This window comes from Capricornis sumatraensis, chromosome 6 (genome assembly GCF_032405125.1).
Source record: "Capricornis sumatraensis isolate serow.1 chromosome 6, serow.2, whole genome shotgun sequence".
Lineage (NCBI taxonomy): Eukaryota > Metazoa > Chordata > Mammalia > Artiodactyla > Bovidae > Capricornis > Capricornis sumatraensis.
In genome coordinates this window covers 48,102,010-48,246,188 of record NC_091074.1, presented here as the reverse complement: position 1 = coordinate 48,246,188, position 144,179 = coordinate 48,102,010, and the positions used below count along the sequence as shown (strand labels likewise).

Genomic DNA, 144,179 nt, shown 5'->3' with positions numbered 1-144,179 from the left:
ACAAAATTTAATGCAAACAAAATGATAAAACTAATACAGTTCATTCTAGTGGCATTAGTAAGCATGATGGACAAAGTTGTAATGACAAAATTGATCACTACATATAGGGTTCTTTTGAACCCTATGCCTGTTTTTATGGTGTATGGTGTGATAACTCAATTCTTTCATTCCTTCTCTTCATTTAACTTACTGTGAAACTTCCATCCATATAGTGTGTTGCAGTGACATTTAGGCTTTGTTGGGTGCAAACATATCCTTTAGATTTTAGGCCCCATCTCTTGTTTTTCTTATTGACTGTAAAGACAAACACAATCCCAAGGATGAAAATACCATGGCAGTACTGTGGACTAAAAAAGGTATACAACTTGAGAGTTGTGAGTTAAGTTTTATCTGGGGCAAAATGAGGACTTCAGCCCTGGAGGCTACATCTCAGATAGCTCTGAAGACTGCTCCAAAGAGGCAGTGGGGAAAGTCAATCTATGAGGTTTTGCTGAAGGGGGAGTTCAATACCATGAATCACTCAATTTACAAAAGGTTTTTTGTTAGTCATGAGGATCTAATGTCACCATGAAGGGATTTAGTGCTTTTCTAGATATGAGGAGATGCAAGTGAAAGTGAAGTCGCTCAGTCATGTCCGACTTATTGAGACCCCATGGACTGTAGCCCACCAGGCTCCTCTGTCCATGGGATTCTCCAGGCAACAGTACTGGAGTGGATTGCCATTTCCTTCTCCAGGGGATCTTCCCAATCCAGGAACTGAACCCGGGTAGATGCAAGGAGATCATAAAGTCTGTTCATAAAAAACATTCAACTATCTAAAGACCTGTCCCACCAGATTCCCTGGAGCACAGAGTGCCTCACTCCACCCTGAATTCCCTCAGGGAAGGAATTGCTGAAGGTCAATAGCTATAGCAGCACTGGGGTCAATCTCCCTGGAGGCAGATGGCAAATGCCTTTGTGTTCAATCCTTGGCAATGGTCTTGGTAAGTGCCAATTTGCAGTTGACAGTACTAAGTGCTCATACAGATCACCTAGAATGTTCTTATATTTTTTCTAAATTACCATAAAAATCAATAAGCAAAAATACTACATGCTCACAGAAAACTATCATTCCCTAAGAATGTATTGGGTATCTTCCAGTTGAGAATCACTAATTTAAGGATTAGCGATACATCAGTTTTCCCTTTGGTCTCATCTTTTCATTCTATTTTTATTTTCTACTTGACCTCAGTTTTAGAAAAGCCGTATTTTGTGTGTGTGTGTGTGTGCTATATGCTCTAAGGTAAATTACTAAAATCCTCTTCTGAAGCAGAATAATGCTCCCAATGAAATAACCTACAGGCAATTTGCTCCAAACACCATCAGCCATAGATTTGTGCTGAATTTCTTTTTTTTCTGCAGTCCTCCTCTCCTGTGAGCTTTTGATGTCTATTCTCAAAGTCCTAGAAAGCTAATGAAATAATTTTTTAAATTTTTTTCTGTTAAAAATACCATATAACATCTTTGCTCATTTATGTCCTAACTATTATAGATAAAATAAATTAGCCTAATACCAAATTAGCTTAAACTTAGAAAACACTTACATGAAAAGACAGTACAAAATCTTAATATGGGTATTAAGAGAGAAGGTTGTCAAGTCCTCTGACAAAATTGTCTAAGTCTTCAATAGCACACTTGTCCTCAGTGACTTTCTGAGACTATCTTGCTTATCCTATCTACTACACAGCCCAGTAGCTAGCCTCACGTTTAGGTGGTGCTCTTCTAAGAAGCATGCCTATTTAGGCCCAGCAAAGTGGAATGCATATTCAGCTTGATAATGTGAAAAAAGGTTATGGGCAGTAAACAGTGTGCCTCTGGGTTGCCTTAGGGAGCCTATAGATGGATGCCTTTATAATCAAAGTTCTTTTGTTTGTTTTTTAATAATTTTATTTGTCTAGTTAGTTATTTTTGGCTGTGCTGGGTCTTCTTGCTGCGCCAGTGGGGGATACTCTCTAGCTTTTCATTGCAGAGGCTTCTCTTGTTTTAGAGCACAGGCTCTAGGATGTGCAGGCTTGAGTAGCTGCAGCTCATGGGCTCTAGAGCGCAGGCTGAGTAGTTGTTGCACACGGGTTTAGTTGATCCGTGGCATATGGGATCTTCCCAAACCAGAGGTCAAATTAGTATCCCATGAATTGCAAGGCAGACTCTTAACCACTGGACTACCATAGAAGCCTTCAAAGTTTGTTTAAGGGGGAAAATCTACACTGGACTGGGACCTAAATTCAAACCCTGCTGTAAACAATTCTAAGGCCTGAAAAAGAGCCAAAGCAGCAATTCTGAACTAGGGAAGATCCTCACATACATAAATGCAACCTAAGAGCCAAATGCCCTGGATATCTGTGGAATGGATATAATCCATATCACTCTCTGTGTTTGTATTTTTGTTCCCCCACTAGACTTGAGGGCATGAATTCAGGTTTTATTCACTTATAACTCATCAGAATTTGGTATTTAGTAGATGACAATGTTTATTTATAATACTTACATTCTCATAGCTATAGAAAAACACAAGTGTGGTAGGAACTGGCTGGCTATTCACCAAACTCCTTTTCCTTTCCTCCTGGGCCCAAAACTAGTTTACATTTCCAACTGAACTTGACCAGTAAATTGGGCAAAAATGGATATGTCACTCGCTGACCCAGTCCATGAAAACTTGCCATGCGGTCCCCATCTTTCTTCTCCCACCTGCCTCTGGATGTTAGTACCCATAGCAACCTTGGGAGCTAGTGTCAAAGATGGCAGAGCCTATGTCAGCTTGGATCCCTGAATGAGCCTCTTTTGGAAGACCCTTGCTGCCAATTAGACTCAACATGAGTAAGAAATAAAGTTTTGTTTTGTTAAGCTACTGATATTTAGGGTCTGTTTGTTTCAGCAGCTAGTACTATCCTAACCCAATACAACACATTAAATAGATAATGCTTTACTGACATTATTGAAGGAAAAGTATCATAATGCTAAGTGTGCTAATATTTAGTCAGTCCTGGGCTTGAGTTCTGGATTTGACACTTTCCAACTCAGAGATATTGGGTATATGTTTAGCACTCTGATCTCAAATTAGCGTTGTTGAGAAGATTAAATGAAATCTCTCATGACTATACCCTAGCGTAGTGCCTAGCACTTTGAATCACACATGTAGTGTGACTACATGGCTGTGAGAAGTGCAGTCCCTCCATTTGATTGACTTCTTCCTGATCTCTTTCAGTCTCAGGATCTCATACTTAATCTCTTTTCTAATTAAAAAAAAGAACAAGCTGTCATCAGATCTGGGCTTGCTTTCTGATATGGCACATTTTGAACTCTGATAATTTTTTCAGCTATGTATTATCTCAAAGGCTATTCAAGTTTCAGAGTCCACCTCTTAGGAAACATACTTTTCCATATGTCCCTCTTGTGGACAGTTGTTAGATTGTCAAACTCTTCAATATGTTAACAAAGTTCTATAAAGAACCCTGATTTGACTCTAGGAAGGAATTCTAATGGCATTATGAATGCTGCCACTCAGACCTAGCATGACTATAAATGAGGGAAGGGACACCATGTCCTTGAGTCTTACACTAGGCAGGGAATATTTTCTACTACCCATTTTAACCATTACTTATAACCACTGCCCCCAAAGCAACATGATTTTGTTTTCCAAAGAGCTGACTGAGCCCAGGAAGATTTAATCCAAATGAAAACTTGGATTTTGCTAAATGATGTTTTGGCTATCCAAATACGGCTTAAATTTGCCAGATTATGGAATGCCACCCTGCCCAATTTGTTATCATTTTCATTTATATATCTCTAGTCAGATGTTTCTTGTTTATAAAGAAGGAAGCCTTTGCCAAGTCAGTGAAAGCCAGAGAACCACACTGTCCTTTAAGGGAAAATACTAAGGTTTCTGTACATTTCCTCTGAACTGATTGGAATGTGAAGTTGGCAAAAGCAAAGTAATCCCCAGCCACAGATGCCATATGACAGAAACAGAAAAGGGCAGAATCCAAGACCAAAAGGCTTGAGTGCCTATAATGGCAAGCACCAGGTCAGCACTTTTTTTTTTTTTTTTTTAAGATCAGTACAGCTCTGCACAGTATAGCAGTGCCAGGCGATTTTAGATTAGGTAATCTGGCAGTGAACACCCTCTTCCAACAACACAAGAGATGACTCTACACATGGACATCACCAGATGGTCAATACTGAAATCAGACTGATTATATTCTTTGCAGCCAAAGACAGAGAGGCTCTATAAAGTCAGCAAACATAAGACTGGGAGCTGACTGTGGCTCAGATCATGAACTCCTTATTGCCAAATTCAGACTGAAATTGAAGAACGCAGGGAAAGCCACTAGACTGTACAGGTATGATCTAAATCGAATCCCTTATGATTATACAGTGGAAGTGAGAAATAGATTCAAGGGATTAGATCTGATAGACAGAGTGCCTGAAGAACTATGGATAGAGGTTCGTGACATTGTACGGGAGGCAGTCCCATCTCAAAGAAAAACAAATGCAAAAACCCAAAATGGTTGTTGGAGAAGGCCTTACAAATAGCTGAGAAAAGACAAGAAGCTAAAGACAAAAGAGAAAAGGAAAAATATAATCATCTGAATGCAGAGTTCCAAAGAAGAGCAAGGAGAGATAAGAGAGCCTTCCTCAGTGATCAATGCAAAGAAATAGAGGAAAACAATACAATGGGAAAGACTAGAGATCTCTTCAAGAAAATTAGAGATTCCAAGGGAATAGTTCATGCAAAGATGGGCACAATAAAGGACAGAAACAGTATGGACCTAACAGAAGCAGAAGATATTAAGAAGAGGTGGCAAGAATACACAGAACTATACAAAAAAGATCTTCATGACCCAGATAACCACAATGGTGTGATCATTCACCTAGAGCCAGACATCCTGGACTGCAAAGTTGAGTGGGCCTTAGGAAGCATCACTATGAACAAAGTGGAGGTGATGGAATTCCAGTTGAGCTATTTCAAATCCTAAAAGATGATGCTGTGAAAGTGCTCCACTCAATATGCCAGCAAATTTGGAAAATTCAGCAGTGGCTACAGGCCTAGAAAAGGTCAGTTTTCATTTCAATGCCAAAGAATGTTCAAACTACCACACAATTGCACTTAATTCTCACGCTAGCAAAGTAATGCTCAAAATTCTCCAAGCCAGGCTTCCACAGTATGTGAACTGGGAACTTCCAGATGTTCAAGCTGGTTTTAGAAAAGGCAGAGGAACCAGAGATCAAATTGCCAACACCCACTGGATCATCGAAAAAGCAAGAGAGTTCCAGAAAAACATCTACTTCTGCTTTATTGACTATGTCAAAGCCTTTGACTGTGTGGATCACAATAAACTGTGGAAAATTCTTCAAGAGATGGGAATACCAGACCACCTTACTTGCCTCCTGAGAAATCTGAATGTAGGTCAAGAAGCAACAGTTAGAACTGGACACGGAACAACAGACTGATTCCAAATTGGGAAAGGAGTACATCAAGGTGTATATTGTCACCTTGCTCATTTAAGTTATGTGCAGAGTACATCATACTAAATGCCAGGCTGGATGAAGCATAAGCTGGAATCAAGACTGCCAGGAGAAATATCAGTAACCTCAGATATGCAGATGACACCACCGTTATGGCAGAAAATGAAGCGGAAGTAAAGAGCCTCTTGTGCTGAAAGTGAAAGAGAAGAGTGAAAAAGCTTACTTAAAACTCAACATTCAGAAAAGTAAGATTATGGCATCCGGTTCCATCACTTCATGGCAAATAGATGGGGAAACAATGGAAACAGTGACAGACTTTATTTTCTTGGGCTCCAAAATCACTGCAGATGGTGACTGCAGCCATGAAATTAAAAGAGGCTTGTTCCTTGGAAGAACAGTTATGACCAACCTAGAGAGCATATTAAAAAGCAGAGACATGACTTTGCCAACAAAGGTCCATATAGTCAAAGCTGTGATTTTTCCAGTAGTCCTGTACGGATTAGAGAGTTGGACTGTGAAGAAAGCTGAGTGCCAAAGAATTGATGCTTTTGAACTGTGGTGTTGGAGAAAACTCTTGAGTCCCTTGGACTGCAAGGAGATCAAACCAGTCGATCCTAAAGGAAATCAGTCCTGAATATTCATTGGAAAGACTGATGCTGAAGCTGAAACCCCAATCCTTTGGCCTCCTGATGTGACGAACTGACTCATTATAAAAGACCCTGATACTGGGAAGATTGAAGGCAGGAGAAGGAGACGACAGAGGATGAGATGGTTGGATGGCAGCACTGACTCAATGGACATGAGTTTGAGTAAACTCTGGGAGTTGGTGATGGACAGGGAGGCCTGGCGTGCTATAGTACATGGGGTCACAAAGAGTTGGACATGACTGAGGGACTGAACTGAACTGAAGGATTGTTAACTTACTGAGCTCACTGGGCAGGATGTGGGTCTCATGCCACCATTGTTTTATTGTTTGGGGTCACGTCTCATGCTTCTGTTGCATGGTTTTATTGTGAAGCAAGCCTGCTTGATTTTGTGATTAAGCAAACATTTTTTCTTGAGTGATTATTAACAAACAGGGGTTCTCCCAGATTTTTTTCTACTTATAATCCCCTAGTGTAATTAACTATTTAATCACCTACATCGTCCCTTTACTCTGTGTCTATCATTTACAACATCAATGACTGCTTATTTCTATTTGCTTTCTGTTTGTGCCTAATTGTCCTCTTTCTTTAAGATACTTATTAATTAATTAATTAATTAATATCAATTAAATTAGGAACCACTCTGTTACTTGAGGGACAAGAAAGCCACCCTCATCACCAAAGAATATTAAAAGAAAACAAAACAGCACAGATTAAATCTATAACGGAGAATAAAAGATTCAATTAGACCCTAAAATATAAACCATTAAGAATCTGGGCCTAACCAAAAACAAACAAATTAAAGCCTTAAGTAACTCTCTTCCAGATTTAAAAACTGTTTGGGGAAAAATGGTTTAGATCTTCAAAATCACGGCTATAATCTCTTTTAATGATTTTGCTAATGCTTTTTGGTATATTTCTTTTAATTTTCACCTTTTGTAGACTCATGCTCCAATGTTTAACATCTAAGAGAGCTAAAAGGATGATGCTAACCAGAGTGACATTGACTTAAAGTTCTCCCAACAGAGAAGGGAGTCAGCCAGGTGTTTTACTCATTCCCTAGGCAAGTCTGTGTCCCATCTCAGCCAGAAGTAGCTAATGATCAGCTGTTGCTCCTTTTACCCCCTTTTAAACATAAAAGGGTAAACACCTGGATGGAGGATGATAGGGACAGAGTGAATGGACAAAGTAGGTGTGATTAAATAGTTAATCCCACCAGGGGATTATAAGTAGAAAAAATCTGGGAGACCCCTGTGTAAATTAATGATTACTCAAGAAAGTACGTTTGCTTAACCACAAAACTAAGCAGGCTTGCTTCATAACAAAATCATTCAAAAGAAGCATGAAGCATGCCCCCAAACAATAAGACAATGATGGCATGAGATCCACATTCCACCCAGTGAGCTCAGTAAGTTAATGATCCCTAGGATATGCTCTCTGCACACATAAAGAACAATAATTTTTATTTTTATGGACCTAGTTTAACCATGTAGAGACAAGAAAACTCCCCTGCCTACGGAGGAAGAGCTGATGATGGAAGCATTATGTCTACTCAAGAAAGACAAAAAAGTTCTTCCTCTCCTCCCCACTGTTCCTTGATTATAAAACTGTAGCCCAGTTCTCGGGGCTCAGCATTTCTTCCCTGCCCTCTGACAAGCCTTGCAAGCATCCTGTTCTATTAAATCACTTATCTATTACTTTGCCTCTAGCTAAATTCTTTTCTGCAGTAAGACATAAAACCCTATGGTATTGGAGCTCTTTAGAGCCCCTGAAACATCACCCAGTGGTTTCACCTCCAGGCCTTGTGAAAACCACATATTTCCAAAGGCCTCTTAGGATTCAATCACCTAGCTGAGAACCACTGGGTGGATGTCTCAGTCTTCTTGCCAAGACTTAACAATGACTTATGAACCATCCTAAAAAAATGGATTGGATATAGCTAGGCGTCCTTCAAATAAGGCACCCTAAACCTTAAGCTATGCTAAATACTCAAGCAGTAAGTTCCACAAATATTTATTGTAAGAGAGAAACCTAACTTCAGCTACTGAAGTCACTGTACTCAGGTGGGAGAAACAGACATGCGGACTATAGTGAAAGTGAAGTCGCTCGGTCGTGTCCGACCCTCAGCGACCCCATGGACTGCAGCCCACCAGTCTCCTCCGTCCATGCGATTTTCCAGGCAAGAGTACTGGAGCGGGGTGCCATTGCCTTCTCCAATGCATGAAAGTGAAAAGTGAAAGTGAAGTCGCTCGGTCGTGTCCGACCCTCAGCGACCCCATGGACTGCAGCCTTCTAGGCTCCTCCGTCCATGGGATTTTCCAGGCAAGAGTACTGGAGTGGGGTGCCATTGCCTTCTCCAGAGGATCTTCCTGACCCAGGGATCGAACCCAGATCTCCCGCACTGTAGGCAGACACTTTACCGTCTGAGCCACCAGGGAAGTCACAACATTGCCCAAATGAGAAGGTTAAAATGAGGATGTTAATAGGATTTGCTCTATCTGTAAAACTTTCTGAAGTAATTATTAGAAAGTACTATATACGAATTCTGAAAAGGCTAAAATACAAATACAAAATGGTATAAAATCACATTGGCAAAAGATGCTGACTTAGGCCTTGAAGAAAGAATGGACTTCATGGATATGATAGGAGTGGGATTTCAAATGGTAGAGATGAGAAGAAGGCATTGCATGTAGAAGGAGAAGTATGAGCCAGGACAAGAGATAGAAACATTCTGGACTTCTTCAGGGGACAGGTTGCCACCCTGTGTGACAGAAAGGTAGAGAATGGAGCACAGTCAACTCCAGACAAAGCTAGAAAGGGATATGGAGACCCAATTGATGAAGTCCAGGAGTACTGCTTTCTGACTTCACATATGGGAGTCTTTTGGTCACTTTCTCTCCCAAAAGTTCAATTTTCCTGATTACATCAGAGAAAAAGATTCGATTTGATGCTCAGCTGGTTTGAACAGCTGCTAATGTCTTTTGAACAGGAAAGTGGGGTGAGAGCCATCTATATGACCAGAAGTCATGAAGAGTAGTTGGTGGAAATTTTAGAGCAGTGGTTCTGAACACTCAGTGCAGTCCCATGGGGAATTTTTTAAATGTCTGAAATGAGGCCCAGGAACCTGTGGTTATTTATTTTTTTTTAATCATTCCTAGGTGATTCTAATGAGCAATGGTTCTTCCAGTATGGAAAATATAACAGATTTGAGAAATCATCAAATAGAAGGCCCCTGATCCCACGTGGAGGGGAAAAAGTAATTTGGGAGTCACAGATTCACAAGTCCACTGCCACATCTGCAGAGAGACCAGGAATTTTATGGAGTTCAAGAAGTTCATTTTCTCCCATTGCTTAATCCACATTTCATTATCTTGACTATCTTATCTGAGAAAGTACATACCTCACACACTTAGAGGAAAGATAATTTGATGATTATATGCTGGACAAGCATCTCTAGCCCCAAACCATTACTCACAGGGCATTGTGATTCAAGGAGGGTATAATTTGTCACTGCCTGGTATCATGTTGAGCAAGTCAACTGATCTGAAGCTGAGGGTACAATGGGTGGGGAGCATGGAGAACATTTTCTATTTGATCTGTGTGATAACATAGAAAGATAGACTCCACTGTGCAGTTACAATAAAGTGGATCCATGCACAACATCTGAGCGACTGAACTGAACTGATGCACAACATCTAGTTTTTATAGCCGCCTTTCACTGCTGTTTATTTCCCAAGCTATTTCTTTTCCCCCTATTAAGAAATAGATCCTTCATTTTTATAACACTTTCATGAATATTCATTTGTCCTTAACTGTCTTAGAAAGCATTCCAAAATTTTTGAGAAGTGTCTGCTACCAAGAGATGCATGCTGGCATGCATGTGATGCTGATATATTAGGATTTGGTTTTGAAGCACTGAATAAAGAATTAGATTTCATCTCCACTAGCCCTGAGTTTTCATTAAGTTCTATCAGTGAGACCAGTAATTCAAAGCACTGATCTTTCCAGCTGATGTAATCTCTGTCAGACGATAGAGCCAGATTCCTAGTAAGCCTGCTGGCCTCACGGGCCTTCTCTTTGCATGAAGCAGGAAGAAGGGTCCTTCCAAGATGACTTGCCAAGGGCAGGTGGTGGTAATGGGGCTGGTGCCAACTCAGAGATGCTGTCATAATAATAAGGCTGTAGCCTCAAAAGCTCTGAACTTTTCTGAAAGGGACCCCAAGGCACCCCAAAGGGGGAGGTGATTGGTCCAACAGAAGTCTCAAAGCACTGATGCATCATACTTAATAATTCACAGTATAATGGTTATCTCAGTCTGAGGCATTTTCTCATTCAAGTGTGAATTTTGTGTCAGCTATGGGTGAGGCACTCAGTGGGTTTCAGTAATATACAATGGGCCTTACCCAGAATATGATTGTTACTGGAACAGTGAGGAAAGGGGTCCCCCCTCATTTATTAAGGACTAGCTTGTAAGGGTAGTGTCCTGCCTGCAGCAGCCACTTCATTTATTAATTCATCTAGCAAGCTCTCAGAACAGTGTCAAGACACAAAGAAGAATGCCCTTCCCTCCTTCTTTGTTTTTTTGCATCTTTCTTTCCTTCCTTCTTCTTTTCTTCCTTTCACAAATATGTAAGGAGTACCTATTACTGTGCCTTATGGACTAGAGTTAAAACGATGAACCAAATTTAATTGATGTTTTTTTAGTGCAGAAATTCTTAATCTAGGCTCCATGGATTCCCCTAGAATCTGTGGACAGACTTCAGCGAGTTGGTGAGCTTGAATGATAAAAATTACATCTTTATTTTCACTAATCTGTAACTGCAATTTATCATTTGATTCAATCATGTGCATGGGCAACAAAACACCTATGCCCAGATCACCAATAGAAATCACAGACATTTTTATCTCACATTACAGTTTTTTCAGATATCTCAAAAAAATTAGTGATTATGCTCATCACTACTTAAAAATTATGGTAGGTTTTGTTATTTAATGTGTTAATGAAGAAGCATATTTAACTATATCTCAAATTTATATTTTAATATTTTGATGATTTTATTTCAATATTTGGTTTCCTTTGTAATCCTATGTATTTTACTTCATGCATTTTAAAACAGGATTCTGAGTGGGGTCCATAGGCTTCACCAGGGAGCAAAATGAATCTTGGCTCACAATGGTTATCAGTCCTTGCCCTACTAAGAGAGATAGGCCTTAAAGAAATAAACACACCAATATGCAATTGAAAATAGTGCTAAGAGCTCGTTAAAAAGTTTAGGTGTAGGAGATGCCTTACAGTAGAAGGCATGGCCTCCCCAGTTTCTAATCTAGTGGGACCTACCTGGATTCTACTTCCATCTCTCCTACACCAGCTCCCATGTGGGTCCTTGAGACACAACATCTGTACCTGCCAGTCTAGTAGAAGTCAGAGCCAAGCACACATAAGGAAATACGGAACCAAGATGATTTCTGTTAGAGAGCAGAGGCCTGAAGAAAATGAAGCAGGGTGATGCGGTGAAGAACAAAAGAGGTGCTCTGAGACATCCAGGAAGAAAGGGCGGGTCTCTCTGAGAAGGTGGCGCGTGTGCTGAGACCTCGAGGAGGAGATCTAGGGGAGGAATTTTACAGACAGATGGGACAAAGGGCCTGAGACAGGAGCAGTAAGCTCTCAGTTCCCTGGAACCAATGGTGGTTGTTTCCCTGCCACACTCTGCTTTTGGAGGAAGAAACAAATCACAAGTTGCTGTATTCAGAGGTCCCACCTCATTCCTGAGAACTATGTTTCACAGAGCTCTGATACCACAGAGCCCATACCCCTGATTTGGAGAGGCCTACAACAGTGGGAAAAAAAAACCTCTCCACTATAGGGATTGGGGAACAGTGACTATTTGCCTCTAAAATGCATCCCAGTTCCACCTTTCAAGGCCTCTTGGGTTCACATCTTTTCCCAGCTGGGTCCAGGGAAAGCTACTCATTTGCCCCTGTGGCTTTGACCTTTAGAATAATCACCCTTTCCTAAAAAAGAAAGAAAAAAAGACATCAAAGCTCCTGTCTATCAGCAGCCTCTATGACATCATTTGTAGATTATTAAAATCTACAAAAATCCTACCCAGTGGCTATGAAACAAGCTCATATAAAGGACTTATTTTAAAAGAACACAATAATTTCAGAGGATATCACAAGGTCATTGCATGTTCAGCTCAATACCCTATAATAAATGTGAGCTGAATTATTGCACAAATGTCATCAAGGATACATGTAATCATTTTTATTGAAAAGTGGACGGATTGCTCCTGTCAGACTACCATTCCAGACAGTGCTAAACCTTCAACTGCTTTATTTGTTTTCATAGCATCCCCTCTACTCTCACATACTTATAATGTCACAAGAAAATCAGTGAAGATTTGACATCTCATAAAAGATTGCAAACTTCCTTCCTATACAGTCCTATTAAGTTTCTACACTTAAGTCTATGGTCTGATGTGAGACTGAGACCAATGGTCAGATGATAGACTTAACCCACTGCAAAATCATGCATAATTATACTCCAATTAAAAAAAATAAAATAAATTGAGGTAGGACTAGAGTCATGTGACTCCATTTGGAGACCAGGAGGGAAAATGAATGACTGTTAAACTACAGCAGTAAAGGACTGCAGAAAAGAGATGGGTACCACCAATAGGCATTCAATTTCAAAAAAAAAAAAAAAATTAAAATGCCAGAAAATCATGTCCATGGGGCTTATTTATCATGACAACTCCAAGACAAGTTTATTTCCTGGGTTTATAATCCCCTCTAACTAGGAGAAGTACCCACAGAAAATGAGCTTTGTACCAGCAATACACTCTCCCTAGAATAGAACTGGTATCTTGATTAATAACACTGATTAATCCTTGCGCAATGAAGGGTTGTCAGCAGCTTAGAAGTACACAGATTAGGAGTAAAAAAAAAACAAAAAACAGCTTAGGAGTTTAAAAGAAGGAAGATTTTTTAAAAATGCACCTGTAAAAAAAATGATGAAAAGAATATGTATATATATGTATAACTGAATCACTATGCTGTACACCAGAAACTAACACAACATTGTAAATCAACTATACCTTAACTAAAGTTTTTATTAAATACAAAAAAGTAAATCAACTATACTTAGTTAAATTTTTATTAAATGCAAAAAATCATGCATAATTTAAAAATAAATTGCATCTTAAATAAAGACAATAAATGTTAGAAATATTTCCCAAAATCAAGAGTTGAGGTAAAAGGACTTTTGGCAGAAAGTTCAATTAGAAGAATATCCCCAAATCCTTAAATTTCCAGTGAATCATCAGTGTAAAAGTTTTTCCTTCTAAAGCGATATTTTAAAAGAAACCTGGGGTAGCAGGAAGAGCCTTGAACTTGAAATCAGTTGATGTAAGTTCCAGAACTAGCTCTGCACCTGGTTCTCTGTGTGAACTTGAGTAGATTTTACTCTGTACTATGTCGTCTCTCTGGACCTCTGTTTCCTAATGTGTAAAATTATTGGTTAAGAAGAGATTATTTCTGAGACCTTTTGCAGTTCTAAAACTCAGCCTCTCTAATTAAAATAGGCACATGTATCACTAGGCAATAGATTTCTAACAGGAACATGATCCTAGCAAGTATCTTTAGACTTCCAGTATGGTCCACTAAGGGATGCATGAGCAGTGTGACAATCATATGGGCTATTTAGGCAGCTGGTGGATTTTTCTCTTTTTTTAACTGGAAATACACTGATAAATATATCTGGCATTATATTTGATCTTTTCCATGCCTCTCTAGGGTGATCTGTACCATTTCTGATGGGGCCTCTCCTGCGAATGGAGTTCTCCCCTTCCCAAGAGAAAAGGAACAGAAGAGAAGAGTGTCACTTCCCAGTATATTCCAGGCAGCCTCACCCTGTGAAGAGCTCCATTGTTCTCCACTACATTTTTTCAAAAGATTTCCAAATTAAAGGAATTTGAGGAGCACTCCACATGTTTATGAAGATTTATAATGAATACCAGCACATTAAAGAGTCAGAAATCCTGCCGTAAAAATTCCTACCTAGCTTTAACTTAGAGTTTCCCAAACTCATTTGTCTGCAGCCCTCTTTTTCACATTACCTGCTATCTCAAGGAACCAGTGTTATGTGGAAACACTTTGGGAAGGTTGGAATGCAGATCAGGGGCCCACTGAGAAAGAGCTCAATCAGGAGACATTCTCACTGGGATACCCACCTGCAATGAGTTCAGTGGTAGCCTCCAAAGGATGGGTCCAAATGCGAACTTCAAAATGTGACCTTCTTTGCAATAAGGGCTTTTGCAGGTAAATTAAGTTTAGGATCCTGAGATTAAATCACCCTGGCTTAGTGTGAGCCATAAATCCAATAATGAACATTCCTGTAAGAGACAGAAAGGACACACAAACAGACAGAGGCAAAAGCCATGTGAAGACAGAGGTAAAGATTGGAGCTGTGCTGCCACAGCCAAGGAAGCCTGGAGCCACCGTGAGCTGCAAGAGGCAAGCAGGGATCTGCTCCTAAAGTCCTGAGAGTGGGCATGGCCCTGTTGACACCTTAATTTCAGGATTCTGGCCCCCAGGATGGCTAGAGGATAAAGCTTTCTTGTTTTAACTCACTCAGGTGGTCGTAATTTGCTACCGCAGTCCTAAGAAAGTACTGCTGCTGCTGCTGCTAAGTCACTTCAGTGGTGTCTGACTCTGTGTGACCCCATAAATGGCAGCCCATCAGGCTCTGCTGTCCCTGGGATTCTCAGGCAAGAACACTGGAGGGGGTTGCCATTTCCTTCTCCAATGCATGAAAGTGAAAAGTGAAAGTGAAGTTGCTCAGTCATGTCCAACTCTTAGCGACCCCATGGACATCACCTTTAATTTCCTTAAAAAATTTTTTTTAAAATAGTTTTATTTATTTATTTATTTTTGGCTGTGCTGGATTCTCATTGTTTGTGGGCTTTTCTCTAGTTGAGGCGAGAGGGGGCTACTCTCTAGTTGTGGTACACAGGCTCCACATTGCTGTGGCTTCTCTTGTGGAGCACAATTTCTAGGGTTCACAGGCTTCAGTAGCTGTGCATGTGGGTTCAGCAGCTGTGGTTCCAGAGCTCTAGAGCACAGGCTCAACAGTTGTGATGCATGGGCTCAGTTGCCCCAAGGCACATGGGATCTTCCCAGACCAGGGATCAAACTCATGTCGCCTGCATTGGCAGGTGGATTCATCACCACTGAGCCACCAGGGAAGCGCTTCCTTCTTTTTAAATTTATTTTTTAATTGGAGGAAAATTGCTTTACAGTGTTGTGTTGGTTTCTGCCGTGCAACACAAATAAGCTATAATTATACATATATGTATATTTACATATATGCATATATGCAAGAGGCTCCTTCTTGAGCCTCCCTCCCTTCCCCCATCCCATGCCCCTAGGTCATCACAGAGTGCCCGGCTGCGCTCCCTGTATTATGCAGAAACTTCTCATCAGCTATCTATTTTACACCTGGTAGAGGGTATATCCCAGGGGCGGGGGAGCCTGGTGGGCTGCTGTCTATGGGGTCACACAGAATCAGACGCGACTGAAGTGACTTAGCAGCAGCAGCAGAGTATATATGTCAATGCTACTTTCTCCATTCACCCCACTCTCTCCTTCCTCTACAGGCCCCACAAGTCCATTCTCTGTATCTGAGTCTCCATTCCTTCCCTGCAAATAGGTTAATCAATACCATTTTTCTACATTATATATATATATTTCAAGTGAAGTGAAGTCACTCAGTCGTGTCCAACCCTTTGCGACCCCATGGACTGTAGCCTACCAGGCTCCTCCGTCCATGGGATTCTCCAGGCAAGAGTACTGGAGTGGGTTGCCATTGCCTTCTCCATATATGCATTAATATATGATACTTATTTTTGTCTTTCTGACTTACTTTACTTTGTATAACAGGCTCTACTTTCCTTTGACATCACCTGTTAGTTGAGTTATTTGACACAAGTTAACACCTCTGATTGTATGTAGTATATACTTTTATTAAGCCACATTTTTATAAATATGAGAGATTACTAGAGATTAATTGAAATCTCACAGCTACTAAGTACTGCCTGTGACATCTGGATCTAGTTTTATCTGATGTGAGAGTTGAGCCCTCAACCTAGTGTGGTATCAGAGAAGGTTACTTACTAAACACTCTCATACCAGAAGCTTAAGATGACAGAAGCTTATTTCTTGTTCATGTAACAGTCCAATGTGGATATAAGGTGAACAGTTTTCTTGGGAAAATTCTGGAGCCCAGGCTTCTTCCGCCTGTGGCTCTGCCATCTGCTGCGCCTCAGGGTTCCTTGTTTCCAGAGGCAGATAGGAAAATAGGAGATGGAGAAAGCATGCTTGCTTTTTAATCACCTCCTCCCAGAAGGACTTCCCTGTTGGCTCAGGTGGTAAAACATCTGCCTACAATGCAGGAGACCTGGGTTTGATCCCTGGGTTGGGAAGATCCCCTGGAGAAGGAAATGGCAACCCACTCCAGTACTCTTGCCTGGAAAATCACATGGATGGAGGAGCATGGCAGGCTACAGTCCATGGGGTTGCGAAGAGTTGGACACGACTGAGTGACTTCAGTTTCTTTCTTTTCTTCTTTCCCAGAAGGAATGTGTCTCCTCTGTTCACATTCTATTAGAAAAAGCGGCTCATATGGGCCCACCTCCAGGCTAGAGGCTTAGAACTCTAGCCCCAGGCTGAGCAACTTCTTCCCAGGAATAGCTCTATACTTCGGATAGGAAACATAAATGGGGTGAGGAGCTGGTCATCTCTGCCATGACAGTACTGATACACGAATGAATGAGTGAGTGAGTGAACGAGTGAGTGAACGAAGAGATCTTGCTTCTCACACTCCTGCTGACAAAAATAAAAGATGTTGGTCTATTTAAAGGTGCCATTCCTGGTAGGAGGAAAACTAACTAATTACCTAAATAGAGGAGTTTCCAGGCTCACTAAGGTCTCTAGAGTTATCAAAACAGCATCAAAACATTCCCTCTTTTCTGAGGACACTGTGCAGAGATATTTAATTGTCCGTATATGTATATATGGACGAGGCCACCCAATGTTTCATTGGTCAGTTGGATGCCCACATTGAAGACTACATTCCAACCATTTTCAACATTCGTTTTGGCCATTTTGTTCTGAACAATGGGATATAGATAGAAGTGGTAAAGAATCACCTGCCCATGCAGGAGACACGGGAGATGTGGGTTCGATCCCTGGGCGGGCAAGTTCCCCTGGAAGAGGAAATGGCACCCCACTCCAGTACTCTTGCCTGGAAAATCCCATGGACAGAGGAGCCTGGTGGAATACAGTCCATGGGTCACAAAGAGTTGGACTGAGCACACATGCCAAATATCAAGTATCCTTAAAAGAAGGGGGCTCCTTTCTTCCCCTCTTTCTCCTTCCTCCAGGCTGGAGGTTGAGGGGCCAGTAGCTTCCTAGGTTTAAGGAACAAGCTAGAGGGAGCCCAGTTCCCTGCCGATTGTGGGAGCTGCCAAACCAGTCCCAGATTGCCCAACTCTAGATTTGGTTTACATGAGAGATAGCAGTTTCTATCATGTTTAGGTCACTATTGTCTTCAGTTTTCTATCACCCGCAGACTGCCCTAATCATGACTAAGACACACAGGACTCTCGTTTCTCTTTATCAAGGAGTGTCATCATGCAAAACACACCACTAATGACCAAACCAGCCTCCACCACAGTTATTTCTGCAAACCGAAGGATTTACCTGGATACTTTGTTTTTATCACTGGCATTTCTGACTTCCCACCCTCAGTCACCTCAGCTGGCATCAGCTGATGTCAGGGCTTGCTGGGCAAGGTTACCAACAACTTGAGAAATAGGAGGAAATTAAGGGTTTTCTCTTAGACCTGGCCCACAAGTTGCCTCACTGTCAAGCCTGTCTTACTATTGAGTGACTCTGGTGGGCTGGATTAAACGTGTAATGGTAGAAATCCTTGCAGACAACTGTCATCTGCCTGGAAGTTACAGCTTCCTATTACCCTTGTAAATGTTCAGGGACAGAAGCTCAAAAATGACCCAGTTCCTACTGATACTTTTACAGAGAAGTTTGCCTTACCTAATACCTCCCTGGTTAGGACTGCTAGCCAAGGGAACCTGCGATCCTGATGCAGAGGCTGACACAAGGCAGGCCTCTGCTGCTGCATGGCAATGACATTTCTGTGGAAAGTTCTGCTCATCAGTGGGAAATTCAAACTCTCAATTTTGACTTACGCAGAATCTCAAAGTTTCAGGATACACCATAGGACACTGGTTCTAGTTCCTAACTCCAAGAAAGGCCCCACTGAGATCACTGTTGACTTTCTCTCCTTAGATCAGGGGTTTGCAATATTCATTTGACCATGACTTCTTAGAGGAAGTGATGCATCATATGGTCCACCTCCCTGGAAATACAGCATATATATATTCATGCAACATAAAACTTTGTCCCCAATTTCCTGAGGTGCCAGGCCCCCTGAAGCCTATTCATGAGTCCAGAGCCCCCAGGTTAAAAAAATCTTAAAAAAAATGTTTTTATTGGAATATAGTTGATTTACAATGTTGGCTTAGTTTCTGCTATACAACAAAAATGAGTCAGTTATACATACAGATATATCCACTCTTTTTTAGATTCTATTCCCACGTAAGTCATTACAGCTTATTTGAGTAGAGCTCCCTATGGTATACAGTCAATCCTTGTTAGTTATCTGGAGAAGGCAATGGCACCCCACTCCAGTACTCGTGCCTGGAAAATCCCATGGACGGAGGAGCCTGGTAGGCTGCAGTCCATGGGGTCGCGAAAAGTTGGACACGACTGAGTGACTTCCCTTTCACTTTTCACTTTCATGCATTGGAGAAGGAAATGGCAACCCACTCCAGTGTTCTTGCCTGGAGAATCCCAGGGACGGGGGAATCTGGTGGGCTTCCATCTATGGGGTCGCACAGAGTAGGACACGACTGAAGCGACTTAGCAGCAGTAGCAGCAGCAGCAGCAGCAGTATGTATATGTCATGCCTTTGAACCTCAGAGCAGATTTAAAAACCTCTGGAGTCATCCAATTTTTTCTTTTCTCCACTTCTGCTCTTGAATGAAAGTATATCAGTTTTAGAAGCTTCAGCTGCTCATGGACTTTACTGATATTCATGACCGACAATGAGAGGAATGCTGCACACCCTTCCCTACTTCCTGCTCTGAAGTCCTTTATCTGAAATTCAGGTCCCATCTAACTCTCCTTTCCTGCTGTATCTCCCACAAACAGCCCACACTTGGACATCTGAAATGTTTGTTTGCTGTTTCCCACACATGCCAAGGTGCTGCCTTCCATCCTCTGTCTTTGCTCAGACAGTTTCCTAACCCTATACACCTCTTGGTCCATCACTATTTGTCAAAATACCACTCATTCTTCTTTAATACCATGGAAAAACAAACTTCTTTATAAAGCTTTTCTTGAACTCTTTCCTTTGTATTCTTAGCCTAAGTTTCAACATCTGTTAAAGTGTGAACATCTATCAGAGATTAGTGGGGCTGCCATACAGCAGAATATTTGAACTCTTGAGGTTTGAAATCAGAACGACTGTGTTTCAATCCTGGCTCAGTCTCTCTCTTGCTATGTCACCTTATATACATTTCTTAACCCATCTGTGCTTCAGTTCCCTCATTGGCAAAATAAAGATAGTAACAGCCTGTTTCAAGGTGTTAAATGAGCTAATCCACGAAAAATTCTTACTGCAATGCTTGGCACACTGAAAGCATTTGGTAAGGTGTAGTTATTTTTATTTTAGTTAATAGTATGCCTTTGTCTCCACCCCCTATCATTAAGCTATAAAGTAGCTGATGAAAGAGCCTGGGCCTTAGTCATCACTTTATACCTCATAGAACCTAGAAAGAAAGACAAATAAGCAAACCTTTGCACATAGTAAATACCTAGTATATGATATCTGAATTTAATTGAATCATCCATAAAAATGTAATCTAAGAATTCAAGATAGCGCTGTTGTCATCTACATTTTTATGAATAGATGAGAGTACATGGAACCATAAGATAGATGCTATATTGAAACTAGACACCATTCTTGGCCTTGAAAAAAATCCTGATTATATATCTCTGTCCTAATTCCAGGATTTATATTCCACCACGAAGGCTATGCCAAGAATTCCCATCTTCTCAATTAAAATTGTTTCCCTTCTCATTCAATTATACATTTATTCAGTAATTCCTGATGGCATACACTATGTAAGGGATCAGATATAGCCTTCTTGAGCTCCTGCAAACTAGCTGCCTCTCAGCACTAGATTTCGAGCTCAGGAACCAGGTCATGCACTCATTTTCATATTCTATGAACTTGAAGCCCAATGCTAGACAGCAACCAGTCTGCAGGATTTTGTGACAAGAGATGTATACTTATGGCAAATGGTAGAATAGCATGTCATGCTTCAACATAAAATAATTCTAGTAAAATGTGTAGAAAATTACCTAGATCACGTCTGACCACTCCACCTACTGAACTGACCCAAATAGGCCCCAGCCACATAGAAATAACAAAAAAATTTTCCACATAACAAAGTTTGATAAGAAAAACAGGAATTTTCAGGTGCCAAAAATGGCATGAAATCAAGTCAGAGGAACAAATATGAGCTGATATCAGGAGGAGGCCACAAGAATTTCAGGTGGAGTTATGGACCCTAGGGGCAAGGGAGCTGGAATTCCAACACCTACAGGAAAAAAAAAAAAAATGAGTTCAGGCCCAAAGGAGGCTAAGAATGGAGCTGAACTCCCTGCAAAAATATATCATCTGTCTGGGGTTTTGAGAGGGACAAAAATAATTACCTGAGAAAATTAAAACTTTGAGCCTACATCACACAGATTTGGGGCCTTAAATTATAAAACATTCATGATGTGGAAGCTCTGGCTGGTAATTTAACATAGCCTAGGGTCATTCATCCCTCTAGGAATCCAGCTAAAGCCAAGGCAAGATATTTCTGTAGAGACACTTTCAAAGTCCAGCTCCTCATGGTTGTTGCAAAGGCACTTTGAACTCAGAGTGGAATCATCCCTGCTTACCAAACCTGGTCATTTGCCAGCACAGCCTACTCATGGATGGCACCACTTCCCATTAAGGCACATAGGTCTGAGAGTTGTCCTTGACACCCTACAGTGACCATCACTAAGCCTTACTGATTTTTCCTTCTATGTCTATCAGATCTGTCCATTTCTCTTCATTTCCAATAACCCATCTTATCCCAAACCACTATCATCTGTTGCTAGCCTCCTAACTGGTTTACTGTGCATCCACTTTATCAGCTGGAATAATATGAACTTGTCATCTTATAGGACCAATAGTATGGAAGTGGCAATTTCATAGATTCAACCTGATATTCTTCCCATTTAATTTCTACCCTACAAAAAGAGTTACCTTATCATGAATCAATCTGATCATGTTGCACCTGCCCCCTGCTTAAACTGTCCACAGCTTTCCCACTGCTCTTAAGGGTAAGCTCCTAGGACTTCTCTGGTGGTCTAGTGGTTAAGAATCTTTGCTGCCACTGGAGGAGACATGGATTCGATCCCTAGCCAGGGAACTAAGGTCTCACATAAATAAGTGTGGCCAAAAAAAAGGAAAACAAAAACATGGAATGGAGGAATGAAGAGCTTGGATGCAGGGTTACCAAGGTAAAGACTGATGCAATGGTTCTGCAGGAAAAGATGAGTGCCTGAAACTAAGACTGCTTTTTCATACATTACCTTAGCTAATCTTCAGAACGTTCCATCTTTTTCTTCGGGCATTTTTATAACCAAGGAGACTGGAGATATTAAGTAACTTGTTCAGAGTCACATAATGGTAGATCTAAAATGCTTAGCAAGGTTATCTGACTCCAAATCCAGCTGTATTTCTATTTAAAATACCTGAGATAAGCAGGGGAGACAGCAAGAAACCCTGGAGTGGGAGCCAGGAAGTCCAGTGGTGATAGGAACTGGCCAGATAATGTAAAGGCCGAGGCAGGTCATGACCAAGACAAGAGGCAGTGTTGGGGACCACATCCAGCTGAAAGGTGCATATAATTCTAGCTCTAAATTACTGTTGGTATATTGAAATGCAAACCCAGTATTTTAAGCTGTCCTAATTTTTAAGAGAAGTTCAAACCTTGACTTTTGTGTGCAATCATTCTGGTTATAAAACCTTATGCAGAGCAAAGAGAACATGTGTGCAGGATGAATGTGGGCTGTGGATACCAATTTGCAATCCCCAGTCTAGATGAATGGGAGAGTAGCAGGAAAGATGTACTATTTTCAGTATACACCTATGCTTGTATCTTATATGGAAAATATTTGGGGAGGGCCCTTATGAATAATCTTAGCAATAGTTATCCAACTTGAACTTTGATGGTTCCACAGAACTGAGAAGTTAGGATCAGTTAATCTGTAACTAGCTTTATTGTTCCAAGATCACTATGTTCTGTTAAAGCAAAGAAACAACAACCAGAGGAGGATAAACATCTTCATTCCTTGATCCTGAGGCAGGCAATGGGCAATAAACCCAAATGGCCACTGTTGGAGAATGTGTAGATTACTGACAAGGCTATCTTGTTACAAAGAAAATACAGACCAGCAATAAACTGATAGTGGCCCTTAATTCAAACTCCCAATAGGAATTGTAGTCACTTTTAATATGCCAGAGATCACGGGAAAGTTCATCTTTATCTCATTTTGGGTTCCTTTCCTTAGCATTTTTCATTGAAGGAATAAAAAGATGTCACAAACTGCTCTTCCAAGAGATACTATGATCAAATAAATATTTGCTTTTTAGTTTCAGTTCCTCTCACTCTGGCATGTGGAAGAGCTTTACAGGTTTTCTGTTTGACCTCACCCTACCCCAAACACCAGCTACGTACAAGCCTCAGAAATTGTTTGGATCTTTTTTCCTATGGTGTTTTTTTCAAATGTCAATCTGTATTTTATGATTTCTCAAACCCAATATAATGTGACATTTAATTTCCAATCTATTTGAGAACAAACTGTGCTTTTTCTTACAGGATTGATTTATAATAAACACTCATCTCCTATTAAGTAGAAATTGGTCTTAACAGGCTATGAATATACTTAAATTTTCCATTTAAGTGGATAATATTGTTAATATAGCAATGTAAAATAAATGATAAGATATCTTTATCTTATTCCAATTGAACTGGCCTGTGAACCATTTGAGTACAATAATGGGGGAAATTAGTCCTGAATATTCACTGGAAGGACTGATGCCAAAGCTGAAACTCCGATACTCTGGCCACCTAATGCGAAAAACTGACTCATTTGAAAAGACCCTGATACTGGGAAACATTGAAGGCAGGAGGAAAAAGGGACAACAGAGGATGAGATGGTTGGATGGCATCACCGACTCAATGGACATGAGTTTGAGCAAGCTCTGGGAGTTGGTGATGGACAGGGCAGCCTGGCGTGCTGCAGTCCATGGGGTTGCAAAGAGTCGGACACAACTGAGCGACTGAACTGAATGGGGGAAACACATATCACCCCACGTGTTACTGAACATTATAAGAATTAGATGAGCTCATGGTAGCAAGAAGGTTTTAAAAATTCCCTGCATTGTCTTTGCAATCAGGCTTCTTCCTGTGCAGCCGTTTTCCAGGTTTGTAGTTTGCCTCTGAAAGAAACACTCAGGATGGGTGTGGAGAGCTAGCTTGCCTCTCCGCATGGTCTGCAGGCAGCCTCACTGGAACCACTGGCCATATTCCCCTATAGTGCTTATTTACTCAGTTAAATCACTAGCAACTCAGTTGCCATGGCTTTCATGAAAGTTATTTTGTAAAGAATATTCCTAATTTGAGGTCCTAGAAATTTTCTTATATTCATTTGTAAGTTTTAAAAGGCATCAGAAGTCACTAGGAGAAATCAACCACAACCTTCACATATTCCTGGATCAAGGAAAGAAGAAACTGAGATAGATAGCTTTATTTCTATCACTCTTGTGTTAGTGAGGCTAGGCTAACTACTAGGTCACATAACCCAGAAGTTTTGACACACTAATAGAATAAAAATGTTTCTTACTTCCATCACAGTTCAATGCAGGTTGGTGAGGCAGGGGAATGAAGAGTTCTGTTCCACATGTTAACCAGGGGCTTAGGATCCTTCCATCATGTGCTTTTACCATCTCTTTTCCAGTAGTTGGCAAACTTTTTCTGTAAAGAGCCATATAGAAAACATTTTAGGCTTCGTGGGCCATATGGTCTCTCTCACTGCGGTGCAACAGCAGCCAGAGGCAATATGTACATAAATAAGCATGACTGTGTTCCAGTAGAATTTGATTTACAAAACCAGGCTGCTGCTGCTGCTGTTGCAAAGTCACTTCAGTCCTGTCCCACTGTGCGACCCCATAGACGGCAGCCCACCAGGCTCCCCCGTCCCTGGGATTCTCTAGGCAAGAACACTGGAGTGGGTTGCCATTTCCTTCTCCAATGCATGAAAGTGAAAAGGGAAAGTGAAGTCGCTCAGTTGTGTCCCGACTTCTCGCGACCCCAGGGACTGCAGCCTACCAGGCTCCTCTGCCCATGGGATTTTCCAGGCAAGAGTGCTGGAGTGGGTGCCATTGCCTTCTCCAGGGGCTGTAATCCGTTGACCCCTGCTCTAGGACCTTGGCCTTCTCTGCATTCAGACAGTAGACAGAGAGCACCACGGAAGAGGCACATGTAGAATTAATGCCCATCCCCATGTAACTGTTCTGAGGATTATATTAAACAGTTTGTTAAGTGCTTAGTGTAAAGGTCAGTATGTAGGATTTTCTCCATAAATGGTACTGTCATTTTTTTTTAAAGTATAGGAATAAAGTTCCTTTGGTATTTACAAGAGGAAATGGTCATACTTAATTGAGGGAGATCAGAAAAGGTTAGGGTTGATTCTCAAAGGTAGGGTAGGCTTTTAACATGCAAGAGTCAGGAACACCTTGAGCAAATGCATGGCAGTTGGAAGTATTGTTAAGTTAGTTAGCACACAGTTTGGTTTGGCTGTAACACAGGGTTATTTGGAGGAATCAAGGGACATAAGTCTGGAAAAGTAGGAAGGCTTTGAACACCAGGTTTAAGGTTTAGACATATAGTGACAACAGAGAGCCATTGTAAGTTGTTGAGAAGTAAACACAAATTTTGTGTGCCAAAAACACGTAACTTTGTTGTTTGAAACCCAGACTATTTTTTAACACAGTGCAAGAAATAGGAGTTAAGACTTCCAGGTTGGTCCACAAAAGCTTGTTTCTCAGGAGTTCATAACCTGTATTTGCAAGGAATAATTATTTTACTCAATCAACATACCCAGAAAATTATTCAGCTATAGAACTATATAAATGTTGCTTTAATTCTCATTGTCTTAATCTAAAATAAGCTTTCCCAGGAAGAGTTCCTCAGTTAACATGTACAGAGATTTATAGCCAACTACTAAAATTCCTGGAAGGGTATGCCATGATAAAATATAGATTCAATTTTTTTGCCAACTCATTTGGATGCTGAGAAGTAATTTGCATGGAGGTGGAAACATGAAGTCAGAAGCTTATTTAGCTAGGCCTTCATTTCCAGATCCCTAAAAAGAACTACTTACCCCTAATTGACACAAACCTGTTGGGCTTGTTTTTCAGAACCCATCTGTGTTGAAAGCACTGATTTCAGCTGCCTTCTGTGCAGGAATCCCTGCTTCCACCTGCTGCTGGAGAAATCTGTTCTGCATTCAGGTAAGTTCTACCTAAACAGCAACTGAAAGAAAGCCTCAACTTTGGGAGCACCCAACACCAGTGCCTCATTCTGCCACTTCATGTTCATAGTCATTTACTCACTCACACGCCACAAATATTTATGAGTATCTGCTGTGCGCCACATACTTCACTGATACCAGAGGTAGTAGAGATAGTCCATGAGAATCACACTACAAACAAGTGTTTACAGTATTACAATTTATCTTATGGGTGAACATAGGAAAAGAGGCATCTAAAATTGTCTATAGGATTGGAAAAAAGCTTTTCTGAAAAGATAGTATCTGAGCTGGGATGTAAAACAGAAGCTTTAGAGAGAATTGGAGGACAGCATCTCATGTAAAGAAATCAGCAAATAACAAAAGCATTTGATTACTGAGCATTGTGCATATTCAGTGAATATTTGCTAAGGGGGATGAATGGATGAATACATGGATGTGAAGAAACCTTCTTTGGAAACCCTGTATTATCTTCTCCCCAGCGATAAGTCAGTCTTTCTTCCATACAGACCTCCAGTGTGCCTTGAGGTTTAATCCCAACTCTACCTCCAGCTCTCAGAAGACAGTTTTTCTCATTCTGTTAAAAATTTTAAATCTTGACAATGAAACATCTTCATCCTAATGCACATTTTAAGCACTGAATACAACCCCATACTCGGTGCTGGGATTTCCCATTCTAGGAGTTCTGAAGCTGCCTCTTACCTAGTGCTCCAGACCCCAATCCAGAATACAAACTCTTAAGGACAGTTCAGAAATACCCTGGGGTGACAACTGGGTTACTACCAATAAAGTCACTGAGTCAGCAGGCCACTTGGTTCAGTTGCTGGTCAAACCATTGAGCCTGAAGTCTCCTTCCTTCCGAATCATGCATGTGATGGGATGTACAGGCTCCAAGAATTAGCTGGTAGCAGTTTTTTCTCCCTTAAGTTTCTTTCAGGAGACATGAGTCCTACTCCAGTACCTGGCTTCAGGTAACAATCCTATGTCCAGTCCTCCAACTCTCCTGACACATTTTCAAGGCTCTGTTACTCAAAAGAGCCATATTCCTAACTGCTACTGCCTGCTTCCAGACCCAAAGGCCAGCAGTCCTGTAACTCCAGCCCCACCCACCACTTATAGTTTGTTCATTTCTGATAAACTGAGACATTTAATCTTATGCGTTTAGTCCACTTACATTTTAAGGTAAACGATATGAAATTAAAATTCAACAGCTTTTACCCATGAGAACTGCAATCACAGAAGGTCAACTTAATTTTTTTTTTTCATAGTTTATCCATTGTGTCTGCATTTTGGAGCAGGGGGTATGTGTCCAAATACAATTTACTTTTCCAATTTGACCATAAGTCTCGTCTCTTAAAATGAAATTCTCATTCATGATGAGCTAAAAGTTGACTATCAGAAAAATAAAAATGAAGATGCAGCATTCTTAAGGTCAAAAAGAAAGATCAAAGGAATTAAGTGTAATCCAATTAAGTAGACTAAAATGGGAGGGAACAATGATGCTAAGAGGAGATACCAGGGTTGCAAAGGGGGACAAGATGGGATTAAAGAATCAAGAGGACTGCATTCTTGTTTTTGTAATATATTAATAGTGTTTGCTTCTGTAAGGATTTTAATATTTATACTAATATATGCTGCTGCTGCTGCTACTGCTGCTAAGTCGCTTCAGTCGTGTCCAACTCTGTGCGACCCCATAGACGGCCTCCTACCAGGCTCCCCCCCGTCCCCAGGATTCTCCAGGCAAGAACACTGGAGTGAGTTGCCACGTCCTTCTCCAATGCATGAAAGTGAAGTTGCTCAGTCGTGTCTGACTCTTAGCAACCCCATGGACTGCAGCCTACCAGGCTCCTCCGTCCATGGGATTTTCCAGGCAAGAGTACTGGAGTGGGGTGCCATTGCCTTCTCTGACTCATATATGCACATATTATTAAAAAAAAAAAAAAAAGAATCAAGAGGACGCTGTTAGAGAATACACTTGTGAGACATGTTTCTAGAGGCCAGTTCAAGAAAAGTGAGTGTGAGGCCCAGGAAAAGGAATAATAGGCTCAAACGTTAAGTGACTGCAAAGAAAGCAGATTTGACCTAAACTCTGGGGTGCCCTAGGAATTCAGTCAGAAAGATCCTTTTTTCCCTGCAAAAAGAAATAGTTTAGCTGGCCTAGATTCAAAGAGGTAGGTTCAAAGAAACTCAAATTATGTTGATCCATCTCAGGTTGACACGCTCAATTCTGCTTTGTATATCCCTATCTCTTGTTTGGCTGTACAGAGGTCCCATCCACAGTAAAATCAAAGTGACTTGACTCCCTATAGCTAGGTAACGTACTGGTGATTCACCACAGAGGATCAACCCTGGAAAGAATTCAGGGTTAAGACCATGGTGGAAGAGAAATCTCTTGATCTGGTGGTTAATCTCTGGAGAGAGAACCAGGAGAAAGTGACAGGAGCTGGCTGTTTGAAATGCAGTCTTTTAAAATTCACCTTGGGATGCCCTTCCACCAACCAGAATCTCAAACATGAAAAAAAAAAAAGCTCTTTTGCAAAAGAATGTATACCACTTAAATGTTAATTCACAAGAGGATCATAATAACTACTCTGCTTCACATACACAAAAATAAAGACACCTAAGCAATGTCTTTCTGTTTCCCCAACAGAAGTGACACATAACCACATGCTAAGTATCCCCTCACCTTTCTGTCTGAGTTAGCATCATTATCTTAATTATCGTCCAGTTCACATATTTTCTTTCTTTTTTAAAAATATTTATTTATTTATTTATTTATTTATGGCTGCGCTGGGTCTTTGTTACTGCGTGGGCTTTTCTCCAGTTGTGGCAAGCAGGGACTCCTCTCCAGTGGTGGTGTGCAGGCTTCCCATTGCAGTAACTTCCATTGCACAGCACCAGCTCTTGGGTGTGCGGGCTTCAGCATTTGTGGCACATGGCCTCCAGAGCACAAGCTCAGTAGTTCCGGTGCATAGGCTTAGATGCTCCACAGCATGCGGGATCTTCCTGCATTAGGGATCAAACCCACACTGCCTGCACTGGCCAGGCAGATTCTTTACCACTGAGCCACCGGGGAAGGCCCCACACATTTTCTTGAATGAACTGGAGTAATGAGCTTTTGTCTCTGGCCTCTCTTTCATATGTGAATCATAAAGCCTCCTGTAATTCAACTGTGTATCAGTCTCTTCTTTCCAGCAACTTCAAATTCACCTGTATGAAGCAAAACATCTGGTTGCTGGACATGACTTCATAAGTCTGGTATTCTGCTTACCTTGTCAGTTATCATGAAGAAAGCAAGCCACTCCATCATTAGCAGTCTGGCTTCCTCTTCTTTTATTTATGATTTTCCTTGTCTCTCCTACCTCTCTTTTTAGAAGAACACATAAGAAAAGCCAAAGCTTGGTGTATATGGAACCAGTGACATTTGCATTCCCTGTAGACACACCCTCTCAGCCTCACTAGCCCAGGCTTTTTTTTGCATCCGAGGATTGAAAACTTGTTTTCAGAGTTGATTACAAAATTGCTGTAAAGATGTTATGCTTGAATAAATTGTCTGAAAAGAACTGAGTGAAAACCTTCTTAATGGGCTCAGTTTTAGTTCCTTCTTTCCCAAGATGCCAAAACATCTTACAAGAAGCATGAGGGTTAAATATATAATTTTTCTTTGTCATATGAAATCTGTCCCAGATTTGCCTGGAGTTGCACCTCATACATTTGATCTCATACATGCTAATTGGTTGCATTTTGCTATTTTAATCATTATGCATCAGCCATAGGGAATATTAGAAAGAAGGAAATCCAAGCACAGCAGTACAGTATAGCATTGTGTGAGAGAAAAGGCACAGGATTTATTTCTTAGTCTCTCTGGACCTCAGTCCATTCAATCAGGAATATAGGACTTATCTCACAGGAGCTGTACTTATCTTTAAAAACTGCAAAATGCTAGAACATTTTCATCACTATTTTAATTATAATATTAACAAAAGCATACAATGATGAAACAGGAAGGGACCCTGGAAATAAACTAGTTAGGATTTAAGGGATGAGGAAACTGAGACAGTATACATATAGCATGTTGGGGGCAACTCAGACTTTGAGTATCTCAGGTACTCTCATTATAACAAGGACTGTGCAGATAAAAAGACAGAGATTGGCTGGGTGCCAGTTGAGGAATCGGTGGTTCTGGGGGTTGTTGGGAACTGGAAGTACATTTGCCCAATTCAGAGAAGACAGCTAATACTGGTTTCTGCATATTTTTTTTTACCATATCACCATGTAGGTCCAGGACTGCCAGATCTAATCTTTTCTAGAAAGATAAGAAATGTAATTTTTTTATATGTGAAGCCTCCTAATTTTTAAATGATATTTCAATTTTTAAAATAATGTTGTATAGGTTAAACAATATCTGAGGGTCAGAATTAGCCCATGGTTTACCAATATCATCTACAGGGAAATGTCCAAATTCTTTCTCATGGTCTAAGGCCTTTAATGATCTGGCCCTGCTTCCTTCTTCAGCTCACTTCCTATCCGTCCTTGCCTGTGCTAAGATGCCAGCTTAGCCCCGAACAGGTCATAATTCCACAAATACACCTACTGATTCTCATGAACATGCCCACTGACTGTCCTTCGATTACCCTTGCTCCTTGCTTGTGCTGTACTTTATGCCTGCAATGAATCTTTCTCCCATATTACTGTGCATCTTATCTTTCTAATGAGAACTAATCTCTGAACAGTCTCCTCATCACAATACCACACAATATGTCCATCCATTATATTGCTACAATGTCTCGGACATATCCTTGCATTTACCTCACAGTATGGAAAGCACTTGTTTTATGTCTGCTGTTCCAATCAAAATCTCAGCTAATGCTGAGAAATTAAACTCTTCATTCTTACTCCAGTGTGACCACTGATCATCCTTCCTGAACTTCACTCTGCTTCTTGACTGGTCTTTGTTTCAAAGTACTGCTGATCTGCTTGAACAGATGCTTATATCTTCTCTCCAATGGATGGCTTTGTGGAGGACACCCTCCTCAAGGACTCAAGTGACCTTGTCTCTCCTTTTGATGGGAGGTTGTATAAAGCAATCCACCCCTTGGCATAATCCTCTCTTCAGCACCTGAGACCAATGTATTCTATGTTCAAGTCCTGTTCTTTTATTTTGTTTTCACTTTTGTTCCTGTCCTATTTGTCCTCCGAAGTAGTGAAGCTTTCCCTAACTGATACTGGCCACTAAAGCTCTTTTGGAGCTCTCATCTAATTCAGCCCAGTTCAGGATCTTGCATAGAACTATGATCCCTCACTGCGACAATGGTGGGTCAATGGAGCAGGGAAGAAAGGGAGAGGTCAACTCTACCTGAATCATATGGCATGATGGGAGATGATTGACTGATCAAAGGAAAACTGCAGTGTTGTTAACTGAAGAAAGGTAAATGAGTACCAGACAAACACAGATAAGTACTGCACCAGATCCTCTTAATGCCCAGTCTAAGATTTCTCCCACAGCTCCCTATTATCCCAACCTGAGTGGCTACTTGCATGTCTGCCTTCAGATTCCTGGTGTTTAACCAGAATAAACTCAAGTTTGGCTTATTTATCAAAACAAAGCCTTTGAAGTACAGTTATAAAGATTTCACTTTAAATTGGCAGAACCATGGACAGCACCCAAGTTTTCACAGTAGTCTTTTCATTTGAAATAGGAGAAATCTTTGCAACATGTTAAAAACCTCTAATTTTATAGGTGGAAAAAACAAAGGTTATTATGACTAGCCCAAGATTGTGGAGAGCTGAAGGTCAAGTCTAAGTCTTAAAATCCAGGCCCCTTTGCCCTGTATCCTGCTTTCTCGACAGATTATGATAACACAGTAACATGAGGGAAAGAGCAAAGGGACAGATCTAGGAGACAGTAGTGGACACCTGTTATTTCTCCCTTTCTAGCATACATCTCCTCTTATTTTGGTAAATATATCTCCTTTTCTGTCTTGGAGAACTACCCTTCCCCTTTGGCAGGGCATATATCCTACTCTCCTCTGGTGAGTAATATGTGGTGGGTGTAATATGGCCCAGACCGGGCATATTAGGTTCTCTCTCCCATGCTTTCAATATAAGCAGGGTTATTCAAGAAAAAACATATAGGGACTTCCTTGGTAGTCCGGTGATTAAGAATCTGCCTGCCAATGCAGGAGACACCAGTTCAATCCTTGACCCAGGAAGATTCCACATGCTGCAGGACAACGAAACTCATGTGCCACAACTACTGAGCCCATGCTCTGGAGCCTGCGCTCTGCAACAAGAAAAACCACCACAATGAGAACCCTAAGCACCACAATGAAGAGTAGCCCCTGCTTGCTGCAACTAAAGCCCCCACACAGCAACGAAGACCCAACATAGTCAAATAAATACATAACATTTTTTTAAAGGACATATAGTAGGAGGTGACCCATTCCCATGCTGGCATCCTAAAGTGGATCTTCCAAACTCGAAGAAACTCTGAGTTCATATAACCTAAAACTGTGCATGTATCACAATAAATATTTTTATTTTTTAATATAATATAGCTCTTCCTTATTTTTATACCAGTCACCTCGCCAAAACTATCAAGAATTAAGCAGCATTTAGTGTTTTTCCACTTCATTTGGTAATTTATACCTTTTCCCAGAGTCCTGGGCAGATAGTGCAAAGTAGAATTTAGCTCTGAGATAATAATCGATTTCTCAATCTAAAATAGAAATATTAAAAAGTCTACTCCTTAAATCTGCCTTTGTGACATATTCTAAAGTTATTGTTCTTCCGCATGGGTGAGCCCATAAATTGCTGAGTTTTTATTGATTTATATTTCATTCACAGCTTGTGTGAGATTCCCTTCCATCTTACAGTCTTCAGTTACCCTGAGTTCATTTAAAATCTGTCACCACACTCTTTATAGATAACTAAATAGCATTAGCCACAATTTGTTGATGGAGAGATTATTAACAGAATTTACAAAGCTATATGTAACCTTAGCGAACAGAATGGGAGTGGAAGGACAAGGGAGAGAAGAATGAGGCATCTTATGTAGTAAGAAAGAGGCTGGTAGAGGGTCAGACTTGGGATAGTAGTGTTCCGGTTCTAGTTCTGTCACTGGGCAAGTTATCCTGGGTCGATCATATTTCTCTGAATGGGTGAAACTGCCTCTTACATTCCTTCCCACCTATCATTGGAGGATTTAGCCAGTCATTCATGCAATTAATGTTTAAGTCTATTCTTTAACATCATATATCAATCAATTATGGAGCGCTCAAAGATGATGTGTTTGCTTGTACCTTTTCAGATCCTGAAAATGTGCATATATAAGGAAAGCGATTACACTTTCTGTAAGAGAAAAGCAGATATTTAGCAAGTTTAGCAGAAAGTCATTCATATTTGACATCCTCTCTGTCCTTGTTTCAAGTGGATTTTGGCACTTACATCTTTGGCCCTGTAATCATGTCAGGGCTTTGAACTGCAGATATACCTGTATGATGCTGGACTAAAAATCCAAGATCTGGATTCTGGCCCTATAGCTCCTTCTGTGCATATAACTGTGACAGACTTGTTAGGACTCTGGTAGATACAGAAACTCAACTCAAGGCCACTTAAACACTAAAGACCATAAATTACATGGGAGAGCTGAACCACCAAGCTGCAGGAAATCAGAAATGCACCTGAGCGCCTGGAACACTCAGTGACTCAGGCCCAGCACCTTTCATCTGGTCTCACCTTTCATCTGGTCTCTGCTCCTCCCAGCAAGCTAGCTTCATTCTCTCTCTCTCTCTTTTTTTTTTTTTTAGATTGGTTTTTTTTCCTGCCTTTCTCTGATTTAGACTATTAAATTTATATATTCACTCAATAGCTGTTGCCTTTGAGCCTGACTGAGCAGGCATTGTTCTAGGCACTAGGGAAATAGTCGTGACAAGGAAAATGTCTGCCCTCAGGGACTCGTGTACTTGTGGAGTGGAGAAAGTTGCAGAACAGACATATGTACAAATAATATACAAGAGAGTATTAACTGTTATAGAGAACAACAATCAGCATAAGAGGTTAGGGACTACTGAGTGGCTGCAGTGGTAGTGGTGGTGTGTTATTTCATAAAAGTGGTCAGGGAAAGTCTTCTACTGTTTGGTTATATTTGGACAAACCTGAAGTTAGGGAGAAAGTAAAAAGAAAATCTGGTGTAACAGCGCATACAAAGACCCCTAAGTGGGAACATACACTTGACATGTTCAAGGACAAACAAGGGGCCAGTGTACTGGAGTAGAACTGGGAGAAAGAAGAGTGCCAAGAGACAAGCTCGGAAAAGTAACAATAGCCAGATCGTATATTAATAGATCCAAGATCACTATGTTTACTCTTGGGTGTTTACTATGAGATGGAAAGTCACTGGAAAATATTGAGGTGGGAAGTGAAAGGATCTGATTTATGTTTGAGTAGAACCACTCTGGCTGCTGCATGGAGATTAAATTGGAGGGGAGGAAAGCGAAGGCAGGGGCCCTATTTAGGAGGCTATTTCAATAATCTAGATAAGAAATAATGTGGCAGAGTTGGTGAGAAATGGTCATATGCTGAATATATTTTGAAGGCAGTTAGGCAACACTATATGCTAAAGTATTGGATGTGGTGGTAAAGGCGGAGAGAACCAAGAGTAGCCTAAGACAGAGAGTAGAAGAAGCCTGAAGACGAAGCCCAGACCTCCTCAACTGTTAGAGACTGAGAGCTTGGAACAAGCCTGCAAAGAAGGCTCAGAAGGAATAGCTAGCAAGATAAGAGGAGACGCAAGAGAGAATGGTATCCCATAAGCCATCTGGAGAAAACAGAGGAGGAAGAAGTGATTGACGACGCTAAAAGCTGCTGTATGGTGGAGAGAAATGAGGCTTGAGAACTGACCACCTAGCAGGACCACACGGAGAAAGCAATGGCACCGCATTCCAGCACTCTTGCCTGGAAAATCCCATGGATGGAGGAGCCTGGTAGGCTGCAGTCCGTGGAGTTGCGAAGAGTTGGACACAACTGAGCAACTTCACTTTCACTTTTCACTTTCATGTATTGGAGAAGGAAATGGCAACCCACTCCAGTGTTCTTGCCTAGAGAATCCCAGGGACGGGGGAGCCTGGTGGGCTGCCATCTATGGGGTCGCACAGAGTCGGAGACGACTGAAGTGACTTAGCAGCAGCAGCAGCAACAGGACCACAGGGCTCATAGGTGACTTTGATAAGAGCTATTTTCAGTGAAACGATGGAGACAAATCCTCTGAAAACTTGTGCCACTGAAGAGGTGCTGAATTTTCAGTTCTAGTTTTTAAAATCCTAAAGATGAACCCCGATTAATATGGTTCAGATCCAGCATTCACCTTTAGACCAATAAACTATGACCAAGAGAAAGGATAACATTATAGGTTAGTGGTAGGTTGATCAATGTTGGGGGTTCTCAGGCTGTCATGTAGGAACATGGACACCTAAGATTTATGTGTAGATTGAGAAAGGAATCAGGAAGGAGGAAGAAGAGGTCACTAAGGATCTCCCCAGTGCTGGGTTTGAAACTTAACCTTTAATTATAAAATGGCATTGACTTTCCCACTTTACAGAACTGGTGTCAAAATCAGATTAAAAAAAACGGACTGTGATGAATGAACTCTGCACATCCTGTAACTTCTGTACAGACATGATAGTTTACCACAACAAGCATAATGGGTCACCATCATGATGCCAAAACAGAAGGGCACACCCCAGTGACGCATCTTGAGGCATCAATCCCTGGCCACACTGTGTCCCGTGAAGAAGCTAGGCATATATCTTGTGGACTAATATAGCTGGATGTTCTGGCTAGAAGCACAACTCTTCTTCCCAAGTTTAAACATTGGGAGCTCTTAGAGAAAGGTACTCCTAATAGCTGTCAAAACAAAAAGTTGAAAAAGCCATCCCAAGGGTAGCATAAAGAAAGAAAGAAAGAAGGAAGGAAGACAGTAAAAAAGGAAAAGGCTAAAAAAAAAGGAAAAGAAAAAAGAGACATTATTGGGAAGGAGGGAAAGAAAAGAGGCAAATAAGGCAGTTTATTTCATTTGTGTACAATATATTATTTATGTATATGTTATTCTTACATATACATGTGTATATGTACATGTACATGTGTATATGAGCAGATATATGTACAATATATATTCATAAATGTATGCCTAGATAGGGAGGCAGATAGAGAGGTATGTAATATGTTCTACGTTGGACTATAAGGAAAAAGGTTAAATTTTATGCCCCAAATCATACAACTGAATAGTAAACTGCTTGTTAAACTACAAAATATTGCTGCTGCTGCTGCTAAGTCACTTCAGTCGTGTCCGACTCTGTGTGACCCCATAGATGGCAGCCCACTAGGCTCCTCGGTCCCCGAGATTCTCCAGGCAAGAACACTGGAGTGGGTTGCCATTTCCTTTTCCAATGCATGAAAGTGAAAAGTGAAAGTGAAGTCGCTCAGTTGTGCCCAACTCTTAGCGACCCCATGGACTGGAGCCTACCAGGCTCCTCCGTCCATGGGATTTTCCAGGCAAGAGTACTGGAGTGGGGTGCCATTGCCATTTACTAGTAATATAAATCAATAAGAATGAAAGACAATGAAAGCTAAAAAAAAAAAAAAGAAGAAGAATCCTCTACATGCACTGGGGATTTGTCCTTGTTCTTTCTTTCTACTTCTGACAAGGCATTTCCAAAATGAAGTCTTCCAAAAATAAAAAAAGGATCTTGAAGAGCACTAGCCCCATGTGAGACCAATTACTCCCTGGCTGTTTGTTACGTACTTAAGGGGACATATTAATTCTTTGATATGAAATGAGCCCTATTTTAAGAAAGGTTTAAGGGAACTTTGTTCCTGTCCTCAGAGAATTAACAATTTTTAAGAACTCCTAAGACCTGTCTGACTTCTTCTCGGGAATTGCAGATATCCTCTTATTTTACCAAATCAGGAATTCTCTGACAAGTTCCAGAACATGAATATGTTACTCTTTTTCTGTGATATTCCTGTCTTCTAAAATGAACCATACAAATCAAGATAAAAGACACTGACATTTTGAAACCTCAGATATAAATTGAGTTAGTATCCAGTTAGACTTTATTCTCTTTTGTGTTTCCTTTATAATCATGCTTATTAATATGCCATCCATGTCATATCCCAGAGAGATAAGTTCCCATGATGCTTTTCTTTTTAAAATAAGTCATCTATATTTCTTCCATAGGGGATGTATTTTCTACTTATGACACTTAAAGAAATAATCGCACAAGAGCCTTTAAGACAGAGTAAAATAAATTGTTAAAATGTCCATACTACCCAAAGCTATCCATAGAGTCAATCAGGGCCTGTCCAGATTTCAATGGCAATTTTTACAGAAATAGAAAAAAAATCTTACAATTTATATGAAACCACAAAAGACTCTGAATAGTCAAAACAATTCTAAGAAAAAAGAACGAAGCTAGAGGCATCACACATCCTGATTTCAAACTATATTATAAAAATATAGTACTCAAAACATTATAGTATTGGCATAAAACAGACACATAAAACTGAACTGAGAGCCCAAAACTGAACCCACACATGTACAGCCATCTAATATCTGACAGAGGACCAAGAATGCACAATGAAGAAAAGACAGTCTCTTCAATAGACAGTGTTGGGAAAACTGAATAGTCACATGTGAAGAATTAAAGTGCACTCCTATCTCATACCATTCACAAAAATTAACTTTAAATCGATAAAAGACTTGTAAGACCTGAAACCATAAAACTCCTAGAAGAAAGCGCAAAAAGCTCCTTGACATTGGTCTTGGCAATGATTTTATGGTGTTTTTGTGGATATGACACCAAAGCACAAGTCATGAAAACAAAGCAAAACCAGTGGAACTACATCAAACTACGGGATTCCTTAGCTTGGCTCAGATGGTAAAGAATCTGCTCGTAATGCAGGAGACCCAGGTTTGATTCTTGGATCAGGATGATCCTCTAGAGATGGAAATGGCTACCCACTCCAGTATTCTTGCCTGGAGAATCCCCTGGACAGAGAACCCTGGCAGGCTATAGTCAATGGGGTCACAAATAGTTGGACACAGCTGAGTGACTAACACTTTCACTGTCACACATCAAACTAAAAAGCTCCGGCACAGAAAAAAAGAAACAATCAACAAAATGAAAAAGCAGGGCTTCCCTAGTGGCTCAGTGGTAAAGAGTCCACCAGTCAACTCAGGAAACAAGGGTTCAATCCCTGATCTGGGAAGATCCCCCAATACTGTGAGGCAACTAAGCCTGTGCACAACTACTGAGCCCGTGCTTTGGAGCATGGGAGCTGCCACTATTGAACCCCACCTGCCCTACAGCCCATGCTCCACAACAAGAGAGGCCACCACAACTGAAGAGTAGCCCACTTTGGTCCAACTAGAGAGGAACCCATGCAGCAAAGAAGACCCAGTGCAGCCAAAAATAGATAAATAAAACAATGATTTTTTTAAAAAAATTAATGAAAAAGCAACCTATAGAATGGGAGAAAATATTCACAAACCACATATCTGATAAGGGATTAATATCCAAATATATAAGGAACTCATAGAATTCAATAAAAAGAACAAATAATCCAATTTTAAATGTGCAAATACTCTGAATAAACATTTTTCTAAAGAAGATATTCAGATGACCATTCAGCACCTACATGAAAAGGTGCTCAACATCACTAGTCATCAGGGAAACACAAGTCAAAACCACAAGGAAATATCACCACAGACCAGTTAGGATAGCTATTATCAAAAAGACAAGAGATAACAAATGCTGAGGAGGATATAGAGAAAAAGGCATCCTCAGACACAGTTGGTAGGAATGCAAACTGATGCAGCCACTATGGAAAACAGCCTAGAGGTTCCTCAAGAAGTTAAAAATATAACTACCATATGATCCAGCAACCCCACTTTTGGGATGTATCCAACAGAAATGAAATCACTCTCTAGAAAGGATATGTGTACCCCGGATTCACTGCAGCATTATTTACAATAGCCAAAGCATGAAAACAACCTAAATGTCCACCAATGGATGAATAAAGAAAATGTGGTGTATATATGTCTGTATACAATGGAATATTATTCAGCCACAAGAAAGAAAATCCCGCCACTTGTGAAAACATGGATGAATCTTGAGAATATTACGCTAAGTGAAATAAGTCAGACAGAGTAGTACAAAAAATGTGTGATCTCACTTATATATGGAATCTTTAAAAAAAATGAACTCATATAAACAACTGTGGTATGTGGGATCTAGTTCCCTGATGAGGGATCGAACCCAGGCTCCCTGTATTGGGAATGCCTTAGCCACTGGACCACCATGGAACTCCCCAGACTTTCAGTTTTAAGATGAGTAAGTTCAGGGGATGTAATGTACAGTATGGTTAACCAGAGCTGCTGCTGCTGCTGCTAAGTCACTTCAGTCGTGTCCGACTCTGTGTGACCCCATAGACAGCAGCCCACCAGGCTCCGCTGTCCCTGGGATTCTCCAGGCAAGAACACTGGAGTGGGTTGCCATTTCCTTCTCCAGTGCATGAAAGTCAAAAGTGAAAGTGAAGTTGCTAACAAAACTTTATTGTATATTTGAAAGCTGCTCAGAGAGTAAATCTTAAAAGTTCCCACCACATACAGAAAATATTATAACCATGTATTGCAATAGATATCTAAACCAAACTAGTGGTAATCATTTCACAATATATACATATATTAAATCATTACATTGTGTAACACACAACATTATGTGTCAGTTATATCTCAATAAAGCTAGGAAAAAAGAGCAAATTTTTCTCAAACTGTTAGTAAAATTAGTAAAAGTAATTTTATCTCCTTTAGTTATGGAGTAGATTCCCCATACTTTGAAATGCCTCTCTGTTCTTTCCCCAACTCTCATGCAGATTTTTACAGGGTGGATCATAAGTGTTACCAGTTTGAATTCTTTGCTGCCCCTCCTTCCAAGCCCTTCCCTCTGGAAGGCTGTACACGCCTCACCCATTGGCTTCAGGCCTGGTCATGTGACTTGCTTTGGCCACTGAAATATGAAAGACAGTAATGTGTACCATTTGGGTAAAGCTTTAAGAGCCATCACAATGCTGCCATCTTCTCTTCTCCCTGACCACAAGACCAGCACTAGACTGCTCTCTTACTGTGAGTCCTAGAATGAAGACAAATTGGAGCTGAGTTGAAAAGGACCCCTGATGGATATACAGCATGAACAGGAAATAAATGCTTGTTGTTATAAAGGTCTGAGATTTCAGGGATCATTTGTTACTGCAGCATTAACTTAACCTGACAGAAAGTGATTCATAAATTATTTTATGTATTATGGTTGTAAAATATAAATATTACAATAATTGGCAAAAAATTATAAGATCTCCAAACTCTCTAGGCTTCTAATTTTCTGGAAGAGTTTTTAAAAAATGAGAATAGCAAGAAGAACATGCCAAGTGAGTTGGAAAATTCATGTTACAAAGCAGTAATTCTTACTTTTGTCCATGGACCATACTGTTAATACTACATATATTTTAGGTCAATAGAAGGACTCCCCAGGGTGGAAGTGGTGGCGGTGATCTGTGCTCAGTCATGTCTGACTCTCTGAGACACCATGGACTTCTAGCCTGCCAGGCTCCTCTGACCATGGAATTTTCCAGGCAAGAATACTGGCCTGGGTTGCCATTTTCTACTCCAGGGGATCTTCCTGACCTGGGATCAAACCTGAGTCTCCCATGTCTCCTGAATTACCAGGCGGATTCTTTACCACTGAGCTATATGGGAAGCCCCCAGGACTGCAGAGGTCTCTTGTCATTTTATAAGAGGAACTTTGAGAAAATATATACTAGAGCAGACCACTCAAAGTGTGATCTGTGAACTTTCTTTCATTAGTCTTCAATGAGATAAGCCCAGAAATTAAGCGTGTGTTTAGAAGCTCTTAGAGCAATTTGACAGTATCAGAACATCCAAGCTCAAGGTTGGTCAAGCTGTGTTGAGTGAGGTAATGGAATAGTGTGTGCATTGTCAGACTAGTGTGCTGAGCCATACGTAGCACAAGCTACCTACTAAGATTCATCTTCCACAGATCAAACACACGCGCACACACACACACCTCATGCTTCACCACAGATAGTTTGAGAAGGTCTGACTGAGAACCTGCCTGGAAGTCATCAGAAGAATCATTATACTTACAGTGATAAGCAAACTAACAGAGGACCTAAATACACAGAGACACTATAAGTATAATTGAACTGTTCTCTAGGGAAAATCCATGTCATATTAACAATCTTCCTGACATTTTCTGTCCCACTTGAGATTTACAAAGGCAGACAGTAGAAATAACATTTCTTGACTACCCACTGTGTGTGGAACACTGTACAGTTATGTGTTATGAAATACTGTCACAAAATGCAGAATACATTTTCTCTTAGAAACAGTTTTACTAACAGTGGGGAGAATCCTAGCCTATGAAGTTGACTTCACCCAAGAAGCAGCTGAACTGTATAATTTTCCATACTAATATAATGTGTGAATCTCTAGAAGAGAAATTAAGATGATAGGATAAGAAGGAGGGGAATGAAATTTTTAAACTATGCTAAACTTTTCTTTGAGATTTTCTCACCTTCTTCTGTTTACCTGCTATCTCTCCAGGCCTTCCCTATTGGGATTCCCTGGTGGCCCAGATAGTAAAGAATCTGCCTGCAATGCAGGAGACCTGGGTTCGATCCCTGGGTTGGGAAGATCCCCTGGAGTAGGAAATGGCAACCCCCTCCAGTATTCTTGCCAGGAAAATCCCACGGATGGAGGAGCCCAGCAGGCTACAGTCCACGGGGTCGCAAAGAGTCAGACACAACTGAGCGACTTCACTTCTCCATGCCTTCTCAACCAACCCTCTCTCCTCTTACTCTCCCCTAGTTTTCCAAATACAGCACTCATCAAAATTATTTCATTCCTTTTCCTTCAATGTAGGTAATTTCAAGTATTAAGGAAATCAGTCAATTGGATTATTTTACAGTAAGGTATAAATGAGTAATGGTTTCTTAATCCTGCTAGAAGCATCTGTCTTTTTAGAATATGCTTATTTTAATTCTAACCTCAAAGTGAAAGTACAGGGAAATGAAAATAAAATGTTTGGGAAAATAGAGGAAACTATTCTAGGTCAAGGAAGCAGGATGACTTTTGTCTGATCACTTTCTTTAATCACTTCCTGCTTTTCACAACCCTTTTTCTATTCCTTACATAGAATTCCTGCATTTTTTTTTTTTTTCCATAGTGACTCTCAACACTAAAAATGGAGGCAGTCATTCGTAAAAAGGAATCATTTGTACATGAGGTAAGCAGAGACAGTTTGCATGCGTGAGAACTGCGGGAGGAAATCCACAAAGAGTAGGAAGAGAAGAATTTGGAACACCATAGATGTTGAAAGCTGAAATCAGAGATCTTAGAGACAATTTAAGCCAGTATATCCCTGAAAGACAGCAAGCCCAGAACTCAGAGTCTTCAATAGGCAATGATCTCTTTGTAGCACTTAATAAAATTGTTTTGTTTTCATTATTTTTTAATTTATACCATAATCTTGGAAAGTGGTATTGATTTTCTTTTGGGGGCAGTATTGATTTTCAATATGCAACAGTGATAATTTTCTTTTAAAATATATTCATTTAGGAAAAAGAAAATTAGTTCAAAGAAAATCTTAGGTAAATAATATAAGTGATAAAAAAGATGTGGATAAGAATTATGAGGTGGTATGGAGAAGGAAATGGCAACCCACTCTAGTACTCTTGCCTGGAGAATCCCATGGACGGAGGGGCCTGGTGGGCTGCGGTCTATGGGGTTGCAAAGAGTCGGACATGACTAAGCAACTAAGACACACACACACACACACATGCAGAATTTTGGAGCTGGGGAAACAGTGATCTAGCCTGAATGAACTTCACATTTGAATTTAAAACTGGTGAGATATGAATCCATGTTTGGGGGAAGAGGGGCATGGGGAACCTAGAAATGGTATTAAGATAACACACAAACCTGTCTTCTGTAGGTGGTATAGTTAAATTCCTCCAAACAACAGCCCCACATGCAGAAACTATAAAGGAATGTGATGGCAAGGTAAGAGCTTATAAGCTTTAGTGACACATCACTTAGGAACCTCCTTTATATTTGCACACTCAACCTACAGCATTACTAGAGACTGGGCATCTTTTTACCTCTTCCTCCTATTAGACAACCCTTAGGGATTTCCCACTACTTATTGATCTTTCAGCACATATTTCTGTTTGTGGCCAGAAAAAGGATAATCCTGTAAGAATAATACAAGAAATTTATACATGATACTGTACACATTTTTAGTCTAAATAACAATATTAAACAATAATTCAGCCAGATCCAGATTAATTCAGGTGTTGCCAATAACTATGGGTATACAGTATGAATTTACTGAGTCATGTGAGAATTGTAACTATTCATGTAAATACCTTTGGCTGAGCTCAACAAACATTCATTAAAAGCCAAAATATGTTCCAGGAACTGTGCCAGGTGTTGAAGAATCATGATCAAAAAGACTCAGTCTCCACCTCCAAGGCATCCATAGTTGTACAAATTAAATATGAGCCATGCTATATTCATGAAATTTTTCATAGTTCATAAAACAGTCTCACTTCATATTACTTTACTTAATACTTACAGAAGCACTGTGATGTAAGGTATTATTGTTATCCCCACGTTACAGACAAGGAAACTAAAACCGTCAATTTGATTTGCCCAAGGTTGTTAATAGCAGTATTAGTAAGCAATAAGAAGTCTTGAACCCGAGAATCCCGCTTCCATATCAGCACTTTTCCTATAATACCAGCCACCTGAAATTATTTCTCTCACAATTCTGCTTCTGGCTATAATGAAGTATTAACATGTACTCCTGGTGAGAACAACTTGAAAAGCCAGAAAAAATACAAAATAAAATCTATTTAAAGGCAGTAAGTCTACTGACATCATTAGAAAATTGCCTTAGCAGCCAGAACTTTAGAGTCCAAGATCAGAGATGAGGGAACCCCAAAAATGTGGCCTACCAACCAGAAAGAGTGTAGAAAATCAGGGAACCCAAAAGCTAGTTCTACTGGGGTGGTGCTGATAAAAATTTGTAAGTTCCTACCCAGATTAATGAAGAAAAATATGAAAACACCAATTACCAATGTGAGGAGTACAACAGAGGACATCAAACAGACCTAAAAGACATTAAGGATACGCTACAGACAACTAGTAGTGTGACGACACAGATGAAACGGACACATTCATTACAAGACATGTATCAAAAATGACCCGAAAAGAAATAGAAAATGTCAACAGCCCAACATCCACTAAAGAAACTGAATTGTAGTTAACAATTTATACAAAGAAATTCTAGGTCCAGATGATGTCACAGGTGAATTCCAACTTTTAAGGGAAAATAACAACATCAATAGAAACATATTTTTTGAGAACAAAGAAAAGGAGGAAACACTCAATCATTTTATAATATAAGGTCAGTATTATCCTGATTTTAAAAACAAAGACATTAAAATAGAATTACAAAACATTATTCCTCATAACACAGGTGTAAAACTTCTTAACAAATTATTAGCAAGTTTAATCTAACAATATGTATCTATTAAATTAGATAATATATATCCACATATATTGGGAGACCCAGGTTCCATTCCTGGGTCGGGAAGATCCCTTGGAGAAGGAAATGGCAACCCACTCCAATATCCTTGCCTGGAAAATTCCATGGACGAAGGAGCCTGGCAGACTACAGTCCACGGGGTCGCAAAAAGTCAGACACAACTGAGTGACTTCACTTTAATCCATGTATATTATCACTTCTTTATCCAGTCACCTGTCAATGGACATGTAGCTTGCTTCCATGTCTTGGTTATTGTAAACAGTGCTGCAATGAACACTAGGGTGCATGTGTCCTTTTGAATTATGGTTTTCTCCAGATATATGCCCAGGAGTGGGACTGCAGGATCATATAGTAGCTCTGTCTCTAGTTTTTTGAGGAACCTTCATATGGTTCACCATAGTAGTTGTAGGAAGTTTGTTAAATAAACTATACGTTTATTCATACAGTAGCATAGCAGTTCAAAGGAATGAGGAAGATTTCTTTATAATAAGAACTACACAAAGGAGTATTGAACAGAAAAAGGAACAAGGAAAATCTCTGTATGTAACACTGGGTGAGCACCAGGATAAATGAAAAAAAAGAGAAGCCCAGAACAGGGCTTGTAAAATGTCACCTTTGTGTAATAAAGAGAAGGAGAATGTGACTATAAACATTTCTTTCTATTTCCTACAAAGAAACAACTAAAGCATAAATTAAACTGCAGGAGCTATCTGCTAACTGTTATATATGTTGGGAGGCAGCGGAGGAAAGGAGAGGGGAGATGAACATGAGAATTCTCTGACTGTGCTGTTTTACAGTTTGACTGAACTGTGTAAAAGTTTTACATCCATTAAAAAATCACTGAATTTTTAAAATCCAATTTATAACATTTGAAAATGGACTTTCCTGGTGGTCTAGTGGTTGGAATTGCAGGTTTCACTCCTGGTTGGGGAGCTAAGATCCTGCATGCTATGCATTGCAGCCAAAAAAATTTTTAATTGAAAACAAATGGAAACCTATGGTTCTAACTGTATATCAAGTTGATGGCATAATTATTTCAAGTTATTTTTTTAATTCAATTTTTTTTATTCAGGCAAAATTCATATAATACACAATTAACCATTTTAAAGTATACAGTTCAGTGGCATTTAGTGTGTTCACAATGTTGTGCTGCTTTATTTTTTTTGACTCTGAGGCCATTTTCTTTGGAATTCTACCCATAGATTCTTTTTTTCATTCTAGCTTTATTGAGGTATAATTTGTACAAAGTGTAAGTTTCAGATGTATAGCATCCTGATTTGACTTATACACATCATGAAATGATGTCCATAATAACTTCAGTGAACATCCATCATCCATTCAGTGAACATCCATACAGATACAACATTAAAGGAATAGGAAAAAAAATTTCCCTATGATGAGAACTCTTAGGATTTACTCTCTTAACTACTTTCATATATAACATACAACAGTGTTAATTATACTGATCATGTTGTACTTACTTACTTTATAACTGGAAGTTTATACCTTTTGACTACCTTCATCCAATCCCTTTTCCTCTACCCCCAGTAATCACAAATATGATCTCTTTTTGCATGAGTTCGTTTGTTTTTGTCATATGACTGACCCATAACACTATGTTAATTCCTAGTACCCAACATAGTAATTTGATATTTCTATATATTTCAAAATGATCCCCATAAGAATAGCTGTCATCAGTCACCAAAGATATCACATAATTATTAACTGTATTCCACATACTGTACATTTCATACCTGTGACTCATTTATTTAGTAACTTAAAGTTTGTACCTCTTAATCTCTCTCATCTATTTCTCTCAACCCTCCACCCCTACAGAACCACCTGTTTATTCTTTACGTGTATGACTCTGTTTTCTGTTTAGTTATGTTTGTTGAGTGAATTTCAAACACGGAAATTTGACCATACATCCCTTGAAGTATACATAAAAATGTGAAAGTGAAAGTGTTAGTCACTCAGTCATGTCTGACTCCTTGCAACGCCATGAACTATAACCCACCAGGCTCCTCTGTCCATGGAATTCTCTAGGCAACAATACTGAAGTGGGTAACCATTCCCTTCTCTAAGGGATCCCAATCCAGGGATCTTCCCAACCCAGGGATCAAACCTGGGTCTCCTGCGCTGCAGGCAGATTCTTTACTATCTGAGCCACTAGGGAAGATTTTGGTGACAAAAGAACCACAAAGGAATCTTAAGCTGCATTCAGTGGTCTTATTATTAGAAGTAATACTGACACTTAAAAAAAAAAACTATTTTATATATAGTATGATTAGGAAATAAACACTTCAATTCATGTCTTTAGGAACTATGCTTTTCAAAGTAAAATCAAGGAAGTTTAATCCAAACTATGTAATCTTAAATTTAAATTGTTTCACATCCATTAGGATACCTACTATTAAGACAACAATCATTGATGAGAATATGGAGAAACTGGAACCCTTGTGCTTTGCTTGTTGGAATGTAAAATGGTACAGTCAGTGTAAAAATAGTATGCCAGTTTCTTAAAATATTAAATATAGAATTACCATATGATCCAGCAATTCTACTTCTGGGTACATAACACAGGAGAATTGAAAACAGGGACTCAAACAGGTATTTATACACTCATTTTCATAGTAGTATTATTCACAATTGCCAGAAGATGGAAACAACCCAAGTGTTCATCAATGAATGAATGAATGGATAAATAACATGTGATATATACATACAGGGTATATATAATTCTCCCTTAAAAAGTAAGGAATTACATACCACAACAACATGGATAACCCTTGAGGACATTATGATAAGTGAAATAAGCCAGTCACAAAAGGAAAAGAATTTCATAGAATGGTGGTTTCCAGAAGCTGGAGGAAAAAAGGAGTTGGGGAGTCAGTGTTTAATGGGTACAGAGTTTCAGTTTAGGAAGATGAGAAAGCCCTGGAGAAGGATGGTGGTGAGGTTTGCAGAACAGTGGGAATGTACTTAATGTCACAAAGCTATATGTTTTAAAATGATTTATATGGTAAAATTTATTATGATATTTTGCAATAATAAAAAATTATACAGGAAACATCAGTATGAACTCATTATCTGTTTGTCTCTTACTATGAAATATGTCAGAGAAGTCAATGGCATCCCACTCCAGTACTCTTGCCTGGAAAATCCCATGGATGGAGGAGCCTGGTAGGTTGCAGTCCATGGGGTCGCTAAGAGTTGGACATGACTGAGCGACTTCACTTTCACTTTTCACTTTCATGCATTGGAGGAGGAAATGGCAACCCACTCCAGTGTTCTTGCCTGGAAAATCCCAAGGACAGGGGAGCCTGGTGGTCTGCCGTCTATGGGGTCGCACAGAGTCGGAAGCGACTGAGTGACTTAGCAGCAGCAGCATGAAATATGTATTTCTGAGTGCTGTCCACTAAAAAGGGCTAGAAATATCGACAACCTAGTAGCAACAAGCCCTCCCATCATCAAGATCATTGTTTCTAAGTACTATTCTCCTCTAAGAGGGCCCCAGACTGTCTGGAGAAATGGCTGTATCTAGTTCCAGGGCTTCCCTGGTGGCTCAGATGGTAAAGAATCTGCCTGCAATTCAGGAGACCCGCATTCAATCCCTGGGTCAGGAAGATCCCTTGGAGAAGGAAATGGCAACCCACTCCAACATTCTTGCCTGGAAAATTCCATGGACCAAGGAGCCTAGCTACAGTCCATGGAATTGCAAAGAGTTGGATATAACTGAGTGACTTAGAGAGAGTTCCAGGGCAAGAAATGTATGGGATGATGGTCTTGAGACATTTTGCTAAGCCAGAAAATAAGGACACTTTTGAAGATAAATAGTTCTGTCAAAAGGACACAGGATTCAAAATGAAGGGGCTCTCACTGACCAAAGATGGGAAAATTTGAACAGGGAAAGAATCATGACTGTAACTGACTGAAACACATAAAACCATCCACAACATGTAAATCCATGTGTTTATAATAATAGTAACAAAGAATAAAAAAACGGAACCTCATCAATCACCATTGGATGTTGCTAGTATACCAATTTATTACCTAGAAAACCAATAAAGAGGGGAAATAAAGCATGAATCCTGCCTTTTCCATACAAGCTATTTCAGGGTAACCAAACAGTTGATGAGGTAGAAATCCTTTCTATGGAAGAATATCAGCAAATGTGTTCAGAAGGAATGACAGAATGAATTACCAGCAGATGCCAAAATCATATTCCAAAGGTTGTTGGTGAATTTATCACAAATGAATCAGGTTGGCAATATCAGAATCCACTTTTCAGTGTTAGCATTGCCAAATATCAAATCTCCAGATCTAACTACCAGCTTAAAGGAAACAGTTGGGTAGAGAAATGAAATAATTGCCACCATGAATAAACACATATACTAAACTTGGAACAATACAGAGAAGATTAGCATGGCCCCTATGCAAGGATGACACACAGATTCGTGCAAGCCAAATCCAGAATACAAAGAATTTTGTAGGACAAATGACTGCTCAGCAAATGAGATGAGGAGCAATTGTAGAATAAAAGAGACTTTGCAAAGTTAACAACCCAGGGTAATGTGTGGACTCATTCAGACACTGGTTTCCAGAGCACTGTCCCCTGTGCTGGAACTTACCCCGTGCACCATCTTGGTTGAAATCTGCAGCTGTGAAGATGTGTTCTGTCTTTCCCTTGGCTTTGTTAGAGCTGAGGGACATCTCTACCTACAGCCTCTGTCTCACAGCAGCTACTGCTAAGTAACAAATAAGTGAGTCTCTCTACATCAGGCCAGTTCACGCGGGTGCTCTCCTAGACTTTAAGGAGGGTCTTCTCACCCTGCCACGACCATCCCATCAGCCCAGCATCCCTGCTACCAGGAACAGAGTGGCTGAGAAGTGAAATCTCAGAGTCTCTTGCTGCCTGACCACACTGTCCTGCCACACTTGTGTTGATATAGTTGTACCCCAGATTGGCAAGGGACAGCTTGGGAAGCAGCCTTCTAACAGGGAGTAGGGGGACACAGCTGCACCCCCTTTTTGGTAACATGTACCCCCTTATTGGATGCAGTCTGCCTGGAGAGAGAAAACAGGACCAACATCTCTCTTCCCTTCCCTTCCTGCCATTATTCCCTTGACAATAAAATGTTTTTTCTTCTAATTCCCCGGTGTCTCAACTGCCTGCTCCACTGGAGTGACAGCCACTATAGATAGAAGGTTCCGTTCCTACACTACGGGGCAATTCTGCAAGCTGGATTTTTGATATTCTAGTGAAGAGATGAAGGAATATGGAGACATTTTTTCTCACAATAATAATCTTTCTTGCTACCTAATCCCACATATCACACAGAAGTCTAATATTAGTACATTTTTTTCTTTAAATTCCTTTGTAACAAATCCTAATCTCCCAAGCATATGAACACCTTGGCTTAGCAGGGCAAAGAACATGTGCTCGGAAATGCAAAAGAAAAAGAGCACACTAATAACGTCCATATCACTACTCTTATACACACGTGCACCCACATACAGACTAACTTGGAATTATACATATTTTAAGTTTTATATTTTTAGATAAAAATAATAAATGATTGCATTCTCAGTATAAAAAAACAACCCACCTACTGACTATAATTTACTTTTGCCATCTCAAAACATAGTTGTATGTAGGTATTTACCATTTTCCCATGTAATTTAATATTTTGCTAAAAGATGCTTTTCAGTCTCTGCATAGTATTTCATTGTCCAGTGTATTTTTATACCATTTCTCAAACTTTAGCCAATTCACTTTACTAGACAGTTAATTTTTTTCCAGCTGGGTTGGGATGACCAACCCTTTAGTATTTTGTTGGTATAAGTTTCTAGAGATAGAATGGTTGAGTTACAAAATACAAACTCTTTTGATGGAAAGGTTACACATTGCCTAATTATTCTTAGAAAATCATAGCATTTTCTAGGTCCACTGGCACTGTGTGACACTTCCCATTTTTCATTTTCCTCTCTAAGTTTATAATTTAAAATGTTCAAATCATAAATGCATAATTGTGAATTTTAAAATTTTATGTTAAAATATATTTGTTCAGCTAGTAAATATTGGTTCAAATGTTCATTTCTTTCAGTACTAGTGAGACTGAATATTTTCATATGTATTAACCATTTATATTTATTACTGTAAATGATATCTTTCAATGAGGAAACCGAGATTCAGAGAGATTAAATGACTTGTTCAAGGACATACAGCAGATAATTTTTTATTCATACTCTAAAATGAAATAGAATTGCTCTTCAGTTTGTCAAGTGAGTAATAAAGTTATGGGGCAAAGTTCTGTTGGATTCAAGAGTTCAAGGATATCTAACTAACATACAAGTCTATTCAGGCCAAATAATCTTTATAAAATATAGCTTGGAGTATTACTGCGAAGATTTAATGAATTATAGTTTCTTTTACTCCTTAATTTTTAATCCCAAGAGAAATCCAAATCAAAATTGGAAGACAAAAAAGAGATTGCTGAAAAAAAAAAGGTATTGGAATATGCTGACAGCATCCTTCTTACTATCTATCAGTCATGAATCACTGCTATAGATGCTAAAGGAGACTCCAGTACTCATGACCTCCTTCTCCCCATTGTCACAGCTTGAGGACAAAGCATCCAGCTGCGTATGTTTTATGGTGGTAGAATGCAACCAGCATACTATTTTAAGAGAGGTTCAGAAGCTGATGACTTACTTTTTTCTTTCTGAATGCCCCTTTTCATTTCTAGGCCAAGTAATATATAAGGCCAGGCTGTCACCCAGGCTGTCACCCACTGGCTTAACCTTGTGTGACAATGTCAAAGTCTCCTTTCTTTAATAACTAACAGGAGAGTCCATGAGTTAACAATTTAAGAGAGAGAGAGAGAAACAATAACAATAAAGGAAATGTCAGAGTTACTTAAATGGTAGAAAGAGAGAGAGGACAAAGAAGGGGGAGGGGGACGGAGGGAGGAAGGAAGGAAGGGGCAAACAGACACACTGGCAAAATGTAATGCAGTAAGAACTGGCCAAAGTTATATTTCAGCAGGATGAAAGAATTTGAGGGACCAGGGAAAAGGGAGATCTACTGGAGGGGTAAAATCCTAACACTTCTTTCCACTTGGCTTTAAGATCTTATCCCAGAAGAGTGGAGATTTTATTTTGGGAGCTGAGTAGTTACGATCCCCTCAGGTAGTTTACAAGAGACATGCTTCTCCACTTCTGTCCAATTTGCAATTATTTGTGTCCATGACTAGCTCAGGCTTAGAAAGTAAAAAAGAACAGAACTTGAGCACCAGGGGTCTCCAATCTCCTCTCTCTCCAAAGTGATGCTTCCTATTCCATTTCTTGTCTTAGGCAGAGAAGTCAGGTAGAATTATTGAGTGCTTGTAGCATCAATGGAGAAATGATTCGAGGGTTCAACCACTGCCCCATAAGATGCATGCAGTTTCCACTTGAGCACAGCACTGTAGGACACCAAATCATTTCCTGGATGTGGATGGAGGGATTCTTGACAATCTTGTGTAGAGTAAAATTCACATAACTCAAGAGTAATTTTCCCATAACAATTCTGTATTTGTTTCTCATAATAGAGGTGGTGGTTTAATGCAGAGTTTGTGTACTTAGCTGAGCAAGACCACTGAGTTCAATATGTCTACCTAAAGAAACTAAAGACCTATATACAGAAAACTATAAAACACTGATGAAAGAAATCAAAGAGGACACTGATAGATGGAGAAATATACCATGTTCATGGATTGGAAGAATCAATATAGTGAAAATGAGTATACTACCCAAAGCTATCTATAGATTCAATGCAATCCCTATCAAGCTACCAATGGTATTTTTCACAGAGCTAGAACAAATAATTTCACAATTTGTATGGAAATACAAAAAACCTCAAATAGCCAAAGCAATCTTGAGAAAGAAGAATGGAACTGGAGGAATCAACCTGCCTGACTTCAGGCTCTACTACAAAGCCACAGTCATCAAGACAGTATGGTACTGGCACAAAGACAGAAATATAGATCAATGGAACAAAATAGAAAGCCCAGAGATAAATCCATGCATCTATGGACACCTTATCTTTGACAAAGGAGGCAGGAATATACAATGGATTAAAGACAATCTCTTTAACAAGTGGTGCTGGGAAAACTGGTCAACCACTTGTAAAAGAATGAAACTAGAACACTTTCTAACACCATACAGAAAGATAAACTCAAAATGGATTAAAGATCTAAATGTAAGACCAGAAACTATAAAACTCCTAGAGGAGAACACAGGCACACACTCTCTGACATACATCACAGCAGGATCCTCTATGACCCACCTCCCAGAATTCTGGAAATAAAAGCAAAAATAAACAAATGGGACCTAACTAAACTTAAAAGCTTCTGCACAACAAAGGAAACTCTAAGCAAGGTGAAAAGACAGCCTTCAGAATGGGAGAAAATAATAGCAAATGAAGCAACTGACAAACAACTAATCTCAAAAATATACAAGCAACTCCTGCAGCTCAATTCCAGAAAAATAAATGACTCAATCAAAAAATGGGCCAAAGAACTAAATAGACATTTCTCCAAAGAAGACATACAGATGGCTAACAAACACATGAAAAGATGCTCAACATCACTCATTATCAGAGAAATGCAAATTAAAACCACATTGAGGTACCATTTAATGCCAGTCAGAATGGCTGCGATCCAAAAGTCTACAAGCAATAAATGCTGGAGAGGGTGTGGAGAAAAGGGAACCCTCTTACACTGTTGGTGGGAATGCAAACTAGTACAGCCACTATGGAGAACAGTGTGGAGATTCCTTAAAAAACTGCAAATAGAACTGCCTTATGACCCAGCAATCCCACTGAGGAAACCAGATTTGAAAGAGACACGTGTACTCCAATGTTCATCGCAGCACTGTTTATAATAGCCAGGATATGGAGAAAACCTAGAGGTCCACTGGCAGATAAACGGATAAGAAAGCTGTGGTACATATACACAATGGAGTATTACTCAGCCATTAAAAAGAATACATTTGAATCAGTTCAAATGAGGTGGATGAAACTGGAGCCTATTATACAGAGTGAAGTAAGCCAGAAAGGGAAACACCAATACAGTATACTAACGCATATATATGGAATTTAGAAAGATGGTAATGATAACCCTGTATGTGAGACAACAAAAGAGACACAGATGTATAGAACAGTCTTTTGGACTCTGTGGGAGGAGAGGGTGGGATGATTTGGGAGAACAGCATTGAAACACGTATAATATCATATATGAAATGAATCGCCAGTCCAGGTTCGATGCAGGATACTGCATGTTTGGGGCTGGTGCACTGAGATGACCCAGAGGGATGGTACGGGGAGGGAGGTGGGAGGGGGGTTCAGGATGGGGAACACGTGTATACCTGTGGCAGATTCATGTTGATGTATGGCAAAACCAATACAATATTGTAAAGTAATTAACCTCCAATTAAAATAAATAAATTTATATTTTTAAAAAATAATAAAATGATCTGGAAAAAAAAAGGAAAAAAAATAAGACCACTGAGTTCAACCCTTGATCCTTCTCTGACTAATGGAGGGAACATAAGCAAGTTACTTAACCTTCCTTTACCTCAAATTCCTCAGCTCTAAAATGAAAATAATGATAATACACAAGATCTCATTTGATTTTTCCAGCAGCCCCATGGATATAATAGTCCCTACTTCACTGAACTGTCATGAGGACCAAAGTAGTGGTATGTATAAAGTGGTCAGGAGGGTGTCTGGCAAATATTAAGTGCACTATTAATTGTTTGCTTATCAATTATCTTTTATTACAGCTAAAAGAGCAGTGGCTGCGTGGGCACAGGAGGGCCTAGAGGAGATATCCCACGTTGAAGGTCAGGAAGGGTGGTGGTGAGGAAATACCCTTCGTCCATGATAAGGAGCAGCGGCTGCACTTTACTGGAGCAGCCATGAAGAGATACACCACGCCCAAGGTAAGAGAAACCCAAGTAAGATGGTAGGCGTTGCAAGAGGGCATCAGGGGCAGACACACTGAAACCATACTCACAGAAAACTAGTGAATCTAATCTCACTAGGACCACAGCCTTGTCTAATTCAATGAAACTAACCCATGCCCACAGGGCAACCCAAGACGGGCAGGTCATGGTGGAGAGGTCTGACAGAATGTGGTCCACTGGAGAAAGGAATTGCAAACCACTTCAGTATTCTTGCCTTGAGAACCCCATGAACAGTATGAAGAGGCAAAATGATAGGATACTGAAAGACGAACTCCCCAGGTCAGTAGTGCCCTACACACTACTGGAGATCAGTGGAGAAATAACTCCAGAAAGAAGGAAGGGATGGAGCCAAAGCAAAAACAATATGCAGCTGTGGATGTGACTGGTGATAGAAGTAAGGGCTGATGCTGTAAAGAGCAATATTGCATAGGAACCTGGAATGTCAGGTCATTTGAATCAAGGCAAATTGGAAGTGGTCAAACAAGAGATGGTAAGAGTGAACGTTGACATTCTAGGAATCAGCAAACTAAAATGGACTGGAATGGGTGAGTTTAACTCAGATGACCATTATATCTACCACTGTGGGGAGGAATCCCTCAGAAGAAATGGAGTAGCCATCATGGTCAACAAAAGCGTCCGAAATGCAGTACTTGGATGCAATCTCAAAAACAACAGAAAGATCTCTATTCGTTTCCAAGGCAAACCATTCAATATCACACTAATCCAAGTCTATACCCCAAGCACTAACGCTGAAGAAGTTGAAGTTGAACGGTTCTATGAAGACCTACAAGACCTTTTAGAACTAATATCCAAAAAAGATGTCCTTTTTATTATAGGGAACTGGAATGCAAAAGTAGGAAGTCAAGAAACACCTGGAGTAACAAGTAAATTTGGCCTTGGAATGCGCAATGAAGCAGGGCAAAGACTAATAGGGTTTTATCAAGAAAATGCACTGGTCATAGCAAACACCCTCTTCCAACAACACAAGACAAGACTCTACACATGAACATCACCAGATGGTCAACACCGAAATCAGACTGATTATATTCTTTGCAGCCAAAGATGGAGAAGCTCTATACAGTCAACAAAAACAAGACCAGGAGCTGACTGTGGCTCAGATCATGAACTCCTTATTACCAAATTCAGACTCAAACTGAAGAAAGCAGGGAAAACCGCTAGACCATTCAGGTATGACCTAAATCAAATCCCTTATGATTATACTGTGGAAGTGAGAAATAGATTTAAGGGCCTAGATCTGATAGACAGAGTGCCTGATGAACTGTGGAATGAGGTTCATGACATTGTACAGGAGACAGGGATCAAGACCATCCCCATGGAAAGAAATGCAAAAAAGCAAAATGGCTGTCTGGGGAGGCCTTACAAATAGCTGTGAAAAGAAGAGAGGTGAAAAACAAAGGAGAAAAGGAAAGATATAAGCATCTGAATGCAGAGTTCCAAAGAAGAGCAAGAAGAGATAAGAAAGCCTTCTTCAGCAATCAATGCAAAGAAATAGAGGAAAAGAACAGAATAGGAAAGACTAGAGATATCTTCAAGAAAATTAGAGATACCAAGGGAACATGTCATGCTAAGATGGGCTCGATAAAGGACAGAAATGGTATGGACCTAACAGAAGCAGAAGATATTAAGAAGAGGTGGCAAGAATACAGCAGAAGAACTGTACAAAAAAGATCTTCACAACTCAGATAATCACGATGCTGTGATCACTCATCTAGAGCCAGACATCCTGGAATGTGAAGTCAAGTGGGCCTTAGAAAGCGTCACTATGAACAAAGCTAGTGGAGGTGATGGCTTTCCAGTGGAGCTATTTCAAATCCTGAAAGATGGTGCTGTGAAAGTGCTGCACTCAATATGCCAGCAAATTTGGAAAACTCAGTAGTGGCCACAGGACTGGAAAAGGTCAGTTTTCATTCCAATCCAAAGAAAGGCAATGCCAAAGAATGCTCAAACTACTGCACAATTGCACTCATCTCACATGCTAGTAAAGTAATGCTCAAAATTCTCCAAGCCTGGCTTCAGCAATATGTGAAGCGTGAACTTCCTGATGTTCAAGCTGGTCTTAGAAAAGGCAGAGGAACCAGAGATCAAATTGCCAACATCTGCTGGATCATGGAAAAAGCAAGAGAGTTCCAGAAAAACAGCTATTTCTGCTTTATTGACTACACCAAAGCCTTTGACTGTGTGGATCACAATAAATTGTGGAAAATTCTGAAAGAGATGGAAATACCAGACCACCTGACTTGCCTCTTGAGTAATCTGTATGCAGGTCAGGAAGCAACAGTTAGAACTGGACATGGAACAACAGACTGGTTCCAAATAGGAAAAGGAGTACGTCAAGGCTGTATATTGTCACCCTCCTTATTTAACTTATATGCAGAGTACATCGTGAGAAATGCTAGGCTGGAAGAAACACAAGCTGGAATCAAGATTTCCAGGAGAAATATCAATAACCTCAGACATGCAGATGACACCACCCTTATGGCACAAAGTGAAGAGGAACTAAAAACCCTCTTGATGAAAGTGAAAGTGGAGAGTGAAAAAGTTGGCTTAAAGCTCAACATTCAGAAAACGAAGATCATGGCATCTGGTCCCATCACTTCATGGGAAATAGATGGGGAAACAGTGGAAATAGTGTCAGACTTTATTTTGGGGGGCTCCAAAATCACTGCAGATGGTGATTGCAGCCATGAAATTAAAAGACGCTTACTCCTTGGAAGAAAAGTTATGACCAATCTAGATAGCATATTCAAAAGCAGAGACATTACTTTGCCGTCTAATGTCCGTCTAGTCAAGGCTATGGTTTTTCCAATAGTCATGTATGGATGTGAGAGTTGGACTGTGAAGAAGGCTGAGTGCCGAAGAATTGATGCTTTTGAACTGGTGGTGTTGGAAAAGACTCTTGAGAGTCCCTTGGACGGCAAGGAGATCCAACCAGTCCATTCTGAAGGAGATCAGCCCTGGGATTTCTTTGGAAGGAAGGATGCTAAAGCTGAAACTCCAGTACCATGGCCACCTCATGCGAAGAGTTGACTCATTGGAAAAGACTCTGATGCTGGGAGGGATTGGGGGCAGGAGGAGAAGGGGACAACATAGGATGAGATGGCTGGATGGCATCACTGACTCAATGGACATGAGTCTGAGTGAACTCTGGGAGTTGGTGATGGACAGGGAGGCCTGGCGTGCTGCGATTCATGGGCTCGCAAAGAGTCGGACACGACTGAGCGACTGAACTGAACTGAACTGAAAGTGGAACTGCCATTTAGTAAAGCATAAACACAGTTTATAATTCATCTGGCGTACATGCTTTGAACTTCTGAGATTCTTGACTTTAAATGCAGAGATGTTAATTATTGCAAAATGAATGTATATGTTTAGATTCTATTTTCCTTTTTTATTACCCTATTTTTAGACTGCATAGTTCAAAGAAGCATAAAATGAGTATGTACATGTGAGCTTTAGGTGTGAAAGTACAATAGATTTAGGGTCCCTGACAGTAATTTAAAGGAAATTACTATTAATCAATATACAAAGGGTCTTATGTGTGTGAAATGGCTCAATGTATCTTTAGGACAGGCAGGGAACAAAGGAGGAAGTAAGAAAACGCCTGCCTAGGTTGACTCCAAGTAAAACTCATGATGGCACTTGTTGCGTGCCAGGCACTGTTCTAAGTCTTTTACATACATTCTTGTATTCAATTCTTACAATATCCTCATGAAATAAATACTGTGAATGCCTCCATTTACACATGCAGAAAGCAAGACAAAAAATTTAAGTATTAATAACTTGCCCAAGAACACCCAACTAGTAAATTGTGGTCCTGGGATTTAAACCTAAATATATCCTACCCCAAAACCCAGGTGTAACTATTTTCAGTTCAGTTCAGTCGCTCAGTCATGTCTAACTCTTTGCGACCCCATGAATTGCAGCACGCCAGGCCTCCCTGTCCATCACCAACTCCCGGAGTTCACTCAAACTCACATCCATCAAGTCAGTGATGCCATCCAACCACCTCTTCCTCTGTCATCCCCTTCTCCTCCTGCCCCCAATCCCTCCCAACATCAGAGTCTTTTCCAATGAGTCAACTCTTTTCATGAGGTGGCCATAGTGCTGGAGTTTCAGCTTTAGCATCCTTCCTTCCAAAGAAATCCCAGGGCTGATCTCCTTCAGAATGGACTGGTTGGATCTCCTTGCCGTCCAAGGGACTCTCAAGAGTCTTCTCCAACACCACCAGTTCAAAAGCATCAATTCTTCGGCGCTCAGCCTTCTTCACAGTCCAACTCTCACATCCATACATGACTATTGGAAAAACCATAGCCTTGACTAGACGGACCTTTGTCAGCAAAGTAATGTCTCTGCTTTTGAATATGCTATCTAGGTTGGTCATAACTTTTCTTCCAAGGAGTAAGCGTCTTTTAATTTCATGGCTGCAGTCACCATCTGCAGAGATTTTGGAGCCCCCCAAAATAAAGTCTGATACTATTTCCACTGTTTCCCCATCTATTTCCCATGAAGTGATGGGACTGGATGCCATGATCTTCGTTTTCTGAATGTTGAGCTTTAAGCCAACTTTTCCAGTCTCCTCTTTCACTTTCATCAAGAGGCTTTTTAGTTCCTCTTCACTTTACTGCAATGTACAAAGTTGGTCGTAGATTCTTCAAGTTTTTTCCCTCTTTAGGACCTGTTTATTCTTTAAATACAGCCCTATCTACAACTGTAAAGGGCATGGATGTGCTTATGGTAAACAGTTTGGAAAATACAGAAGGATAGAAAGCAAAAAGATTCAGACATCATATTATCACCCAGATGAGCACTGTTAAAATTTTGTGTTTCCTTCTAGACTTTTTTCTAAGTACATGGCTTTGTTTTATGTTTGTTTTACATAGTTGTGATCACACTATATAAACATTTTAATCTTCTTGTTTTCTCTATTATGACATGTGCCATCCTATGCTCTTAGAAATGTCATAAACTTCCTTCATAGAGGCTGCATAATGTACAGCTGCATGGCAGTTCCATAAAATATTTACCATTCCTTTCATGCTGGACATCTGAGTATTTCCAGCCTTTTTACTGTAGGATGGAAATCTTTATCCCTTCTTTCTTAATAGTTTCCCTTCTTCTGACATTTCTTCAGATCTTCCCCAGGCACACAACGACGTTGGTATTCCTCTGTCTTTCCTTTCTCAAAATTTATTTTGTGGAAACGAGCTGATAAGGTCATACTAAAATGTACATGGTTCATAAAACTTACTTTCTCTTCCAGGACACTTCTGTCAGTTTATCCAAAGGAATGGCGCTCTAATTGTGAGGAGTTAGTAATCAGAAAATTTTTAGTTGGGGAGATTCCCCAACTAGAGGAGACTCAGCAACAGCAACAAGGTGCGGGGCTGCGGTAACCTAAGAAAAGCTGACGAGAAGGCAAGACTAGAGCTGCGAGGTGGTGGTGTGGTTGAGGGAAGAAAAACGTTTTGTATAAGCTAGGGTGAAAAATAAAAAAAAAAAACTGAGTAAAAGAACAGAAGGGAATTAGAAAATTCACTCCGCGGCACTTACCTAGTTTCTCCAACTCTCCTGCTTTTGCCTTTCCAAAACGTTTGCCCTGAGGGATGGGCCCGCCCACCTTTTACTCAGCTCCGCTTGGTTGGGTTTTCAGTCTGAATTACTTTGCCAAGTCTCACAGCTCTGGGGCCTCGGGCGGCCACGGAGCCAGCCGCAAGCAGCGGAAGTGAAGTTCTAAGAGGGTCCATTCCAAGCCCTGGGTCCACAGGCAGTCCTACAGGAGCTTCACCTCCCTGGACCCAAGCAGGAGAGTTAATAATACCTCTGGGGGCGGCGGGTTAGAAACCTCGTGTGGAAGTTCACAAAGTCCCGTTCTGCCCCTAGCACTCTTTCTTTCACTCCTAGAGGCTTCAGGCTTTCTAGGCTGTTGGCAAGTCCGAGAAGCAAAGGGAACCCAAGACAGAACTCAGTTCCCCCCAGCTCTCCCCGCTCGGGTGCTGCACTGACAATAGCTGGTGTGGCGAAAGAGGAGGCGTGGGGGTGTGCAGGCTGAAGTTCAAGCCAAAGGGGCCACTGACTCCGCCCCTCCGCCCCGCAAGGATTAGGGAGCAGAGGAAACCGTAAATCCGAAAACCTAGCCTGAGCAATTTAAAAAAAAAAAAAATAGCGAAAGGCTCCAGCCTGAAACTGGGGCGGAGCACACTGCTCTTCTGAGGGCCGACCCGGCTCCAGCTACAGCGCGAACGCCCTCCCAGGCTTGCTCCACCGGTACCCCGGGCGCACCACGCACGCACCCGCCTCCCTGGGCCGGCCGCTCCTCCCTCTTTCCTTGCTGGTTGGCCCGGGTGCCGCAAGCGCGGCGGCGGCAGGAGGAGCCGGGCGCGCCCGCCACGCACAACACGGGCGGCAGGCGCGGCGCACGAGCTCAGGTGGCGGCTGCGGCGGTGGTGACAGCAGCGGCTGCAGCAGCTAGCGCACACCCTCTCCGCGTCGCGCCCGCAACCCTCCTCCACTGCGCCGCGGAGCTACTGGCCGTCCCAGGGTTTCCCCGGCCCTCGCGCGCACGGGCGAGCCCCACGCACAATAGCGGCCGCCTCTATTGTGGTTCCGAGCCCGGGCGCCAGCTATGGGGAAGCCGGCGAGGAAGGGATGCGACTGGAAGCGCTTCCTGAGGAATAATTGGCTGCTACTTTCCACCGTGGTCGCGGTGGTGCTAGGTGAGATGCGTGGCGGGTGGGCGACGCGCGCACCCTCACGCGCTCCCAGCACCCAGGCCGCGTGCGGGGCGGGCGCGTGTGAGGATCGGCATGGCGCTGGCGCACCAGGTGCTCGGTTCCTCGGCTCCCCCTCGGCTTCCGACACCGCGCGGGGGCTTACCCTCGAGGGTGCTGGTTTCTCCGTGCGAAGAACAAAGCTCCTCTGGGGCACCCATTTGCGTGCTCCGTGAGCTTCGGGTTCCTGCTTTACCCAAAATGATCATAGGGGCTTGAAAGGGGGAAAGGGAAACAAGTAGGTCTCCGTTCTTACCGTTTGGAAGCAAATGTGGTTTAATTGTTTAAATCCTATCTGCTCCCCTCCTCTTTTTCCCCCTGAACCATGCGTTGTCCGGACAGAGCGAGTGTGGATGATGGTTTGCGCGGTTGAACTGGAAGAGGCATCTTAACCTCAGGAATGGCCCGGTCCCCGGCGGGAGGGAGAGTGTGGATGTTACAGTCGGTCACTCTTCCTAGTCAGTGCCTGGAAAGGTGCCTGCCCACGCGGCGGCGAGCCGCTGCCCGCACCCAGGCACGGAAAACCTGCCAGATTTGTGCTTGAATTTAAGGATGTGCAGTGATGGCCCGCAGGAAGTCTAGGGGAAGGGAGACCTATCAGATTTCTCCCTTTCCACCCTGCAAACCTACCGAGGTCGCCTCCTTGAGCTCCCCTGCTCGCCACATTTCTTTTCTATTGAAAGTAATATTTAAGTCATATTTGCTTGTTTTTAAACAAGGTGTATTTAAGTGATTTATTTCTGACACATCACTGGATCAGGTGAATGTCTGAGCCATTGCTCAGAGGTATGAGTTATTCCAATTTAGACTCTGAATTTCTGCCAGGTTGTCTGTTTTACAACTTGGGCCTTGGGATGTTCCTCTTTGGTGTTGGAGCCAAGACTGGCTCCTTTCCTCCAAGACCTGGCCCAGGTGGGGACACCCAGCAGGTGAGGCTCCTTTGAAGTCTTCACCTTCCATTTGGAAACTGGAGCTGGGAGGAGTGGTAGCCTGTGCCTCTCCCAACCCCAAGCACATTTCTCTCCAGCTGCTGCTTCTTGATCTCAGAATATTTGGTGTCACCTGCTTTCTCTCTTGGTGCCCCGCCCCAAAAACGTCTGTGGAAGTTAACGCGATCCTCAGGGTCGGATTTGCTCCTCTAGATCCTTGCGCAAAGTCAGGTTTCTAGTAAATAAATAACATCCTGGAATTACTTTAGCAGAGGCTATCTGTGGGAGGAAAAGAGAGAAGCAGAGGAGCAAGTCTTGACTACTTAACTCTGTTTCCCCCAAGAAGAGTCACGTGGCTCTAAGGAAAGGGCTATCCTGCCCCATCACATTTTAAATAACAGATTCCTCAAAAAGAGCGATGTGATTTACCTGCAGCCAAATAGCTGAGATGGTTTGGTTTTCCTAGTGACAAGAGTCCAGAATTAATTGTGAAATCCCTTCTTCAGGATGGTTTTGGGTAGGCTGGCATTTCCCTCCTGATTCCTTGTGGAAGTGAAATGATCCTGCCTTTTCAGCTGTGGGGTTTTCCAGAGATACTCACCTGTTGACCACGTGTGGCATGCTGGTGTTGAGTTTACTGATTCACTGAAGGCTGATTTGGCAAAGATTTTGAAAATTGTTCCCTGGCCTTCAGAACCTGTCACGTATATACATCTTCCGGGTCAAGGGAGATAACATGTCTGTTTTGCAGATGGGGCCTTTGGTGTCAGATGGGCAATTTTTTCCAGTTTTAATGTGGGTAAGCCCTGGGAGCGTGATTCAAATACTTTGCTCCAGAAAGGAAAACACAATATTAAATCTGTAAGTACTCAACTGAAGTCTTTCAGCACATTTGCTCCTCAAAGAGTAACATCAGGCAGTCCTGAGCATTTCAACTCGGTCTGAGAAGCGTCAGGCCTATACCACCCTCAGTGCACCCATCACAAGGCCCTTCCCAGGATCGTTCTCCTTTCTTCAGTCTTTGGAGCACTGGGCTTGAGTACAAAAGTCACACCTCTGTCTCTGTCATCTGTGCTAACTCATTCTGGGTTAAATCCAGAAGTGAAATTGCAACCAACTTATAACAGAGATGCTAAGTCCATCCGTAAGCCCTTTTGACCATGATAGTAAGTTTATTTTTGTAACAGTCTTAACTGATAACAGAGATTGCGAACACTCTCATGTAGCCTCCTTTCTGAACCTTTCAACATGTGGACCTTAAAAAAGAAGAACGTTTAATTTATTACCCTGACAGAATATCATCTTCTGATTAAAACTGAAGTATTTTGTCCCTGGTATATATAATTCATCAGCCGTGACACTTTAAAGTATTTTGATTTTTGAAGTGAAGGGCAAAACTTTTTAGCAGCCAGATGAAAGCTTCTGATTTTTCAAGGCAGTATGTGAGGGGAGATGAAATTAAAGGTCATCTTTATTAGGTGTAAATGTTAATTTCTTTTGTGGACAAAGAGATAGTAAAAGCTAACTATTTCCTTATATTGTTACTCATGAAATAAAGAGACTGAATAGTTAAGTGACTTTCTTTGTTAAAGTGACTATCTTTCACTATCTGTTAAACCCTACAAGGTCCTGGAGATAACATCTTAGATTTTCAGATGAGAGGCCTTTAGTAAAATCTGATTGTGTGTGTGTGTGTGTCACTCACTCAGTCATGTCTGACTCTGAGACCCCATGGGTTCCTCTGTCCCTGGAATTCTCCAGGCAAGTACTGCAATGGATTGCCATTCCCTTCTCCAGGATCTTCCCAACCGAGGAATCGAACTTGGGTCTTCTGTATTGCAGAAAGATTCTTTACGGTCTGAGCCACCAGGGATTAGGAACTATTTTCACTGTATTCATTACGATTCTTGCAGGCCTTTCCCTTGCTTCCGTAGTGTAGTAGTATGAGAACAGAGACTGGAGTCAAGTGTCTTAGATTTGAATTCTGATCCAGTCATGCTCTGTGATTTAGACAAAATCTCTCATTCTCTGGAATCCTCAATTTCCTCATCTGGAAAATAGGGATGTAGCTCATTCCCTCCTATGCTATTAGAGTTGATAAAGATAATGTGAAAATACCTAGTTGTATGACTAGCATATAACAGGCACTCAGTAAATGTCATTTTAAGGTGATTTGAATACCTTGATTCTGAGGAAATTAATATTTTCTTATGAAATAAGATCTGTCTCTCATGATCTTTCTCTGTCCTGCTTGGTGTCCAGCCTAGAATTCTGAGTCTAGGGTGATTCAAGTATTTTGATGACATGTTCTGTCGAGGTGAACACCAGCCTCCAGAGCACTCACTATTCATTGTTTTGAAAGGATATGGAAAGGATTAATCATTTTGTTTTGTGCCCCATATAGCATGATTTTCATTTCATTTAACAGGTAGAAATTCTGAGGGAAGAATTTTTGTGCTTTCAGTGGGAATTCTGTTCAAGCAGAATCAGTGTGTGAGGATTCTGTGCATTGTAATTCAAGTCAGCCGGTAATGATCATAGCATGTGTAATGCTGGCAAAGCAGTCATGGAACCCTCACCCCGCTCACAACATAAAGCCTGATCATTCTATCCAGACAGGTTGTACTTTATTTCAGTCATTTGAAAAATCTGATTTCCAGCTTATGGATTTTCAGGAAAGGATATAGCTATTTCTATTTACAGGACAGAGCCGACAAGCTTATTCTTCCTGAATAATTTTCTTCAGCACTCTAAAAGAAGCAATCATTTATAGATTCAGATTCTGTTGTCTAAAACTGAGAACAGTTTCTTCATGTCCTTAGTAATATCCTTGCCCAAGCCAGCCTCATGTCTCCTCCGCTGGGGCTCTTGTAGTATATATCTGGCAGTGCTAATTTGAGCTGTGGCATAAGCTCTCTTGCTGTGTTTCTGCCTGTCTCTGAAGCCCCTGAGTATGAGATGGGGGCGGGGGAATGGCTTCAGCTCAGTGTTCAGAATATATTTTGTTATCATGAAACTCATGTGCTTCAGCCTGTGCTGCTGGGCCTCTGATCAGCTCAGCCTTGGAATATACCAGTACTGTAACTGGCACTTAAATCATTTGCTCATTCAACAAATCTATATCAGGCATCTACTGTGTGCCAGGGACTTTTCTAGAGCCAGGGCACGTAACAGTGAACAAAATAAAACCCCTGTCCTCATGGAGCGTATGGTGAAGTGGAGACAAGTAGACAGGAAACCGGATAAAGAGGTGAACTACAATAGAGTACGTTGGGTGGTTGAGAGTGTTTTAGAGCAACATAAAGCAGGGAGGGGAACTGGGCGGTTATAGTTGAAATAGGGTGAATGGGAAGGCCCTGCTGCTGCTGTTAAGTTGCTAAGTTGTGTCCAACTCCTTTTGGACTCCCATGGACTGTAAGCTGCCAGGCTCCTCTCTCCCTGGGATTTTCCAGGCAAGAATACTAGAGTTACCATTTCCTTCTCCAGGGGACCCTCTCGGCCCAGGGATGGAACCTGCATCTCCTGCATTGGCAGGTGAATTTTTTACCACTGAGCAACCAGGCCCTGCTGAGAAGGCGACAGTTGAGTTGAGACTGGAAAGAAGTGAGGGAACATGTGCACAGATAACTGGGGAGATCCCAGCATGAGGAAGAGCATGGGAGTGGAGTGGGAGGGGGAGAGGCGATAGGATGGTGTGTGCTCTTATAAGGACTTTGATTTTTACTGGAGTTGGGAAACCATTAAAAGGTTTTGAGCAGAGTAGTGACATGGTCTGATTGTCTTAATCTGCTCTCCTGGCTGCTCTTAGACCATAGAGAGCAGACAGAAGGGTGGAAGCAGAGAGACCAGCTCAGGAGGCTAGTGCAATTAGCCACTTTTCTAATCTCATTTCTGTCATGGTTAGTGAAATCTTAGGAAATGCTTAAGAAAAGTCAATGAGAAAAATAATGCAACTGTAAGGTAGGCATTATTGTTTTGCCATTATATGGATGAGGAAACAGACATGGAACAGTGCAGGACTCACTCAGGATCACTCAGATAACAACTGGCAATTCCCAGCTTTACTGTACTTTCCCTTCCCCTCCTTTGGATGCTATCCTCCGTCTTTGTCCCCATCTGCCTGGTCCTCACAGAACCTCTTGGGGATCACGGTGGTCTGGCTGTGTGCCACGTCAAAATAGGGAATGAAGACTCTGTAGTGTTCGATTTGAGCTGCAGTTGCCCCTTTCTCCCCTGAGACTGAGAAGGGGCAGAAGCATGCCTCCTGGGACTCTCAGAATTGCAGTGTATACCCTGGAGGAACACTGTTCCTGTGGGGTTTGCTGGACTCATTAGCCAGGTTGGTCTTCACTCTAGGCTCAGCATCACCCTTACACCTTGGTCCATGAGTCTCCCCTGCTATTCTTTCCACCTTCAAAGTCAGCCCTTCTTACCTTTGAACTAAGGGGCTTGGTGTGACTGGTGCAACGGGCGTGACTGAGGTACATGAGGGGAAAAAAGCAAAGCTGCCACAGAGGTCCGGGGCTGGATCTTAGAGGGATTGGAATGCCACACTGATAAGTTCAGACATGCTTCTGGGGATGAAGCTGGACAGTGACATGGTCAGGACTGTGCTTAGAAAAGATCCTTGAGGCAGATGGATGTGGTGAATGGATCCAAGGAGGGTAATGTTGCAGGTGGGCTGAACACCCAGGGGATTGCTGTTGAGGTCCAGGTAGAGAGGGAGATGGGGGCCTCAGCAGGGCAGCCGCAGTGGGAGTAGGTAGGAAAAGATGGCTCTGTGAGGTGTTCGGCAGGTTGACCTGACACTCCTTGACTAGATTTGGTCCTTGGAACAAGGAGGTGGGGATCTCTAGCAGGAGAGGGAGTCCTGGCTGGGGCAGCAGCTTGGAGAAGACCTATCATGCCTTCCCACTGCACAGAACCAATATCAACTTGCTCTTTGTTGCCCTGTAGTTGGAAAGAAAGTCAAAGTGAAGTCACTCAGTCATATCTGACTCTTTGCGACCCCATGGACTGTAGCCTACCAGGCTCCTCTGTCCATGGGATTTTCCAGGCAAGAGTACTGAAGTGGATTGCCATTTCCTTCGCCAGGGGATCTTCCCAACCCAGGGACCGAACCCAGGTCTCCCACATTGTAGGCAGATGCTTTACAGTCTGAGCTACAGGGAAGTCCAAGTAGTTAGAGTATTTGCTCATATTTGCCCTCTCCACTGACCCTTGAAGAGCCCTTGAGGGAAGGAATTCTGGCTGCCCCTCACTATATCCACACCACCTGTCACAATGCCTGGTGTGCTCAATACATTTGTTGAATTGTTGAGTCATTTATGACCCAGGGAGATAGTAAGAGGTTATCTTTGTTTATTGAATGAGTAAATTAGCCCAAACCTAAGCTTGAATTCCATCATACATTCTTCTCTGCCTGCTTCAGCCTTCTGTGATTTGCATCACTAAGACAGATTAACAGTATTATACATACTTATCAAGTATGTTAACTTTTCTGCCTCACAACTAGGTTATAGACCCCTAGAGGGCAGAAGCATTCCTATTACCCTTCTTATCAGAAGGAAGAGAGGTTTGGATTAGCTGGAAGAGAACAAAGATTTCCAACTCCCATTTATAGGTAGCTGACTGTCTGAGGTGATATTTTGTTGAGAAAAAATTGGAAACAAAAGCTCTGAACTTGATTACCGATGTCTGCCAAGGGCTTAAGATCAGGAAACAGTGGCGTGTGTGCTGCACACTTGTTGACCCTGGGTCAGATCACTGAAGTTCCTTCTAGATTTAAGATCCTTTAGCTCTATGCTTGTGTAGTCATTCCTCAGTTCATTGCTCAGAGTCAGAGGAACTCTTCTTAGGGAACTTAGGAAGAGTTAAGGTCATTACTGGCTTCCCTGATGGCTCAGTGGTGAAGAATGCGCCTGCAATGCAGAAGTTGCAGGAGCTGCAGGTTCAGGTTCAATCCCTGGATGGGGAAGATCCCCTGGAGGAGGAAATGGCAACCCACTCCAGTATTCTTGCCAGGAGAATCCCATGGACAGAGGAGCCTGGCGGGCTATGGTCCATAGCGTCACAAAGAGTTGGGACACAACCAAAGCGATTTAACACACATACACACAGTCATTACTAGAGGATAAAATGACCTTGATGTTGAATCAGTTGTTCTACATCTGTGACTTGGGATATAATAATGTAAATTGTGTGTGGAACTGTTACCAAGGTAATGTTATATGTCAGCTTTAAATTATTCATTACAACAGTAATATAAGGTCTAAAAACTTGTATAGTTTCTATACAGGAATGTGTGTCTTGCACATATTTGCTTAATTAAGTATATTGGGGAAGCAATCCTTTAGCTGACTAGATCCCACTTTCACATATGGAAGAATTAGGGAAACTGTTTTGGGCTTTGAATACCCATGCCTGGTTTGGTGTCAGTTTTGGAACCAAATCAGAATCCACCAGAGTTGTAGAATCACTGAAAAGATTGTGATTTTTAGTTGATCAGACTTACCATCTGTCAAAAATTTGAGCAGTGGGCATAAGAAATAAAGGAAGCTTAAAATGATCACACAAGATGTAGAAAGCTATCACATGCCAAATCTGGATTTGGTGGCACTCATATAGTTGCTCAGATGGAAGAAAACTCTGGGTTGCACAGACAAGGTACAAATAAATGGGATTAGGAATTAGCAATTGGAGAGCATATACACACTCAGATGAGCACTTGCTTATAAAGAGAAAACTTTCCACGTTAATTACTTGGGAGGAGCTGTGATTACCTTTAATATAGCTGAGACTGGAAGTAGCTGTCCTGTAGGGAGTCAGTGACATGCTGGCCTGATGCCAGGCAGCTCTGTCCGCCTGAGGAGCTGCAGGTCTCCCCCGTGTTAATGTCTCTGGAGATCTGGGGTCACAGATACCATGGGGACTGGAACACTCTTGAAGAAAATGAACTCATCTTAGACAACACCGAGTGGCCCACTTAGACTCCTCTGCAGCAGTGTGTGTTAAAGTAGCAAGCCTTTCCTATTTTGAATGTTCAGCATACATCTAATAGAAGACAATATTGGAGGCAGTTACTACTAAGCCAATAATTTACTTTGTAGCTATAGTTTAGCCCAGCAGATAGATTTCGAAGGAGCTAACTTATACTTGCTGAGGAAACAGACCCAAACGGCGACAAAGAGGGCTCTGTTGTAATTAGTAAGCTCCACAGTAACACCTCTGTTAATGGAAAGGAAGTGTTTCAGTGACTCACTCATTGCCAGAAATGTTACTACCCTGTGTTTGAAAAATATCTGCTGACTGCCTGTTCCATTACCAGAGGTAGAATATTTCCTTTCCAACAAATACTCCTGCGCTTTCCGGGATGGGCAGACCTCGTCCCAGCTCATAGACACTTCATGCTGTGTGTCCTGGGTGATTCCCCTCCCAGGCCCAGCCCCAGCTGTGTGAGCTCTGGGCCATGGTCCCTACTCTGTCAGGACAGAGAGGAAGTTATGCCTCATTCTCCACCACAAGACCTAGAGCCAGCATTGAGGAAGCAAAACCCTCCCACCAGTCCCTCCACGCTTAGGCTGAGGTCTTTGTCCCCAGGGCCGTTCTTGGTCACAGAGTCCACAACTGGGTCCACAGGCAGGACGGTTGTCTTAGCAGATTTCCCTGTGTCCAGGAAAGGTCCTGACACCAGCGTCGTGTGACTCGGCTAGGTCGAGCTATTGAAGCAAAGTGGTGGCTTTGGGGAGCGGAACTTCTGTTCAGGTGTGACCTCAGTGAGGGTCTGCACTGTGCGGTCATTTTTACAGCTGCATTGAGATAACAATTTGGACTTGCTTTTCTCAGGGGGTTAAAACTGCACTTACTTGACTAAGGAGGAAACCCTTAGATGAGAATCTTGAATGAGATTATAAAATTAAATTATTATTCTACCACTGTTGTATTGCTTAATAATTATCTAGTTACTTATAATTCAGTAAAGAATCAATTCAACAACAAAATAAATGGACCATCATCAAAAATGCCTAACCACAGAAAGCCTAATCTCCAAGCCTCCAAGCATTACTGGAAAATAAACTGATTCTGTGCCTATTTCATATACTTAATTATTTTCTCAGCCACTTAACCACTTGACAAATTTCATATGAGATTTCCCAAATTATGAAGCAATGAGGGAGATACAGTTTCTCCTTTGACAATTTATTTTTCTTGTGGGTAGCCGAGTGTAATTGGTAATACTTATAGAGGGTTTATTATGACTTTTATGCACATTATTTCCCAATTGACCCTATACTTATTTTACAGATAAGGAGACTGAAATGTACAAGGCTTAAGTCACATGACTGAGGTCACACTCAGAACTGGGATTTGCACCCAGAACTGACTCCAAAACTGTGGTTATTAACCATTAAGTAAGACTGCTTCCTAGAAAACTTGGATACACCCGAATTATAGTTCAGAGCATTCTTACAGACTTCACTCTTGTATAATAGCTAAATAAAGCCTAGTACCCTCCTTCTTACTCCATCTCTTGTCTGTCTCTTGGCTTTTCTTTATTATGTCTTTGAACCTACGGCATCCGACAGTGTTTAGTCCTTTCCCTTACTTGAAGTTACTCTAGTTGAGCTTGTCTAAAAGTTACTTTCCCAGGATGTATAATGCTCTCCTGTCCTACTGCTTCTGCTCATGGTGTTTCACCCACTATTATTCTACCCATCCTTGATGGGATCTCATTTTTCACTTTTATCATATAGACTTCTCTGACTGCCAATCAGAGATGATTTCCCTTCTCTGTGCTATTATATTGCTTAATTTATATTCCCAAATTGTACTGTATTCAAGCCGCTGCTTCCAGTCCTGTCCCATGGCAGGCAGCACTAGCTGATTACAACACTCTTTACCCTGGAGCTTTGTGACGGCCTTGGAATCCTCAAAACTCTTCTCTAGGCAACTGCCGTTAATCAAAGGGGACTGGCAGGTCAGATGAAAAGTGTTGTTCATTGCTGGGAAGATGTCTTCACTTAGCAATTAATTTAAATTGAAGAAGTATTGATGTTAACTGGCAAGAGATGCAGAGTTGAAGTCTGTTTTGTTTTAGTCTGTCAGAGGTAGTTTGTGCACAGAAATCATTGACAGGAGTAAGTGTGGTAAACCCTGCAAGAAAGCCTCAATGTGCCTTGGGCCTTCAAAGAAGAGGTGGAATTGAGAGAGATCAAGCCTTGATGAACCATTGATCCCCTAGTTTCCCAATCAGTTGTATATGAGTTTTTGAGTGGAGACTCTGGGGAACTCATCCAAGCCGTAGTCATCTGAAATATATTTTCCTCCTAGTTTGGGGGCCTCAGAAGAGCACATGTGGTCACCAGTGGTCCTGAGACCACTTTAGTGTGAACTCAGCATGACCCTGGAACTCTTGGAATGAAGAGCACCTTTCTACCCTGAGGAAGTTCTGACCTCAAGAAACCAGAGCCTGCCTCATCTTTAGAGAATTCTTTGGGCTAACTAGACCAAATAATAGTTCCATACAATCCTGAAACTGGACAGAATTAGATTGGAAGATCCATCCAGCTTCCTAAAGTTGGGCCATGGCATGGAGCTGAATCACCCTTGGATGGTAGAGCCTTTTTGAATGTTCTATTTAGCACCTCCTATGTCTTTTAATGAACTTTTTTTCCTAGGTCTCCCCTTTCATGCATCCTTTCACATCATTGTCCAAATTCCCCCATTCCTGTCTGGAGATTATTTCTATGATAAGATATTAATTAGCCTGACTATGCTTCCTGTTCCAGTAGACCTTGAGCTTGAACAGCTTGGGCAAATGCTAGACTTGGTTGTTAAAGATTTTGAAGATGAGTTTTTACTTTTTTGTTAGCAAAAGTTAATTGTCAATCAGGAGACAAAGAAGATTTGCCCCATTTCTGCTGCTTCTTCATTGATTTCTTTCTTACACCCAGAGAATTTCCTGAGGTTTCATCACATAGGGAAGCTTCTGAGTTCCACGTAACAGAGGTGGAGATCCCATTGCCTGTGCGGAGCCCACAGACCTTGAGAAAAATGTCCAGATCGCCTCTGTAACTGCATTTGCCACTTGCATTGAATAGAAGCGTTTGCCAGTAACCTCTAAACTAGCTTGTTTATTTTGTGGGAAAAAAGTTTACATTTATTGTTTTTATGTGGAAATGATTGGGTAAGGTTTGGCTGCTTTTTTAACTGCGAGTGAGTAACCATAGGACGCTGGATTTATTGAATCCAAGATCAAGATCCTGCAGTTTCCTGAAGCATTGCTCACCACTTTGTGAATCCTGCTCAGGGATCTGTGTTCTAGGGAAGAGGGTTGGTAGATGGCAGTAAGTGAGGTTTGCAGCTATGAGTTTTTGCTCAGATAGTCTTTCTCCCCTTTTACAGACTGTCCTCATGCCCTGGAACATGTGTTCATGAGGGCAGTACTGAGAAAGGAGACTCAAGATCCTTACAAACATAAAACATTCCAAGATTCCAGAAGTAAACAAAGCCCTCTAGGATTACTGTGAAAGATCATACTCAACCATGGTTTTCTTTTTTTTTTTTTTTTTGTCTCTTGATGGTCATCTTAAATGCATTTACACCCATCTCTAGGCCTTAAGGAGAAGGCAGTGGCACTCCACTCCAGTACTCTTGCCTGGAAAATCCCATGGGCGGAGGAGCCTGGTAGGCTGCAGTCCATGGGGTCGCTAAGAGTCGGACATGATTGAGCGACTTCACTTTCACTTTTTACTTTCATGCATTGGAGAAGGAAATGGCAACCCACTCCAGTATTCTTGCCTGGAGAATCCCAGGGACAGGGGAGCCTGGTGGGCTGCCATCTACGGGGTCGCACAGAGTCGGACACGACTGAAGCAACTTAGCAGCAGCAGCAGCTAGGCCTTAAATCTAATATATTGTTATCAAATGAGCTAAGACGTGAAGTACTTTAAAGAAGTATCTTATAAATGTTTGTTATTGTTTCCCAGAAATAAAAAAGGGAGGCATGGAAACGGTAAAACATAGGTTCTGGTTACAGTATTATTCCTTGAAAACACTAGAAGACAATGTTATCTGTGTGTGTTTCCTGGGGCCCTACTCTCATCTCCTGGGAAAGGGCATCTGGGCCCCTTTTTGTGGCTATATAACATGTTTAATATTCTGTACATGAGTAATATAAAATAATAAACAAGCTGGTCTGTCTTTGCCTTTTTTCTACCAGTGAGGATTCAGAGAAGTATCTGAAGTATTTAGAAACAGAGATTCCTGACCAAACTTTCAATACTGGGTACCACTTTCATTTTAATTTAAGAAATATAATAAAATTCTTCAAATACACTTCAACTCGTATGAAGAAAAAAGCAAATATTTCTGCAGTGCTTCTGGGAGTGGAGAAGGAGAGGTCAGAGTTGCGGCTTCACAGGAGTTGGGAGAGAAGGGTAAACCGTTAGCAGGCAGGCGCATGGTGAAAATAGGTGGGTGACACAGATTTTCGAAGCGGAGGTGAGGAATGGGCTGAGAAAGGTGGAGAGCCCCGGTTGCTTGGACTTAGCATTCTGGGTGCAGGGTTCATCATGCTGGTAATTCCAGGATTCTGACAGGTCTAGAAAATCCAGGATGACTGGCTCCCTTCTTTCTCAGGCACAGGCCCATCTCTTTTCCTGCTCTCAAGTTGCCCCTACCTAAACCCTGCTGTGGGGTAGATGGTCACATTTCTTTTACACTTGGAAAGAAGCCTTCTAAGATTGTGTAATGAACCAAGAAGGTGTTTCTGGGAGTTGTAAGACTGGTTATTGTGAAGAGGTAGGGTTCCCAGAAAATCTGACATAAAACCTGAGGGAAAAGGTATGTCCTTTCAGCAGAGGATTCCAGGGCCTCTCCAAACTGTGTATGTCGGGGTGAGGAGGCTTATCATTCCTTCAAGGACTTGGAGGCCAAGTATTTACCAGGTGCCAAGGAGGGGAAAGAGTGGAGTACGACCACAAGGTAGATCAAGATCTTTCACAGAAATGTATGAAATAAGCTGATAGTAGAATCACCCATGAGTTTAGCAGATAAGAACCATTTTAAGAGGGCGATTGAGGGGGCGGGGGTGGGGAGGAAGAAAAATAAGTTTGACCACAGGTAGAAAATGGAAGAATAAAGCAGACCAGAACCCATGGGTCAAGTCAGAGGTCTGTATCTCAGGAAGTAACTGCCAAAACACATGTGTGGGACTGTCCCACCTTTTGGGGAGAGGGACAGTCTGGTTGTTGTTTGGTTGGTTGTTCCTAGATGAGAGCAAACTGGGTCTCTAAGCCAGCTGAATGCTTGCTTTAGAGACTGGACTCCTGTGGACTGGCCCTACAGCCAACCTTATCCTCACTTGAACTCAAGGGACTCTTTGGAATCCAGGGCTCCCAGAAGCCTGGGAGAAGTCCTGAGGTGTAGGAAGCAGGCACCTAACTTCTCATGTGTACATTACCGTAGCCATTGTCAGTTACTGGAGAGGCCACATTTATGATGCTTTTCTGGGTTCGGTGGTGCTGGGACAATGTGGCAGAATTTGTACCCACATTCCTGTGACCCAGTTTTCATGCTCTGCTAATGGTACGGTGTCTCAACTATTTTTTCCTGCTTTTCATAATCAGGTTTAATGAGTAAAAACTACGTAATGCAGTGGCTTCCTGGTCATATGCACTAAATAGCAATTACCACGCACTTATAGTTGTACTCAGCCTCCTGGAACACAAAGCAGGATGAAAAAAGGACAAGAGGTAAATCTAAAGGACAGAGGGAGAATAGCCAGCACAGAGCCACACAGCACTGAATGCCATACCAAGAGGTTTTCTTGGGACTCCGTTATCAAGGTCTATAAATGATGGGAGAGAAGTTAGTCTGATGATGTCTGGTGATCCTGGAGGCCCTGCTGTGGGCATTTGGAGAAGTAAGTGGTATAAGGACTCCTGCATCTTCTGTCACCATGTACCAGCATCCTGCATCCGTGTACTAGCGTCCTACATCTGTGTACCAGCCTGCATCCATGTACTAGCATCCTACGTCTGTGTACCAGCCTGCATCCGTGTACCAACCTGACCATTCTGCTGCCTCTTCCTATCCCACCGGCCCATCCCCGTGGCTTCCACAACTAGAAGACCTTGCCCTCATGTGAGCCAGCCTTTCTTTCATGCAAAGAGGGCAAATGTGATTGAGAGAGGTTGCACCCAGAATATCAGTGACACATTCTGTCTCCCCACTCTTCTAATTGGAAGGGACAGAAAATCCAGGTTGAACAGGCTTCAGCCAGAAAAGTAGAGAGTGAGGCATAGAATTTATGGCTCAAATAATTTAAGAGTGCAGAGATGGTAACTGGTTTCAGGTTTAGCTAGATTCAAGAGTCCAAAAAATATCATTCTGTCCTGTTCTCTTTTTATGTACCGTCTCTGCACTCTTCAGTTATTTTCACTCTCAGGTGAGATGCTCCCATTGGTGATGAGACAGCTGCCAGCACAGTTCAGGGTTTCCATTTCCCTGCTTCACACTCAGCAGAAAAGTTTCTATCTGTTGAGACCAGACTGTGGGGCTTTAGTTGGGTTATAGGACCATTCCATAATCAACCTTGGGACTAAGGGAACGTGATTGTCTGATAGACCAGGCCAAAGCCACTCCTTTATCCCACCCTCTTCCCCCAATTTCTGAATTATTATAGCTTGAACTGGACCTAAAACAGACTGAGAGTGGGGAGGTATGTTGTTAATAGCAGGGACAGTGGACATTGGGTGATAATTACAACAAATGTTTTACCTTTTATCTATTACGCTCCTGAACTATTTCTTAAATGCCCTCAGTGTGTCCTCATAGCTAAGTTTTATTGAATTCATAGCATTACAGAAGTATTTGAAGTTGTTTAGCTAATAACCACATACTTCGAAAATAATTAAGTCATAAACTACTTTAAGGGCTTCCCAGCTGGCTCAGTGGTAAAGAATCTGCCTGCCATGCAGGGAACGCGGGTTCGATCCCTGGGTTGGGAAGATCCCCTGGAGGAAGAAATGGCAACCCACTCCAGTATTCTTACCTGGAAAATCCCAGGGACAGAGAAGCCTGGCAGGCTACAGTCCATGGGGTCACGAAGAATCGGACAGAACTGAGCACACACACACACACAGACTACTCTAAAGCCTGAGAGAGGAGGAAGAAAATTATACAGGGACCACAGCTGAATTTTTGCTTTAAACCCTTAAGAATTGTAAAAAAAAAAACAACCCCCAAACCTAACCTATTGCTAGTGTCATATTTAGCAATGAAAGTCTGAATGCTTTCCCCTTAAAAACATCAGGAATAATGCAAGGATGTTCACTCTTAAACACTTCTATTCAGTATCTCAGTGGAAGGCTGATCCAGGACAGTGATACAGTAAGAAAAAGAAATGATGAACTAGATTGGAGAGAAACAAAACTTACCCTGTCAACAATGGCATGACTTTCTACAAAGGAAATCCCAAGGAATCTATAGAATAACTAGTAAGTGATTTAGCAAGGTTGCAAGATACAAAATTAATATACCCTCACAAATTTGTTATTTCTATATACTAATAATGTACAATTGGAGATGGGACTTAATATTATTTGAAATAGCTTATATATCTAATGAAATGTGTGAATGAGATCTACAGTTGAACATTACAGGTCACTGATGAAAGAAATTATAGACTTAAATAAACAGACATACCTGTTCATAGATTGGAAGATGCATCATAATGATTATGTCAGTTCTTCTCTAATCGGCTTATAGCTTTAATGTAATTCGGGTTAAAAATCTCAGAAGTACTTTTGTTAGATATATCAGACATCTACACTTACAGGGAAAAGCAAAGGAATAACGAAATCAATTTTGAAAAAGAAGAAAGTTGGAAGAATTACACTATCCTATTTCAAGACAAGCATCAAGACATTGTAGTTTGGTGAAGGGATAGACACAAAGATATAAAATAGAATATAAATTCCAGAAATAGACCCATACAAATATGCCCAATTGATTCTTGACAAAGACGAAAGAAGAGTCTTTTCAGCAAATGGTATCAGAACAACTAGACATTCATATGCAAAGAAAAAAAAGAAAAAGAAGAACCTTTACCTATGTTATACAATGTTTTACAAAATTAACTCAACCATGGCACAGAGATGTAAAAGAAGAAAAAAGTATAGAATTCTCAGAATCATTGTGACCCACAGGAAAGTGTTCTTAGATATTCTGACCAAACAGAAAAAAAAATTGATAAATTGGAGTTTATTTAAAAAAAGCTTTGTTCTATGAAAGACACTGTTAAAAGAATGAACACAACAAATCATAAAGTTGTACACCTTAAGTATGTGCAATTTTAAATAGGTTATATTTCAGGGCAGAGCAGCTGCACACACGGCAGCGCGGAGGCAGAGAAGGGGTTGGTGATACCGTGCTATAAATCTGTGGTCCAGTCCACCTCCCTTTTAAGACGTCCTCCCTCCTTAAAAAAAAAAAAAAAAAATAGGTTATATTTCAGTAAAGCTGGGTGAGGGGAAAGAGATTGAACAGTCTACATACTAGGAAAAAATAATTGTGGATCATATAACCAGTGTACCTGAACTTTTATTGGGAACATAATAAGAACTTTCTAAACTCAATAGTGAGAAAACAACCCAACTTTAAAAAAGACACTTTACCGAAGAGGCTGTAATGTAAACACAGAAAAAGCTGTTCCGCATTTTTGGCCATTAGGGAAATGTAAATGAAAATCACAATGAGACAGTGAAAAGAATTTTCTGTTTATTAAATTTTGTATCTATATGAAATGATGGATGTTCACTAAGCTTGTTGTAGTAATCATCTCATAATGTGTATAAGTGAAATTGGAAATTTTAAAAAATACAATGAGAGGCCACTACATGCCTCGATGCTGATGCCATCAATACTCAATGTTGATGAAGACACAGAGAAACTTGTCCTCTTAAACATTGCTGATGGGAAAGTGAAATGGTATAGCTAGTATAAAAAAACAGTTTTGCAGTTTCCTGTGGCTCAGATGGTGAAGAATCTGCCTGCCAATGCAGGAGACCCAGGTTTGATCCCTGGGTTCCCTGGAGAAGGGAATGGCAACCCACTCCAGCATTCTTGCCTGGAGAATTCCAGGGACAGAGGAGCTTGGCGGGCTACAGTCCATGGGGTTACAAAGAGTTGGACGAGACTGAGCAACTAACACTAGAAGTTAAATACATACTTACCATATGACCCAGCAATCTCACTCCTGGGTATATATGTCCTAGAAAGAGAAAAAACTATGTTCAGGTGAAAATGTTGATCACAATGTTTATAGCAGCTCTTATTCATAATCACCCCAAAACAGGAAGCAACCCAGATATCCTTCAATGAATGAAAAAATACTGTCCACCTATAAAGTGTGATCCATTCAGCAAGGAAAAGGAGCGTATTATTGATAGGCACAAAACATAGATGAATCACAAAGGCATTATAATCAGTGAGAGTTACCAGTATTAAAAGGCTGTGTAGAGTATAACTTTATATATAAGACATTCTCAAAAAGAAAAAAAACATGGAGAACAAGTTAGAGATTGCCAGAGGTTAAGCTCAGGGTGTGTGTGTCTTGTGTGTGTGTGTCTGTATTTATGCATCGCTATAAAGGTATAGCATGAGGGAGTTCTTTGGAGGGAAGGAACTGTTCTATACCCACATCCTAATTTTGATGGTGATTGTAAGAATTTTAACACATGTTAAAAGTCATGGGACTGTACAATAAAAGTCAACTTTGCTGTATAATAAATACACACGCACACACACACCTTTAAGAATCTGCCTGGTACAAACAGATCCAGTGTTTCAAGAGGTGTTCTGTGTTTAACAGTGCACAGAATTCCTTCTTTCTGGTGTCTTCATTCCTATGAAAAGCAAAGCCTCCATTGGACTGTTGCTGCCCTACTTTCCATGGAAGATATCTGATTTAATTGTTTTTGGTACTTTGGGGTGTGGAAGATAGATCTTTTTTACTTCTCATCTACAGGGCCAGCCAGTTCCTTCCTGGTTATGTGAACACACATGTCACATAAAGGAGTTTGGGAGGGCTTTCCAGACAGCTTTGAGCTGAGTTTTGAAGTGGCTGTGATGGTCAACAAGTCAGGTAGGAAAACTGAGGGAGCAGTGTGCACAGGCTCGGAGAGCTGGGCACTGGGTAGAACCGAAACTGGGGTGGGGCTTGAGGCAGGGCAGGACCAAGGAGCTTGGGTGCCAGCCTGTGATGGAAAACCATGAAAGGGCGTTAAGCAAAAAAGTGACTCAGCCAGATTGCATCTTAGATCATTCTGGCTTTGGTTTAGAAGGTGAATTTAGAAGAGATAACACCAGAAGCAGAGAGGTGTTAGAAAGTTGATGAAATAGTCTTGGTGAGAAATGAGGCTGACCTGAACCAAGTCCGTATCGGTGCAGATGGAAAGGAGACAGACAGATTTGAGAGTTGTTCAGTCAGTAGAATCAACAGAACTTTGTGACCGTTCAATGTGGACCTGGGATGGGATGCTAAGTCGTCTAGAATGTCCCCAAGTGCACCACTTTGGACCCAGGCTGCTTTGGTATCTCAGCTGGGTCACTTACTTCTTACTTCCTGGGCAAGCAACTTTACTTCCTTGTGCCTCAGTCTCTCACCCTCTCGGTGAGTTATGTCACAGAGTTGTGAAAATCAGTTAGAGTTAATTATGCTTAGACCAGCACCTGAACATAACCTACACAGCCCTCCAAAAAACATCTGTGATGACAACACAGTTTAGGGAGATAGGGAACTCTATCTATCAGTTGTCTATTTGTATGTAACCAGTTACTCCCAGACTTAGTGGATTAAAATAACAATCATATTATTACGCCGCATGGTTCTGGGAATTAATTGGACTCAAATAAGCAGTTCTCACTTGGGGTCTCTTTTGTGATCACAGGGAGATGATGGCTAGGCTGGAATCAGCTAAAGGGCCATCACTCATGTGTCTGCTGCCTGAAAGACTCAAACAGCTGTCTTCTTTCTCTTGCTTTTGCTCTCCCTTGCTCGCTCTCTCCCCCACCGTACCCCTCCTTCCCCCATGTGGTCTCTTCAACAGGGCAGCTTCAGGATAGCTGGACTCTTTAGATGGGATCTCAGGGCTATAACTGAGTATCCCAAGAAGAGGTATCATCAGAAGCCATCCCTTTTCTAACCTGGCCCCAGGGTCCATGCCAGCTCACTTCTGCTCTGTTTTCTTTATTAAGGCCATTACAGAGGCCTACCCAGGCTTAAGGGAAGGGAACAAAGACCCCACCTCCTGATGGGAAGAGTGTCAAATAACTAGTGGACCTACTTTAAAACCACGAGGTAACTAGGAAGAAAAGTGAGAAGTCTTCTGGGAGAAGGAAAGATAGGTTTCTTTTTACCATGTTGGGTCCCATGTTGAGGTATATCACTAGGTAGAGGTTCCCTGAAGGCCTGGAACTTGGGAGGCAGAGTGAGCCATACACAGAGGTGGAAATTGGATCTGTAAGAGCAGATAGGATCACCTGGGAGAGTGGGCAGCCCATGAAGAGGTCAGAATACAGACTTCTTGGGAAACACTGATAACAGTGTGGAGGGGAACATCCAGAGGCAGGGAGATGGAGCACTTACTGAGCCTCTCTAAGCTCCTCCAAACATCCGTCTGGTTTTATCCTTAGGATGTTGCAGTCTGATAATTCTCTCTCTGAGTCACAGCACCCTCCTGGCAATAGAGGTATCTTTCCAGCCAGAATGTACCCTTGGACCACATAGAACATCATCTCCCCCATCCTACCAGGCAGCTACTGTCAGAATCTCTTGCCTTCCCTCCCTGCAAGGCCAGGCAGTGCATGCAGGGCACCCAGCATTCTGATTTCTTCTGTGCTGTACATTTTTAGTATGGGGCAAGGAATTAGATCCTCCTCCCTCCTTCCAGTCCGGTGTTTCCCCTGAACTAAAAGAGTGCTTAACCAGGTTGTTAGAGTCACTTCTTTTCCACCGTCTAAAAATGTTTCTGAATTCAAGCCACGTCACTGTGTGGCCTTCAGTTCCAGATCCTTTTAGAGAACCACACTGGTACTTGGGCTCACCCACTTGCCCTTTTGAGTTGCCACAAGGAAAAAGGGAGTGACTTGAGACTCTACAAAAGAGCAAGGTTCCAAATCAGATATATCTGACTTCAGAGCTGAGCCCTTCCTCCAAAAGACACCAATATACACCAGCCCTGAAGAGCCTGAACATCTGGACAGTTGAATACAACAGGTCAACTGGTTCCTGCCAGATTGTGCTCCTATCTGGTTGGTTTAGTTTGAGGAAGAAAGTGATGTAAGAAAGGGCTTGCGATGGGGACATGGCAGTCAGGATGGCTTCTCTTGACCTCCTCCTTCCTCTGGGAAACAGATGAATTAACAAACTCATTCATACTCTCACCCAAGCTCTGCGAGGAGCCACCGTCATCATCCAGCCAAACCTCTCCCTGGCCCACGTCATGGATCTGGGATTCTCATTGTTCTTGAGCCTTCTCTCTCTCCTACTCATCATGAAGTTGCTTTTTCACCCCCCAAGTCTGGCATGGCTTCACTTTCCTTTCCAAGAACAGCCTCCTAACTACTTATCTCCCTGTTCTAATCCATCCTACACATCTCAGCCCCTACATACCTCAGCCAGCTTTATCACCAATCCAGGCCCAGCTTATGCAAACATGTTCAGTGGCTATTCATTGTCTCTACTAATAGCTAATCTTGGTATACTACTTTATGGTGTAACACATGGTTTATCTCATTTAATCCTCACAGTGACCTGGTTTATATGAAGGGACCTAAGGGTCAGAGAAGTATTTATTCTCTCCCTTGGTATTCTAGGCCTTTTGGGGTATATCCCAACTTAGGTTTCTCATCTCACTGTTGAGCACCAGCCAGACCATTGGCCAAACACATTTTTATAACATCTTCATGGAGGGAGCTGTGCATTGGGGTCAGACAGACCTGGTCTTGGGGCTGGCCATGTGACTGTGGGCAAGTTTTCTGACCCTGCTTGTGTGAATTCACTGTGATACACCATTTTATATAGGGGACTTAGATTTTGGTATCTGCAGGGGCTCCTGGAGTCACTCCCCTTTAGTTAAACTAATACAAGGACAGCTGTAGAATGTCTGTATTTTGAAGGCTTGTGAGAGTAGATGACTGTAAAGGTGATTAGGACAGAGGACTTGACGAGTATTGGTTCCTTTTTCCCCTGATTCTTCTGTCCTTGGGTGTTTCTCCCACTCTCCTTCTTCCTCACTAGTACCTGCCTTTTGAATCCCTATTCTCATTTGGAAGGTGCATCTGAACCTCTCCCTTTCTTATTCCAGCCCGATGAGAATTTCAAGAAAGCTTTGAATTTCTACAAACCCTGTAGACCATCAGACTCTCCCAGGCTGTCATCACTGTGCATGTCCTGTCCCGCCTACTAGAAGGCAGGTTCTCCATGGCAGGGGGCAACTTCCTCACTTTGCCCTCTCTGCCTGTGGTGCAGAGAGAAGCTAGTCAGCAAACACTTGGCAGACTCACTCAAGATCATCGGAGGCTGGATGAGATCATCATCATCTTTTCCTGGCCCCCGTGGTGTTTGCCTTCCTCTGATCACCGTGGCTTTCCCTCTTGTGTTTTATCATGTCCCTGTACTGTCTTAAGTGGAAAAACCAGAATGAAAGATGACAACTTTAGAGGAAGTTGGCTTGAAGAGGTATTTGGTGCAGCCTCACAGAGTTTAATGATTGTCTTTAAGCTTTTGTTAACATTTAAAACTTGAGTGGTTTCACACAATGAACCATATCGCTAAGAAAAATGAAGATGAGGCCACCCTGGACCCTCACTTTTCTGTGACAGTGCTTGACTGGCGCTGTCAGGAGCCCCGCAGGCCTGCTTCTTGCACTTCTTCCCTGACTGTCGTCCTTGGATATTTACAATCTTTGATTTAAACAATGAAAAATCATTAAAATATATTTACATTCTTAAGAACAGAGTAGTTCCTCTTTTTGATTTTTATAGCAGGTGGCAAAGTTTCTGTTGTTTCCCAGAGCGGTGAAAAGGTTATTCTTTTATTAAATAGGTTTTGTAAGTGTCTTTGTGCTCTCCATCTGCAGACATCTTCCATTATTTAGGATCTATGGTGATAGAGGCCTCACGGCCCATTACAACACCAACCACCTGTCAATGCAGTTTGTGGCTTCTTTCAGATGGAAGAGTCATCACCTTCATTCTTTGCAACAGCAAAAAGTGAAAAATATCGAATTCCTCTGCTTTCACAGTCACCTTTTAAAACTGATCCCTGTGCTCCCCAAAGAGAAAGGCAGAAGCAACAGGGAAGGTCCACCCTCCCTGAAGGGAGATGGAGAAAGAAGAGAACTCTCTCACTTTGCACCTTATCCCATTTAACCCTTACCCTGTGTTTCTGAGTCAACTATCCTTCCTTGTCTGATGAGAAAACTAACGCACAAAGAGGCAATTGTTTACCCTCCGTCCCAGAGCCAGGAAATAAATGATGAGCAGAGTTTGGGCCCAGTTGTATCTAACTTATGTCTCATTCTTTCTATTCTGTCTGTCTTAGGATCTTTACCCTTTCTCACCATGTTTCTAAGACTGGTATTTGTATAATTTGTTAGTTGGAAGACAGTCAAGAGCTGAGTGAAATAAACAAAACTTGAGCTTCTGCCTGCTTGAGATAAGTTTCTATTCAGCCCTCCACTGGGAGTGTGTCTGTAAGCCTCCTAACTTTCCACCATTAATAGCTCTATAATTGGAGTGGTCTTCAAGGAAATTGGAACAATAAAGAATAATAAGGTAACTACACTGTGAAATAGGATGCATTTCTTTTGTTAAGATCAAAGTGCTTCCTACATATATTTTCTCCTTTGGTTCTCACAACGTTTCTGATGTACCTTTGTTGAAGTATATACTTCAAGCACTTCAATGAAACAGTCAAAATCAAAGACATTAAGTGACAGCTAAGTATGTGGTAGAAATGGAATTAAAATCTGCATTCGTGACTCCTCTTTCCATTATACTCCTGCTTGGTTTCTCCTTATACCAGAGACAGCCTAAGCGCATTTTAAAAGCTCTGTTCTCTCTCCTTTTGTTGCTGCTATTATCTCTGTTGTTCCTCAGTCACAGCTAACCCCGAGCCGAGCCTTCCTGCAGGGGGTGGAGCTAAATCATCTGAGTTTATTATTCCACTTAATACTGCGAACCACATGATGTAGCTACTGTTGTTATGTTTGTTTGACTGGTGAAGAGGTTTAACCTCATATTAGTGAGGTTAAATAGATTCCCTAAGGTCCTCCAACAAGTACCTGTTAGAGCAGACTCAACTGCAGACCTGGACGACACGTGGAAGTTTCCGAAGGGCCTTGTATCTTCTCCTAGACTATAAACCACATGAGGACCAGAACTACAAGTGTATCCTCCCTAGAGTTTAGCAAACTGACACTGTGCAGCAGGGACTCTAGTCAAATGAATTAGTGACCGCTAACTTTGATTTTTCTTTTCCTACAGAGATTGTCAGGTCATATTGTTCTCAGATTAATCCTGGTTTTCTGTTGGTGGTTTTGATTGATTTGTACACCCTGTAATTAAAAAATAAGCTCTCTTACATCTCCTTTGTGGGCTATGAACTACAATCTGTAATCACAACTTTTCTTTCAATTGATCATCTTCTTTCTGAGCCGTTAATAAACATGTCTGGCATCACATGGGTTTTTTAATTGGTCTTTCCAGATGGTAAGGCCCTCAGATCTGATAATCTCATCCATATCATACTAAGTGAAAGCTTGAACAAAATGCCACGTCTTTGGCAATCTTCATTCCGATAGTATGATAACTAAAAGGGAAAAAGAGTCTCCCTGTGTTTCTGTCTTCTCTCCCACCCCAGGGAAACGTCATCAAACTGTCACCCGATCAAAATGGAAATGAATCACACTTAGTATCACCTGCCTTTCTCTTTTTTTGTTTTTTAAATCGATTCACTTTGAGAGTATGTATATGCTTTTTCTAATTGAGGTAAAATTCATATAACATAAATGTTACATTTAAGGTGTACCATTTAGTGGGTTTTAGTATATTCAATGTGTTGCACAGCCATCACCACTATCTAATTTCAGAACACTTTCCATCACACCCCCAGAAATCTCATGCCTATCAGCAGTCAGTCCCTATCACTCACCCCCATCCTATGGCAGCCACTAATCTGCTTTCTGTCTCTTGCTTATTCTGGACCTTTCATGTGAAAGGAATCATATAGTATGTGGCCTTTTGTGTCTGGATTCTTTCACTGAGCTTAGTTTTCAAGGTTCACCCATGCTATACCATGTATTAGTAATTCACATTTTTTTGTAGCTGAATAATATTCCAGGGTATGAACACACTACATTTTGTTTATCCAGTATTAATAGATAGTTATTGTTTTTTTACTTCTTGGCTATTATGATTAATGTTGCTAAGAATGTTTCATGTACAAGTTCTTTTGCAAAGATATGTTTCCATTTCCCTTCTACCTAGGAGAAGAATTGCCTAGGTCAGCTATAACACTGCTGGGTCATATGGTATCAGTATGTTTAACTTTTTGAGGAACTGTCAAATAGTTTTCCATGAGGACTGTACCATTTTACATCCATACAATGTGAGAGAGTTCTAGTTTCTTCACCTCGTCACCAACATGTTATTTTCTGTTTGCTTTTTATAACCATTCTAACAAATGTTTTCCTTTGTGGTTTTGATTTATAGTTCCCTAATGAGTAATGACGTTGAACATCTTTTTGTGTGCTTATTGTTCAACTGTGTATTTTTCTTTGGAGAAATATCTATTTAAATCTTTTGCCCATTTTTAAAATGAGGTTGCCTTTTTATTCTTGAGTTGTAACAGTTCTTTATATATCCCAGGTAGTAGATCCTTACCAGATACATAATTTGCATATCTGCCTTTCTCTTTTTTAGTTTTTATTTTATTTTTCAGCTGTGCTGGGTCTTTGTTGCTGCACACAGGCTTTCTCTAGTTGCGGTTCGCAGGCTCCAGATGTGGGCTTCAGGAGTTGTGGCACATGGCCTTAGTTGCCCCGCAGCATGTGGAAGCTTCCTGGACCAGGGATCGAACCCATGCGCCCTGCATTGGCAAGCAGATTCTTAACCACTGGACCACCAGGGAAGGCCCACATATCAACCTTTCTTGACTTGATTATAAAGCAAAAGTTTTCAAGACCATTTGTATTTTGTTTTCATATTGTGAAGTTAGGTGGTCTCTACTAGGCCATACCTCATTTTTACCTGTTAGTATTTGGAAGGCCACCAGAACTTTCCTGAAAAATGAGGATTGGGGTGGGAAGGAAGCACTTTGTTCTCTGTGGGTTTTGCCATTGGGGTCGTGCATTAATCCCCCTCCTGCCTTGAGGAAAGCCATGGTCACCATGACGGAAGGTTCCCTGGAGCTGAGGATGCGTGTAGGGGCAGAAGCTTGAGGGGTTAATGGCATTTCTATCCATAAAAATGGACATATTGTTTCTGCTTTAGACTCAGGTTGTCTTATGCTCTCAAAGAAAAATTCAAGGGCAGATGAGCCTCCATCCCCCCGTCAGCCGTCATTAGGGCTCATTTCTTGTAGTCAAGATGTTTGCCAGTGTGAGCTGGCTTCATAGGAAGCTTTTCCTCCAGAGCTGAAGAAGGTGGCTAAGTGAGAGACCGGGAGTCAGCAGGAACAGTCTTGTGTGTTCAGGGCCTTTACGCAGGAGCAGCTCCACTTGCGCGTGTGTTGGAGCCAGGCCTCACGGTGCTGGGCTTGAGGCCAGCAGCAGGGTCCTTCCACTCTGTCCAGTTGGATTCTGCAGGTTACTACCTGCGGATTCTACCCGTTACTGAAGGTCCCATGGAGGCTCTTGCCAGGTTCATTTACCTCTTTGTTACTCAAGGCGTGCAGTCTGCCTTCCCACAAAATCCCTGGGTGAGTGTGCGCACATTGAAGTTGAAGAAAAGCAGGTCTTCAGTTCCCAGTCTCCCTGCTGGCTGCTCACCGCACATGGTTCTCAGTCTCTGTGTCTGAACAGCCCTCCTCCTCCCTTCCACAGCTCCATGGGTTGGCCTGTGGGATGCTGATGCCAGCTGTACTGGCTGCGGCTTCCTTTCCTTGCTGGTTGAACAAAGATAAGTAGCATTTCCCTGAAGTGCTCTCAGACTTGTAAACATTTACACAGAAATCCTGAACTAGTTCTCTATCTGTGTTTACTCTTGAGCCTTCTTCACTCTTCTCCTCCTTCGGCCCTGCCTTCCTGTGTATCCCCACAGCTCCAGCTCCCACCTTGCATCGTTAGTCTTTAGGCCACCTGGACTCCCCCTCTGCTGAGTTGCATCTGTGATTGGCTCTCTTTAGACTGCAAGCTTCTTGAGGGAAAGGGTCTTATGCCATCCATTTTCATATCTTTAGTACCACCACTGGACCTAACATCCTTTGGACAGTAAATATTTGCAGAATTTAATTAGGCGATTGAAATCACAATAAAAAGGACTTTGGAAGAACCAAGAATTTCAAATGCCTTTTCTTCTGGTGCTGCCCAGATCCTGAGACTTTTATTTCAGTGATGTCCAGTGCTGTCGGAATGAACAGACATTACATTCAGTGCATTTCATGGGTTCTTCAGGTGACATTATTTTAACCCTAAAGTTTCTTTTTCATTTATAAGATAAAAGGAAATATTTCACTACCAAAATAAACACTGTAGACTAAGGGAATAACTTTGTAAATTTAGTCACACCAAAAATATGTTATGTGATTCTCTCCCCTCAACTCCTGACCCTACCGCTTTGAGCTCTGTGATCATGACTCACCTGTTAGAGCCACAACCATGTTGAGGATTTCATGAGAAAACCTAGGAGTGTATAACCTAGAATAATAGTTAACATTTCTGGAATACTTATTATACGAGCCAGGCACTGTTTACTCTGAGCACTTTTTGTATAGTCTCATTTTTAAATCTCCCAATGACTCTGAGATTGATATTTTACTATTCCCATCGTTACAGGTGGGGAAACAGAGGCACAGGCAGCAAGATCCGTATTTTGCCTGAAATTCCACAGCTAATGAAATGGTGACTCCAAGATTTGAACACAAATAGTCTGAGTACAAAGCCTGCCACCTAAACAGTTGGCGCTGGGTTAGTTTCTTCCCTCAAAATGTCTCATGTGATTTAATATGCCTAATTTCCCCAGTGGCTTAGACAGTAAAGAATCTGTCTTCAATGTCAGAGTCCTAGGTTCGATCCCTGGGTTGAGAAGATCCCCTGGAGAAGGGAATGGCTACCCACTCCACAATTCTTGCTTAGAGAATTCCATGAACAAAGGAGCCTGGTGGGCTACAGCCCATTGGGTCCCAAAGAGTCGGACATGACTGAGAGACTAACATGCATTTCTTCATGTAAAGGTCCCTTGATTATGCATTACTCTTCTATTTGCTATTGTCCAGTGTGTTGCAGGAATAGGTGGTCTGTAAACGATTTTTGGTTAATTGATCCCACAGGATTACACAGGAGTTCTTGGAAGAGCAATAGTTGTTTTAGTATCAGTATATCAGGTCTTTAGTATAGCAAGAACTTTACTGTATGTGGTGGGACTTTCAACTTTAATCTCCACTCACTCCTTTATCCATCTTAAAATAGACATGTTGGAAAGGGTAAGGAATAAATAATTGATGGTGCTGTAGCATCTAGTAATATGGTAGTTGAGCTAATGTGGATGAATCCTACCATCCCAAACACATAGAAATATAATACCCTTCTCCAAATTAATGTGTAACCCAAATTCAAAGAAAGAAAAATTCCCATGTACCAGAAATAAAAGGGAACACAAAGCCTGAAGTGTAAACAAAACCTGATAATAAGGTCTAAAGCCAATTATAGCCCTTGGAGAAGGCAATGGCACCCCACTCCAGTACTCTTGCCTGGAAAATCCCACGGACGGAGGAGCCTGGTAGGCTGCAGTCCATGGGGTCACGAAGAGTCAGACACGACTGAGTGACTTCACTTTGACTTTTCACTTTCATGCATTGGAGAAGAAAATGGCAACCTACCCCAGTATTCTTGCCTGGAGAATCCCAGAGATGGGGGAGCCTGGTGGGCTGCCATCTATGGGGTTGTACAGAGTCAGGCACGACTGAAGCGACTTAGCAGCAGCAGCAGCAGTGATGGGAGATAGGGGTTCTAATATCCACATAGAGAAGAGATAAGATCTTGGCCCATACAGGTGAAGGAGCTAGTATCATTCCTCTTCATAGAGCCTAAAACCTCAAAATTTGGTCCTACCCTTGGAAAGAAGGGGCTTCCCTTGTGGCTCAGGTGGTAAACAATCTGCCTGCAGTGTGGGGACTTGGATTCGATCCCTGGGTTGGGAAGATCCCCTGGAGACGGGAAAGGCTACCCACTCCAGTATTCTGGCCTAGAGAATTCCACGGACTGTATAGGCCATGTGGTCGCAAAGAGTCAGACACAACTGAGCGAGTTTCACTTCATTTCGCTTAGAGAGAAGACCAGAAAAATTTTACCCTGTGACCCAGGGAAACCTCAAGAAAGCTGCCTCTGCCCATGTCTAAGAGTAAAGAGGAAGACGGGCACCCATGAGAAAATTAAAACTCAGACATATACTTACCTGGTTGTGTGATCTAAATTTACTCCAGCACAGAATATAGGAGGACTTTCCTTGTGACCTTAAAACTCCTAAATTCCCAGGAGAAACAGGTGTCCTATTATGTATAGGGACAATTTCACAACCATGAAAGCCATGGAAAGCCAAGCCCCTTCCTAAAAGACAAATCTACGATCAAAAATTACAAATCACACAAGGAAATGACACAAGCAGGAGAATACAAAAGCTGGACATGATGCAACCATCTGAAAGAGTATGTAGTACCTATGTTTAACATGATTAAAAAAGAAACATGGAAGAGAAAATAGGAAACAGAAAAATGATGCTGTGAGAAGGATATAGTAACTTCCAGAAATGAAACTTAGAGACAGTAGAATTGAAAACTCAGTGGGGGAGTTCCCTGGTGTGTGGGGGTTAATAGTCAGCTGCCTGTTGCTCTGGCTAAGCCATGAGAAAATCACGATGGGAAAAGAATAAAAGCAAAATATAGCAATACAGCATAACCCAAGTAAAAATACATTGGGTTGATTAGCTGGGGTTGTCATACCCTGCTAAGCTAAGGAAAAACCTAGTGTGCACCTTGGAACGCTGCTTGTGCACACACTAAGATGCTTTCCCAAGGCATATGCACGTCTATGACCTCCAGCTAGGTGATAGCCCTTGTACAAGAAAATAACAAAGATAGTTTAAAGTAATCAATAAAATGGGAGAGATGACTAGGAACACAGGAGGCTGCCTTCAATGTAGCACAGTAGATACTTTCTGCTTGCCAAGACACTAAATTAAAGTGATGCGGCTCTGAGGAACAGGGCTCTTGATCCAAGAGGTCTTGAGTCCCCTGATCCCATCTTTAAAACTTTAGTTCTGTCTCTGGTTTCTTTTTCCCAAACTGTATGTCGACTGCTTTCGATCACTACCTGCTGCCCTAGTGGCCTAGTGTTTAGAATTCCAGGCTTTCACTGCTGTGTCCCGAGTTCAGTCCACGGTCAGCAAACTGAGATAAAGGACCCCCAGACGAACTGCTTGGCCAACTCAGTAGCATATGAAAAATGAAAACAATTTCACTTTACAATCTCATCAACTCAAACATATGTAGGTAAATTTTTAACACTTTTGATTTCCAGTAGAGTTGTTAGAATATTGCCTATGCAGTAAATATATTTTTTAAGGCTTAAAAATAAAAGTTTTATAGACGGGTATCTGTGTTTTGTGTCAGAGTTCGTGTAAAGAGCTTATATTGTTGAAGCTACTCAGCTCCAAAGGAAAAGATGAGAAAAGGGGGCAGGTATATTTCAGTGGAAGTATAGGATAGAGAAACCGTCCTCCTATCTATTCAGAGTATGCATGTTGTTGTTTAGTCCCCAAGTCCAACTCTTTTGCGACCCTGTGGACTGTAGCCTGCCAGTCTCCTCTGTCCATGGGATTTCCCAGGCAAGAATACTGGAGTGAGTTGCCATTCTCTTCTCCAGATCTTCCCAACCCAGGCATAGAACCTGCATCTCCTGCCTTGACAGGCATATTCCTTACCACTGAGCTACCAGGGAGGCTCAGTGTATGCCAAGCCATTTGTTAATACCTTTATTCATCCCATACTTTTTATTTTCTGGTTATCAACACTCAGATTAGCTCCTCAGGGGCTTAATCTAGTGCTTAAAATAGTACATAACATGACAGCATGGCTAGATAACTATTTCAGTGGTAATTAAAAATGTATTTTCTTTTGCCAATAGTTCTTATTTAATCAAGACAGATTCAATCTGTGAACCAGAGAACTATTCTGGGGCTTTGATTAAAAACTACAGAAGATTTTAATCTCTTTTCTGCAAATACCCTAAAACAGGAACAATGCTGTTTTTATAAATCTGAATCAAATGCAATTCAGCTACTATCCCCAGATTAATTTTTATAACTATAAAGAACACATGTGCATAAGAACAAAGATTGGGTAGTGCCCCTGTGAAGCGAGAAGGGAGAGCATGAAGTCCCTGTGAACTCTGGGTGGTATCTTGCAGCTGACGTTTCAGAGGCCACACTGGTTCCCTAAGGACTCACTCTTGGCTGGGAGTGGATTTCCACAAGTGCCTTTGACTGTGGACAAATCAGGCGTCACAGCCACTGATTCAGCTGCCAGATCCTGGACTGAGGAGGAAAGGCCCTCCCTCCGGCCCTGCTAGCCAACCAGGCAGTGTATGTTGCCAGAAGAACAGCACGGGGCCTGTGCCTCGTGCCCTCAGCCCCTCCTTCCTCACCATACACTGATGCCTCGCAGCTCGCAAACTGCTCCCATTCTTTGTTGAAAGGGCCGTGGTGAGATTTTGCTTCTTTTTGTTTTGTTTGTTTAAAATTAAAATTACCTATTTTCTTCTGCTGGACAGTATTTAATAGGGCAGGGTGTTGAGTTATCTGCTAGATTGCAGTACTAAAAAAAAAAAAATACATAAGAACAAAGTTTGGGTAGGACCTGGGAAATGGTGAGGGAAAAGGAGTAGATAGGTTGGTGCAATTAATTATTTATGACCTTTTATTTTGATCTCCAGAATTATTTCATAAACAATATTTTTAAAATAAAATTTGCAGGAAAACAAATCATCCCATTACCTCCAAAATAGGGCTACTGAACTGGCAATTGTTGTTTGAGGCAACATGGGCATGAAACAATGACATCCTGTGTGTCTTTTCTATTTAAAAAAAAAAGATTATTTTTGTCTGTGCTGGGTCTTTGTGGCTGCACGTGGGCTTTCTCTCATTATGGTGCGTGGGCTTTCTCGTTATGGTGCATGGGCTGCTCGCTGCGGTGGCTTCTCTTGTTGAAGAGCACGGGTTCTAGGGTGTACAGGTTCAGTAGTTGTAGTACATGGGCTTGCTCTGCAGCCTGTGGGATCCTCTTGGACAAGGAGTGGAACCTATCACCCCTGCATTGGCAAGCAGCTTCTTAACCACTGGACCACCAGAGAAGTCCATATCTTCTCTTTTAAGCTTAAGGTTTTAAACTGGAAGAAGAAATTTCTAGCTATGGTCTTGTTTTCCTCCCTAGCTTCTCCCTTCCTTGTTTTACCAATGTATTTACATTTCATGTAAAAAACATTGCCAGCTCTCCAGGAGCCAATGAGCTGGTTTTATGATCCTATTTTAAAACTGAGGACACTATGGCTCAGAGATGATCACATCTTGGCCCTCTGAAGGCACCTTTGAAGGCAGCCCTTTTGCCCTACCTCCAATCCCACCACTCGACAACAGAAGTTAAAGTCATGACCCAAGTTATGTACTTTGTAGGTGGTGGAACCTGAACTTGATCCTGCTCTCCTAACACCATATACTTCCCAAACATCTTAGTACCTGCTTGGGATCTTCCTGCCTGTGTGGGGAAAAGCAGCCCAAGAATGAGTTCCTGGTAATTAAAGGGCTACAACCATCTAGGTAACAATTGTACCTTTGGGCTTATTTCCTGGACCTGCTGAAGGCGTCTGTATAGAAATGCCATTCAGGAAGGTTCTTGGGCTTCATCTTCTCTGGTTCTGGGAGTGGCTCTACCATGTGCATCTGACCTGTGTACCCCTGGGTGGGCACTTAATCCCAGCAGCCCTTGGCTATGAATAAACCTCTCCATGTCCCGTCATCCATTCCAAGATTCTGACTCTGGAAAAGGGTAGGGAAGGATGTACACTGTGAAATCCTGGCTTCATCTTGGAACCTGGCAAATCTTCCAGTGATTTTTCTCTTATCCTGCATCTCATTTTTCCAAGTGTGTTTGAGACCAAGGCATAGTACATCCATTCACAAATGTTAACTCCTGGCTGAGGTCATTCACCAGTATTTTTTGTTCTTGAGGGTCCTGGGATGACATCTCTGGCCCAGAGAAAATCTCCCAACTGCTTTTCCAAGTCTTGGTTGGTGTTTGTATTCTCCTTTCAGTCAATAAATATCAGAATATAATTTGTGATATTCAACTTCAAGAACAAGCTTGATAGAAAGTGTTCATTACTAAATACAGTAACTTATTCATTGTGCTTGTCACCTTTGATTGCTTTTAAATGACTCCTTGTGGAGACTCTTTTTATCTCTACCATTAAAAACCCATATCTGGTTAAAGGCTGGAAAATAGCAAGTACATTTCTTTCTAACTGCCTTGCATTCATTTGGGGTGGAGATGATTAGAGGCACAGTTAATCGTTGGTAATATAAACCCTAAGATGGGGAGCACATGGGTTTTTTTGCTGCCCAACAGAGTGCTTTTGTGGCTGGTTTTTAAGCACAGACACATCTCCTTTATTTTTACATACAGAGCTTTCTTTGACATACAAGCCAAAATTTTACTTGAAGCAACCTGAATACTAAGAGAGAGAGTATCTGGTTTTTCTGTTTGTTTGTTTAAAGCACTGAAAATCACAGAACATCCTTATAGAACAATGTATTTATGTTCCATATAGAACAGCTAAACATAGCTAATTAAGTGGTAAGCACAACATGCTTTTAATATTTGCTTAAAATATTTTGAATCCTTGGTGTTCTTAACCATTCTGGAGTCTCTAATGCTTAAGTTTTGAAATCTGTATCAAAAAGGATCAAAAATACAGAGGCTTTTTTGTTTGTTTGCTTTAACTGCAATTTCAAAAATGTTTATGTGTATATGTTCGCTCCAAAAATAATTTAAAATGGATGATCAGAAATACATTCAATAATGTATGTACAAAATAGAGATCAAGGCAAAGGTGGAATATGTAGGAAAATAAAAGCTAAAGATAAGGTTACTTATCTAATGTAACTTATAAATGTTTCATATAAGGTTACTTATGGGCTTCCCTGGTGGCTTAGATGATAAAGCATCTGCCTGCAATGTGGGAGACCTGGGTTCAGTCTCTGGGTTGGGAAGATCCCCTGGAGAAGGGCATGGCAACCCATTCTAGTACTGAGAATCCCCATGGACAGAGGAGCCTGGCAGGCCAGTGCATGGGGTCACAAAGAGTCAGACACGACTAAGCACAGCACAGCACAGCACAGTGGGCATGAGAAGTATACCAGAATTTAAATGAAAACTCTACTGTTGATTATAATTCACATCTCTTCATTTGCTCTAGTGGTCTTAACTATACGTAAATAACTCTAAATTTTCACATACTGATTATTTGCATTTGCAAATTAACATATCCAGTTATATCCTTCCTGAACGTTCCTGCCCTCTAGTCATTTTACTTCCAGTTAGCATGTCATCCATCGGAGGTTGATGAAGAAAAAAAAGATGTGTGAGTCATCCCAAAAGATGTGTGAGTTTTCTTTCTTGATTAATAGAAGGTAGTAGGGAGTGGCAGTTGATGGGAATAGGGCAACTGGGTGTTATTAGAAGAAATACTTAAAATTTGTGAATTTTAGTTGTCAGAGTCATCTCAGAAGTGAAAGAGTTCATACTAACATCGTATTAAGGCAAGCTTTCAGAGAATGCATACTGTTTCTTAATATTGAACATTTCCCTACTATATTTAAAATAGATAACCAACCTACCATATAGCACAGGAAATGATACTCAATGTCTTGTAATAACCTGTAAGGGAAAGTAATCTGAAATATATGTATAACTGAATCATTTTGCTGTGAAACTAACACATTGTAAATCAACTCTACTTCTATAAAAAGAGAAGAGTATTACTAAAATTTTATTAAAAGAATATGAGAAAAATACAAACTGATATGTAAAATATAAAACGTAAAATATCTATAGATAGACAATAAAAGTGGTGTGTAAAACAATTGTTATATTGGGCTGGCTAAGATTGAACTTTTTTTTTTCCTTCTCACAGTATTCTTTGATGTTTTGTCATGATAATATAATTGAAGGGGAATAAAGGAGATGGAAAAAGCTTTCATATGAATTTTACTTTTTACAGATTTACTCATTACCTTTTAAAATGCAATTTGTTTTTTAAGTCTAATATTTGCCGACTCAAGGAAGATCATTAAAATTATTTTTCTTGCCACTAAAAATTGTATTTGGGGGATATTTTTTCATAGCAATTTATACCAAAAAAATCTAATGTTGTTCCTTTCTTCTTCCCAATCATTGTTTTTCTTAGGGATTGTTATAGGAGTCTTGGTTCGAGAATACAGCAAGCTATCTAACCTGGAGAAATTCTACTTTTCCTTTCCTGGAGAGATTCTGATGAGAATGCTGAAACTCGTCATTTTACCATTAATTGTATCCAGCATGATTACAGGTACCTTTAGAAAACTGATGTTCTCTGTGATTATTTAAGGAGCCATCTAATCACCTGAGTTGTTCTTATTAAGAAAAAAATCAAAATGCATCTAATGTACCACACACACACATACCTCCCTTGGAAAGTACATATTTGCTTGAGTGAAATATTTCATTATTCACAAAGTGGCATTGTTTTGCCTGTAGCACTGTCAACCACAGTTCAGATCTTCGTTTGACCAGCTATAGAATGTCTCGTGAGGAAGGGAAAAAAAAAGGCGTATTTGGTCAGTCATCGGGTTTCCCTGGTGGCTCAGAGGGTATAGCATCTGACTGCAATGCAGGAGACCCAGGTTCAATCCCTGGGTCGGGAAGATCCCCTGGAGAAGGAAATGGCAACCCACTCCAGTATTCCTGCCTGGAGAATCCCATGGACAGAGGAGCCTGGTGGGCTACAGTCCACGGGGTCGCAGAGTTGGACACGACTGAGCAACTTCCCGTTCACTTTTCTTCCTTCCATGTCGTCCGGCATCCTCAGGCAAAATGTGGTTATCAGCTTGGATCATGTTTTCTGTAATTTACTCATTTGTTTCTCAGCTGCAGCCATCATGCCTCTAGCCTTTCAGCCTGCAGGGTCCTCTGTCCCCTCTTCTCACTTACTTCCACTCCTCCACAGAACTCAGAACCTGCTACATACGTGCCCTGGAAATCTGCCCAGGGACCAGTAGTCACATGTTGTGGGAAAGGTTTAATGATGGGTTGGTACCATATTTCAAGAGCCTGGTGTTTTTAAACCTGAACTTATGACACACTTGAATTTGGAAATGATTTTTCCCTTATGAATTGTTATGTTGCAGGGTATCTTTATAGAACACACTCCTTTATGTAGGTAGAGATTAATTGGCTTTATAAAAACGTCATTCATCTGGGTATGGTTAGCTCCTCTGTGGCTTCCATACTTTCTTGTCTTTTTCTCATTCTGGCAGTAGGTAAAATACAGCAATTGCTAGTATTGCCAACTTGAAAATCACAGTTTTATATAACCATGCAATTAGGGTTCTTGACATATCCTCTTCTAGAACATTTTTGTCTACTGCCACTAAAGAGATGTAGGACTGATCTCTGTAGAGTTGGACATTGGCAGGGGGAAGGATGGATGGTGTCAGGCTCTGCTGCTTTCAGCAACTGCATTGCTTCAGTTGTAGACTTAGCCATTGAACTTTTGAAGTGCCAAACTCCAATCAGACCAGAGTCCACTGGAAGCCTAGTTTTTAAGTGGTCTTGGTGTTCTTGGCTTATTATAGACATAAAGAGAATATAATTATGTTTTGAAATGCCTGGTTTCTTTTAGGGCCTGCAGCCAGAGGGCCAGATCAGCAGACCAGTCATTTGTACCATATAATGATTATTTGTTTAACTTCAAATTATTGGAGGCATTTAAAATTTGGAAGACTTCATGTAGACATCCATATTTCTGGCTTCTTCTGAAAAAAAAAAATAATAATAATATCAGGAAACCCTGGGGCCAGCTCCCCACACACCATAGTGGTTTGGAGCTGAGAAACAGCTACTGTGTTTAGTTGGTGCAAATGCATGTGAGATGCCACAGTTCCTGTCACTCCCTAGTGCCCGATACCTCACCCACTTTACTCATTCACATTACCTGCCTTCTGTGGAGATGGCTGTTCTATAAACCCTTAGAATTTTCTCCATATCAGAGAGTTGTAATCTTTTCCTAGGGTCTTTTGAGAACATGCTGAAAGCTTTGGACTCTCTCTCAAGAAAAATTTTCAAAGCTGTACCTATGTACTGTATTCTGCATACACTTGCACAAAGGTTCATAAACTACTTTGTGATTGATACTTACATCTATGGAGGAAGGTATGGAAAGTTGATCCAGATTAGGCAGCAAATCCAAAACCCATGCAGTAAGCCAGATTTTTTAAGAAAAGGTAACAATACTGGGTGAATATACTAGTTGGATATATTAGATGTTGAAAATATGTACTTGGCATTTGATAACAAGTAAGATTTTTGCAGTCTGTTTTGAGTGCTAGCTCAGCCTTGCAAATAATCTAGGAAAATAATTTGCATTCCACTTGCATAGCCCAGCTGCTTTTTGAAGGTGTAGCACAAATCTGGAAATTTTTACACTTTTCCCTCACCAAATCCCACAGTTAAACATTATCCATTCTTTTGACATAAAGTGATAAAATGGTCAAAGATTCAAAGGACATGAACAAAGCAGGAATGGGTACAATGATGATAATTTGTGTTTTAAGTTTTCAGATTAAAAGGAAAAAATAATAACAGTACTAAGGCAAGGTTATGGGAAAACAGGCTCAATCACTCTTTCAGTTACTGTTTAATTGGAACCAACTTTCTGGGAGAAGTTTGGAACATGTTCTGATCTTTCTACCTCACATTTCTATTCTGATGAATTTAACATAAATCATCAGAGATAGGTTCAAAGATTTAGGTACAAGGGTGTTCATGGTAATATTTGTTTGTATAATGGTGATAAATTATAAGCAATCTAAATGTATGTTATACCCATAAGTTAGGATTCTACGCACCTATTAAAATTTTTGTTTTGGAAACATATTTAATGAAGGTTGAAAATGTTCCTGTTACAATATAAAGTAGGAGAATAAAATTAATTAGATAAGATATTGTGTACAATACAAATTTTATTAAAATTTATATACATTTTTAAAAGTTAGGACCCAAACCAAATGGCTAACAATGATTAGATTCAGTTAGTAAGAAAAAATGATCACTGAGCTTTCTTTTATGTTTTAAAGGCAAACACACATTATTTTTCTGTTTTTTTGTTTTGTATTTTCTTTCTTCTTTTTTCCTTCCTTCCCTGCCCTCCCTTTCCTTCCTTCCTTCCTTCTTCCCTTCTTCCAAGTAGGTGGGATGGATTCTGCTCTGTACCCCTCTAGCCTCGCCTCTGGTATACCAGTCTCCCTGCCCTTCTGCTCCCCAGCTCTGCCCCCTGCCCCTGAGCTCAGCACCACCTTTACCTGGTGTGTGGTCCTTCCCCCAAACCCTGCAGTGATCCTCAGCCTCCCAACCCAGCACAGAGCCAGGAGGGTGAAGCAGAAGATGGCTGTGGAAAATATACAGGAAGCGCAGCTTTCAAGTTTCAAAAGCCTTTATAAATCCAGCAGATCAAGAGCTTATTTCATACACTTATTAGGACAAAGGAGAATTCATGCTGGAAGCAGGGGAGAGCTGAGTGAGTGCCCTAAGGATACATAAATCAGTGGCAGAGAGACAGTAAAACCTGAGACGAATAATCTGTACTTATGCATAATCTTGCCAAATTAACAAAGTAACAAAACCTCTGCCATCAAAGCCTCTGCTGGCATAAAACTACTTTATAGCTTTTTTTTTTTTTAAACAGGGAGAATCTCTCTTCATGTGATAAGCCGTCACATTAATCAAGGAAATTTGAATATAGACTAGTTATTAGGTGGTATCAAGAAATTTTTGAGGGACTTCCCTGGCAGTCCAGTGGTTAAGTCTCTGTGCTGCAATGGAGGGGGCTCGGGTACCATCCCTAGTCTGGGAAGTAATCTCATATGCTGTGTGGTGTGGCCAAAAATAAATGAAAGGTTTTAATTTAACAGAGAGCTTGTTATTCATAATACAAATAAATTTTTTTTAAAAAAAGAAATGGTTGATAGTGCTGATAGTGGCATTTAATTATATAAGAAACTGATCTTTTTTTTTTTTAAGTGTATAGGATTATGTAGGGATGAAAATGACATAATGTCTGGAACTTGCTTTAACACACACACACAAAGAGAAGAAGGCACAATGGACATCATCTCAAGGCATTTTTAGAGGCAGATAGTTTAGGCACTAGCAGAATCCTACCTTTAATTTATATCCTGAAGGATACACCCATGCCACATGCAGAATATCTGCACTTTGACCCCATGAGCATCAGGTCTGTAAGCTGTATTTGTATCCCACAGCCAGCGAAATAGCAGGGGAGATGGCTTATGAACATGCCTGAGAAGTGTGGCTCTGGAAATCCTGGCCCAGGTCTTAATCAGCCAGGGAGTTTAAATTTAGGTCACATTTTCTTTAATACCCAGCACAGGAATGAAACGACTCCTTGCCTCCTGTTCTGAGAGATTCCCCAAGCATCCCCACAGGAAGCTGTCTTACTCCCCTGACGCAGAAGCTGGAACGACCACAATCTGATCTCACCTCCAGAGGCAGAGAGAGGGTCCCCGTTTGAGGTTTAACTAAGGCTTAGAGATAAACAGCATTTATTAAGGCTTAAATACAAATGGTATTTATCAGAATATATTTGTGAATAGGTTTCCCTACAAGCAAGAATCTGGAAGGTTTTTTTGTAAAGGGCCAGATAAGTGAATATTCAAGACGTTTGGAGCCATATGGTCCCTGTCCAACTCTCCACCTGGGTATCACAGAAAGGCAGCAATAGACAATATGCCAGTGATTGGGCCTGGGTGCATTGCCAATAAAGCATTTATTTACAAAAAAATAAAAAAAGAATAGGAGACAAGCTGGCAGCTGAACTATCTGAGTGACAAACCAATTTCTGGAGAAAATGCTACTCATACCAAGTGGTGAGTGTAAATGCCTTGAAGAGATGCTGAAGAATGGAGGATGGAGCAGATAAAGTGACATCTCAAGGTATTTGGAGGACCCCCCCCCCCCATTTTTAAATTCAGATTTCGCAGGTGACATCCTTGTGCTATTTAGGCTGGGGAGGGCATTTTTTTTTTTGGAATATGTATTCATTTACTCATAAGTGGCTGTGTCCTGGGAAGCCATCCACACCTCCAGTAGAAAGAGTCATTCCATGTGCCTCCCTGAAACAGATTCAGTTTAATTCAGCAAACACTGGTTAACCGTGTGAAAACAAGCTAATCCTGTGAGGGAGTGATGTTTCCTCCAGCCGCCTGGTCGTGGACCTCAGGTCTCCTGCTGGTCCGTGAGTCCCTTGTTGGCAAGAAGGTATAAGAGGTGAAGATGCCCATATCACTTGGCTGTATACTTTGCTGTTAGGTAGCTAAGAGCATCCACTATCAACTCAGCTATGGGGGAAAAGTATGCTTGCTCTTCTTGAAACATTGGTTTTTGTTTGTTTGTTTGTTTTTAATATAGTTCAGTCTCTACGAAAACTGGCAATTCAAGATGATTATAAATTTAAAACTTCCTGCTGGAGCTTAAAATCATTCAGGTTGAGAATGAACATCTTACCTCATTTGCACCATCTAGAACCACTACATTCTGCCTGCATTCCAAGAAACACCTCCTTCATTTTTTCCCAACCTTGTTTGGGAACCAAGAAGATAAGATGTCCTAAACAACTTTGCACACACAAATTAAACATTTCCCTGAGACCAGAAATTTTTGTTGCATTAGAACACAGCTGTTGAAGCCAGAAGACTTATTATATTAATTGATTTTCTACAGTGCCCTTTCTCCAAAGAAGGAAGGGATACATTGTGTACATAAGGGATGGAGTTCCCATAATGAATGTGCCACTTGTTGCCACAGTAACAAAGAGAAAAATGACAAGAGATAAATATCCCCTGCTTCAGTCTCTGACATAGTGAAGCCCAGAGAATTCACCATGAATGAGCTTTCCTTCTTCCTAAACCAGTACTAGACTGGTTCACAGCTCTGTTCAACTGAGTTTAAAAAAAAAAAAGTGAGACTCATATAGTTTAGTCACTTTTCCACAATTGCCTCTCTTTGTCAACCTAATATGAAAGCAAGTATTTTCACCATTTCTTTGGAACTTAATTCTTTATGATGGCTTCCATGTCACATAAGACTTGTATTAAATAAATATGTATATTTTTCTCCTGTTAAGAAAAAATGAGAAATCATGCAGGGATTCTAAGGAATCTCATAAGTTCAATACATGGATCTGGAAGACATTCATTCATTCCTTCATATCTTCAATGTCCCAGGCTGTATGCTGGGCACACAAGACACAAAGAGATGTCCAGTTCTTCAAAAAAAGAGACTGCATTTGCAATTCTCTGTGATAAGTCTTTCTGGGAATGAGGATGCAGGAAGGGACACTGGGTGGAGTTTCGAAGAGAGAGGAATCAGATGAAGTGGCAGGCATTCTAGACAGAAGAAAATAGAAGGCTCAGAATCTTGGGAGGACAGTGAGACTTTGACTGGAAGGCTGCAAACCTGGGGAGGAAGCAAGGGAATGGAAGGTGAGGGCATGGCTTCATGGGGTTTGTGCACCTTTCTGGGGATTCTGGGCATAAGCTTGTAGGCATGGGGAAAGAGGTTAGAGCAGTGACTCCCACCTGTGCCATTCTCGCCAAGGAACGCCCTGAACAAGCTTTCAGTGGAGAAGTATTGTTTAAAAGAAAATTCAGTAACACTCAAAGATGGTAAGGCAGACTTTATTCCAGATTGTCACAGTAGGTAGAGGGACCACTGCAATGGGGCTTTGCAGTGGAGGAAAGTGAGTAGGTTCAGGTCCAAATGAATGCAACATGAGGCAATGGGAAATGATGGCCAATGACCTGGGTAGCAGGATCAGTGGATGGAAAATTACTGTGAAGAAACGTCAAAGGTAAGGGGGATTCTGGCTAAATCGACCTAACAGGATTTTTGGTAAAGACAGCCCAGGGTAATCAGATACCACCTCTGCACTGACACAGTGCTATCATTATCCATAATATGTCATAGTGCATGGAAAGTGCTATTTTCTGTTTTCTCTGGGGAAGTAATGAACTTATTTTTAATCCTCATAGAAACCCAGTGAAAGTAAGTAGGAACTTACCTCTATCTTTAGAGATGAGGAAACAGAAAGCTGAAGAGAGATTAAGCCAGTTTTCCAACATAACACAGATCATAAGGGCAGCACCTAGGACTGCCCTCCAGCACCCAGGGGTGATGGATAATGAGGAGCCTGATTAGATATGGAGAGTGATCAGATATTGGGGGTTTAATCAAAGTAACTTAGCAGGGTTCTTGCTAAAACTAGATTTTACTAGTCAGGCCTAGGAGAAAATTTTTTAATTTACTCTTTTTTGTCTGATACTATCAGAAGTTTCTAGACAGTCCCAACATTGGCATCAGAACCTGCAGGGCCAATATTAGAATCAAGCCAAACCAGGTGAGTTCACACAGTGCATTCATTCTGGAAACGAAAACAATAGGATTGCTCTGCCTCGCATGTTAAGTTTCCCAGCAAACAAGCAGCTTCAACCCAGAGACCCGAGCTACCAATTTTTTGAGATAAGAAGAGGCAAAGAGAGAGCTCAATAATAGCTAGGTTGTGGTAGAAAGCTAGGAAAGTCTCTCTGAGCTGTTCGCTATCCCGATGTCAAAGCACAGGCTTTGAAGAGAGTAGCTGAGCTCCTCAGATCCTCTAAGGTGTGTTTAATGCTTATTGAACAAGAAACCTCCTATAAAAGCTCATTGGGTCTTATGATAAATTGGTCCCAAATACAAATAGCACTCTCCTTTATGATATTAAAAAAAAAATGTTAAAACAGCTCTTGGGTTGCTGAAGAAACAGGAGACTCGCCTGCTGCTCCTTGACAGATATTCTGAACATCAAATGTGAACCTGCTGACAAAGGCTGCGAGAGCCTTCAGTTCATTTTGCTGGGAACCAGTTTAATGTTATTAACGTCACAGAATAGTCTGGGAGGTGACAGAACCTATTGAAAGGGACTTCTTTGTAAGAATGTCTCTTAAGAAAAACTGATGTCATAGGGAAGCATGCACAGAAACATATTTTGCATGCTCTCCTCTGCCTTTTCTTTTTCCCTTTTAACATCCTAGGAGTATTAATCCAGGCTGCCCTGATCAACAGAGTGAGAGCATAGCCTGACCTCAGCCTTGTTTTTTCTGGGGAAGTAATGAACTTATTTTTTTAAATCCTCATAGCAATCCAGTGAAAATAAGTAGGAACTTACCTCTTTCTTTAGAGATGAGGGAACAAAAGTTGAAGGGAGATTAAGCCAGTTTTCCAAGATCACACAGATCATAAGGGCAGCACCTGGGACTGATGCAGACTCCCGAGCTCCATTCTGGAACCTTCTGCTGCCTGAGGACCAGAGCCTGGGAAGAGTTGCCTGGAGCCCGGTAGGCATATGTAGATGATTTGGTTATTCTTTCAATCAACACATGTTCATGGAGTTCCTCCCATGTGCAGGCACTGGGTGAACACTGGTGACTAAGCAGATATCTAGGTCTCCTGCACTTGGGGTGCTTACAGTCTAATGAGAAAGACAGACATTAAATAAGGAGTGCATTAGTAGTAACTGTGAAACATGGTATGAATGGGATGCCAAGTGAGGAGAGCCTGATTCAGCCTGGAGACTCAGGGAAGGGCTCTGAGGAAAAGACTTAAAAGCAGTTGAAAGAAGAGGAGAGACAGTCCAGCAGAGGGAAGAGCCTAGGCAATGGCCTTGTTGTTGGAGGGAGCTCGGTCAACTCTAGAAGAGGGCTGGTGGACCCTGCTGCAGGGCAGACAGGTGCCCCTCCCTCGGGGCCTTGTTAGCCTGGGTAAGGATTTCTTGTGTTATATTAAGTGCCAGTAGAAGCTTGCACCTGCTTGTGAAATGGCCCGACTGATGTTTTAAAAAGATCTCCTTAGTGGCCACATGATTATGGAAGGGACAAATGAGTTAATACTTGTGAAGTGCCTTCCGTGTGCTCAGTGACACGCTTCATTATTGATCATTTCATTCAGCAGTAATGGAGGCTATTGACTGAAATTCTGGTTACTGTCCTAGGCGTGCTCTAGATATTGTTTCTAACCCTCAGAACAGCTGTTGTGCAAGATGCCATGGTTCACCTTGCCCCTCACAGTTACCCTTTAGGAGGCAGTTCAGTTCAGTTCAGTCAGTCAGTCATGTCCGACTCTTTGCGACCCCATGAATCGCAGCACGCCAGGCCTCCCTGTCCATCACCAACTCCCGGAGTTCACCCAAACTCATGTCCATCGAGTCAGTGATGCCATCCAGCCACCTCATCCTCAGTCGTCCCCTTCTCCTCCTGCCCCCAATCCCTCCCAGCATCAAGAGTCTTTTCCAATGAGTCAACTCTTCGCATGAGGTGGCCAAAGTATTGCAGTTTCAGCTTCAGCTTCAGCATCAGTCCTTCCAATGAACACCCAGGACTGATCTCTTTAAAATGGACTGGTTGGATCTCCTTGCAGTCCAAGGGACTCTCAAGAGTCTTCTCCAACACCACAGTTCAAAGGCATCAATTCTTTGGCACTCAGCTTTCTTCACAGTCCAACTCTCACATCCATACATGACCATTGGAAAACTATAGCCTTGACTAGACGGACCTTTGTTGGCAAAGTAATGTCTCTGATTTTCAATATGCTATCTAGGTTGGTCATAACTTTCCTTCCAAGGAGTAAGCATTTTTTAATTTCATGGCTGCAGTCGCCATCTGCAGTGATTTTGGAGCCCCCAAAAATAAAGTCTGCCACTGTTTCCACTGTTTCCCCATCTATTTGCCATGAAGTGATGGGACCAGATGCCATGATCTTAGTTTTCTGAATGTTGAGTTTAAAGCCAACTTTTTCACTCTCCTCTTTCACTTTCATCAAGAGGCTTTTTAGTTCCTCTTCACTTTCTGCCATAGGCAGAGATGTTTTAAATCTCCATTTTATAGATGGGGAAACTGAGTCTGGGAGGAGAAGGCTGGAATTTGGGCCTAGGGTGTCCCACCAAAGTCTGTGCTCGTCTCTCTCTATGCCAGTGGCCTCTGCTGGTGACAAAGACAGGAGTCATCTGTTAAGAGGATGCCTCAGTGCAACAATGAGTTGCTTGGATGATGTGTCCATTCACAATTGTGAAACATCATCAAATGCCAGACCGAAAAAAAAAAAACAAACCTTCCAATAACAGAGTTAATTCTGACAACTTAATGGCAAGGTGGAGAGAGATTGTCACGAAATTTTGTTCTTTAGTGGGTGGTAGCTTAATCAGAGAGTTCTCAGAGGAGACTTTTACCCTCGGGTGTTTATTTTTAAAACATGCTATTGTTTAGCCCACGGCAACTTCTTCCTTTGCAGTGTTTTTATTTAAAAAAAGAAATTCTAATAGATTGTTACTGCTTTGGTCAGGAGCCAGCACCCCAGTTCATCCAAGCCTCCTCCAGAGGTGAAAAAACAAGTGTGGTTCCTTAAAGAGCTAGCAGGTGCCCCTGAGTTCCTGGGACTGCTTGGAGAATATCTGTCTCTAGGCCACAGCCCAGCCTCAAAACTATCCCTAGATTTAAAGGACAATCCTGGACCCAGTGGTAACTGGACTTGTTAAAGAAAAGAAATTCAATGATACTTGTCAATTCGGGAAGGCAGACTTTTCCTAGGACCATATAGACAGTTGTAGGGACCACTGCAATGGGATTCTGCAGTGAAAGGGAGAGATTGGGCTCAACTCTGAATAGAGCATGAACAAGTGGGAATTTATAATTGAAAATTAGGTAGGGGTCGGTGGATGGACAACTCTTAAGAGAAAACATCAAGAGTAAGGGATTCTGGCTAACCCGACCCAACAAGATTCATGTTGAAGACAGGCCACAGTAAATCAGAAATCATCTGGGAGACGGTGGAGGATAAGGAACCTGATCGTATATCAAGGGTAAGAGGTTCTTGCTAAAATTATTTTGCAAAGAAGTACACAGATGGGCCTAAGAGAAGACTTGGAAGCCTGACTAAAATGTGGCCAAGGAAGGAATCTTTGTCAGAATCCTGCTCATCTTTTTCTGCTCAGTTCAGATGCTCACTATTGCAAGTTGCTCCTGGGCACCTCAGCCTGGTGACACCTCTGGTTCCTCTGAAAGCCCATGGTACCTGTTCTCTGCACCAGTGCTTCACAGAGCATCCAGGTTTTAAAGTGGGTGGGAAAGATCTAGTTTTATAAATTTCCAATCCACATGGATCAATAATTTTTGTAAACTATAACATAAATGAATTACTAGGAAAAGATATAAAAAAAAAAGACAAAGCGCTAGCCCTGTTTTTTGTTATTACACTCAACAGGCATAAAATTACTGTTCAGTTGTTATAAACATCTTTAAACGCCCTTTGATCTCTGCAGATCCTGCCACACCAGCTTTGTGGTGTATTAGTGCGCAGTCCTTTCTCATTTGTAAATTCCTTAAGGGCAGTGTCAGTGCCCAGAAGAATTGAGTTCTAAGAGTGGGCTGTAAGGAAAGGTGGTCCTCTAGACCTCATCAGGCACAAGGTGTGGATAAAAAGCAAGGAATCCAGGAGGGTCTTTAGAGTAAAATCCCTGGATAAAGCACAATGATGTTTCACTTGTTTGGGGCTAAGGTAGGCCCACCATCTGACCTCCCCACAGTAAATGAGGGGGACATGTGGCTAGGTGTGACTAAGGAATTGCTTTTAAATTTTGTTTAATCTCAATTTAAATAGCCCCATGAGGCTAATGGCTACCATACTGGACATCAACACAATCTCTAGACCTTACCAGAGTGTCCAGCATTTCATGCATGCTCAACAATGTTGAATGAACAGACTCAAGCTTAACTCCATTACAATAAACCAGGTAAACGATGAGGATAAACCAGATAAGCCATCATCTCCTGGTGTGCTTTTCCTTCCCCATGCTGACCATAGCACTTTGAAGACTGAGGCTATTCTTTTCTTTCTCATTTTAAAGGTTTTTTAACTTCTAAAATTATTTTTACTTGTGGTAAGATATGTATAACATAAAATTTACCATTAAGCACATTCACGTTGTTGCATAACCATCACTACCACTACCCATCTCCAGAACTCTTTTCATCTTGCCAGCTGAAACTCTGTATCCATTAAATAGCTCCCCATTCTCCTTTATCAAGGGGATCATATTCTTAACCACTGTGTTATACTAACTAAGATCATGGCATCTGGTCCCATCACTTCATGGCAGATAGATGGGGAAACAGTGGCAGACTATTTTGGGGGGCTCCAAAATCATTGCAGATGGTGATTACAGCCATGAAATTAAAAGATGCTTACTCCTTGGAAGGAAAGTTATGACCAACCTAGATAGCATATTGAAAAGCAGAGACATTACTTTGCCAACAGAGGTCCATCTAGTCAAGGCTATGGTTTTTCCAGTGGTCATGTATGGATGTGATTATTGGACTGTGAAGAAAGCTGAGCACCGAAGAATTGACGCCTTTGAACTGTGGTGTTGGAGAAGACTCTTGAGAGTCCCTTGGACTGCAAGGAGATCCAACCAGTCCATTCTAAAGGAGATCAGTCCTGGGTGTTCATTGGAAGGACTGATGCTGAAGCTGAAACTGCAATACTTTGGCCACCTCATGCGAAGAGTTGACTCATTGGAAAAGACTGATGCTGGGAGGGGTTGCGGGCAGGAGGAGAAGGGGACAACAGAGGATGAGATGGCTGAATGGCATCACTGACTCGATAGACATGAGTTTGGGTAAACTCCGGGAGTTGGTGATGGACAGGGAGGCCTGGCGTGCTGCGATTCATGGGGTCGCAAAGAGTCAGACATGACTGAGTGACTGAACTGAACTGAACTGATACTAACTTCATGCATGTGCTACAAAATTCTAGTCCAGCACTACCCAGGTGCTGTGATAATGGAAATGTTCTCTCTGTATGTTGTCCATTGCAGTAGCCACCAGCTGCATGTCACAAATGAGCACTTGACATGTGGCTGGTGTGACAGGAACTGATGGAAAGGAGCTGTCTTCAGATTCCAAGGTCTGGATTAAGTTACCATTCAGAGAACAACATCCACTGAGCTAGACCACACACTCTCAACTGGAGCAATGTGGCCTTAAGGCAGCAGAAGCAAGTTTTTAGGGGTGGGCGGCAAGCTTACTCTTCTCATGTAAAGAGCATATGCTATGTGCTAAGTCACTTCAATCGTGTCCAACTCTTAGCAACCCCATGGACTTTAGCCCACGAGGCTCCTCTGTCCACGGGATTCTCCAGCCAAGAATACTGCAGTGGGTTGCCATTTCCTTCTCCAATGTAAAGAGCATATATATATATATATATATATATATATATATATATATATACACACACACAAACACACACACATATATATACACATTTAGTATATGAACAGATGTACAGTTTGTGCTATTAAAATTTCATGGGGTGGGAATGAGCAAAAAATATCTAAAACAGTCTGGGAGGGGCAAGTCGGTTGGAGCACATAATAATGAGAAAAAAAAAGAGAAACACTAAAATGCTAAATGTGTTCTCACATGGACGTCTGTTATGAGTGAAAAGCGTTCTTGTTTGCCACTCTGGGAACCGTACCAAACTGCCCTGTGTGAGTGGTTTTTAGGGAGATTATCTGCCAAGTTCCTAAATCTCTAACATAGGAGATCTTTGAAATGGGCTCACTTTGTAAGGAGCCATAAGAAGTGCAGTGGCCTTCCCACGTGGCACAGTGGTAAAGAACCCGCCTGCCAGTGCAGGAGGTGCAAGAGATGCGGGTTTGATCCCTGGGTCAGGAAGATCACCTGGAGAGAGAAATGGCAAGCCACTCCAGTATTCTTGCCTGGAAAATTCCATGGACAGAGGAGCCTGGCAGCCTGCAGTCCATGAGATCGCAGAGTCAGACAGAACTGAGCACACATACACACATAAGAAGTGTAGCTTTTTCTGTCACATGGAAGCATTTAGTACAAAATTCACAAAGAACCTTATTTAATGCACTGAGGATCCAGGAAAGAATACACCTCAGTCTTCAGAGCGCTATGGTCAGCATGGGGAAGGAAAAGCACACCAGGAGATGATGGCTTATCTGGTTTATCCTCATCGTTTACCTGGTTTATTGTAATGGAGTTAAGCTTGAGTCTGTTCATTCAACATTGCTGAGCATGCATGAAATGCTGGACACTCTGGCGAGGCCTAGAGATTGTGTTGATGTCCAGTACGGTAGCCATTAGCCTCATGGGGCTATTTAAATTGAGATTAAACAAAATTTAAACGTAGCTCCTTAGTCACATGTCAGCTGCTCCCTAGCCATCTGTAGCTGGTGACTACCGTAGTGGACAGCACAGAGAACATTTCTATCACCACAGGAAGGTCTCCTGGGCAGCACTGATCTAGAATTTAGTAGCACATGGATAGACCCAGTGTGACATACATAGTGGCTAAGATCTGGCCTTTGGCGGTCAAACCAGCTCCACTGCTTGGCAGCTGTAGGACCCTGGCCTGTTACTTAGCCTTTCCAAGCCACAGTTTTCTCTGTAAAATGGCAGTAATCATGCCAACCTGGTGGGGTTATAGTGAACATCAAAGGAGATGACACAACCTTCAGTCATTGTTCAATACACAGTGTCTATTGTCATTTTCATGATAATAATCATTATCATTGTTATTACTGGCAACTGGGTGGCTATTACTGGCAACTGGGTGGCTAGACTATCCATCCAGACATTTTATATTCATGTTAAGTTCAGTAATGTTCCTGTTATAGAGGTTTTCAAATATTGGACTGCCTCCGTGAATATGTTCCCTCCCTTTATGGCAGCCACACCCCATCCCATCCTCAACATCCTTGAGATGTTGAGAGTCTGGATTTTGGTGCCACCTTTGCCCTCAATCAGTGGTGGCTAGAAAGGTAGAGGGGTAGCTCTAGAGATGTGGAGAAGTATGACTGTTAATTTGAATGCATTTCTGATATATCCAGGAGATCTGTAGGACCTCAGTAGATTTGAGAAATGGGGAACAAAGTTCTTTCTGAAAGTAACTACAAGAGAGTTACTGTACTCGCAACAGCCAGGAGCTGACTGCTTTGGGGGCTGTATTTAAAGTATTTCCACCAAGAATCTCATTATTATGAAGCCTTTTATTGCCATCTGGGACCTGGAATAAAAGCAGAGGCACCAGCCCGTGGCCGAATCATTAAGACAAATTAAGACATTTTAACATATGCTGGAAACAATTACCCACATAGATTTAATTTGTTTCACTGCTGGAAGAAAATCCTGAGAGGGCAGGAGACACATACCCAAGACAGTTCGGCAGCCACCCTGCGAATCTGTCACTTGTCGGCACCTTAGGGACTGGGAGATGCTTAAATTGGATGTCGAGCGAAGGACGATATATCTGAAAATACATCTTCCATTAGGTCATGGAGCAGGTGCTTGTACAGGTTACTTAAATATCTAGATTGGTAATTTTCTTTTTTTTTTTTTAAACTACCATTATTATCATGAATAATCATTATAATTGTTTATCAAAATAATGAATAGAGCTCAAAATAGGAACATTTTATAATCAAATAATATACTTAGCAAGCTTATATATTTGCATCATTGTTTGCTCTTTTTTTTAAGAGATTGAAACTAAATATGAGCTAGTTCATTGGTTTCTGAGTTGTAGCTTTCAGTATCTCTTTTGTTGTCATTTTATTTCACTATTTTTTTGTCATTATAGTTTCTTACAGAATTATTGTTTTTAATTGTCTGAACATTAGGAAAAGAAAGTCTGCTCAGCACACCACATTCTTTTTCCCAGAGAAATAGAATCTTACCATCCAGCTTATTCTAGGACGTGACTGTCACAGTATGCTCACCATACAGTAATTGTGCAGTCTTGCTCTGGAGGTTGATGAATAAACCCTTAACAACATACTGGGGTGACTGCTAGAGGCCAGAGCCTCTTCCCTCAAAATATAACTTCAGAAGAAGCGATCAACAGCCAGAGGAATGGTGTGTTTCGAGTGAGAGATGTCTTTTTCTGTTGTCATCATCGTCATCATAGCTTCCTTACAGATTTTTCCCAAACGTCAACTATGTATGATTATATTTGAGGAGCGTAATCCCCTAGTCACTTAAAAAAAGTGGATAGGCCTTTTATAGCGTGAGGAGTGAATATGAAATCGACTTGTGTTTGCTGATAGCCTGCATGTTTACTGCCTTTTCCTTGGGGCTGCCTTATGGTAACCTCTTCATTTTTCCTGCTACCGTGTACTTCAGGGTAACAGTTACGGAGCAACTCATGCGTGTTGAAAACTCAGAAAATCATTTTCTGTGGTAATCATTTGACTCAAAATGTGATTCTCATTTTGGAAATCTGACAGGGTAGTCTGAAACTTCCAAATGACAACTTGCTGAAAGATGATTTGGTTGCTTCTCAACCCAGCTTCATGTATCACACAGAAGCAGTCCAGTTAGAGAAATGCATCATTTGACCACATTTATATGAGCATCTTTGATGGAGGGCAAAGGTTTCTAGCAAGCGGGGATATATGCTTTCCACTTCTGTATCTATCCTTGGCATTCCATACAACCACTGTAAGTCAAGTAACATTCAGTCATTTTTCTGACCATTTGAAACGAGGCAAAAGTGGTTCTTTTGCCCATCCAAAGACCTTTAGAAACTAGATCTAAACAATGTGGTCATAAGTTTGTTAGATGATCGGCGCCCTCAGAAATTTTTATTTATATCCCAACTTGTTAAAACAAGGGTTTTAAGGAGTCTCATAATCAAAGCCATACAGAATATGATTTTAAACATAAAAGCAATTTGAAAATCATGAAGAGAAGGAAATCTGCTAGCCAGGAAGGATAATGAAATGACGGTGCTTTATTATTGAATTTGGTCCTGCTATCGTCTAAAAATCTATCACTAAGGAGATGATTAAATACCTTATGGTACAGCCACATGACAGAAGATTATGTTGTCTTTAAAATTATCTGCAGGGTGAATTTGTAACAATAAGCAAAATGCTTATAATAGTGTATTTAGAAGAGAGAGGATTATAAACTATAAAACTATCTCAGCCCTGTTGACAAAAAATTGAGAAAAAAATATGGGAATACTATTTACCAGAATATTAACAATAGCTGATGACATGAAGTGATTTTTGTTGTCATCTTTATTTTTTTTCCTTTCTTTAGATAATTGTAATGAACAGATATATTACTTGATAATCATACATAAAAGTTATCTTTTTAGTTGACTCTCAGATTCCTGACAGAAAAGGCAGAAAGGGAAATGATCATGAGTTATACAATTTTTATTCTGTGATGAAAGAAGCTTCTCAGTTCTTTAAGGTAAACTTTCCCCTAATACCAAATCCTAAAGAGTGTCGAGTGATACAGTGGTAACGTTCTTAGAGCAATGCCAAAGGGGGGCTCCTTTTACTTGTCTCCTGACCACCCCTCTCACGAGCCACAGACACAGCAGTCACTTAAGAGCTGAGGTAGAGGGGATCTTGCCCCCTACTAGCCTTCAGTCTCTTAATTCTGCATTTGGAATACTGAAATGGTTCTTTCGCCCAATGCGTTTATTCAAACAAAATGTGTGAGATAGGCCTAGCAGATAAATACATACTGCTCAGCTCTTTCCAAACCTTGAGGATTGAATTGCCACCAGTCCTGGAAATTTTTCTTCGAGTAATATAATTTGACTTCTCACCCTTTCAGGTGTTGCTACACTGGATTCCAACGTATCTGGAAAAATTGGTCTGCGTGCTGTCGTATATTATTTCGGTACCACTCTCATTGCCGTAATTTTAGGTAAGACATTTCTGAATCCTTTTTTTTTTTTCTGTATAATTGTGACTTTCCATTTAAAAGTAGTTGGTTTTTTTAAATGCACACTTTTTTAAAGATCAGAAAGTACAATTGTTAAATTGCTATGAAGCTGTGAGGCTTGAAGTCAGCACTAAACCTTTTATATGAACAAATATAATATTGGCTGAGTTTCAGCCATGGTACTGCTTATTAATGTCTCTAGTAAATAAACGGAAAGAGAAGGACAGTTCTGCACCTTACCCGGATCATTCGGTCAAAGAAAGTGAAGCAAAGAGCTAATCTTTAAACTTGATAAGTAGTCTATAATAGTAGGTTTGAGTATAATTATAAAGTATTTCCAGAAAGATAGCATTTCAGTACATTTCAAATTTCACATAGTACCCAGAGCTAACAGAAGTCTTGCCAAGTATAAATTTCACTTGAAAGAGGGAGACTGTTCTAATAAGGGACTGTGGTTGCTTATATACCTTTGACACTTTTGTGAAAAAAGTATGGTCCATCCTTTGTGACCTAGCATGACATTTTAGGAAGGATGCCCTGAGTGGTAAGAGAGGGGGGGCAGTGTACTCAAATGTTGCAGCCAGCTTGACCCTTACAGCTCTGCTTTGATGAACTTAGGAGGTGGTAAGATTTTAATGGTATTAGGCCAGGCAACCTAGGAGGCCCTGAACCCTGCCTTAAACCAAAACCACATTTCATTAGGCTCCTGAGGGAGGCCAACACAAAGAACAAAGCTGGGCTGATATCTTTTCTGCAACTCTGAGAGGGGAGCGTAGACCATACCCATTCATGGCCCCTGTATTGCCCAGTGACTCCTCCCATCAGCAAAACTAATGCATTCACACCCTTAAGTCCTGCCCCCTTGGAGGGGCATTTCTCTTTGAGAAGAGTGATAAGGGCATGGAGCCTTTTCTTCACTCCCCTCCAGCCCATCAACCTGGTCTTTCCTAAAACCTCCCACCTCTACTTGGACACCTCAAGAGGAACCTGTTAGCTCCAAAATGGTGCTTTCAGATTCTGTTTGTTTTTCTTTTTTGACCACACAACATGCAGGACCTTAGTTCCCTGGCCAGGGATTGAACCTGCATCCCCTGCAGCGGAATCATGAAGTCTTAATCACTGGACCTCCAGGGAAGTCCCAGATGCCCTCTGTTTAGACAGATTTTCTTTATAGCAAGACCAGCTTTCTCTCCTTAGAACTCCTGTTCTCATTGCATCCCAAAAGAGTCACACAGAACAACACTCCCTAACCCAAATCCTTTTGTGGGTTACACACAGCTTTTCAGATATTTGATGGCTTGTGGTATGACAGGAAGATAAGGCTTATTCTCTGTGACCCTCCAGAAAAATACCAGCATCTGTGGGTAAAAGTTACAGAAAGATGCTGAGTACCCTGGGTTGGAAAATAAGTCCTTCTCACCCCGACCCCTGCCAAGGCTGATCTCCTAAGCTAAAGAAGAAAAGAGCATTCTCATCAGCAAATGTTTCCAGAAGCAGTTCTGGAGTGTAGCCCCTCATTTTTTAAAAACACACAGGAAGAGTTCCTTCTGCTTCAGTTAGATGGGAAGTAATTAAGGCAGTAATTCTGCTGAGGTTCCTGCTGAGGCTCGGTGTTTTGGGTAGACTTCTCAGGGTCCCCATCCCAGTATTGCCTGGTACTCTAAGATGGATGCACAAGAGATATCAGGTGCCCTGGGAGATTCTTAATGCTCTGTGGGTGCTATCTTTGGTTACAGGTATCATCCTGGTGGTGAGCATCAAGCCTGGTGTCACCCAGAAAGTGAATGAAATTGACAGGACAGGGAACACCCCTGAAGTTAGCACAGTGGATGCCATGTTAGACCTGATCAGGTGGGTGTCCGGCCAGCAGCGTGGCTTCACAGGCATACAGCCTTTGTGGTTGCACAGGGCCCCATGCTTGGTTTAATGTTCTGCTAATGCCATCTTGAAATTTTAACTGTACAGGAGAAACCCTCTTATCTGAAACAATCAGGGCTACAGATTGGTCAGTTAATTTTTAAAAACAGCAGTTAAAGTAGAGAGTCATAAATATACACTACATATTTTGTTTATGCTTAAAACTTAAATGCATTTATTTGCCTTTTTTTTGATGTTGGGCCAAGGTCATTTCTCTGTGTCAGTTGATTGTAATTTCATATTTCTGTTGCCTAGGCTGCCTTTATAAATGCATCATCTACAATTTCCAGGCTCAGTTTTCATGAAGCAGAGCAACAAAACCCTTAGAAATTGCAAGGAAAGCTGAAAGCTGAGTTCTTCCGGCTGTTCTTTTTATTTCAATTGTCTTCCCTTACCTAACACAACAACAGAAATTTTACTCACTTGCCTTGAATGAATTTCCAGGCATTCAAGCTTAGTTTTTATGGAAACTGCTCCTTCCTTTTCACACTCATATTGCATTTATTTACATAATATTTCATTCAATAATGACAATGATATTTGAAACTGGCATAGAGAATTTGGGAACAAGTGCAGTTGACTCTCATTTATTAAAACAGAAATGTGCAAAATATTAAAGAAGTCTCTTAACTGTGTATGTCCACCTGCTAGTACATATTTCACCGAGGATAGCAACCGTGTTGGCTACTCAATGAATCAGTTAAGTGTGATGGTTAGTTAGGAGAGCTTTCTATCCCCTAACTGAAGCTCAGTAGGGAAAAAGAATCCAGTACTCTTGCCTGGAAAACCCCATGGATGGAGGAGCCTGGTAGGCTGTGGTCCATGGTGTTGTGAAGAGTCAGACATGACTGAGCGACTTCACTTTCCGCTTTTCACTTTCATGCATTGGAGAAGGAAATGGCAACCCAATCCAGCGTTCTTGCCTGGAGAATCCCAGGGGTGGGGGAGCCTGGTGGGCTGACGTCTATGGGATCACAGAGTCGGACACGACTGAAGTGACTTAGCAGCAGCAGGGAAAAAGAAATCTTAATACAAGGAAGCATTATGCAAAGGTGAGACCAAAACCAGAGTACTAATTCTATAGCATACGCATTTCCATCAGTGTACTAGGTGCAACAAAAACAAACAAACCAAAACCACTTTTGTCTTAATGTGATACTGCTTTTCATGTGTCCAACAGGAATATGTTCCCTGAGAACCTTGTCCAAGCCTGTTTTCAGCAGGTAAGAATAATGATTTTTGCCCTCAAGCTGTTCTGCTCTTCCTCCTTACCCATTAAGATTTTTTTTTCTCCTATGACCTAAGAAATGGAAATCACTCATCAAAAATGGGCAATGTATTACTACCTGTGAATGGAGAAATTTCAGGTGACCTGTCAACCCCAGTCTTTCCAGCCATAGCAGCATGCCTGTTGTAGCTTACACTGCTCCCTTTTCCCTTAGACTTCATTTTTTTACCCATAAGGTTTCAACTGGAGCAAGTCAGGAACCTGTCAAATGAGTGTTTTCAAATCTGGCTTCTAGTACCTAGTTTCGGAGAACCACTTTATATTTGTGAAGAAGCTCAGACTATCTGCAGATATAATGCAATTGGAAAAGGTAACCTCCACCCCCATGTTGGGAAATCAGTATGTGACCCGTGTGGGTGGTTAGTGTTCCTGATATCTGGTCTTTTCTGTCATCAATACGTGCCCACTGCTGGCACTCTATAGAGCAATGTAACAAAGCCACTTTTTTTCCTTTAGGGAAGTTTCACAATCTCTTCACTTCATTTCCTTTAAGCCTTCTTCTCTTGTTTATCTATGTACTTTAAGACAGCTGAGTCTATCACAAGCTGCTGAATTCATTTACATAAATTACACAAACAGAGACCTCTATGTAGACCAACAAAAATGGCAATTAAATTGCTCCCTGCCAACCTCCAAGAGGCACAGAACCACCTCTATTTAGGGGGTGCATTTGCGGTTCAGCCACAGTGGTCACTTGTAAGGTTCTTGGTGTTGGCAGAGCCTTGTAGGAGTAACATTTATGACCAGTGTGATGATATACTAGCTCTTTCTTAAACCTCTCTGCTGAAGCTCAGCAGAATCAAACAGGTGAAGGAAGGGAATTCAACAGAAATCTCACTCACATAATAGCCCTAAAGGGTCTATTGACTTTGGAACAACCATATAGTTCTTGATGTTTATTAAAGTCATGGTGACTACATTTAAAGTGTTGAGGTGTTTTTTCCCCAGGTTAAAAATAATAAATGAATAAATAAATAGAAACAAAAATGATTGACAGGATTCCTGTAGAATCTATTAAAGCACCTAAAGATAAAACATGCTTTCTTCTACATTGTTGCTCCATTAATTGGTCCCTTACTACAGAAGTGAGAGAACATTTTGACACCATTGAATGGTGGCTGTGGTGGTCAGGGGGTTGGATTTCTCAATCCCTGTTTTGCTTCCAAAGCCTCAGGGGTAGTACCATCCAAAACCAACACCGATAGAGGCCTCAGAGGTAGAAACTTTCAGTGACACTTATCTGCCCAAAGTAACATTCCTATGGTTTAACCTTAGGAGCTTAAAAATTATTTTTTTGTTTATTTCTTTGACCTTTTCCTCCTCCAACATGCAGTACAAAACCACACGTGAAGAAGTGAAGCTTTCTGAGGAGCCAGGGACAAACAGCACCGAAGCATCTGTCACAGTCATCATGACAACTGCTATTTCCAAGGTACCACTTACATCCTTTTGTTTGCTCCCTTCCCCAGTAGGCAGGGGCCAAGTCATGAGTGAGCAGAAGATGGAAATAAGTAGATCCTCATTGTTCTCAGATCCCACATTTGTGAATTTGCCTATGTACTAAAATGCATTTGTAACCCGAAAATCAGTATGGTGCGGTCATTCACAGACACACTAGGAGTGGTGAAAAATGTAACTTGCCCATGCACATGTCCCACCTGAGACTGAACAAGGCTGTGTTCTGCCCTCTTGGTTCAGCAATTTGTTTTTTCCCTTTTTTATTGGAGTATAATTGCTTTACAACATTGTGTTGGTTTCTACTGTACAACAAAGTGCATCAGCTATATGTATACGCACATCCCCTCCCTGGTTCAGCTCTAAATGGTAAAGATGTGTCCTTTGTGCGGCGTGTCTTTGCCACATGTTTCTCAGTTTGGTGCATTAGCTTGGTAATTGCACTGTTTGAAATGTCTCCCAAGCATCACGCTGCACTGCTGGCTAGTTAGTGTTCCCAAACGCAAGAAGGCTGATGTTCCATATGAGAAAATACACGTGTTAGAGAAGTCTCATTCAGGCAGGAGTTAAAGTGAGTTCAATGTTAATGATTAAACAATATATATTAAATAAGGTGTCTTTGAACTAAAACACAGAGAAAACAAGGTTTCATATTGATTATTTGACCAAAATGATGTGACTGTTGATTCCTAGGAACCTAATCCTCTGTTTCCCCTTAGGAACATTGACTCAATATTCCCTAAGTCAGTGTTGGCGGCCACTGTATAGAGTATAACTTCTGAGAATAATGAAGAGCAACTGAACCACACAGAGAAAAGAATGAGTCCTGTCACTTCTGTCTCTGCCACCCAGAGTTGAGTTGGCCATCTCTGGGAACATCGTTAGATTTGCAAGACCACATAAACGTGGAAAGCAGGCCTGCAGTTCCTTATTTAAAGCTCTCTGCCCAAATGTGATTCTGAGTCCAGAGTTTTTCACTTTAGAAGGGCCAGGTGGTGTGTGTACTATATATTACACAACATCTTTTAAGTGAAATGCAACTAACTTACAAATTGGCTACAAAGTAAGAAAAACAGGCTATCTGTAGCCTCATCTCCAGAGAAGGCAGTGGCACCACACTGCAGTACTCTTGAATGCAATATCCCATGGACGGAGGAGCATGGTAGGCTGCAGTCCATGGGATCACTACGAGTCAGACATGACTGAGCAACTTCACTTTCACTTTTCACTTTCATGCACTGGAGGAGGAAATGGCAACCCACTCCAGTGTTCTTGCCTGGAGAATCCCATGGGTGGGGGAGCCTGGTGGGCTGCCGTCTAAAGCGTCGCATAGAGTTGGACACGACTCAAGCGACTTAGCAGCAGCAGCAGCCTCATCTCAGTTCAGGATAGGTTTTGCCACCAGGAGTTTGCCATAAACTTATCAATGGAATCAGTTGGCTCTGAGAACTTTTAGGATTTCATTGTTCAAGATTCTGGTGGTTTAGTCACTAGGTTGTGTCCAACTCTTGTGACCCCATGGACTGTAGCCTGCCAGGCTCCTCTGTCCATGGGATTCCCCAGGCAAGAAACCTGGAGTGGGTTGCCATTTCTTCCTCCAGTTGGAGATTAGATCAGGTTGGCCTGAAGTAGTACATTTATAGTAGTGTAGCAGATTTCTCCTGAATGTACTCTGCCTTCACTCAGGAAGGAAAAATTTAAGGGAAAAAAAAAAAATGCAGTAGATTTAAGAGTTCACATTAAATAGGCCACAGTTAGCTCCCTCTTTTTTCCTACAGAACGTACTCCATGACCTGGCTCATCCCTGGTTTCCCAGCTTACTTCTTGGTGAGCCCAATCTATTCTATCCAGATCCAACTCCTCAATAAACTCCTACTCTTGCTTCTTGATACGGTTCCACAGAGATTTTTCTGAGCACTCTCCATGGGCCAAGCTCTGATGGGCACTGAGATTATGACAGAGAAAAGGCACATGTGACATATGCTCTCGTGTGAAGAGTGATAAATATTACAGTTGGAAAAAACAGAATACTCCTTAATAGAAGAGGGAGGTCTAAAGCAGTGTGGCGGCTGGATAGGACGAGTAGAGTTCAGAGACCTGGTATGTGGTGATGTCTGCCTTTCCTTGCCATTTTTCTGGAGTCTGCTTTCTAGATCTCTGCTTATCTCCTGGCTGCCTGCTCCTCGGGCCTGTCCTTCACTATCTTCACAGCCCACATTCATGTCTCCAGTCTCCACATGATGCCTGTAACTCATAGCTTAGCTGTGCCATTAGTTACACACCATCTTGCTATCATTGGCTCATGTTTCTCACAGTTAGTCTTGTCTATCCAGCTGCATTTTAAGACTTACACTGTAGCCTGTGCAGTTAACACACTGCACGGGCTACAGCGTAAATATGCATCTGATCACGTCAGATCATAAGTAAGAAATAATTGGTACCCTAGTGGCTTATCCACATAATTCCTTAGAAACCTGGTTTGCACCACTCAGAATATGTTATCTTCCTGTGAAATCTTTGTTAAGCTCATGCTGCACAACTAGGATTGGATTATCTCTTGGTATATATATCTCATGCTACTCATGTGTGTGTGTGCGTGTGTGTGTGTGTGTACTCAGCTGTGTCCGACTCTTTGCAATCCCATGGACTGCAGCCCACAGAGGCTCCTCTGTCCATGAGATTTCTCCAGGCAAGAATACTGTTGTGGGTTGCCATTTCCTCTTCCAGGGGATCTTTCCGACCGAGGAATTGTACCCTCATCTCCTGTATTGGCAGCTGGATTCTTTACCACTGAGCCACCTGGAAAGTCCCCATGCTATTCTTACCCGGGATAAAATGAAGAAATGGTTCATAGTAGTAGATATCTGGTTAATTTTTATCTAAAATAAAATCCTATTGGTTATCTAAGGTCAGAGGTAGTAAAAAATGTTCCTGTGTTCATTATCAGGATAAAACAGATAGTAAAGTGTCCTAAAAATGTCTGCACTGGTAAATATTTTGAGCTTACTGCATTATTAATTTATATCTTTTTATGCAGACTCCTAATGTAACTACTAGTTAAAATAACTCTGCAAAGTGCCTAAAGTTATTAAAAATTTAAAACACCCCAGAATAAGAAATCTTCAAAAGAAATCTTCAATTATGGATTCACTGAAAGAGAGGGGGAAAAAAAAAAACCACTTCAAACTTCAGTGCCAGAGGTGGGGGCAGTAAAATTTGATACATGTGTAGGTGGTTGTTTTTTTTTGGGGTTTTTTTTTTGGCTCCTAAAACTTGTTGATCCTAAGTTGTTGCTAGGTCACTAGTTTGTTTGGCTATCATATCTTCCTGTTTCAGGGCGTATGCATTCTAACAAGATTATAATCACGCATCAATATTATTTTCTTGGTTTTGATCCACAGAACAAAACAAAGGAATACAAAGTCGTAGGCATGTATTCAGATGGCATAAATGTCCTGGGCTTGATCGTCTTTTGCCTCGTCTTTGGAATTGTCATTGGAAAAATGGGAGAAAGGGGACAGATTCTGGTGGATTTCTTCAATGCTCTGAGTGATGCAACCATGAAAATCGTTCAGATCATTATGTGGTGAGCAGACACACCGGTTAATGCCATCTTGCTTCCCCCGATGGCTGACCCTTCAAAACTAGAAGGAAAAGGTTTATGTTTCTCAACTCACCTCACCCTAGAGAGGGCAAGACACTACAGTATTAAATAATTCCATGTATTACTTAGGACTCAGTTCACTAATGAAAGTCTAGAGATCAGCCATTGTCTTTTCCACTAAGGTCCTTGATCACATTGCAACCAAGCAGCATTTATGTAAGAAAGAATTCTTAAAGGAGTGATTTGAAGGAGTTTTCCAGAACACAGGTTGCTTTCCTTATCAGGCTCCATGCAGAAGGGATACAGTAGGTACACATGGGCCCTAATACATCCAATGAAAGCTGCCATAGGTGAGCATAGCAGCTGCACCACCTGAGCATCTGCCCTGTGCCTGGAGATGCTGAGAAGTCCACCTTGCCTGGGAGACCTCTGCCCCACTTATCTCACAGCAAGTTGGTTCAGAGTATAGACCTTGACAGTGACAGTAAAGGGTTTAGTTATTTCAGTTAATGCTGCTGAACCTCAGCTTCATCATCTGTTAAAAAGGATAAATAAAGTCTACCCCTCGAGTTGGGAGAAGTACATTAAGTGAATGGCGCATGTCAAATACCTAACCCAATGCAAAGCATGTAATGATAGCTCCACAGACAGAGCTATCACAACAGAGCTATTACATAGCTAGTTCTGTTGCTGATCCCACTAGCTGGGAAACAAGATGACTGTGTCTAGCAACAGCCTAGAGGCCATGATTGGAGAGTCAAGCTAGAGAGAGACCTGCGGACATGAGTCAGCAGGGTGTATGTGCACAGGAGCAAGGCGTGGGCTAGGGACCAGAGTGCCTCTTATGGTGGCATAGGTGGGTAGAGATTACAGTGCACAGGGGTGCTGAAACCTGTAGCCAGTGTAGTCCAGCTGGGCTGAAACTGAGACCTTAGCCTCACTGTGTATATCCTGTGCCCCTCCCAGCTAAGGGCACACCCCAAGCCGAGGTATATGCCCTGGCTTGTTTCTTTCCCAGCGTTTCCACCCTGAGAAAATATTTGATGACAGAAGTATGTCTTTTCTTGTGCTTACTTTCTAGCTACATGCCAATTGGTATTTTGTTCCTGATTGCCGGGAAGATCATAGAAGTTGAAGACTGGGAAATATTCCGCAAACTGGGCCTTTACATGGCCACTGTCCTGAGTGGGTATGTCAGACTCAAGGGAAGACACTGAAACCTCATTTGAGCCAATGAGTTGCTGTTGAGAGGCCAGGTTTCAGTTGGTGAAACTGGCTTCTCTCCCTCAGGCAAGGAAAGATGAGGTTCAGAGATAAGAGAGCAGGGGAGAGAAGGGCTGCCCTTTAACAGCTGAACTGGAGGTGGATCACACTGTGCTAGTTTCCAGATCTTGGCAGAACAGCCTGGACCATGCTTTGCCACTGCCTTTATTAGCTGTGTTAAAATAATTTCTTAAGAGAAAAACCCACTGGTAGCCTCTCTTGGCCCTCTCCTGGCCTTCCCTTCTTCAAGGATGTAAACCAACCAAACAAGTAAGAACAGTCCCCATGTACCCTGAGCCTGAAAGAAATTAGGCAGGGCCTAAATTAAGTTGGACTGGAGCAAGCAGGAGTGGGATGGGTTCCAACCCTGTTGGGTAAGCACTGTCACACCCTACATCATAAGAGAGGGTGCTAGAGAATCTTCAGGTTGGTAGGAACTGTGCAAAGCAGGAGACAGCTGTGTGCATACTTCCTGTAGCACACGCACTGGTTCCTTGAGGGGAGATGCGGTGGGATAGGTTATGAATGGTGCCCCCAGATGTTGGTCCAGGGGCAGGATATGTCACATATGCTAAGAAATATGGACCAGGGGAATGACTAACCATCATCAATTTGACTCACACAGGTCAATTCCCCCAAACACTCAACTGGAGGAATCAGCTCACCTGCTGAAACTCAGTTGCACTGGGGAATATCCACTGCATAGGATTTGGTTCTTAATCTGTTTTGACTAAAATCAGAGTCATGCTGGTCAATGGAGACAAAGGCCAGAGTCAAATTCCAGGGCCCCGGTAGTAATGGAGGTGGGACCATCCACCTTACTGGAGGCCAGGGGCTGTGTCCAGGCCATGGTATGGCTAAGATTTATTATGCTGAGCTATTTAATGAGAGGGTTCAGCTGGTTTCTGCCCCATCAACCTATCTAGGTTCCTAACAGAAAACTAAAAGTCAGTTTCTCATAGTTCTAAGCCATAGCCTGTCTGTAAGATCCCTTTCTTGACCTCCAGGATCTATTTTTTTCAATGACCACTTCAGCTTCACATAACTGATCGGTAAACTCTAAGTTGCCATTTACATGGCATCTGCTGAATCAGTTTCATTTTTTTGAGCCCTTTGGTTTGTGAAACGAGCAATAGTTTGGAACGTAGGAATGACAAAGAAAAGAGGGTCAGTCATGAAAGATGACTGTAGGAGAGCAGGGATAACTTCCCTCTTACAAACCCTGACTCCCCTCTTAGATGGTGGTGCTGTCCAGCTGCATAGCGGCGTGGTCCAGGTTGAGGACTGTGATAAGGGCTATGATACTATTGACCACAGAGTCACCAAGGAGGGGAAGGTCAGCTGGACCTGGGAAGGTGAGGGAAGGCTTCCAGGAGGAGGGGGAGATTTCACTGAGTCTTAGAGGAGGAGTAAGGATTCAACAGCAGAAGGAAGTGAACGCATGTTAGCATGCACAGCAGGAAAAGCAGGTACAGGTCTTGGCAGCATGACGTAACTATTCTGTGAGCTCTGAGATGTGGACTCAGCTCCTGGCTTAGCCACCAACTTTGACAAGATTTTGCTGAGTCTCCTTTTCCCCATGTGTTCCATGGAGACATATATTCCTGTCCTCTTTCTCATTGGACCATAATGAAAGTTGAATGATATCATGAGTAAAAGTGCTATTTGGAAAAAAAAAAAAAATGAAGAGATAATATCATATGTGAACCTGTTTCTCTCTCCCATTTACAGGCTTGCAATCCACTCCATTGTAATTCTCCCACTGATATATTTCATAATTGTACGAAAGAACCCTTTCCAGTTCGCCATGGGAATGGCCCAGGCTCTTCTGACAGCTCTCATGATCTCCTCCAGGTAAAGAGAAGAGGGTGTCTGGTGGACCACCACCTCCCTGGTGGTCCAGTGTTTAAGACTCCATGCTCCCAATGCAGGGGGCCCAGGTTCAATTCCTGGTCAGAGAACTGGATCCCACATGCTGCAACTAGCATGCTGCAGTGAAGACTGAAGAGCCTGCCTATCAAAAAGACCCCACACAGCCAATGAATAAGCAAATATTTTTTTTTTAATTTTTTTAAAGAAGAGGGGTTTCTGGAAGAAGTCTGTGAGCCAAGCCTTATCAATTCTCACCTCACCTGATGAAGCTGGGGGGTTTTGTAGCTGTCTTTGAGAAATGATCTCCCCAGTTTCTGACCTTACACACATTTCTTCACCCTACTGGATATTTCTTGCCCTCCTGGCAGGGCCTGCAACCCAGGAGGGGGTCGTGTCATAGCTGGGGACAGTGACCAGCACAGCGACTTCTGATGCCTGGTCCTACCAAAAGTGCCATCATGCTTTGAACTCTCGATTTAGTTTCTAGAACTGAGGTATCACTTCAGGCAGGGATTGAGGACCAGCATTCCTAGGCCATCATGTCTTTTCTCTTTTTATCACACAGTTCAGCAACACTGCCTGTCACTTTCCGCTGCGCTGAAGAGAAGAACCGGGTGGACAAGAGGATCACTAGATTTGTATTACCCGTTGGTGCTACGATCAACATGGATGGGACTGCACTCTATGAAGCAGTGGCGGCCGTGTTTATCGCGCAGTTGAATGATTTGGACTTGAGCGTTGGGCAGATCATCACTATCAGGTGGGGCATGAAGTCACACTCATTTTCATCTCTGTAACTGGAGTTGCTCTCAAGGAAAACTCATCTGTGGAGGGAGATCATGGATGGTCCAGCTGTACTTATTTTTGTGGTCTAGACAATCTCTTCCCAAGATTAAGTGCATCTGTATTACAAGTGGCAGGACTGATACATAATACTGCATCAGGTCTGGGGAGCCAGGGAGTCTCTGTGTTCTCGGGCCAGTGCACCCACACGGTGCTAGGCACAGAGCAGGTATCAAGGAATCAAGGTTGAATAAGGGGTAGTTCCTGCTTTTAAGGGGTAGATAAGTTGGGTATACAGATATCTAAATAAGTGGGCTTCCCTAGTCGCTCAGCTGGTAAAGAATCTGCCAGCAATGTGAGAGACCTGGGTTCTATCCCTGGCTTGGGAAGATCCCCTGGAGAAGGAAACGGCTACCCACTCCAGTATTCTGGCCTGGAGAATTCCATGGACTGTATAGTCCATGGGGTCACAAAGAATCAGACATGACTGAGAGACTTTCACTTCACTTCACTTCAAATTAGTGCTGAGTGATATGGTAAAGGCTGTAATAGAGGTTTGAATGTGGAACACAGAGGGCACCAAAGAAGCAAGGGTTGGTCCACCTGGGAAGGTGAGGAAAAGCTTCCTGGAAGAGAGGAAAGTTTAGCTGAGTCTTAGAAGAGGAGTAAGTATTTGATAGAGGAAGTGGAGAGCATTTTGGATAAAAGGAATAGGCTGAACAGGGGTCTTGATGTAACCGTGTCCTAGTTACACAATACAGATTATTTGGTGTGGCTAGCATAAAGAGTACGATGTGGAGAACACAGGGAGATAAGAAAGCAGGGATCATATCATGGAAGGGCTTGTGTGAGGAGCTCATGAAAAGGTCTTAGACAGTCTTTCATATTATAGAAAGATTTGCATTTTAGAAAAATAACTGGTAACTTAGTGGATGAACGTGAATGGGGGCAGAAACTATAAGCTGGAAGACCAGTTAGGAGACTACTGCAGGTAAAGTATGAAAAGGCCTACATTAAGGTACTGACCCATGGGTGAAGAGCTAATTAATTCAAGAGGCATCTACTGGATTCAGAGTGAGGGACAGAGGAAGGCTAAGATGACCCTCAGTATTGGTGGATGGTGCTTATCAGAACAGGGACTAGTGTAAGAGAATGAAGTATGCTGCTGCTGCTGCTGCTGCTGCTGCTGCTGCTAAGTCGCTTCAGTCGTGTCCAACTCTGTGTGACCCCATAGACGGCACCCCACCAGCCTCCCCCATCCCTGGGATTCTCCAGGCAAGAACGCTGGAGTGGGTTGTCATTTCCTTCTCCAATGCATGAAAGTGAAAAGTGAAAGTGAAGTCGCTCAGTCATGTCTGACTCTTTACTATGCCATGGACTGCATCCTACCAGGCTCCTCCGTCCATGGGATTTTCCAGGCAAGAGTACTGGAGTGGGGTGCCATCGCCTTCTCCAGAATGAAGTATAGGTGGGAAGATTAAGAGCTTATACTTTTGGATACAATGAATGTGAAAATCCTTTAAGACATCCAGGTGGAAATATACAGTGAGAAATGTGGTCTCAAGTGCAGATACAGAAGTCAGAGTCATCAGTTTAATGATGCTCATCAAGCATGTGGGTCGTGAGTCAGTTATCTGTGTTTGACTCTGCTTCACCAAGATTAGCTGTGACCTTGAATTCTCTAAGCTTCTGTTTTCTCACCTGTAAAATGAGGATAATAATAGTACCTATATTTTATGCAAATAGTGATTATTAAGCTAGATGATGCATATAAAGTACTTAGAATGGTACCTACATACTGAGTGCTCAACAATTGTTGGGAATGGGAGAGTTTGTAGAGAAGAAACAGAAACTAAGGCGTGAGCCCTAGACAATCCTAATATTAGAGGCAGGCAGAAAGGGGGGAACCCAAGAGGAGAATGAGAATATAAAGGTGGGAAGAGTCATGAACCATGGTGTCATAGAAACCCAGAGAAGAGAGATTTTCAAGGATGAAATGGTCAATAGAGTCAAATCCTGCAGAGAATTCTAGTCAAGTGAAGCCTGAAATTGCCTGCTCAAGTAGATGGTGAAAATGTCATTAGTGAATTTTGCCAGAGATGTTTCTCTGGAACAGCACTGTTCAATATGGTAGCCATTAGCCACATGCACAGATTGGACAGAGTAGACATGAATGTTCTATCGCTTTGGAAATAGATGCCATCATAGTGGAAAATTCTACTGGACAGTGCTGCTTTGAAGTGATGAATTGGGATTAGAGTTAATCCTAAGACTTTAGTTGAGTTTGAAAGTCATGTCCAACTCTTTGCAACCCGTGGACTGTATAGCCCACCAGACTCCTCTGTCCAGGGAATTCTTCAGGCAAGAATACTGGAGTGGGTTTCCATTCCCTTCTCCAAGGGATCTTCCTGACCCAGGGATTGGACCCAGTCTCCTGCATTGCAGGCAGATTCTTTACCATCTGAGCCACTGGGGAAGCCCTTAGTTTAGAGTGGAAGTTTAAGGCTAACCTGGGTCCCTAGGCCTAAATGCTGTTGAATCTGAACCTTTCAGGCATTTGACATAGGCATAAATCCTAGGCATAAAATAAGTTCTTACTGTGTTCTAGTGAAGTAAATTTTTAGATCTTCCCAACCCTAAATCATATTTATTGCAGTTTGCTTGAAATTAACTGAAGACAAGTCCAAACTAGACCATTTGGCACATAAGCTAGGAAGCTACACCAGTGCCTCGTGATCTGTAGAGAGTATTAGTGGCTAAGGAGGCTGGAGCCCAGGAGCATGGGTGAAGTTCTCTAGTTTGAATGGTGGAGGGTATGTTAAAAGTAAAACCCTAAATCATGCCTGAGAAAGTTCCACAACCACTGTAATTCTAGCCGTTGTTCTTTCACTTCTCCAAGTGCCTTCTCCCACCTACCTCACCTCAGCCCGTGGCACCGTGTCTGCACTGAAGTCGTTTCCAGGGAGCAATTGTATGAGGTGCCAGTTCTTTGCGGTTATTTGCTATTTGCGGGGGGTGAATTCCCTCCCTCTGCTTCACTCATAAGTTTCCTAGATCTTTCTAACCCCTTCCTTTTTTTTTTTAACCTCACTACTAGAAGAATAAACTTTGGGCCTAGAGACTAAATAATCACATGAAAACCCTCTCTCTGCTCTGTTGTATTTTTAAATCAAACTTGCTCATAACTACTGGCCCAGAGCAAATAACAACAACTGTGAGGCCCAGAGTAATTATTGACTTTAAAAATCCTCTCTGGCTTTACCTGGGGGAGAATGAAATAAGAAGTTTTGCTTTTGTTTTTAAATATTTATTTTTGGCTGCCTTGGGTCGTAGTTGCGGCATGCAGGATCTTTCCACGTAAGGGCTCTAGAACTTGGGCTCCGTAGTTGTGGCACAGGCTTAGTTGCACCGCAGCATGTGGGATCTTAGTTCCCCGACCAGGGATGGAACCCATGTCCCTCCCCTGCATTGGCAGGTGGATTCTTAGCCACTGGACCACCAGGGAAGTCTCCAGTGCTATTTTTTTTCTTTTTATTTTACAAGTCACAGTTGTGGCTTATGTGGTTTATGGCTATAAGATTTTTGGACCCATAGTTTATCTCTTTCTATGGTTCTTTTGGACTAGACATCAAAGAAACACAGGCACCATCCACCCAAAACATGGCCTTTTGTGGTTTGTCATAATACTCACTTACCAAAGGTTACAACTGATTAGAAATGAGATAAATTTTCTTACAACAAAAGATAATAAGGGGATTTGGGAGCTTGAAAGAGCTTAGAGGAAAAAAGTAGCAGTAGTAATAACAGTAGTTAATTTTGTAATAGTAGTAATACTAGCAGAAGTAGTTGTAACAGCTGCTGAAGGAGCAAATTGGCCTCAGTTTTAAGCACCTACTATATCCAGGTGCTGTACTTGATATCTTACATGTTTTATCTCATCTAATCTTACCAGCAGCCCTGCAAAGTAGACATTCTCCCCATCTTACAGGCAAGAAACTGAGATTCAGAGAACTAACCTGCCTAAGGACACACTGTTGGTAAACAGCAGGGCTGGATCTGTCTGCCTCTAAAACCTGTGCTCACTCTAGTTCACCGCTTAGTCCCTGTCCTGTATGGAGAGCTGAGTTAGATGGCCTGACATAAATCTAGATCTCAGTGCTTAGGAAAGAACTTTCTACCAATGATTATTTTGTCTTCTTCTTTGAAAACCCTCGAAAGTCAAAATAGCATATATTCAAGCAGAACAAGTAGGTTTTTATATTTTTACCTCCATCTGAGGATATACAGTTCCAAGTTTCAGACTTAAGCCAGGCAAATGGCGGAAGTTTAATCAGCAAGGTCAAGGCTAATAGGCAAGGTTTTCTTTGACTAAACGGATTTTAAGTTTCAAGCCCCGCCTCAAGCTGAAGAGATATGGTTAACCATTATGTGTTGAGGCTTTCAAGAGGGATCAATGGGTAGGGGCACAAATCACTTCTGACATAGAAAACCCACCAGTGCATTCAGTTTAAATGTTTTCAAGCAGCACTGACATGAACTTAGCGTTTCCAAAGACTATTTAAGTCAAAACAGATCTAAAGAATTATGCAAAAGCCCAAAACTTTCAGAGGCATTTGGACTGCTCCAGAAATCTCTAATTGCAAATTGGTGGTCACGGCCACTGAAGGAAACCACACTTGTCAAAGAACTCTGGTCTGTGTTTGACCAGGCCCTCAGATACCGTCTGTGACACATCACCAGGCAGATGAATGAGCAGTAAATCAGGTTGGTGAGAATTCTGAGGCTTTTCAAGCCCACAGAATATGGATTTGTGGATAGAATCAGGGATTTTTCTAGTTTAAATTGACAGTGTTTCCATCTTCAGCTTTCAACTCAGTGGCATCCTTGGCCCAAGGATGAGAACGTGTGTCTAGAAAATATAGTGGGTCCCCTCAAAGCTCATTCAAATCCAGGGACTTTTCAGGGCAGGGCAAACTCTGGTTTTCTTCAAAATGACCAGATTTAAATCATCCGGAAGATGTTGCTGATGAAAAACTGCTTATTCCAAAGAGAAATATCCCTAGTACCACATTTTATCCACCTGAGAGGGACCTTTTTAAATACAAGGTATTTAAAATCCTCTTCTGGATTCCAGATCTCTCCTCCTTTTGCACAAAGGGCACCCACTGGCAGAAAGGAGTGGTCAGGAATAAGCACTTGTACCTTGGACAGGAGTCATAGCTATTTCTCAACTCAGTGCTCTAAAGGGCAGTTCCCAGAGAGGTCGAGAGTCTTGTGATGTAAAGGAAGTACCCTGCTTGGCTAGTGCCTCATTCCTTTGCCTTCACCCTGAATATCCTTGCCCACGCACCCCTAACCCAATCCCTCTACCATCCTTCAAAGCAGTACAAATTCCTGCCACATATTAGATCCTCAATAAATGATTGCTTGGCTGAGTAGACAGTTGAAGGGGGGAAGCAAACAGGTGGAGATGTACCTGGCCCTTGTTTAGGATGGAAGGATGCATAGATGGGTGGATAAAGCCCTCCATTAAAACCTTCGGTTGGTAAACTCTTGCCTTCCTCTTTAGTCTCTCTCTAGCTCATTCATTGTGTGCCACTCATGCAGTTCCTCTCCACTTCCTCGAATTAGAATGATGAGCCACACCTCCCCCTGGAAAAAGCTCACACTCCCCTCTGTCTCCCACAACTCTCTAATGAGGCAGAGCTGGTGCTCAGCAGAGAACAGATTCTGACTGGCCAATTTGGGACGCAGCAGTAACAGACTCCGGGCCTAACCACTGTGGACCAGGGGCCTGGAGGGGAGAAATAGGCGTCTAACTCCTTTTGTGCCGGTGTGTTTTGTCTGCAGTGTCACTGCCACCGCCGCCAGCATTGGAGCTGCCGGTGTGCCCCAGGCCGGCCTGGTGACCATGGTGATTGTGCTAAGTGCTGTGGGCCTGCCCGCGGAGGATGTCACCCTCATCATCGCTGTTGACTGGCTCCTGTGAGTTGGAATAAATGTGCTGCCTCTGCCGGATGGGAAGGCACGCTTCCCAGCCATGCAGAATCTACAGTCTGTCATTATCCTCTCCTCAGATTGCCTAATGAGCCATCTGTTGCTGCTTTAATTTCCCTCTGACCAGGCCATCTGATAATGTGCTTAAAAATTAATCCTCATAACTTCAAGCAGTGATTTTATAAAGGCAGTGATGTTCATTAGCGTATTATGCCTGATAACGCTCAAGGTTAGGATCTGGGTGTGGGATGAGATAAACAACATAAAATAATAAGGTGAAGACACTGGGCAAGGCCTCGGCCATTCCAAACCCCATAGGCCACCCTAGCCTATCCCAGCCCTGGGTCAGCACCACAGGTTCAGAACCACCTAGTTCAGCATCAGCCCACCTTCCCAAGATCGTCAGCACCATCAGGACACAAGCAAGGGCTTTGGGATAAGGTTAATTGGGACCTGAATCCTGCTTCAGTGGCTGTTTGACCTTGAGCAATTCCTTAACTTCTCTGGGGGCCAGCTGCATTATCTGTGAGATGGGGATGATTCTGTCAAGTTCATGGGGTTGGTGTAACGACTAAGTGAGCTATTGTGAGAAGTGTGTCCAGAACAGTGTCTGGCTGGCAGTATGTGCTCAGTTAACAGCAAGTTTAATTGTTATGATTAGAATGAGTTGGACCATTCAAGCCTAAGCCAACAGTTCATTCCCTCTCTTTCACACACACACCTCCCTAAGAAACACAGCAGAAGATCTGGGTAAAAACATGTCTTTTGTGACCCCTAAGGTTAAAGTTAGAATGAGCCTGGTTCCTGGCTTTAACCTTGATACCCACTCTGTACAGTGGTCTTTCAGTATCTGGGTCTGGCTCTGTCCCTTGGCCATCAGGGGAAGAGTCTGCTCCATATGGAGCCTTCACTCGGACCCAGCCAAGCTTACTGGGCAGTACAGTGCCATGTAGTTTGCAAATAGCAGCTAAAAATTGTAGAAAGAGAAGCAGAAACATTCCATGTGGCATTGAAGGTACAGTCATCCCCAAAGGCAGAAGGTTCTGCACTTGGGAGGCTGCTTTGGGGCGCCTTCAACAGCTTGCTGGTTCTTTAAGGCCCAACTGAAATAGACCCTTTCTTGCCAACATAGCCTACTATTGAGACAAGTGGCCTTTTGTCTAGTAGTGATGGTGGATTTGCACTCTCTCCTCTCCCTAGTTCTTCCTGGAACACTGGTGACCTTCACTTCCAAGACCCCCAGAGAAGTCAAAGGTGCAACTTGATCTATGGAACAAAAAGACACTAGCTGGTCCACAGCAGGGTCTAGTTCAGTGCATGTTCTAAACAGCAGGAGGGCACCCAGCATGGACATGTGGGAGCACTGTTGGCCTTTTCTGTCCTGCCGGCGTAGCTTTCACAGGAACATTCGTGTAGACAGTTCCTAGCAACAGTGCTCCAGCATCCAAGATACCTTCTCCACCTCCTCCTCGTCCTCCCCGCCAGGCCTTCTGGGAGTTAACACTAGCTGAGGTGCCACAAGGGGCAAGCTATTCGCAGGCTGGCCTGGGCTTTCTGACCCTGTGCTCAGCGGCATCCTTGCTGCCTTCCTCATGGAGTGACCTTGTGTGGGAAAGAAAGGACCACGTGGGGGACACACATATACACACTCCTGCTTGGTGCACGCACACACACCACCCCACAAAACATCCAGGTTCTCTCACCTTAGCCACGAGAAGGCTCAGAAAGGCACACAAGACAGAGACTAGGGTGAAGGACTAATGAATCCTGACCCTCCTCACAAATATCTGTGGAGATTGTGTTCACATTTCTTTGGGAGGAGAGGAGGGAATTTAGGAGATTGATGCTGGATTCAGGGGCGTTGTGACTGACGAGGACCCGGGGCAGCCTGTGTGCTCATTCTGTGCCTTTAGAGACAGCCCCTGATTCAGGCCTGTGAAGTTAGGGGCCTTTGGTTAGCCAGCCCTGAGAAGCACCCTCTGTGGTTTGCTGAATTTATAACTGAATTCCTCAGGTCCTTTCCTGTCTCCAACTCGAAGGAAAGTGAAACCCGGGCTTCATGTCTGACTCACCTTCTGTCCTCCCCAGGGACCGGTTCAGGACCATGGTGAACGTCCTTGGAGATGCCTTTGGGACTGGCATCGTGGAGAAGCTCTCCAAGAAGGAGTTGGAGCAGATGGATGTTTCATCGGAGGTCAACATTGTGAACCCCTTCACCTTGGAATCCACAACACTTGACAACGAGGACTCAGACACCAAGAAGTCCTACGTCAACGGAGGCTTTGCCGTCGACAAGTCCGATACCATCTCATTCACCCAGACCTCACAGTTCTAGGGCCTCTGGCTTCAGAAGACTGGGGGTGGTGAAGGACCTCTCCAGGAGAGTCATCTCTTAGCAAATTCAGACATTAAATAAGGAAAACACTAACAGCCAACTGTACATCTGATTTGATACACAGACCTCCAGATTATTTTCTATATTTGGATTCACAGCCTTTGCTCACCAGGTTCTGGGATTTGGGGGTAAGATGAGAGGAAACTGATTAAAAGGAAAGCTGTATTATCTGGAATTTTTAAACTCTATGAGAGATAGAATTGGGACGTACATAGAATAGACATAACTGTTTTAATTAGGTAATAGATGTGAAAGAGAAATTGTTTTCTCATGCACAGACCAGTGTTTTGGGTTTTTTAAATATACATACATATATATATAGTCATCGACTACACATTTTTACTCAGGCTTTCTATTGCCGTGGATTTCCTTTGACCTCTCACATTTGTATAGACTATAATGAAGCTAAACAACAGCCCCCCCAAAGTTAATGTGCCAAATTGTCCATTTTGAACCCATCTCCAGCCAATTTCAAAGGAAGTACTTTGAAAGAAAACAGACCAGCACAGTTCTGCAATAACAGTTTTAAGATGGGTGTGAGATTTGGGGAGAAGAGAGATTTCTTTTTCTCAATGTACTGTATGGGGACGCTGGTAACTACTGACCCAGTGTTCAGTAGACAGCTAGATATATATTTATTATTTTCATATAATTTTCCAGACAAAGGTCAGAATTGAACTCTCAATGTGAAATAAAGCACTCTCCTTGTACTTGAATAATAACTATGATTGCAATCCAGATCTGTTTTGGGGCTTAATCAGAACTCCTCTCTCATAAGCACTACTAGAATGAGAAATCATGCTGGTTGTTTGTCTCATGTCTGTGTATCAGCCCCAAAGCAGAGACATATTCTGGTAGCACAGCCACTAATTTAGAGCTTCCAGATGCTACTGCTGGGAGGCAATCCGTATCAGCTCTACATAAGACTATACACAAAGGTGTCACTCATATAAGGCTGGGTGGGTTTTTATCCAGCTGGATGTGTTTAATATAATATATTATCAACTATAATTCCTCCAGGGTCAATTATACCCACTTAAAATGACAGTACTTTGCCTTTTTCTACCCATCAGACCCAAATAACAGTGGCAAAGCTACCAGCTAAGTTGTATTTTAATATAGGTTTGATGGATCAAGTAAGCCACACTGGCCAGAAAAGCACTGTCCCTACCCTGGATTCTTGCAAAGTAAATCCCGTGACATGAGACATTGGTGTCAGTGGTTCAGGGAATTCTTGCATTGAATAAAACCTGTCTCCTCTTCCAGGGAAGATGGTTTTAACTAACTAGTAGTCTAGTAATCTCAGCCCTTGCTCATTAAAATCCATTGCCAGTCATTCTTTTGCTCATTTGTGAAGACAGTGTATTAAAGTCTGTGCTTAGCTCTCATCTTGTAAATAATGCTCAAGATAAACTTGTAGTTACACCAAGATCCAAAATAGTCCTGTTTCTGCAGTACTGCATAGCCAAGTTAAGCCTAGCTAAGAAACCAGAAACTGTGCCAAAGATCATGGAATTGTTTAAAAAAAAAAAAAGCTCTGTATTGACCACCTGCACCTGAAATCTTTAAGAGAATGATACCAAATGATCATGTAAACATAAAATGGACCCGTGATTAAATGTGAATTTTAAACTGCTAATACTGGTGTTATTTATAGGAAGTAAATGTAAACTCAGCTGAATCAGTAACTTATCTTGGGCTGAATGGTTCAACCCCCTTGGCAGGCTGCTGCTCCAGCTTGAGGTACTAGAGCTGACAGAGCTGTTCGTGAACTGCAGGTCATTCTTATTTTGGAGTGAGTTTGTAACCAGCCTCTTAACACACCGTGCTGTTAACTCATAAAAGAGAACAATGTTCCATTTCTGTCTAAATAAACATTGCCGTCACTCTTTCTTTCCTGCCTTTTTCTTCCTTTAGCTGTTCTTTTTATCTCACTCCCTCTGATGAGTGTGGGAAGGGAAAGACCTGGTCAGTTGATTCAGACTGTACCCAGATTATTGCTTTCAAAACTGTGTTTGTACCCAAGAATGTGAAAGCACAACTGGAGGAACAGTAAGCTGATTTCTCATGTTAATCAGTGGGGATTATAAAGCTGACAGAACAGCACCATTAGGAACAGTTTGCCCAAATTTATGACTGAGATGAAAGGGAAGGTAGAATTTGGTTCAAAATTACTATAATGGGAGACAGTCTTATCTCAGTATGATAGTTAAGAACCAATCCTGCCCTGTGAAATGTGGCTACAAAGAACACAAGGCTGTATTCAAAGAGCTCTTTAAAGGTACGTCATAGTCCTGCTAGAACCTGAGTCGTGGCAGCCTTCTGCTATTGACTCACTGGTCTGTGACAGAAAACAAAGGAATGGACAGCTGCCTCAGCCCCACTGAGAGGAGAGTATCTCATAAAAGTGCTTAGCGCTACCTGGCCAAACTAATTCAGAAGTTTTCTCTTTTGGCAACGTGAGATAAAATACCCCAGCCATACAACTCCTTAGTGAGACTGTTTGGTATCCAGAGTTCATGCATCTCAGTAGGTCCCCTGTTATGATTCTGATCTTGCCCAAAGTATATTCTTTTCAGAGAGACAGTGTTACCAGCTCTAGCAAATGACTTTCTTTTTCAACATATCTTTGTAAGCCCCACCGGGTACAAGGCTCTTTATTAAACACACCCCATTCCAAGAAAAGCCTGAGAAAATCGTGTGTGGCTTATAATCAGAAGTGGGCCAGCAACAGTGCTGGCTTTGCAGGTGTTAAAGAATTTTAACAGAACAGAAAGAGGAAACGGTCATGCAGAGCCTTGGCAGACTGCTAGAAGCTTCTATGCAACTGGATTGGCATTCTGTATTCTCAAACTGCCCAGCAAGAGACCACGGAACCCAGTGAGCAGGCAGCTGTGCTCTCTTATATCATCTCTGTGACTCTTGCCAAACTTCCTCTTCTGTGAAATGGGGATAACAAATCTTGCCTCATGAGATTATTTTAACTATGAAATGAGAAAATATATGTGATACATTTAGCAGAGACCCTGTCGCATAATATGCTTAATAAATGCTAATGCCTCTTCCCCATGTTGTTGTTGTTTAATCGCTAAGTTGTGCCCAACTCTTTGCAACACCATGGAGCCCACCAGGCGGCTCTGTCCATGGGATTTCCCAGGCAAGAATACTGGAGTGGGTTGCCATTTCCTTCTCCAGGGGATCTTCCCGACCCAGGGATTGAACCCAAGTCTCCTGCACTGGCAAGTGAATTCTTTACCACTGAGACACCAGGGAAGTCCATCTTCCCCTTTACACACACCAAAAAACCCTATGCCCTCACCTCTCGTTTACATGGGTAATCTGTAGAGATGCAACTGTAATTGCTATTCAGGGTTTTAGGACCCTTATCAGTGACATGCCTAAGGATTGTTATTCTCACCACCTGATGTTAGCTGGGTTATTAAAGCAAACAGAACATCCAACCTAATGAGACTTAGTAAACAACTCCCAAACCCCATTTTGAAAATGCGACATTTTCCTTTAAATAGTATAAGACTTAGAATACCTTCTCCTGTAAGGTATCATATAGGGGCTAAGTAAAAATAAGTGTTCACAATCTTTTTTCTATGGCCTGAAACACTGAGGGGCTTGAGATACTCAGGATGCGTGTGTGAGGCAGAAATGCACATTCATGTAGCACCCTGCACGTGTCCTGAAACTGGAGTATGACATGAAGTTCCCTTTTGCCATCTCAGCTCGTAAATATGTGACTGTCCCCATCCGCTGGACATTCACTTTGTTCTGGGTCCCACAGGGGGCTTTTTAATACATATATGCTAGTAAAGGGCTTCCCTGGTGGCTCAGCAGTAGACAATCCACCTGCCAATGCTGGAGATGCAGGTTCAATCCCTGGGTCAGGAAGATCCCCTGGAGAAGGAAATGGCAACACACTCCAACATTCTTGCCTGGATAATCCCATGGACCGAGGAGCCTGGTGGGATACAGTTCATGGGGTCAAACACAACTTAGTGACCAAACAATGACTACAATGCTCATAAATGTGCCTCCCTCACCTGCAATCTTAGATTTTTAAGTGAAAACCATATAATATAAACAACCTGAAGCAGGTCTTGTAAAATTAGCCTTGGGAACAATGTATTGACTTCAGTGACTGCCTCTAAGTGTATGAAATTATTAACCATGGATGGAGATGACTAGGGACATTTCTTAATGGCCTAGGCTAAATAATGCCACCAAGCTCCTAAGCAAGTAATAAGCTCTAAGCACACAATCAATGTCCCATTTGTTTCTCACTAGGAAAAACCAGTGTCATCTGATTCAGAGGCTCTCTCTCCAGGATTACAGAGATGCTTGTGGTTTCATCTACAAATCTCCATTTCATCTGCCAATTTTAAGATATCACAAAGTTCAGAACAGTTATTAGTGAACTTCCACAGCCAAGATGAAATCAATATCACATCTGTTATTCTGGTTGGAGAAAAGGAGAAAGGAAAGCAATGGCCTCATCTAGAGGCGTTCCACTGATTCCTAGAAGGCCTTACCAGCCTGGAGATAATAAGCTGTGGTCTCAGGAGAACAGAACAAGGATATGAACAAGGACACTACCTGGAGAGGAGCTTGCCCAACAAAAGTACTGTTTATTAACAGATGGGGGCAAAGAAAACCTGAAACTAAAATGTGGATTTAACCAAAGTCCTGAGCATGAGTGCGTGAATCCCAACCCCAACCCCACTCCACCCACCACCTCAATTTTCCTGCTGCCATTCCTCCATGACTCATACCAACAGGAAAGCTATCAGTAGGGATTCAAGGATATCACAGTTTCTTTCCTCATTTTAGGGCATCTGAGGGAATGCAAAGCAGGGCTGCATCATCTGGGTATTTCAGAAACAAAGGTCTGCCTTCCTGGGGAAGCAATGAAAAGCTTAGAGTTCTGGCACTAACCAGGGTCTGCTTTATCTTGCCCAGGCCCTCTAGAAAGGTTTGTTTTCCAAGGTAAAGACAAGACTGATTGAAATGAATTGACTGGTCCTGAGAGGGCAGCCCCAGGAGAAAAGGCACAACTCCATCATCACATAGGTTCCTTTCATGGACATGCCTTCACAAAATGCTTAAAGCGTTTTAGATTTTAGATATGTTTAGATTTAGATTATAGAAAGAATGCACATCAAGGATGACTTTGACCTTCCTCCAAGAATTCCAATGTAACTTTCATTTAAAGAGCCCCTGTGTTGTGTTTCTAAGGTCATCACTTTAGCTTGACAAGAATAATCAGAGGCCAGCAGAAAAGTTTGTCTGAGCTGAGATCTTTTGTAGGGAGAAGGGCTACCCCCAAATGAATCCAAAGATAATGAAATGTCTGGGTCTCTAAAAAGCCAGTGGGGAGGGGTGGTGGAGGGTGGTCTTGCCAAGTGTCAGAGAAGTGCTACTGGAACTCATCATTATGAGTGAAAGCAATGTTGATTAGCAACAGAGCACACTGGCTGATCCTTACCAAAACTTCCTTTTGTCTTCCCAGCGGCAGCAGGCCAAACTGGCTTTAATTCCTCAATTTCCTCATTTTGTCAAAAAGGTTAAGACAGACAAGAACGTGTCAACTTCACAATAAGCACACATGAACTGAAGGCTCTTTGCTCAGTCAGGAGAGGCCAGTTAAGTTAGAAAAACATGCCTCCTGCAATGATGTACAAACAGTAAGACAGACTCAGGCTGACAGGACACTGAGCCTGCATTTCTGGCCTCAGGGAAAAGTTTACTCCTGTATCACTCCAGGAGGATACCTACCCTATTCTCAGGTACTGTGGCCTTTCACAGTGAGGACATTCTAAGGCAAATAAAGGTCCAATTTCTTTTAAGATGCTGACCTCATATCTAACTGCTGCAGGCACTGAGTAAGGAGTTTTCTCTGTGCCAGGATGAATGCAGCAAAGGATGGGATCCCATGACTCCGGAAACAAAAAAGCCACTCACAACACAGAGGAACCTCATTTTTATTTATCTGACAAATGTTTGCCTAACAGTTACTGTGTGGCAAGCACTGCTCTTAGCACTGAACAAATATTAACTCATTTAATCTCAACAGCATCATGAAGTAGCTACTATAATTATCTTCTTTCTACAGATGAGGAAACTATAAAAAAGTTCAGTAACTTGCCCAGGATCAAACAACTGTTGAATGGCACAGCAATTTGGCCCCAGTAGTCAATGTTCTTTACCAGGTATTAAAAATCAAAGAAGGCCAGGAGTGCTAGAATATTAATTCTAACTCAAATCTGGAGTGGCCTAAGATTATTAAGAAAAATAACAACCATTGTTAATACTTATCAAGTGTTAACTACATGTATGGCATGCAGTAAATATTTTTAAATGTTTCATCTCATTTATTCTTCTCAGTACTTCTCTCAGGCAGGAATATTTTTATCCTCCATTTTCCAAATGAGAAAACTGTGGCTTAGAGAGGTTAAGTAACCTTCCCAAGATCTCACAGCTGGGACTCAAATCTGCTTCTAAAGACTGTGTAGCTAACCACTGAGAAATGTTGCTTCAAAATGCCTAAAAATTCCATGCGAATGGAAACCAAAAGAAAGCAGGGATAACCAAAACCTTCCAACAGAGAATAGTTCAAGTCCAAATGGCTTCACTGGTGAATTCCACAAACCACTTAAAGAAGAATTAATACCAATCCTTCTCAAATTCTCCCAATATATAGAGGAGGAGGGAAGGACTTTCAGACTCATTTTACAAGGCCAGCGTTATGCTGAAACCAAAGCCAGACAAGAACATTAAAAGAAAATTATGGGTAAATATCCCTGATGAAAATAAAGGCAAAAATTGAAAACAGAGGGAATAAAAGATTAGCAAACTAAATTCAAAAGCACATTAGAAGTAACATATACCATAACCAAGAAGAATTTATTCCTAGGATGTGAGGAATGGTTCAACATAGGCAATCAATGTGATACACCATATTAACAAAATGAAGCATAAATATCATATGATGATTTTAATATATGCATTTGATAAAATTCCCTTCATGATAAAAACTCTCAACAAATTGGGATAGAAGGAACATACTTCAACATAATAAAGCCCATATATGACAAGTCTACAACTGATATCCTCAACAATGAAAAGCTAAAACTTTCCCTCTAAGATCAGGAACAAATTATCTCTGTTTACAGATGAAATGATATTATATATAGGAAATTCTGAAGAATCCATCAAAAAACTGTTAGAACTAATAAATTCAGTAAAGTTGCAGGATACAAAATCAATATATAAAAATCAGCTGTGTTTCTATACCCTAACAGCAAACTACTGAAAAAGAAATTAATAAAACAATCCATTTACAACAGTACAAAAAGAACAAAATTCCTAGGAATAAATTTAACCAAAGAGGTAAAAGATCTATACAGTGAAAACTATAAACATTGATAAAACTAAAGAAGAGACAAAGGAAAAGATATTCCATGTTCATGAACTGGAATCATTAATACTGTAAAATGTCTTGTAATCCAAAGCTATTCACAGATTCAATGCACTTCCTATCAAAATTCTAATGGTATTTTTCCTAGAAATAAAAATAAGTCTAAAACTTGTATTGAACAACAAAAGACCTCCAATAGTCAAAGCAACTGTGAAAAAAAAATAATAATAATTTTCAACAAAGGAGCCAAGAACTTATAATGGGAAAGGACTGTCTCCTCAATAAATGGTGCAGGGATAGCCACATACAAAAGACAGAAACTGGACCTTTACTTTATAGCATACAAAAATCAACTCAAAATGGATTAGAGACTTGAACATAAGACCCGAAACATAAAACTCCTAGAAGAAAACCTGGGGGGAAAGCTCTTTGAGATCAATCTTGGCAATGATTTTTTTTTGGATCTGACACCAAAGGCAAACACAACAAGAATAAACAAGTAGGGCTACATCAAACTACAAAGCTTCCGCACAACAAAAGAAACCATCAACAAAATATCAAGCAACCTATGGAATAGGAGAAGATATCTGTAAACCATCTATCTGCAAGAGGTTAACACTCAAAATATACAAGGAATTCAAACAACTCAATAGCAAAACAAATGAAAACCCCCAAAGAACCCAGCTAAAAATGGGCAGAGAACCTGAATCAACATTCTTCCAAAGAAGACACTCAATTGGCCAACAGGTACGTGAAAGGGCACTCAACATCACTAATCATTAGAGAAATGTAAATCAAAACAATGAAAATGGAACCCTTGTATACTGTTGGTAGGAATGTAAACTGGTACAGCAAGTATGAAGATTCCTCAGGAAATTTAAAAAAGAGAACTACCATATGATCCAGAAATCCCACTCCTGGGTTTTTATCTGAAGGAGCAAAATCACTGTCTCAAAGAGAGATTGTATTTCCTTCTTCATTGCAGCACTATTACAATAGCCAAACTTCAGATCCACATTTCCAACTTTTATTGAACATTTTCCCCTTTTGCCTTTCCAGCATCCTTTAACCTGAACCTACCCAAAAACAACTTTGTAAATGTCTTCTGCAGTCTCTGTTTCCTAAATTAGGAATTGTGACTTAAAAATCACCATTATTTTCATTGTAACCTAGGATCATAGCAACTTCTTCCTTCTTTGACCCCTAGAGGTTTGAGGGCACAAGCAAGGTCTAAACAGGTTCATTCACTTATTCTAATCCCTCTGCTTTGGTGAGCGCTTCACAGGGGAGCCTGTCCGTGAGTGATAATGCTGCCTCTTTGTGCAGTGGGTGGCCCTAGACTTGGCCTCTATTCGGACATGAATAATTGGATGTGGTACATTCCTGCATTTTCTCTTCCCATTAATTCTTGAATGAACAGTGCATATCTTGATGATCCTCTAAATTCTATTTACAACAATGAAAAATTGATAATAGGGATAAGATTCAGAGGGAAAAACCAACTACATCCAAGAGAGGTCCCCCCATTGCCTCTGAGCATATGCACCCCACCCCCAAGGAATTCTAAGTCTTCCCTATTCTGTCCCTACTGCCAAAAAGGCACCATCAAAAAAGTTCCTCTCCAGAAGGTTTTACCTCCCCACCAATTTTATTCTCTTAGTCCTGGGTTCATCTTGCCTCATGTTAGGAAGAATGTGAATCTACAAAATGAAGGACACTGTGTCCTCATACTTGGAGATTAATTACTCTTTCAATCAATACTTCACTCCTGATGATTGAATAGTTCTCTTTCACTTTGCAATTCAGCCCTGGTCCAGCTCATTTAACTGTTTCTTCCTTAAAGGAGCCAGACTCCCCCTCCTTCCACACACATCCTTTAACGCACCATTAAAATAAGGTGCCTGGTCATTTCTTTCTGTCCTCAATGTATACTGCATTTCTTTCATTTCTATTGGAGAAGGGAATGGCAACCCACTCCAGTATTCCTGTCTGGAGAATCCCATAGACAGAGGAGCCTGGCGGGCTACAGTCCATGGGGTTGAAAAGAGTCAGACATGACTGAGTGACTAACACTTTCATCTCTATGACCCTCCCACCCCATCCAGGCTCACATTCTTATTTTCCAGATTTCTTCAAAGGCTTTATTATAGTTTCCCTGCCACCAGCTTCCATGCACTCCCAAACCACCCTGAAAAAGTTCATCAGGGCAATGGTCAGCTTTCCCATCCCCAGACTCTAGTGGCTTCTACTCTCTTCAGCACAGAGCCTAAAATACCAGGCCTAATATTTAAGACACTTCAGAAGACATCCCTGGAGGATACGTGCTCCATACACACATCCTTCATTAGATTCCAATTTCCTTGCTTCTCTCAAACCTCTTCTTCACCTGGTCTTCCTATTCCTTAATGTCAAAAATAAATTCTTGGCCCTCAGTCCCAAGACTT

At 41.7% G+C, this 144,179-nt stretch overlaps 1 protein-coding gene and 1 pseudogene across 1 annotated transcript; both read left to right on the top strand.

The window, feature by feature from the left end:
• Positions 1 to 48,982: 48,982 nt before the first annotated feature.
• Positions 48,983 to 49,082, top strand: LOC138081618 (U6 spliceosomal RNA; annotated as a pseudogene).
• A 12,174-nt stretch (positions 49,083 to 61,256) lies between these two features.
• On the top strand, positions 61,257 to 134,352 carry SLC1A1 (solute carrier family 1 member 1). Its single transcript, XM_068973947.1, has 12 exons — positions 61,257 to 61,347; positions 96,074 to 96,214; positions 113,625 to 113,717; positions 115,472 to 115,586; positions 116,833 to 116,875; positions 118,274 to 118,372; positions 121,797 to 121,981; positions 123,081 to 123,188; positions 124,994 to 125,116; positions 125,700 to 125,894; positions 131,768 to 131,902; positions 134,003 to 134,352. Exons 1-12 carry the CDS (start codon positions 61,257 to 61,259, stop codon positions 134,247 to 134,249), a joined length of 1,575 nt encoding a protein of 524 aa, XP_068830048.1. The 3' UTR covers positions 134,250 to 134,352.
• Positions 134,353 to 144,179: the final 9,827 nt, after the last annotated feature.

Coding starts and splice junctions, on each gene's coding strand:
- SLC1A1 (XM_068973947.1), top strand. CDS start 61,257: ATGGGGAAGCCGGCGAGGAAGGGATGCGACTGGAAGCGCTTCCTGAGG. Junction 123,189..124,993: donor ATGGCCACTGTCCTGAGTGG/GTATGTCAGACT, acceptor TCCCATTTACAG/GCTTGCAATCCACTCCATTG. Junction 125,895..131,767: donor GGGCAGATCATCACTATCAG/GTGGGGCATGAA, acceptor TTTTGTCTGCAG/TGTCACTGCCACCGCCGCCA.